This window comes from Manis pentadactyla, chromosome 4 (genome assembly GCF_030020395.1).
Source record: "Manis pentadactyla isolate mManPen7 chromosome 4, mManPen7.hap1, whole genome shotgun sequence".
Taxonomy (NCBI): domain Eukaryota; kingdom Metazoa; phylum Chordata; class Mammalia; order Pholidota; family Manidae; genus Manis; species Manis pentadactyla.
In genome coordinates, this window is record NC_080022.1 from 97,032,667 (window position 1) to 97,176,845 (window position 144,179).

A 144,179-nucleotide genomic window follows, 5' to 3' on the forward strand; every position below is an offset into this window, starting at 1 on the left:
CTGCACTAGTGGGGGTGAGAATTTAATAATACGGGTAACTGTTGTACCACTGTGTTGCATATTTGAAACATACATAAGATTGTATATAAACAGTGCATCCCAAGCACTGGCCAATAAAACAGCAGGACTAGAAACAAGCAGTGCTACAAAAGACTCCACCACACAAGTGAGAGGCTTTAGTGAGGGGGTGGTGACTGAGCTAAAGTGTTTTAATTGTTCCTTTTCAAGTCTGGGAGGCCTTGAGACAGAAGCCCTGTTCTCAGTTTCAACTATTTCAAACCAGCAAGTTCAAAGGAACCTCCAGAAATGAGTAAAATCAATCCCCATCATGACACAACTGTCATTACATGGTTATAGCAGTCCTACTCCAAGTGGTCTACAGATCTGTGCCTACCCATGAACTATTTGCTAGTGGTCCAAGACAAAGCACAGAAATCAAGAGTAAGCATTTAGAAACTTTAAATTATTTTAAAAAGCAGGAGTAATTTTATGTTAAGTGTATAATAAAATCTCCATTTTTGTCTTTTAACTTCATTTTCCTAGAAACTCATTTTTACTGTGTTCTGCAGAAGTACTGATCCATGGCTTAGTCCTGTGGCACAGACAGCTTAAGCATTAGGTTACAAGCTCCTAACCCAGCAGGACACTAGTATATCCCACTCAAAACAAAAAATACAGTAAAACCAAGCCATTTTTCTTCATTTCACATTCCACCTTCTAAGACAAGAAAGTAGGTCTGTTTTCCTCTCAGGAATATAGTAAAAGTCAGCTTCTAGGATACATTCCAGTCTGAACTTTCATCATATTAGAAGTGCTCAATGCCCAGAGGCTTTATAGTCAAAGGTTTATGAAGACTACAAACACAATACTCTGTTCAGAACTAGAAGGTATCATAGTGGGGAAAATCCTGAATATGAGTCAGAAAATCTGGATCTTAATCCCATCTTATTGCCTAGAAGCTTTTTGACAGTTCATAAGTGATAATCTCACTGAGCCAATTTCCTCAATTACAGAGTGGAGATTAGTATTATCCACCCAATCTACAGTTTGAGAGTATTATTTGTTGACAGTCTCAAAGGAAATAGCCCCTAACCTAGTGCAGTAAGGAAGGCGACCAGAATACTTACAGCCTTGAAGTATTTCGCCAAATTAGAAAATGCTGCCTTCAAATTTTTTCCTGTGCAGAAAGTACTCTTATTTTCTAATGAACTATTATTAAGGGTGCTTGGTTCCATCCTGCCAGGTATCTGGCACCACGGTGGACACCATGAGGAAGAGGAGAGCAGAGCCCTTGAGCAGTTCACGGCTACTGGGTGCGCCAACGGCTGGTGCTCAAGGCTCCGTGTGATTCAAACATGGCAGGAACTGGAGCAGGGCAACTCTCCCCCATTTTAACTTGTACAGCTATTTGGAGACCCTCTCAAAAAGATTACAAGCTTAAAAATGTTTCACTTCACTCTGTTGCTTTAGGCAAGAGAAGACCAGAAAATCATAATGTATTTTAGCTTTATTGGAGATATATTACAGTAGACAAAACAAGTAGACACATGCTTTATAAAATATACATTCTCATGTGTGAGAAAATATAAATAGATACTAGGAAAGGGCCACACTGAACAACCTGACTTAGAACTCTTTAGGTACTGCTCAGACTGATATTCTCTGATGGAGAAAATGGGAGAACAGGGGGAAAACAGAGGGTCAAAATAGTTTCTTTATGGAATAAGAGGCCAGTTTAAGCAGCCAAGAGTTAATCCAAGGGCACTTGACTACCTGATAATCGATTTCTCTTTCAAGACAGTTCCAGTTGATGAAATTCATTTTTCTTCTCACATCTGAAAACAGGCTCCAACCAAGTTGTCTTTTCACCTTCGCCCCACCCACTGGGACTGCTAAGAAACACTCAACACACAGCCTCGAGGGAGCAAGTCCACGTTACTCGTAGAACCCACACACATACATTCACACTCACTCACACAAACACGTCCTTGCCACCCACAAAAACCTTCCGCTGGTTTGTGGGCTTTCAGGTATGTTGTTAAGAGCAGCTTGTAATACATCTCTTAATTCAGAACTTGTTATTTTTGTTGACAAAAGCAGGCAGTTGTCCAGAAAGAAAGAAAATTAAGGCTAACTGATATTGGTTTAGATTGTTGTACTTCAAACAAAAAAGCTGTAAGCTGGAGGAAGCAGGAGGAAAAACACCTGCCAAACTGACCTGGGAAAGAGACCACGTCATCACAAAAGGAAACCATAATTGCAGGTCGCCAAAAAAAATCTTAGTTCAACCTTCTAATGTCCAACTGGTTCACAATTACCTCTGCGCTCTGCATCAAGAAGCAAAATAAGAAATGGAGAATGTAGCACAAAATTACAGCAAATTTGCCCCTGTTGCTCCATTGCCCTTTTGGCATTTATGGGGATATTAAAATGATTAGAAAAGGCCATAATACACTTGGGTAAAATACTGGGTATAAAACTGAACCCCACAATTCTAATCCCATTCCAAATACAGTCACACTGGTAAAAAGAATCAGGAATAAAAATTAAAGAGTAAAAGGGGGGTTCTATTACATGCTTAAAAAATTTTGTATTATGGTAATGCCATTTGTGTTAGGAACTAGTTACAGATTTCCTCAGAATAGCCCAGAGTTCGTATTTTCAGCTATTAACACAGACATGCCCCCTTTATCAACCAAAACCCTAAATTCTTTAGCTTAAAAAAAATTTCTTAAGTGCTCTAAACTTACTGAAGGACTAAGTTTTAAGACTATCACTGCTTCTGGAGATCCCCAATGACAAAACTGAAAGAGCGCTAACTCATCTTGCCCATATTCCATGTCAGCACAGGTATTCCTTCAATGCTATTAACATGGTTACTTAGCTTCCGTGTGTGGTTTCCCATGAATGGCTAATTATTCCAATTACCAGACAAATGGAGTCGTTAGAGTTAGCTTACATAGATTATTGGCAATTCTGCCCCACTGATAGGACCCTTTTTCTTTAGAATAAAGACAGTGAATTTAATCCTATTTCAGATGACAACCCTTTAAGTAATTACTCTTATCTTCCTTTTCTTAGGAAAATAGTAAGAGTCTAAATTGCTTGATATCTTGATGTTCCTTTTACAGCCTCTCAATGGGTAAGATAAAGGCAACTGTTTTGAAACATGAAAGTCACCTTACAGAAAAATACTCCTTTCGAGCATTCTGAGATGGCACACTAAAGGCAATGGCACAGTAGACTGGGTTTCTGAGATTTCCAATTGTATAGAATAACCTGCATGGTAGGGAAAGCACTTTAGAAGTTGATGAGTGACAGAAAGCCAATGGCTTAGGTGTAGATCTGTCAGTAAGACTTTGAGTTCAAGGAAAATGCTATTTCTTCTTCTAGGTAGACTTAAAGAATCACTTTAAAAGGGGCACAAATGAATTAAGATAATTTATGTATCCCTACTAATATGAAGTGGTAACTGGGGGGGAGCAGAGAGAATTTTTAGTTTGCCTTGCTTTGTAACATCCTGATTAAATTGGCATTGGGCAGGCGTTACACCACTGGGAAGAAACACTGATGAGTCACTAGTCCTGTTCATGGCAGAGGGTTAAATCACTGCTCGGTAAAACAAAATGCAATTATGAAAAATTTCAGGAATTTCTTTTCCTAAAGTTAAGAATTTATTATTTTTTTAAGACTAGAAGTAGACTATTCACATTTCAACAAATTCTTGACTGGTATTTAGGCCATTTTTTTTAGTTATTCCGGCAAGCTAGGAGTACCTGGGAGGCCACCTCAGCCATCTGAGTTGACATAATGCAGAATGTGGCCATTCATATCAGACTCTGACACTCCAGGCAGTAAAGGGACCACTGCTAAATAAAGAGGCGGCACTCATGTATGTTAAGTTTTCTAGAGCACTGGTTTGCAGCCTGTGTTTTGTCCTCTCACATGTAACAGCTGATGCTCACTTGCAGCCCAACTCCAGCTCCACCTTTCTCACTCAAGAAAGTCTACGAGAATTTGAGGGAGAAAGTACTATTATTTTAGGGGTAACCTTGAATACACCAGAAAGGTAAATGAGCTACAAACTAGTTGCAGATTAGCTGTGGCAGGCCTCTCAACTGATTCTGTAACATTAGCATTCAGTCCTGCTATTCTAGAGAGCAATGGGTAGTTTCCAGTACATCAAGATTCTTTATGTTTACTGACTCGGTTTAGAAGTAGAATATTTCTTCTCCTCCTGAGTATTTCTTATGCCATTACTCCTACTATAGAGAAAATAAATCTGGCTCGAGTCAGAGCAAGCAGCATCACTCCTGTTCTACTCTAACAAACATTTCATGAAAGCAGCTTTTTATTAGAGTAGCATAATCCTCCTTGATTCCTGGAGGGATCACAGATTCACAGAATGTTACAGCTGGAAAGGGCTTTAGAGCATCTAGCAAAATGCCCTCATTCCATAAATGAGAAAGGCAGGCTGAGAAGTAAAGGACACCAGTCAGTAGCAGAACTAGGAATTAAATCAGGTCCCTTGATTCGTAGTCAGTCCAGTACAAATTATACTACAATCTACTAAGAAGAGGAATAACAAATTAAAGGGACAGGAAAACAGTGATAGTTCAGAAGTTCAAAGTGAAAATGACCAGAGGCTGACAGGTTAAAAAGGAAAAAGGGAAAGGCATGGTGGTACTACACAGCTAAAGAAGTGCCACTGCCTATGGAGGAAAATCTAGGATTGAAGACTCATATGAAATTCAGGTCAATTTTCTGGGAAAAAGCTGAGAAATTATGTGAGTTTAGAACCCTTGAAATGCACAATGACTGAGAAACAGTATTTTTGTTTAAGTGATGCAAGTTATCCAGTATAGACTAGTCCTCACTGGATTCAGGGGACAGAATCTGACAGCCTATGTGAGGAAATCTAAAGCACAGCAAAGGAGAACACTAGTCCACTATATTCTACTGGAGTGTAAGTCCTTTGTTTACATAAAGCTTTCTGCTTATCAGAAATTCAAGGAAACTTTCTGGATTAAATAATCACTTGTACTAAAACAAGGACCCACTCTATAGGAATACAGACGATTCTGCACATTCTTCTAACCCCAAAGCACTCTTCCCTTAAGCTATAGTGTGCATTGGTAGAAGAGGGATTATTAAAAAAAATAGGGAAAAGAAGCAAACCTTGGTTTCTTTGTCAACTAAGTACTTTGCTGAAAGATCCTCCCCAAATAAGTTTTTCTTTTTCTATGTGCACATGGCTGTGACAAGACTACTAGTGTTTGAAAGAGCCTTTTTATGCTAGGAAGGTACCATCACCCAGCACTTGTACACAGATGGCAAATGACTAGATGTACAAACCTTTAGGTATGAAGAAAATGGTTACACCAAGATTGTGTTTGTGTGTGCGCAATCATAGATACCCTGCCTCTACACATATAATTCTTAACAAACATGTTTTTAAAACATTAAACAAAGTCTTTAGATTCACTACATCTAATTATACAAAATCTGTCTGTAGTCTGAGAAGCTGCTGTTAATATAACTGGATTTTATATATAATTTTGGCATATCAAAAATATTTACATTGCGGTCAACACATGGTCAATGAATACAAAAATTATTTATGAATGCACATATATTTACAATGAGATCCCTGGGCGACAGGGAACCACCCAAAAAAAAGATTCACAAGAATATAAAACCCCTTGACTGGTAACAGCGGGTCAAGCCTGGATTCTTGTTGAAGACCTTGAATATCAAAGCCCCAGTCTCAACTCTAAGCTGAAAGCCACTGAAGAAGCTCAGGAACACTTCTCAGAGGGCTCCAAAGTTATTTTTGTTCCTTGGAGGGCAAAACAAAGGAGTGATGTGTTCTCAGGATCATTCTGTGGGCTGAGACAATCCAGCATGTTAAGCAGCAATGAGCCTCTTCCTAATAGGCAATGCTCGTTGGGCACATCCCCAGGGAACCATCAGGAAGCACATTTGTCCAGTATCTTCTGCCTGTGCTGCACATATTTCCTTAGATGAACCCATTTTCATCAGCCGTTAGCCTCCCTTCATCAAGTACAAGCCCAAGTGGATGCCAGGACCACCTGGTGTGATCTAAGTAATTGTAGACCAAGAGTAAAGCAAATGCTGACTTTGGAGGTTTCTTCTGAACTCTGAGGTAGTAAATACAAAATTAATTAATTTGAGTCTTTGCCCAGATTTCATCCTGGAGTGAGTTTCATGTGCCCTCGCTACCACCTTGAATGTTACGAGTCCTACTAAAATCAAAAGTGTGGTCATGTAGCCTGTGGCAGGACACAGGGGAGGTGGAACAGTCTGGATCACCGTTTGTCATGCCCTCATTTTGATGGAGTTGTGGGGACTCAAGGACTGGCTGCTTGGAAAAGGGAGGATGAGGCAGTTCTTTGCTTATGCTCCACAGAGGCCGCTGTAACATTTCTGAGAGTGAAAGACAGTAATTATCAGCAGTGAATCAAAATTTAAAATTTTCTAAAATTTAATTTTCTTTTACCCAAATCCTCAGAGAAATAAAGATACCCAAAATTCCTGAATAAGAACACTGAGATCAAATGTATACTTGCCATCTTCTCAGCAAGAACTAAAAAAAGAGGGCAAAATAAAAGCTTGGAACCATGGTCTTTTAAACCTTCCTACTCAAAAAACAGCCAACTATTTACTGAGACCATGCTATATATCACCTACTTCCACCTATTAGTGGTTCTGCTGCTACAAAATTTAAATATAAAATCCTTTAGACACATGGAAAAAGGCTAAAACAGATTTAACAGTATCCATACTGCAATGAAAATTGTATTATACATAAAAAATCATTGACTAAGGGCAGCAATTCCATCTTTAAATAACAATCAAATGCCTATATTGAAAAAATTGTTTTAAAAATAAACCATCATCTCACCCAGCTTCTAACATACCAATAATTATAACAACAAAATAATAATCAACAGCAGTGATTTTAAATTAGATTATCTGTAATACGGTTTCAAAAATATACATTACGCTTTCTCCCTACTTACTGCAGTGGTGAGTTCATTCCCCAAAGATCATTTACTGGAAGTCATATTAGCTTCAGAGGTATGCATTTTGGAAAAAGCTAGCCAAACATTCTGGAACCAAACACTCAGAAATAAAAATAAAACCCATGTGAAAAGTAGCCTAGAGCAGGGTTTCTCAACTTCTGTATGCATACAAACAACCTGGGGATCTTGATAAAATATGGTTCACTAGGTCTGGGGTGGGACTCATGATCTTCATTGCTAACAAGCTCTGAGGTAATGCTGATGCTGACAGACCACAACGTTGCATAGCAAGGAGCACCCTAGGTAAGGAAGGGAGCAAGGCCTCAAAGCACTCTCATTTGCTGATTTACTCACTTAAAGACTGGGTTAACAATTAAGATAGTCCCAACGTTAGGAAAAAGATGCACTACATTTTTGGTTTTACTTAAGAAGGGTGTGTGTGTGTGTGTGTGTGTGTGCTTAAGAAGGGTGTGTGTGTGTGTGTGCGCGCGCGCTATTCTTTTCGGACATGGGAGATGGATTTAGTGTTGCATTTCTTTCATGGACACTGATTTTAAAGACAAGAGACCAACTTCAATAAAGATATAGCTTTTTCTGAGCTATACCCTCTTTAGAAATCTTTAGAGTTGGTCTCTGAATTAAGAGCAACAGAGCTCATGTTCAAGGTGCTACTCCAGATCATTTGCTCCTTCCAGAACCATCCCTGGAAGCACGACTACACACTGCCTTCCTGCCCCCACCCTGTTCCCAATGCTCTTCCATTGCAGACTGACAGGGGAGTGACAGCTAATGAAAAGCCTGGGTGGACAGGACGACATGCTCAGTGTGCATTTCATGGTCTAGAAAGAGTTTTGCTTTACAGACTAAGTTGTCATCAAATGGTCATCTGCACAATAGAACATGTGTTTCTCTTCCTGGGCCCTGTGAGGCAGAGGACACTTTCCCCAAACTGTTCTCCCGCTTATGGCTCTGATCATAACATCACAGATGACAGCAAGCACCTGCCAAGTGAGACTGACATTCAATATTTACCTGATGGAACAACAACCAAGTAACACATGTTTTAAGTCAACTCAGTAAAACCTTCACTAAATTACACCCAAATTATATCCTTAGCATTTCAAGTCTCCATTATTTAAAAAAAGAAAAAGCTTTATAAAGCTTTGTCTACTTGGCTTCTGAATTTTTAGAAGTGTGATCTTGTTTTCATCCTACAAATGCAGACTTCTTTCTAACCCTAACCTCTGAAGATCTCTGGCTCCAGTTTATGCCAGTTACCAATAGCTAATTACTCCACTACACTAACTTGTTTGCCTCCCAGCAACTGAAGAGTACCACCTATAATGACTAAAGGAAAAATCAGGTAGGTTAAAGTGAAAGCAAAGCAAAACAAAACAAACAAAAAACACTGTGCCCTTTACCACTGCTCATCTGTGTGAAGGAATGTTTCTTCTCCTTTATCCTCTCAGGGCTGGTGGGAAAGGCAGACATCTCTCTATCTGCTGATGATACCAGGCTCTCCAGGTTAGCGGCATCTTGGGGAGGATGTACCAGGTATGTCTCTTTGGGTATCTGGACCATGAGGCTGGACAGTGTCTGATCCAGTACATCCTCCTCAGCAATGTAGGTGTATGGACAGTATTCTCGGGTCCTGGAGTAGATGTTGGCATTGTCGTAACAATCTGAGCAGATCACCCGGGCACCAGGGCCACCTAATGACAACATGGGAAAGAACCCAGACATCCTCCAGTTGAGACATCACCTCTACCAATGATCAGTTTTCTTCAATGGCTGTCATCATTATCATCACAGATGGCATCCATTCAGCAGTTACTTTACAAGCCAAGTGCAGTTTTAAACTCTTTCTGTGAATTAACTAACTCAATCCTCACAACATCCCTATGAGGTAGGTACTATTATCACCCCCATTTCACAGACGGGGTAACTACCACACAGAGAAGTTCAATTTCAGTACCTCACCAAAAGACATACTGCCAGAGTGGGGGGCTACAATGTGAACTCAGCACTCCAGCTCTGGAGCCCATGCTCTTGAAGGCTACATTAAATCATCTTTGTCCAGCCCGGGTAAAATCATGCCCAAATCACAGGAGCCAAGATAAGGCTGACACTGTGCTACAGGACACATGTTTGGCTTAAGCAAACTAAAGCAGAGAACAAGGAGTTATGATTATTTCATAAAAGTCCTTGTTACTTTGGTGAGTCAAGAGGTTAAGCAACACTAATTGCCAAAAGTATCCCTAGAGAAAGCCTCTGATGGTCATGAGTCCTGCCTAACAGATGTGTGCTTGGTAGACGTGAAAGTTTAATAATGAGCTCCCTGAACTGTTACATACTTTGAAAACTAAATAATGAAAGAAAAGAAAGACAGTGAGAAATAGAGAGTGAGTTATTTATGTATGATCAAGCAAAAGAACGTTAGAACTGAAAGAGGCCTACAAGTAATTTAGTTTAACCCAGAAAGCAGTGTTATTTCTCACAAATCTCAGAATAGGGGCTTTAAGGTATCCTTTAAAAAGCTAGAAATACCCTTCTTTCTATGGAAAGCCAAAATGAGGTTCAATTTATCAATTAGAGAAATTTCTGTTAACACTTAGCCTAAAAAAAATCTCTACAGAAATGGAACAGACCTTTCATCTGTACAGTACTTGAAATAACACAGATTTGTTGAAAGGATCTTTAAGAATCTTGAGAGAAGTGCTTTATAAAATACTGTTCATTTATTTTTTAAATGAGGAAATAAAAGCTCAGATTTCAAGTAACTTGTTTATGGTCACAAAGCTGTAAAGAACTGGGAATCAAACCCAATTCTTCTACCCCTTAATTCACATTCCTGGAATCTTCACTCCTTGTGGGAAGAAGGGTGGAGTGGGGAAGAGTAGTAGTGTTAGGAAATAAGATTTATTTAATTAGAGAACATTTTATACCTTGCTGATGTTCTCCAACTATGCTGTGAATCATCATCACCCTATAAACTTCAGGGCATCTATTTTATGATATAAACTTTATGACTATCTACCTGACAGCAGGAGAAATAAACCTCTCCTGGATATGGTCTGAAGGGTGCTCATGCCTGAAAAGGATAAAGGACAACTGAAAAAAGTTTCAGGAACATCTCCTTCCCATAATAACAGCCTGTACTGTGTACCCCAAACCGTTGCTTAGGCTGTGTTTCTCTTTTCTGTCAGATGATTTTCTTCTGTTAAGACTTTAATCAATTTTCATCCTATTTTGCATGGGGCCAAATGTTTTCACTGAGTATCTTACAGGTTAATGGTGAAAACTATACACTGAAATTTAATTCAATAGGGTATGCTGAAATTGTAGGGCTATACAAGAAGAGTCATTACCATCAGTGCCTCTGTGTAAATACCCACTGGCAGGAGGCATAAGCTGCTGATGACTGCCTGCCTCAGAGTTGCTGTAGCCTTCCTGTGGCTCAGACAGTGTTCCTTGGGAAGACAAGTAGCTGGGAATGTCTGCAGGTAGATTAAGCTCCTCTGTAAAAGAAACATCTGTTAACTCTCAAAGTTAGACAATTTAAGCCAACACTTAGTAGACTATTTTACAAATGTGTCCCACTTTGATGCAACCGGCCAGGAAAATGCTATACAACAGAAACTCAGGAGCTCTTAGAATTTTCCCTTTAACTATTTCTCATAAAATTCTTCTCAAAGCTTCATTTAATAAGTACTACCAAAAGGAACCTAAAGTCTGAAATCTTATCCACAGGCACATTTTTCACAATCTATCCAGTTGAACCTCTTTTCTTGTGGATTTCAGGTGAGGTGTGTTAAAGACTGACCTTAGTCATATGGGCTCCACTCTGCCCCACAGGGAAATTATGATGGGAATGAACCTTAGGTACTAAAGAAATAAGATACATCTGTAATATGTTTGTAAGGGCAATTTTTGGGGGAATGTCTACGAACTCTTAAAATCACTTATCACCACAGAGATTCTGTTTTATCAAGGAAGTAGGACATTTTAACAGGAATAACTCTTCCTTCTACCACACATAAAATCAAGTATCAAAGCTCCTTAGTTTTTTGTATTTTACAATAAATGCTATATACTACATTTCTGACTCAAGTATAAGCCACAGGTGTCAACTGGATACCACTCACCTGTATTCGTGATACTATAGTCTTCATTTTTCCTTCTCATGTGGTAAATAACAATGACCCAGATCAAAGAGGTGCCCACAACACAGCAAACCACAACAATGATGACAATGCCGACTGTGGTCCAGCCATCATCTTCATGCCCAATGCTACTCTGGGAAGAGTCACAATTGGAGGATGAAATGACATTTAGGTAAATGTGACCGCGTTCTGTCCCAAGGGTGTTAGACAAAATGCAGGTATATTTCCCAGCATCATCTAGTCCAGCATCTACAATGATGAGAAGCTGGTTGGCTGCAGCAAAGAAGTGCCGTTCTGTCACCAGCAATGGTCCATCGTCTTTGGTCCAGTTGAGACGAGGGGCAGGACTCCCTCCAGCTATGCACTGTAATACGGCAGTTTCACCTCGGGTTACTGTCTTGTCCTCCAGGGGTCTAATAAATGAGGGTGTCTCTAACATATAAATAAGAAAGTCACATTAAGCGATTTTATCCTTAAATCTTACTGAATTTAACTATTGAGGCTATGATGAAATAAACACTTTCATATACTCATGGGAGGATTAGAAGTCAATGTTTTAGAAAAGCAAAAGCTTCAAAAAAACATAAATCTTATCTCAGTAATTCCACCTTTGACCAGCTATCCTAAGTAAGGAATTCAAAAATTTACACACAAAGGTATTATGAAATTAGTTGTAGTTTTAGAAATAAAGGAAAAAATCTAATAGCAAAATGATTAAGTAATTCCCAACAGCCACATGATATTTTACAAAGACTTAATGATGGGTAATCCTTGGAATACAACATTAAGTGCAAAAAGGTAGGTATACATAACTACATAAAAATGCATATTAAAAAAAGTCCAGAATATGCCATAATCTTTAATAGTGTTTTACTGAATTTCCCTCCTTTTTTCTAGTTTTCTGTGTATCTTGAATTTTTAAAACAGTAAGTTTTTCTGATTATACAAGTAAATAACAAACCAACAAACTTTTAAAAACCCTAACATCTAAGGGAATATAAAATAGAATTTGCTTGAATTTGAATCCCATGAAGAAAAATACTCTCATAAGAAAAAAATAGGCTTGTCAGTGGAAATCTTCAGGGAAAAGACATTTTACCAGAGGATAGGACAGGAAGACACTGAAAGCAAAACAGGAAATCTAACAGTAAGATGGGTTACTTTTTTGTTTAAAAAAAAATTTTTTTAATGAACTAGGGGGAACAGTCAGTCACACTGTCTAGAGTTCTCTGTGAAGCAGTATGTGAACAGTATAAAACAACTGCAAACTCAATACTGAGCAGTAGGAAAAACATACATCAAGTAGAAACCTTACAAAGGGAGACATAACATATAAAGAGATTTGAATTTTCGATTCACGTGATAAAGATCTCTCATTCCACCCTCAGCACTTCCCCAGACTTCAGTTATCTGATCCACTAATATCCTAAGCTGACAAAACCCTGAGTAAGTTGGCAAAAATAAGGTGACAAAGATATAAGTTCACAATGAAGATCTCAAAATTAGACTTTCCTTGGCCTTAGTATCAAGAGTAGATCCTTAATAAAAAGTTCCTAACAAAAGCATGGGGCAGTAAACATACGTAACACTGTTAAGGAGGCATTTGCTGAGAGGCCGCCTGCTATATTTTGTGCCATACAGCTATAGATTCCCATGTCTTCTATTTTCACATTTGCAATGAAGAAGACATCATCCTCAGGCATGACATGCATGCGTCTTTCTCGAGCTGCAGGGAAGTCAGTACCACCATCTTTCTGCCAGGAAATCTGAGGTGCAGGGTGTCCCTCTGCAGCACATTCTAATCTGGCCATGGCACCAGTGCGGATAGTTAGATCCATTGGAGTTTTCAGAAAAGAGGGCATCTCTGTTCCAAAAAAGATTGAGAGAAAGTGGGTAAGGGAGGAAAAAAAAAAAAATATATATATATATATATATGTATGTATGTATGTATATACATAGACACATACATGAGAGAATCTGTTAGGTAAAATACCAACTGTTGTAATGTTCCATTCTTTGAGAAGGCATGCTCTCTGGATCAATAGTAAATACAACTTCAGAGGCCATCTTTTCTCCCAGAACCTCAGAATACTTGGGGTACAGTGATGACTAATTAATTCTTCTACAGAATGCATGCATGACATACCTACCTGATCTCGCTGATGGAGACAGAGAATGCAGAAGGCCAACCTATCTGAACTCCCCATTTTATAACCTGATATTTACTATGCTTTCCTTACTTAAAAGACCAAACAGTGCTTTCCAAACTAATTTACAAAGCTGTCAAGGCAAATGCCATGATAAACAAAAAATCTATGCCTTCCAAAATTTCATAAAACAACACAGAAGCAAGACAAGTACACCTTTTGGTCGCACAAAGCCAAAAATGTAGTTACTCAATCAGACAGGAAAGAGATAAATCAAGCTTTTTGGAGAAGCTTTTTATAGCCACAGAGAAGAGCATTAATTTAAAAAGTGACTCTGTGTGACTACATTTACACAGAGATAATGATCACTGGACCCAGAAATGTCCTCAATACTCCCAGTTAGCAGAAGGCTGTGTGAACAATGTCAGGAATACATTTCATAGTTTTCAAACAGACTTATGGTTCTTGAAAGAAAATGGGAGAAATCCAAAGGAAGTTTTTTTCAAAAGCATAAACAACAGTGAAAGTAGTCTATCGCCTGGGGCTGTGGAATTCACCTTTACCCCTCAATTAAAGACAAATTAAAATTAGGGACAGTAAGTGGGCAAACCGGCAATCCAATCTATACACTATCATAACCATAAAGACAAAAACAGTTAAAATCCAATCCCAAATGTCAGGTTTAGCCTAATTTTCTTGGTCAAGTGGTTCAAAAACTGAACATGAAAAATTGTTCTAACCACAAAACTATCAGGGAGCATAATTCCTTACCATTCACAGTCAGTTTGGCTTTATGAGAATAATTAGAACCAAAGTGATTAGTAACAATGCACTGGTATTTCCCTTCATCTGTGAAATTCACATTGAAAAGATGTAAGACACTGGTATATTCCAGAGCTTCTCCAGCTTGCTGCTGATAGCGAACAAAATTCTCAATATCAGCATCATACAAGATTTCACTGTCTTTGCGCCACACAGTAGACATGGGTGAATCACTGCTGCTTGCTGCAGTACACGTCAGAGTTACGTTCATTCCTCTTAGAGCAACTGTGGTTTCAGGAAGTCTTCTTATCTGTGGCTTGAGAAAGTCATCTAAGGGGAAAAAAAAAAAATGGGCGGAGCCAAGTCAGTTATTTTTGTTTCTATACTCAATTTGAAAACAAATAATGTAAAATTGTGTGTTCTGTTTACAAAATGGTCTATTAAGATTGAAAGAGACTTTGGAGCTAGAATCCAATTTCCTTGTTTAAAGATGAGGAAAATGAGGCTCAGGAGGGTCACACTGACTTGCTCAAAGACTTGTAAGTCAGCAGCAGAGGCTGGACTGGATCCCATGTTTTCTGACTTCAGGGTTTAGCACACTTTCCACCATCCCTTACTGTCACTTATGCTTAGAATGTACTTCTTAAGCATTACCAGTTACTGGGAAAAAAAGGGAAATCTTTATTAGTATGTCAAGACAAATTCTAATCCTATCACTGTGTGTGTGTGTGTGTGTGTGTGTGTGTGTGTGTGTGTGTGTGTGTGTGTGCGCGTGCATGTGTAGAAAATGGGGATTATGAACTTATTTTACAGAGTATCTATTAATAAAATGTGTTATTTTATAGTACTTTGTATGTGCATAACTTTCACCTAAAATACTGAAGAATTCCAAACATCAATGTTTAACTGAAGATTGGCTTAGGAGTGGCTACTAAACTATAGATTCATAAATAATAATGTTATTAGATTGATTCAGAGAAGCAGTTATGTGAATTCTTAACCAGTATCTTCACTGGGTAACATTTCACTGTGCCATGAAAATAATGTGAAGAAAAGATAAAATGTGTGTTTATATTTAAAACTAAAATAAGTCAAAAGGGAATTTATGGAAATGTAAGCAGAATTTAATAATTAGATTCTTTGTTTTCTTCTTTAAAATTTATAAAAACAATGTAAGTATTTTGTGGGCATGAGCTTCTAAGTGTCTAAACATCTTTAAGTAGATTGTGGAAATAGATCTGGCAATACACAGGTATCTAACCGATCAGATTCAAATACAATGATCTAGAAGTTCCACTTTGTAAAGCTAAGAACCAATTATTCCACTTTAAAGAAAAGCAAAGTGTAAAGGAAAAATCTGCAAGTTGAGAACTGAAATTATAAATACTAGAAACACAATTTGTCTATGTCCTCCTTTCCCTTGTAAGAAGTCTAAAATCCTGCCACTTTAGTCTTAAGAAGCTGCACCAAAAATAGAAACAACATGGAATTGGTGTATTCATGCATGGCTGGTAACAACATAAACTAGGGCTATCTTTTTGGAAATGACCTGGTGGCACTTTTCAATATCTACTAAAAAAATAATTCAGACTTTTGAATGAACTCATGTAAAAAAAAAAAAAATTCATACCTTTTCACTCAGTAATTTTACTACTATGTATTTATTCTATGGTTAACAGTACCCCTAAAAGGTAAAAGTCCAGCATTCATAAGACTGCTATTATACTGACATTAAAATGATCGTTTAAGAACACAGAGAAAAAAAGTGCTTATGATATATTAAGTCAAATAATGCAAAATTTAACTTAGGAATGCAACAACATAAAAATGTTAGAGAACACAGAGAAATGAAAATGGATATGTTAATGGAAAAGCATTTTGGTTTAAATTTTTTTTTTAATTCCATTGTCAAAACAGTGTGTGGTATACAAAATTTTAAAAAACAAAAATACAAACCACAAACAAAATCTTTCAGATCCACATTCAGGATGCTTTGCCCTGCTAGCCATTCAGGGTGCGCACAGCTTACATTCACAGAATGCTGAAAGTTGTTATCAACCAGCCACTGAAGCAACCACTTCAAATGGCAATCACAGAGCAAACTGCTTGTGTTCAGAATCCTACAGAAACAGAGAAGTACCTTTTACTTTTCATTCTAAGGTTCTTTAGCATTAAAAGTTTACTACATAACCTATGAATTTTTCTTGCCAAAAATATATTTAATCTGAATCTAACCACGAGAAAACAAATTCAGACTGTCAGCCTCAATTCCTCAAATATGGCAGTGTTATGAAAGACACTAAAAAAAAACATGGGGATGGACAAGGGCAAGAGACATGTTTTAGATTAAAGGGGGCTAAAAAACCATAACAACCAAATGCAATGTATGATCCTTGACTGGGAAAACATTATCTACAAAGAACACTTTTTGACACTGAGAAAATTTGAGTATAGACTGGACATAGGTATTATTTTATCAAGGTTAATTTCATTGGGTATGATAATAGTGCTGTGGTTATGTAGGAAAATATTCTTGTTCTTAGGAAATACATGCTGGGATGTTTAGGGGTGAAAATGTCATATCTGCAACTTTCAAATGGTTAAGCAAAAATAATTGTGCACGTGTATATATGCGTATGTGTTGTGGGGAAGAGAAAGGGTGGGAGGAAAGGAGGAAGGGAGGGAAGGAAATAGGTAACAAATTTAACAAATAGGAAAAAAATTAACAACAGTGAATCTAGGTAATGGGTATGTGAATGTTCACTACCACCTTCCTTAAAATTTTTGAGGTTTAAAATTTTCTCCAGAAAAGTTTGGGGAAATGCTTACTATTTATATTGGAACACAGAGATATCTTTGTTGTGGAGAGGATATAATTCTTTTCTAATTATTTCATCAAGACTGAAAACACTTCAGCCCTGTGACAATGTGTACTGCAACTTAAACCAAGAAACACTCAGAAATTACTTGTGGTCTGTAACAGGGCTATAAAGCATCTAAAAAATCAGTGTTTCCTTTTAATAACCCCTTAAACGATCTATCCACTTGGAAGCAGAGAAAGCAAATGCTTTTGAGAACATTATAACCTGCTTTGTGAGCATCAAAATCTTTATCTAGTTTTAAAATTTTGTGTAAAATATCTAAGATCAGATTCCAAAGAAGTTTCAGTCTTTAAGGGTATCTCAAAAGCCATATTTTATTAAAGGTGATTAAATGGGCCCAAAGTTACCTTTTGCATTTAAAAATTCTTTTGTTATATTCATTCATTCAGAGAGGAATATTTGAGTCTACTATATGCCAGACACTGTTCTAAGCTCTAGGGATAGAGCCCTCACAAAGCTTACATATTTAGAGCCAAGGAATAAACAAATGAATGAAAGGATAATGTCAGAAAGTAAGTGCTATCAAGAAAAACAAAGCCAGGTAAAAAAAATGGAGAGATAGCAGCTACCAGTTTAGACAGAGTGGGCAGAGAAAGATTCTCTGAAGAGATGGGACTTGGGCAAAGACCTGAAAAAAGCGAGAGCAAATCATGCGAGACCTGAGGTTAAGAGTGTGGCAGACAGGAAACTCTCTTGCACGAAGAGAGGCAGATACCCTTGCACGAAGGCCTGGAGGCAGATACGCTTGGTGTCCCCAAGGAAAAGCGAGAAGGCCACGGGGCTAAAGCAGTGAGTGAGGGGAGAGTACTGTATGAGGTCAGAGAGTGGGGCAGGGGCCCCCGGCCATACGGTGCTTTATAAACTAAGGAAAACTTGAATTATTTTTTCCTTGTGTGTGATGGAAAGCCACTGCAGAGTTAAGAAGAGAAGATTGATGTGGTCTGACTTATGCTTTCTTAGGTGTAATACAGGCTGGATGCATGAGACTTGGGACTCATATTCTAATTCCATGATTTACTTTAAGCCAGATACTGAATGTCTTTAAAATCTGAGTTTCCATTTCTAGAAAAATGGGATTGAGCATGCCTACCTCAAAAAAATTTTTTAAATAAAGCATTTAGCACAGTGCCTGGCCATAGATATCACTGAATTCACATTAGTTCCCTTCACTTGTACTTCTTTTGCATCTTTTCACCCTTCACACACTAACCAACCCTGCCCACAAAGCCTACTAGGGTACCCTACATTCTCTCAGCAAGTGTGTGGATATACCAAAATATTAATAGTGCTTGTCTTTGAGTAGTTGGAATTTGGCATCTTTCTCTTCCTCTTGGTTTAACTGTATTTTCTAACTTTTCTACCATGATTATGCAATTTTAATGCAAAATATTTTTTAATTAATATGCAACTCTCCAACCAACATTTATGCAAAGCACTGTGGATTTCAACAAGTATAGAGATTTTAATAAATATTCATGTAAAAATTATAAATGTCTTAGATTTAAAGTAACCAAAAGCAATCAAAACTTCTCAGTAAGTCAAATTTGAGTTCTACATTAGTTTATTCAAATCAACTCCCAAATTACTAAATGACTCTGAAGAATGAAAACACAATATTTGCTTTCATCTACTAGCTGAACTGCATTTTAAACTGAATTCTCATTACAAGGGTCAAAGCTTCCTTGCTGGCCCTCAGACTGTCACAGGCCAAAAAAAAGTAATATTGACAGGCAGTAAGCTGTGCCCTTACATGTTAAACCAAGCCTAGGAGAAATACCTCAACAGACCCTTCAACCCTCCCCTGCAAAAAAGCCACTATAAATCTGCTAGAAAATAATTAATGCTGATTTACATAACATTTCACTTTTATTATTTTATTATTTATCTTCTATTTATTCAACTTTTACTATGTACCAGGCTCTGTGCTGAGCATCTCTCAAAACCCTCCAAAGTTTCCTAATGTATTTAGAGGGGAAAAAATCCTAACTCCTCATGGCTTATTAGGTCTTACATGATCTGGCTCCTGCTTAACTCTCTGTGACCTCATCCCCTACCAGTCTTCTCACTCTTCTTCCAGCCACACCAGGGTCTTTGCTATTCTTCAAGCACAAGAGCATGTGCCTACCCCAGGGCCTTTCCACTTGCTCCTCCCTGTGCCTGGAATGCTCTTCATTCAGTACTCTGCAGTTTGCCATTTCACTTCATTAAGGTACTGGCTCAAATGCTGTCATCTTCAGAAAAGCCTTTCCTCAATAATTTATCTAAAATAGTAATCACTATCACTCTCCATACCTTTGATCCAGTTTATTTTTTATTCAGAACATTTATCACCTGACAAGATGCTATGTTTACTGGAAATTTCCACTGTCGTAAATCAGTACTTTAATAGAATTCAACAAAAGTGTCACAGTAATGTCAAATTGTTTGATAAGTTTCTAAACGCTTATTCTGATTTTCTATCCTCATCTTGTCATGCCAGTTATACTGTCCTTTGCCTCATATTGTCATGCCATGTCATACTGTCCTTTCAGTAGCTTTCAGGCAAGACAAGATAAATTGTTACTAACAGCCCACTGATTCCTACCACTGGCTGAATATTTGAATCACCTGTTTAAAATTAATACCAATGCCCAACTAACCACTCCTCCCACCTGGGAAATTTATAAACCAGTAAGAGCAATTTTTAAAAACTCATGAATGAAAAAGGATATAGTATCTATTTTTTCTATACAGCTGTTGAACAGATTTTGAACATTTCAGGAGTTTGAACAAACATTCAGACGCATCCTCTCCAACCACTATATTGAAAGTGCTAGATAATCTCCAAAATATTATATAATGCCTTAATTCTAACTCACCCCAAGGGATAAGGACTGGGAACATATGTTTCCAATTGTCCAAAAGAAAGAGGGGAAAAATTTTTTAAAGGAACAGTGGAGTATACATAAAGGAAAGTAACATGTTAATTTTTCTTTAACTATAAACATCAGCAGCACAGACAAAGCAGAAGGTCTTGGTGCTGCATATCCTGGACTTTTCGATGATGAGGTTATTGAAATTACATCCATCCAGCCACTAGAATAACATTTTCTTTTTTCCTGCCTGAATGATGTGCTTTTTTGGAAAGATGTGAGTCACATTCATCATAGCTTAAGCCCAATAAGCATGGATAATGATCTGATAGGTGAAGAAAAGACTTAAAGTTACGTACAGTTCTTTTAAGCGAGTCTGAGAAAAAGCATTCTCTTCGATAGACATTATAGCATTGTTGTTCAAATCTCTGAAATAAAAAGAAATGAGACATTACCAGTCACCATCTCTACAATTAATGTATATAAACACTTCAAATGGTCATGAAAACCTCTGCTAACAGCAAAGATTATTTATATACTTTGCAAAATGGATGCAAAATACTTACAGATGCTCAAGGGATTCAAGACCAATGAATGCTTTCTTTGTAATTGACTTAATCTGATTTCCTTGTAAGATTCTGAAACACAAACAGACCTTTCTAATAAAGCTCCCATTAAACAAAATTTAATTCATTAAATCAACCATTCACCTATAAACAGTGAAAATAAGCTTAACATGCATTTCTAAGAAACTTGAAAGCCTTTATTATTAACCAATACAAAGCACAGAATGAAGACTCCTACTAAGATGCTGGAGCTCAATAAGGAACCTGTGAGCAACCATCCTGATCACTGACACACTAGTCGTTTCATAAAAGAAGTAGATTATCAGAAAACTCCCGGTTTCTCCCTTCTTAGCCAAAGACCATCAGGTTAAAGAAATTTGTACAAATGTGGAGCCTTGGGGCAGTTCTCATGGGAGAAGATCTAAAATCTTGAGAGAATCCTCTCTTGCTAGATATATTACCCACATATCTCACATGATTATAAACAGATTACTAGTTCAACTCTCGTTTCTCAGTGCATTTCTTTTACTTAAATAGAAATTCTAGTTTCGTAAGTAACTTCTCCTTTAATGTTGTTTCAATAGAAAGTACTCTACCACACACAAAAAATAACCCACCCACCCAAAACCCAAAAAACTTAATAAACAAAGCTTCTTTCTTTACTGAATGAGTCATAAGGTTCATACTTTCTAGCCATAGCAATAGACATGTTTAAACATTTACAACTGATTCTTAAAAATAGACCTTTGTATACATATATAAATATTATAAATACATACAATTTAGTGAGACTTTTAAGTCCAGCAAAGGCTTCACTAGAATCTTCTATGGCCCATGAAATTTCATTGTTTCTTAAGTTTCTAGAAAAATGTCAGAGGAAGACATGTTATGTTAGTCAGCATATCCATTACAGCACTGGGCATCATCCTAGCACAGCAGCGCTAATTCAGATCCTTATTTGAACATTCAAATAATATGTTATATGATAATTCAACTCTTCTTTTTAAAGAATATCTGTGATAAGCATATAAGAAATGATTCTAATAAGCTAAAAATAACTGGCTTTGATAAATAAATTAAGCAACCTGCGAAGAGTATTAATTTTCCTAGCTAATAGACTAATTGTGTTAGCATATTAAAAATTACTGTCAGGAGGGGCGGAAGATGGCGGCGTGAGTAGAGCAGCGGAAATCTCCTCCCAAAACAACATATATCTATGAAAATATAACAAAGACAACCCTTCCTAGAATAAAGACCAGAGGACACAGGACAATATCCAGACCACATCCACACCTGAGAGAACCCAGCGCTTCGCGAAGGGGGTAAGATACAAGCCCCGGCCCCGCGGGAGCCGAGCGCCCCTCCCCCAGGCTCCCGGCGGGAGAAGAGCAGGCAGAACGGGAGGGAGACGGAGCCCAGGGCTGCCGAACACCCAGCCCCAGCCATCCGGGCCAGAGTGTAGGGCCCTCGATACTGGGAAAACAGGGCAGCAAGAACAGTGAGCAGGCACTGGAGGCTGGGCGACAGAGGACATAAGAAAAGCGCGCGACCATTTTTTTTTTTTTTTGCTTTTTTGCTGCTTTGTTTTGGCGAGCGCATTTTGGAAGTCTTAAAGGGACAGGGACCCCAATATTAGGGAAACAGGGCAGAAAGACCGGTGAGCAGAGGCCTGAGGCTGGCACCGGAGAATAAAGAAAAACGAACGACCACCTTTTTTTTTTTTTAAATAAAAATTTTTTTTTTTTTAATTAAAAAAATTTTTTTTTCTTGTTTTTTTTTGTGGTCGTTGTTTTGTTTTGGCGGGTGCTTTTTGGAAGTCTTAAAGGGGCAGGACGGGCCACTTAATCCAGAGGTAGGGAATCCGGGACCTCTGGGCACCCTAACCCCTGGGCTGCAGGGAGCAGGGAGGCCCCTTACGGAGATAAATAGCCTCCCAGCAGCTCCTGCTCCAACGCGACTCCACCATTTTGGAGTAGCTGCCCGAGCCAGGCCACGCCCACAGCAACAGCGGAGATTAACTCCATAGCAGCCGGGCAGGAAGCAGAAACCCTGTCTGCGCGCAGCTGCGCAGCACAAGCCACTAGAGGCCGCTGTTCTCCCAGGAGAGGAGGGCCACAAACCAACAAGAAAGGAAGTCCTTCCAGCCGTCACTCGTCCCAGTTCTGCAGACTATTCCTATCACCATGAAAAGGCAAAGCTACAGGCAGACAAAGATCACAGAGACAACACCAGAGAAGGAGACAGACCTAACCAGTCTTCCTGACAAAGAATTCAAAATAAGAATCATAAACATGCTGACAGAGATGCAGAGAAATACGCAAGAAAAATGGGATGAAGTCCGGAAAGAGATCACAGATGCCAGAAAGGAGATTGCAGAAATGAAACAAACTCTGGAAGGGTTTATAAGCAGAATGGATAGAATGCAAGAGGCCATTGATGGAATTGAAATCAGAGAACAGGAACGCATGGAAGCTGACATAGAGAGAGACAAAAGGATCTCCAGGAATGAAACAATATTAAGAGAACTGTGTGACCAATCTAAAAGGAGCAATATCCGTATTATAGGGGTCCCAGAAGAAGAAGAGAGAGGCAAAGAGATGGAAAGTATCTTAGAAGAAATAATTGCTGAAAACTTCCCCACACTGGGGGAGGAAGTAATCAAACAGACCACGGAAATACACAGAACCCCCAACAGAAAGGATCCAAGAAGGGCAACACCAAGACACATAATAATTAAAATGGCAAAGATCAAGGACAAGGAAAGAGTGTTAAAGGCAGCTAGAGAGAAAAAGGTCACCTATAAAGGGAAACCCATCAGGCTAACGTCAGATTTCTCAACAGAAACCCTACAGGCCAGAAGAGAATGGCATGATATATTTAATACAATGAAACAGAAGGGCCTTGAACCAAGGATACTGTATCCAGCACGACTATCATTCAAATATGACGGTGGGATTAAACAATTCCCAGACAAACAAAAGCTGAGGGAATTTGCTTTCCACAAACCACCTCTACAGAACATCTTACAGGGACTGCTCTAGATGGGAGCACTCCTAGAAGGAGCACAGCACAAAACACCCAACATATGAAGAATCGAGGAGGAGGAACAAGAAGGGAGAGAAGAAAAGAATCTCCAGACAGTGTATATAACAGCTCAATAAGCGAGCTAAGTTAGGCAGTAAGATACTAAAGAGGCTAACCTTGAACCTTTGGTAACCACGAATTTAAAGCCTGCAATGGCAATAAGTACATATCTTTCAATAGTCACCCTAAATGTTAATGGGTTGAATGCACCAATCAAAAGACACAGAGTAACAGAATGGATAAAAAAGCAAGACCCATCTATATGCTGCTTACAAGAAACTCACCTCAAACCCAAAGACATGTACAGACTAAAAGTCAAGGGATGGAAAAACATATTTCAAGCAAACAACAGTGAGAAGAAAGCAGGGGTTGCAGTACTAATATCAGACAAAATAGACTTCAAAACAAAGAAAGTAACAAGAGATAAAGAAGGACACTACATAATGATAAAGGGCTCAGTCAAACAAGAGGATATAACCATTCTAAATATATATGCACCCAACACAGGAGCACCAGCATATGTGAAACAAATACTAACAGAACTAAAGGGGGATATAGACTGCAATGCATTCATTCTAGGAGACTTCAACACACCACTCACCCCAAAGGATAGATCCACTGGGCAGAAAATAAGTAAGGACACGGAAGCACTGAACAACACAGTAGAGCAGATGGACCTAATAGACATCTATAGAACTCTACATCCAAAAGCAGCGGGATATACATTCTTCTCAAGTGCACATGGAACATTCTCCAGAATAGACCACATACTAGGCCACAAAAAGAGCCTCAGAAAATTCCAAAAGATTGAAATCCTACCAACCAACTTTTCAGACCACAAAGGCATAAAACTAGAAATAAACTGTACAAAGAAAGCAAAGAGGCTCACGAACACATGGAGGATTAACAACATGCTCCTAAATAATCAATGGATCAATGACCAAATCAAAATGGAGATCCAGCAATATATGGAAACAAATGACAACAACAACACTAAGCCCCAACTTCTGTGGGACACAGCAAAAGCAGTCTTAAGAGGAAAGTATATAGCAATCCAAGCATATTTAAAAAAGGAAGAGCAATCCCAAATGAATGGTCTAATGTCACAATTATCGAAATTGGAAAAAGAAGAACAGATGAGGCCTAAGGTCAGCAGAAGGAGGGACATAATAAAGATCAGAGAAGAAATAAATAAAATTGAGAAGAATAAAACAATAGCAAAAATCAATGAAACCAAGAGCTGGTTCTTCGAGAAAATAAACAAAATAGATAAGCCTCTAGCCAGACTTATTAAGAAGAAAAGAGAGTCAACACAAATCAACAGTATCAGAAACGAGAAAGGAAAAATCACGACGGACCCCACGGAAATGCAAAGAATTATTGGAGAATACTATGAAAACCTATATGCTAACAAGCTGGGAAACCTAGGAGAAATGGACAACTTCCTAGAAAAATATAACCTTCCAAGATTGACCCAGGAAGAAACAGAAAATCTAAACAGACCAATTACCAGCAATGAAATTGAAGAGGTAATCAAAAAACTACCAAAGAACAAAACCCCCGGGCCAGATGGATTTACCTCGGAATTTTATCAGACATACAGGGAAGACATAATACCCATTCTCCTTAAAGTCTTCCAAAAAATAGAGGAGGAGGGGATACTCCCAAACTCATTCTATGAAGCTAACATCACCCTAATACCAAAACCAGGCAAAGACCCCACCAAAAAAGAAAACTACAGACCAATATCCCTGATGAACGTAGATGCAAAAATACTCAACAAAATATTAGCAAACCGAATTCAAAAATACATCAAAAGGATCATACACCATGACCAAGTGGGATTCATTCCAGGGATGCAAGGATGGTACAACATTCGAAAGTCCATCAACATCATCCACCACATCAACAAAAAGAAAGACAAAAACCACATGATCATCTCAATAGATGCTGAAAAAGCATTTGACAAAGTTCAACATCCATTCATGTTAAAAACTCTCAGCAAAATGGGAATAGAGGGCAAGTACCTCAACATAATAAAGGCCATCTATGATAAACCCACAGCCAACATTATATTGAACAGCGAGAAGCTGAAAGCATTTCCTCTGAGATCGGGAACTAGACAGGGATGCCCACTCTCTCCACTGTTATTTAACATAGTACTGGAGGTCCTAGCCACGGCAATCAGACAAAATAAAGAAATACAAGGAATCCAGATTGGTAAAGAAGAAGTTAAACTGTCACTATTTGCAGATGACATGATACTGTACATAAAAAACCCTAAAGACTCCACCCCAAAACTACTAGAACTGATATCGGAATACAGCAAAGTTGCAGGATACAAAATCAACACACAGAAATCTGTGGCTTTCCTATATACTAACAATGAACCAACAGAGAGAGAAATCAGGAAAACAACTCCATTCACAATTGCATCAAAAAAAATAAAATACCTAGGAATAAACCTAACCAAAGAAGTGAAAGACTTATACTCTGAAAACTACAAGTCACTCTTAAGAGAAATTAAAGGGGACACTAATAGATGGAAACTCATCCCATGCTCGTGGCTAGGAAGAATTAATATCGTCAAAATGGCCATCCTGCCCAAAGCAATATACAGATTTGATGCAATCCCTATGAAACTACCAGCAACATTCTTCAATGAACTGGAACAAATAATTCAAAAATTCATATGGAAACACCAAAGACCCCGAATAGCCAAAGCAATCCTGAGAAAGAAGAATAAAGTAGGGGGGATCTCACTCCCCAACTTCAAGCTCTACTATAAAGCCATAGTAATCAAGACAATTTGGTACTGGCACAAGAGCAGAGCCACAGACCAATGGAACAGACTAGAGAATCCAGACATTAACCCAGACATATATGGTCAATTAATATTTGATAAAGGAGCCATGGACATACAATGGCGAAATGACAGTCTCTTCAACAGGTGGTGCTGGCAAAACTGGACAGCTACATGTAGGAGAATGAAACTGGACCATTGTCTGACCCCATATACAAAAGTAAACTCAAAGTGGATCAAAGACCTGAACGTAAGCCATGAAACCATTAAACTCCTGGAAGAAAACATAGGCGAAAACCTCTTAGACATAAACATGAGTGACCTCTTCTTGAACATATCTCCCCGGGCAAGGAAAACAACAGCAAAAATGAGTAAGTGGGACTATATTAAGCTGAAAAGCTTCTGTACAGCAAAAGACACCATCAATAGAACAAGAAGGATCCCTACAGTATGGGAGAATATATTTGAAAATGACACATCCGATAAAGGCTTGACGTCCAGAATATATAAGGAGCTCTCACGCCTCAACAAACAAAAAACAAATAACCCAATTAAAAAATGGGCAGAGGAACTGAACAGACAGTTCTCCAAAAAAGAAATACAGATGGCCAACAGACACATGAAAAGATGCTCCACATCGCTAATTATCAGAGAAATGCAAATTAAAACTACAATGAGGTATCACCTCACACCAGTAAGGATGGCTGCCATCCAAAAGACAAACAACAACAAATGTTGGCGAGGCTGTGGAGAAAGGGGAACCCTCCTACACTGCTGGTGGGAATGTAAGTTAGTTCAACCATTGTGGAAAGCAGTATGGAGGTACATCAAAATGCTCAAAACAGACTTACCATTTGACCCAGGAATTGCACTCCTAGGAATTTACCCTAAGAATGCAGCAATCAAGTTTGAGAAAGACAGATGCACCCCTATGTTTATTGCAGCACTATTTACAATAGCCAAGAATTGGAAGCAACCTAAATGTCCATCAATAGATGAATGGATAAAGAAGATGTGGTACATATACACAATGGAATACTACTCAGCTATAAGAAAAGGGCAAATCCAATCATTTGCAGCAACATGGATGGAGCTGGAGGGTATTATGCTCAGTGAAACAAGCCAAGCGGAGAAAGAGAAATACCAAATGATTTCACTTATCTGTGGAATATAAGAACAAAGGAAAAACTGAAGGAACAAAACAGCAGCAGAATCACAGAACTCAAGAATGGACTAACAGGTACCAAAGGGAAAGGGACTGGGGAGGATGGGTGGGTAGGGAGGGATAAGGGGGGGAGAAGTAGGGGGGTATTAAGATTAACATGCATGGGGGGGTAGGAGAAAAGGGAGGGCTGTACAACACAGAGAAGGCAAGTAGTGATTCTACAACATTTTGCTATGCTGATGGACAGTGACTGTAAAGGGGTTTATAGGGGAGACCTGGTATAGGGGAGAGCCTAGTAAACATAATATTCGTCATGTAAGTGTAGATTAGTGATAGCAAAAAAAAAAAAAAAAAAAAAAAAAAGGGCAGTTCCTGTGTGGTAACCTCCAACGAGTTCTACACAAGGGTATAAAGGGCATATAAAAGTGTAGGCAAAGGGTCTGTTTGTGTTTATACAGAGGATCAAAGCCTAATTGGGCTACCCCGAAAATGAACTAAGATACGATATGAAAAAGAACTTCCAACATCTGCACCCTCTGGAAGACTCATGCCAGAAGATGATCATCAAAAAACCCCAACAAAGATCCACGCACTGCTACAGCTGTAGATGCACTCATCCCACCAGTTCCTGGACCTGCCATGGGAATGAGGAAGGAGATATCTAAGCTGGCCTGTGCATACAGTAAAACAACAAAATTGGACTGGATCTATACTGTTGGAACTCAACCAAGAATTTGGAGAAGTGCAAATTGTAGCGCTCCAAAGTCTTACAACTACAAACTATTTATTGTTAAAAGAACATATGGCACGTGAACAGTCCCCAGGAATGGGTTGTTTTAATTTGTCTGATTTCTCTCAGACTGTTCAAGTTCAGTTGGACAATATCCACCATATCATAGATAAGTTTTCACAAATGCCTAAGGTGCCTAACTGGTTTTCTTGGTTTCACTGCAGATGGCTGGTAATTACAGATATGCTTTGGTTATGTAACTATACTCCTATTATGTTAATGTGTGTGTGCAATTTAAGTAGTAGCTTAAAACCTATACATGCTGAAGTTACTCTACAAGAAGATATATCAAAGAAATAATCAATCTTCCCATGTTTTCTTCCACCTGCTACTTCTATAGCTTTTCTTCTTCCTTCCTAATTACAACCCTTAAATAGAATTCGTGCCTCATATCAAATTTACCGAGTATCATAATTCTTCCAAGTGGTAAAGATACCTCAAGACAAATGCTGGGCATAGAAGCCACAGGGCATAAATATGCAAAGAAGTAAAAAGCTAACTTTTTCAAACAATAAGGCTTCTCTCTCACTTACCAACTTCACATTTCCCTGTATGGCCCCGGAAGATGACTGGTTAGCCAGAGACGGGTAAGATTCCTCAAGGGAGGAACAACCTAAGACAGGCACAGTCGCAGGGGGGCCATCAGGTGAGAAATTGGGGATCAACAGAGGTGAGGCTTAGAACCTCACCCCCCCGTTCTGAGAGAAATCTTCTGCATACGTGGATGTTTTATTGCCCTGGTCTAGCTTGGATTAACACATAGTCTACAGGCACACACCTGATCATCTACATGTGCTCTCTTACAACACTAAACTATGTTTTCTACCTTTATCTTGTATCTACCTACCACTTCAGCATTTTATTAAAAATAATAATAATAAAGAGAGATATGTGGTATCCACATATAAATCAAGTATAAAAACCAAATGAGTATTCATATTTGAACTGACTGTTTATAGTTCATAATGCATGAGCAAAACCGAAAGTTTCTGTGATGACTGCCCTTGTACTGTTCACTATGTAACTTATTCATTATGTAAGAATTTGTTCTACATGTAAAAACTTGTTTGTTATGCCTCAGAAGATTGGAGACTGACAAAAATTAGGCTTGGGGTGGAATAATGATTGTGCATTGAGCATTGACTCCCCTATACAGAATTTTATTGTCGTTAACAACCATTTGATCAATAAATATGAGAGATGCCCTCACAAAAAAAAAAGGACGGACTTCCAATGGTAAAATAAATTAGTAACCGGGATGTAATGTATAGCATAAGGAATATAGTCAAGATATTGTAACAGCCTGGTAGGGTGATAGCTGGAACCTAGAATTATGTATATAAATGTTCTACCACTGTGTTGTACACTTGAAACTCATGTAATGTAATACTGTGTGTCAACTACCCTTCAATAAAAAATAATTATTAAAAAAAAAAAAAAAAAAAAATTACTGTCATGCTCCTGCAAAAAGCAGGAGGATTTCAAGATGCAGGGGGTGTGGCTTACAAATCTCACTTCAGGCTAATGGGGTTTCTGGGTGACCCAAGCCTCCCCCTGGGCCCTTAAACCTAAAATGGCTGACAGAGTAATGTCAATACAGAACTTCACAGTTCATCAGCAATTAAACACATCCGCTGGGAAGCAAGAATGGTATAGCCATGTGCTAGAGTGATGACTCTGTTTTCTTTAAAAGGGTAAGTATGGATCTTTTAAAATCCACTGTTCCATTCTCAGAGGAAATGCAATCGCAGCACACTATGTCCTGATGAAAGAAACACCAGTTAAAGATATTTATTCACTTTTGCTTCCTTAAGTAGTCTCATAATAAAGTACAAAGCTTTTTCCTTTATAAGAAAAAAGGAGACAGATCATTCTTTCCATTCAGCTACATCTTTACTTGATGTGAATGCTAACAAAGCTCATTTTATCCTACTAAGAAATAAACACTGAGACTGACGGCTCAACTGTTCCGGCTACCCCCAACCCTCTGCAGTACAGCATGAATAGAGCTCACTAACCAACGTGAGTAAGAAGTGCATCTACTCAGGCAAGACTGTTGGACTAAAGACACAATTTCTCAGATATGATCCTAATCCTACCTTACCTGTCTCTGTGGCATTAGACAATCATTTACCCCTACAATTACTTTCCTAAACTTTAATGTGAGCATACCTTGTTTTATTGCACTTCACAGGTACTATTTTTTCTTTTTTACAAATTGAGGCTTTGTGATAACCCTGCAACAAGCAAGTCTATCGGCATCATTTTTCCAACAGCATTTGCTTATATTGTGTCTCTGTATTACATTTTGGTAATTCTCTCAATATTTCAACCTTGTCTTTATTATAATATTTGTTATGGTGATCTGTGATCAGTGATCTTTAGTATTACTACTGGAATTGTTCTGGGGCACCATGAACCACAACCATGTAAGACAATGAACTTGATAAATGTTGCGTGCATTCTGACTACTCACACACCGGTTCTACCCGTCTCTCTCCTTCTCCTCAGGCTTTCCTATTCTCTGATACACAACAATATTGAAATCAGGCCAATTAATAACCCTACAATGGCCATTAAGTGGTTAGGTGAAAGAAGAGTCCACCTGTCCCACTTTATATCAAAAGTTAGAAATGATTAAGCTTAGTGAGAAAGGCATGTTGAAAGCTGAGAGACCACAGAAGTTAGGCCTCTTGCACCAAACAGTTAGCAAAGCTGTGAATGCAAATAAGTTTTTCAAGGAAATTGAAAGTGTTACTCCAAGTGAACACAAGAATAATAAGCAGCATAACAGCCTTATTGCGGATATGGAGAAAGTTTGAGTGGTCTGGATAGATCAAACCAACCACAACATTCCCTTAAGCCAAAGCCCAATCCAGAGCAAGGCCCTAACTCTCTTCAATTCTGTGAAGGCTGAGAGAAGTGAGGAAGCTGTAGAAGAAAAGTTTGGAGCCAGCAGAGGTTGGTTCATGGGGTTTTAGAAGCCATCCCCATAACATCAAAGTGCAAGTAAAGCAGCAAGTGCTGATGTAGGAGCTGCAGCAAGTTATCCAGAAGATCTAGTTGAGATTAATGAAGGTAGCTGTGCTACACAACAGATTTTCAGGGTAGACAAAACAGCCTTGTATTGGAAGAAGATGCCATCTAGGGCTTTCACAGTTAAGAGAGAAGTCAATGTCTGGCTTCAAAGGACAGGCAGACTCTTTGATTAGAGGCTAATATAGTGACTTTAAGTTGAAGCCAATGCTTATTTGCCATTCCAAAAATCCTAGGGCCCATAAGAGTTATGCTGAATATTTGAAGCCCACTGTTTAGACCTACTACTTAGAGAAAAGGATTCCTTTCAAAATTTTACTGCTCACTGACAATGCACCCAAGAGCTCTGATGGACATAAACAAAGAGATTATTTTGTTTTCATGCCTGCTAACACAAAATCCACTCTGCAGGCCACGGATCAAGGAGTCATTTTAACTTTGAAGTCTTATTATATGAAGAAATTGATTTTGTAAGGCTATGGCTAAAGACAATGATTCCTCTGATGGATCTGGGCAAAGTAAAGTGAAAACCTTCTGAAAAGGATTTACCATTCTAGATACCATTCAGAACATTCATGATTTATGGGAGGTCAAAATATCAACATGAACAGGAATCTGGAAGAAGTTGATTCCAACCCTCAAGGCTTCAGTGGAGGAAGAAACTGAAAATGCAAATGTGGTGGAAATAGCAAAAGAACTAGAATTGGAAGTGGAGCCTGAAAATATGGCTGAAGTTGTGCAATCTCATGATTAAATGTGAAAGGACGAGGAGTTGCTTCTTATGGATGAGAAAATAAAGTGGGTTTCTTGAGATGGAATCTACTCCTAGTGAAGATGCTGTGAAGATATGACAACAAAGGATTTAGAATACTACCTAAACATAGTTGATAAAGCAATGGCAAGTTTTGAGAGGATTGACTCCAATTTTGAAAGGTTCTACTATGGGTAAAATGCTATCAAACAGCATCACATGCTACAGAGAAATTGGTGTGATAGGAGAAGTCAACTGCTGCAGCAAACTTCACTGTTGTCTTATTTTAAGAAATGGCCACAGGCACCCCAACCTTCAGCAAGCACCAACTGATCAGTAAGCAGCCATCAACAGAGGCAAGAGCCCTCCACCAGCCAAAACATTATGACTCACTGAAAGCTCAGATAATGATTAGAATTTTTAGCAATTGAGTGTTTTTTAATTCACCCATGTACAGTGTTTCTTGAGACATAATGTTATTGCACATTGAACAGACTATAGTATAATGTAAACAGAACTTTTATATGCCCTAGGAAACCAAAAAATCCATTTAGCTTGCTTTATTGCAATATTCATTTTATTGTGGTGGTCTCAAACCAAACCCATAATATTACAAGGTATGCCTGTACTCAAATTAATAATCAGTGGTATCCTCAAAGAATCTGTTCACCATCCCCTGACTGGCCAAAAGGCTGCAGCTGCAAATGATCTAAGTTTCTGAGTTTTCACTGATCTAGTTTCACTAGAAATAATGTAGAAAAGGTATGGGGGGAATCACTTTTAATTGAAGGAAGACTACCTCATTAAGTTAAAAAAAACACACACACACACACACTCATGCATTTATACACACCTTCACAAAATTATCACACTTTCTCATTGATGGCTAGGTCCAAAAGTTGGGAGCCTGCATATTTTGAGACCATTTATCAACTCTGAACCTGATGAGCAAAAAATCCCCTATTCAGAAACCTTAAGAATCTACAAATTCTAATTACTCTTTTTCTCTTATTCTGCTCTATGCTTGAGATTACTATATTTCATTAAAATACCTCTTCATTGAATTATATTCCATGATCAGGGTAAAACATTCAACTTCCAGAACCATAGAATTTTAGAGGTGAAATTGGCTTTAGGAGCCATGTAATCCTATGTCCATCCTTCATTGGACAAAAAGTCCACCAAAATGACACCCAGGAAAGGCTAAGTGATTTGTTCATCTGGCAGTATGGTAAAAAGTACATGACATTTAGTATCAAACAAACTTGGGTTTGAATCTTGGCCCCAACATTTACAAGGTATGTGACCTCAAACAAATCATTTTAATCTCCTGAATATCAGACTCCTGATGTGAAAAAGAGCAGTAATATCCTGATTCTGAAAGCACCTAACACAGCTCAGTAATTTTTTCTGTCCGAAGATATGCTGCAAATTAGTATCAGTGAACAGGTTTCTGGCCAGAGCCGCTCCGTCTTGCCAATGGGTTTCAGTCCTGGGCAAGTTCACTACGGATTCAATGAGACCAAAGAAATGACAGTGGAATATTCTTGGGATGAAAGGGTTATACCCAACTTTATTCCCATGGTGGCAGGTTAATCACTAGGATCCCATCCACTGAGAGCAAGTTTGCATGCAGCAAGCAGTTCTCTGCCTCTGGGCCTCTCTACCCCTGCAGCCGTCTCAGTCTCTGTCCTCGGTGCTGCCGCCACTCCAGTCTTGTCTCTGCTCTCTTGTAGCCCTGCAGCCCTGCCACTCTGTCGCCCAGAGCACTGGGCAGGGCTCTTTATAGTTAATAACAATGTATTGTCCACACGTGTGTAGTAAGCTAGCCAACCAGGGTCAGAGGAGAATCCTGGCCACAGGAACCTTCACTTTATCCACACGCTCCCACTACACATCCTGCGTCCTTTTGAATAAGACATAGTAATTCTGGTACACTACTGGTAGTTCAAGGTCAGAGGAACAGGAAAATGTGCTTTCTGGACACTAGCAACTGTGCTTTATTCCACAGTAACTGACACAGTAAGAGATGCTTTGTTGTTTAGCTAATTAACTCAATTAAAGTACAAACTGAACTTCAGAGGTAATTATGCTTTTTGTATGGACACAGAGACAAGACTGTCTTACCCTGACAGAACTGCAAGATATTAACATACATAAATTTGCACATTGATTATTTTAACTGTTTTAAAAAAAATTAGCAAAAAAAGGACAGATGTACTTACAGTGTCTGAAGATTAGAAAGAAACCTGAACACACCATCAGCAATATGAGTGACTCTGTTGTCCCCTAAATTCAATCTCTCCAGTAAGCTCAGACCCACAAAGGCAGATTCATCCAAGCGGGTCAACTGGTTATAGGACAAATCACTGAAAACAGGACGCATGGAAGGTAAGGAATTCATTGCATTTTAGTTCAACTCTCACATTCTTATTCCATTTACATGATAAATTTAAAGCTCTCAACAAACTTCTAATAAAATTGGATGTTATATCTCATTACTGGCCGAGGGAATGATTTACTCCAACTTGCTCTAGTCTCACAGCCCCCACTGAAATGCCATCCCGCACTTACAGTTCAGAGAGTCTTTGGCAGAACTCCCATGCATCAGGGCTGATTCTTTCAACAGCATTCTGGCTCATATACAGCTGCTGTAACATTCGCAAACCATACAACCACCCCTTGTTGACTTCTGTAAGGTTGTTATGCTCTAGTTCTCTGCAGAATTAAAGAAAGAAAGGAGAAAATATGTTTGCTATGAGAAGATTCTAAAAATCTTCAGTAAGCCTTACTCAGAGAAGCACATACCTTTGCTCCACCCAAGTGAACCAACAATTCTACTCAACAAATATTTATCTTAGTTAAGATTTAGTGCTAGAAGGTAGTAAGACTAAATAAAATAACAAATCTTTAAAATCAACACACTGAGAGGTATAGTATACTTTTCTAGATAAATTCTGATAATTTTTATCAGCCAAAAAATTAAGAGAATATAAATGTTTAAGATGAAATGTTTTTAAGAATGATGACAAAAATACCAGTTAGATAAACAGTTTACAGAGTTTTGTATACACTTATTTCACATCAGAGAAGGCAGCGAGAACTAATGTCCTTGGTATATTAAAGCAACAATCCTAGCCATTTGGCTCTGAAAAGTCCCAGTCAGACTCCTTCTAATAAACTCCAATTCCAGTTCATAGTACTTACAATTCTTCCATGTTATCCAAGCCAAAAAAAGCTCCATCCTTAAGTGTGCTGATTCCATTCCGCTGCATCTTCAAAGATCTTAAGGAGTCAAGCCCTTGGAAGGTTAGACCTTCTACAACTTTAATCCTGTTTCTTTTAAGTTCCCTTTAACAAAAAGTTTTAAGTCAGAAAACTGGTTTGCTGATTTGCTCTAATAATAATTAAAAGAAAAAAGATACTAAGAAAAACGATCTTCTAATCCATCTACTTAATTACTCACAAGAATTGGAGGTGAGGTAGCTTGAAGATCTTGGGTGGAATCATGCTAATTTTGTTCCGGTTTAACTTTACCACTAGTAAGGAACTCGATAAATTATCAAAGCAACCAGCCTCCAAGGTGGCTATTCTATTATTACTTAAATTCCTAAAGTGAACAAGACAATAACAAAAATTTAGTGAAACAAAAATTCTACCACCGGAAAGCTGCCGAAATCTATGACTGAGCCCCCGTTCTATTCTTAGCAACTGTATATAACTACAAATCATTTAAGTGCTTTGTTTTTTCAACTACAAATTACAAATAATACCTACTTCATTTGGGTTGAAACAGTATGTGTGAATATGCTTTGTAAAGTGTAAAACACTAGCACATATACTAATTACTATCATTATTATAAAGGGTATGCCATTTAAATGTTCCTATTTACCTTTTGCAAACTGCTAGTAAAATACAATCCAGAATTAAATCTCAAAAATTACTCTGGATATTTAACAATGTGTTCTGACAACAGTGCACTCTTTAAGAGGAGGAAAAAAAACAAGCAAAAAAATCCTAAAAACCTAAAACCTGACCCCAAGTTTGTTTCACATAAGCATGATCAAAATCACATAACAGACATTTCTGGAAAGATAAGTATCAATGAATAAAAAACACATACTTTAAATCTAGTTTAAACTCTATTTTACTTACAGGTATTTAAGCTGCATTCGAGGAAATGAAGATGTCTTGACTTCTGATATTATATTTGAGCTGAGGTCTAAACTCTCGAGAGCAGGGTAAAACTGAAAAGCCTCTGCATTTATTTCTGGGATTACATTATGGACTCTACAAAACAAAGATTATATTGAAGCTGTTTGTCCATGATCCACTCCAGGGCACAAGGATGGTATACAACTAGGATCAACAATAAGGGTACCCACAGCAAAAACAAAAAAACTGTGTATTATTCATAATTTAAGTAAAATACCTGAAATCTTATTTACTTACAATGAGAGTAGAGTAATATTAGAGGTTGGATCTCCAAAATAAGGGATTTCTGTTAGCTCATTATAATTCATTTTCCTGGGCAAGGAGAAAAATAGATTTAAAAGTTTAGTGAGGGAAATGTCACCACTTGAATTCTCGTTTCTGGCTAATACACATTCTTTAGGATAGGTGCCAAATTTGAAAAAAGCCTGTGACTCAGAATGAGTTAGATAAAATGTATTATACTGAGAAATTAAGAGATTTTAATAAGAAAAGTTTTTCATGGCATAGATCTATGATTGATACCAGTATTAGAAAGGCTGGGAAATATTTTGCACATTAAATATTTTTAATCGCAGCAAGGTTGTTTAACAGTTAAGTTTATTGGCTAATTTGAGTCCTTAAACAAAGAAGGAATAATAAATGAACCTACCTATATCTTCATATATGTATTTATAAATTATAAAGTAAATTCTAAAAATACACATGCATACATACACATACATATATATACACATACATATTTTTTAAGTTATTCAAAGTTAGGGCAAGTTTGCTTGAGATCACAGATGAAATTAATTTGGCCATCCAGAGATGGAAACTATGATTCATTTTACAAATGACATGATATCCAATCCTAGCAGGTCTTTAAACAGATTGTCCCCAATGTTTTAAAAGCAATTTAATACAATCACATTTCATTTAACCTGGGTTTTCAAACAATCTAGAATGCAGAAAAGAAACCAGAAGCAAAAGGCCTCCAAGAAACCAACCAAAGTTAGTCTATGTAATAAAGTTCATATACTTCCCATTGATCAGGCCTTTCCTCAATGCCTAATCTTTCAGTTAATAAACTGGTCGATTGTTTTTTTAGTCCTCAACAGATCAGAAGCAATTGGTTTGGGGTACGTAAAGAGAGAATGCAGAGACAATGACAGCACACAAACAAGTAATCCCTGTCAGCAAGATATCAAAAAGAAAAATAGAGTATTCTGGGGGTGTTTAGCATAGAGGCAATACCAACAGTTGTACCTCTGGAAATGTCACAATGCAATAACTGATATTAATATTTTAGAAAATTCCCTCCAAAAAATAATATACCTCAGTATTAAAGAAATACTTCAATGATGTAGAAAAACTGAATTATATTAACCACATTAGAGATGACACTAAAAATACTGTATTTCATATAAATCTACTTAAGAGACATGATGCTTCCATCTTAGACAAGTAAAGACAAAAACTGTTTACACAACAGAGAGTTTCACTGGCTGAAACTTTGGCCAAAACAGAGCATGTTTAACTCTGAAGAGAGGGGAAAAAATCTTACTTTTGGCCCTAAATTAGTAGAATAATATTTCTATAGTTTGCAACTTGAAATCACAAACACCTAATGGCACAATCTCCAGAGAGTTTGTGACAGTAACAAAGCCAAATGCAACAATTTAGATTTTTAAGTATCTTTTTAATTTTTTTCATCCAGTTTTTTGACAGCATTTCTGGATTAAAGATCCTCAAATTCATAACTCACCAAATCACCTCAAGGAATTTAATGTAAATTTAAATAAATAAAAATAACTTACACTTCTTGTAATGTTTGAGACTCCAAGCTGGTGTTCCAGTTAGACAACCGATTATGACTCAAGTCTCTAATGGAGAACAAATGATCATTTTTAGTGTTGGAAAGCAGACTTAGAGAAGAGAAAAACAAAACTAAGAATCATATGCCTGATCAAATGTTATTTACTCAAAATGAAGTAATACTTATAAAGAACAAATAACTATCTAGATTTCAAAACAGCTATTTTACTTTTTCATTTTTATGGTTATTTTTATTATTATCTAGGGAATACATTCATGTGGTTCAATAAACAAAAAGTGTAAAAGGATATAAAGCCTATAAAGCCTCCCACCCTTATCTCCAGCCATCCACCCCAGCCTTTTAAAAAGTGTAAAAGGATACAGTAAAAAGTCTCCCACCCTTTGTATCCAGCCATTCAACAGCAAAAAATGAAAATAAACCACTTCTTGTACAGCCTGCCAGATATTTTGTACACATATCAGCAAAGTTTTATACAAATGATAGAATAATTTACAGAACTTTGCCCCTTGCTTTTCCCACTTAACATCTTATAGAGGGGCAGAGCCAACATGGTGGTGTGAGTAGAGCAGCGGAAATCTCCTCCCAAAACCACTTATATTTTTGAAAATACAACAAATACAACTCTTCCTAAAAGAGAGACCAGAAGACACAGGACAACAGCCAGACTACATCCACACCTGCGAGAACCCAGCGCCTAGCGAAGAGGGTAAGATACAAGCCGCAGACTGGTGGGACCCAAGCACCCCTCACCCCAGCTCCCAGCAGGAGGAGAGGAGTCGGAGTGGGGAGGGAGAGGGAGCCCAGGACTGCTAAACACCCAGCCTTAGCCATCCGCACCGGAGCGCAGACACAATGCGTGCATGGGGTGCTAGAAACTAGGGAAACAGGACAGTAAGACCTGTGAGCAGGTCCTCACAGCCGGCGCCCCATGGACAAAGAAAGGCTAGTGCTTTTTGAAAGTCTTAAAGGGACAGGGACCCCACAGCCGGAAGGAAGCGTCCCAGGAAATTTAGCCCAGCGGCAGGGAAACCTGAGGAACTCTGGGTACCCTAACCCCCTGTGCAGCAGGGTGGCTCGGAGGCCCCTCACAGAGATAAACAGCCTCCCGGCCATTTCCCCTCCAACGCAGCTCTGCCATATCGCAGCAGCAGCCAACCCGAGGCAGGCTTCAGCCACAGCAACTGCGGAGCTAAACTCCAAAGCAGCCGGGCAAGAATCAGAGGCCCCGTCTGCACGCAGCTGCCCAGCACAAGCCGCTAGAGGTCGCTGTTCTTCCAGGAGAGGAAGCCACAAACCAACAAGAAGGATGTTCTCCCAGCCATCACTCGCCCCAGCTCTGCAAACTATCTCTATCGCCATGAAAAGGCAGAATCTGAGACAGACAAAAATCACAGACTCAACACCTGAGAAGGAGATAGACCTAACCAGTCTTCCTGAAAAAGAATTCAAAATAAAAATCATAAGCATGCTCATGGAGATGCAGAGAAATATACAACAGCTAAGGGATGACATCCGGAGGGAGATTACAGAAGTGAAACAATCTCTGGAAGCATTTATAAGCAGAATGGATAAGATACAAGAGGCCATTGATGGAATAGAAACCAGAGAACAGGAACGCACTGAAGCTGATGCAGAGAGAGATAAAAGGATCTCCAGGAATGAAACAATATTAAGAGAACTGTGTGACCAATCCAAAAGGAACAATATCTGCATTATAGGGGTACCAGAAGAAGAAGAGAGAGAAAAAGGGAAAGAAAGTGTCTTTGAAGAAATAATTGCTGAGAACTTCCCCAAACTGGGGGAGGAAATAGTTGCTCAGACTACGGAGGCACAGAGAACTCCCGAGAGACAGACCCAAAGAGGACAAAACCAAGACACATAATATTTAAATTGGCAAAGATCAAGGACAAGGACAGAGAATTAAAGGCAGCCAGAGAGAGAAAAAAGGTCACCTACAAAGGAAAACCCATCAGGCTATCATCAGACTTCTCAACAGAAACCTTACAGGCCACAAGAGAATGGCATGATATAATTTAATGCAATGAAACAGAAGGGCCTTGAACCAAGGACACTGTATCCAGCACGATTATCATTTAAATATGAAGGAGGGATTAAACAATTCCCAGACAAACAAAAGTTGAGGGAATTTGCCTCCCACAAACCACCTCTACAGGGTAACTTAGAGGGACTGCTCTAGATGGGAGCACTCCTAGAAAGAGCACAGAACAAAACACCCAACAAATGAAGAATGGAGGAGGAGGAATAAGAAGGGAGAGAAATAAAATCATCAGACTGTGTTTATAATAGCTCAATAAGTGAGTTAAGTTAGACAGTAAGGTACTAAACAAGCTAACCTTGAACCTTTGGTAACCACGAATCTAAAGCCCGCAATGGCAATAAGTACGTATCTTTCAATAATCACCCTAAATGTAAATGGACTGAATGCACCAATCAAAAGACACAGACTAATAGAATGGATAAAAAAGCAAGACCCATCTATATGCTGCTTACAAGAGACTCACCTCAAACCCAAAGACATGCACAGATTAACAGTCAAGGGATGGAAAAAGATATTTCAGGCAAACAATAGGGAGAAAAAAGCAGGTGTTACAATACTAGTATCAGACAAAATAGACTTGAAAACAAAGAAAGTAACAAGAGATAAAGAAGGACATTACATAATGATAAAGGGCTCAGTCCAACAAGAAGATATAACCATTATAAACATATATGCACCCAATACAGGAGCACCAATATATGTGAAACAAATACTAACAGAATTAAAGGAGGAAATAGAATACAATGCATTCATTTTGGGAGACTTTAACACACCACTCACTCCAAAGGACAGATCCACCAGACAGAAAATAAGTAAGGACACAGAGGCACTGAACAACACACTAGAACAGATGGACCTAATAGACATCTATAGAACTCTACATCCAAAAGCAACAGGATACACATTCTTCTCAAGTGCACATGGAACATTCTCCAGAATAGACCACATACTAGGCCACAAAAAGAGCCTCAGTAAATTCCAAAATACTGAAATCCTACCAACCAACTTTTCAGACCACAAAGGTATAAAACTAGAAATAAATTGTACAAAGAAAGCAAAAAGGCTCACAAACACATGGAGGCTTAACAACATGCTCCTAAATAATGAACGGATCAACGACCAAATTAAAATGGAGATTCAGCAATATATGGAAACAAATGACAACAAGACAAAACCCCAACTTCTGTGGGAAGCAGCAAAAGCAGTCTTAAGAGGAAAGTATATAGCAATCCAAGCATATTTAAAGAAGGAAGAACAATCACAAATGAATAGTCTAATGTCACAATTATCGAAATTGGAAAAAGAAGGACAAATGAGGCCTAAGGTCAGCAGAAGGAGGGACATAATAAAGATCAGAGAAGAAATAAATAAAATCGAGAAGAATAAAACAATAGAAAAAATCAATGAAACCAAGAGCTGGTTCTTCGAGAAAATAAACAAAATAGATAAGCCTCTAGCCAGACTTATTAAGAGAAAAAGAGAGTCAACACACATCAACAGAATCAGAAAGGAGAAAGGAAAAGTCACGACGGACGCCATAGAAATACAAACAATTACTAGAGAATACGATGAAAACCTATATGCTAACAAGCTGGAAAACCTAGGAGAAATGGACAACTTCCTAGAAAAATACAACCTTCCAAGACTGACCCAGAAAGAAACAGAATATCGAAACAGACCAATTACCAGCAACGAAATTGAATCAGTAATCAAAAAACAACCCAAGAACAAAACCCCCAGGCCAGATGGATTTACCTCAGAATTTTATCAGACATACAAAGAAGACATAATACCCATTCTCCTTAAAGTTTTCCAAAAAAAAAAGAGGAGGGAATACTCCCAAATTCATTCTATGAAGCTAACATCACACCAATACCAAAACCAGGCAAAGACCCTACCAAAAAAGAAAACTACAGACCAATATCCCTGATGAACGTAGATGCAAAAATACTCAACAAAATATTAGCAAACCGAATTCAAAAATACATCAAGAAGATCATACACCATGACGAAGTGGGATTCATCCCAGGGATGCAAGGATGGTACAACATCCGAAAATCCATCAACATCATCCACCACATCAACAAAAAGAAGGACAAAAACCATATGACCATCTCCATAGATGCTGAAAAAACATTCGACAAAATTCAACATCCATTCATGATAAAAACTCTCAACAAAATGGGCATAGAGGGCAAGTACCTCAACATAATAAAGGCCATATATGATAAACCCACAGCTAACATTATACTGAACAGCAAGAGGCTGAAAGCTTTTCCTCTCAGATCGGGAACAAGACAGGGATGCCCACTCTCCCCACTTTTATTCAACATAGTACTGGAGGTCCTAGCCACAGCAATCAGACAAAACAAAGAAATACAAGGAATCCAGATTGGTAAAGAAGAAGTTAAACTGTCACTATTTGCAGATGACATGATATTGTACATAAAAAACCCTAAAGACTCCACTCCAAAACTACTAGAACTAATATTGGAATTCAGCAAAGTTGCAGGATACAAAATTAACACACAGAAATCTGTAGCTTTGCTATACACTAACAATGAGCCAATAGAAAGAGAAATCAGGAAAACAATTCCATTCACAATAGCATCAAAAAGAATAAAATACCTAGGAATTAAACCTAACCAAGGAAGTGGAAGACCTATACCCTGAAAACTACAAGACACTCTTAAGAGAAATTAAAGAGGTCACTAACAAATGGAAATTCATCCCATGCTCCTGGCTAGGAAGAATTAATATCATCAAAATGGCCATCCTGGCCAAAGCAATATACAGATTCGATGCAATCCTTATCAAATTACCAACAGCATTCTTCAATGAACTGGAACAAATAGTTCAAAAATTCATATGGAACCACCAAAGATCCTGAATAGCCAAAGCAATCCTGAAAAAGAAGAATAAAGTGGGAGGATCTCGCTCCCCAACTTCAAGCTCTACTACAAAGTCACAGTAATCAGGACAATTTGGTACTGGCACAATAACAGAGCCACAGACCAGTGGAACAGAATAGAGACTCCAGACATTAACCCAAACGTACATGGCCAATTAATATACGATAAAGGAGCCATGGACATACAATGGGGAAATGACAGTCTCTTCAACAGATGGTGCTGGCAAAACTGGACAGCTACATGTAAGAGAATGAAACTGGATCACTATCTAACCCCATACACAAAAGTAAACTCCAAATGGATCAAAGACCTGAATGTAAGTCATGAAACCATAAAACTCTTAGAAAAAAACAAGGGCACAAATCTCATGGACATAAACATGAGTGACTTCTTCATGAACTTATCTCCCCGGGCAAGGGAAACAAAAGGCAAAAATGAACAAGTGGGACTATATCAAGCTAAAAAGCTTCTGTACAGCAAAGGACACCATCAATAAAACAAAAAAGTATCCTACAGTATGGGAGAATATATTCATAAATGACAGATCTGATAAAGGACTGACATCCAAAATATATAAAGAGCTCGCACACCTCAACAAACAAAAAGCAAATAATCCAATTAAAAAATGGGCAGAGGAGCTGAACAGACAGTTCTCTAAAGAAGAAATCCAGATGGCCAACAGGCACATGAAAAGATGCTCCACATCGCTAATCATCAGAAAAATGCAAATTAAAACCACAATGAGATATCACCTCACACCAGTAAGGATCGCCATCGTCGAAAAGACAAAACAACAACAAATGTTGGCGAGGTTGTGGAGAAAGGGGAACCCTCCTATACTGCTGGTGGGAATGTAAATTAGTTCAACCATTGTGGAAAGCAGTATGGAGGTTCGTCAGAATGCTCAAAATAAAAATACCATTTGACCCAGGAATTCCACTTCTAGGAATTTACCCTAAGAATGAAGCACTCCAGTTTGTAAAAGACAGATGCACCCCTATGTTAATGGCTGCACTATATACAATAGCCAAGATATGGAAGCAACCTAAATGTCCATCAGTAGATGAATGGATAAACAAGATGTGGTACATATACACAATGGAATATTACTCAGCCATAAGAAAAAAACAGATCCTACCATTTGCAACAACATGGATGGAGCTAGAGAGTATTATGCTCAGTGAAATAAGCCAGGCAGAGAAAGACAAATACCACATGATTTCACTCATATGTGGAGTATAAGAACAAAGGAAAACTGAAGGAACAAAACAGCAGCAGAATCACAGAACCCAAGAATGGACTAGTAGTTACCAAAGGGAAAGGGACTGGGGAGGATGGGTGGGAAGGGAGGGATATGGGTGGGGAAAAAGAAAGAGGGCATTACGATTAGCATGTATAGTGTGTGGGGGGCACAGGGAGGGCTGTGCAACACAGAGAAGACAAGTAGTGATTTTATAGCATCTTACTATGCAGATGGACAGTGACTGTGAAGGGGTATGTGGGGGGGACTTGATGAAGGGGGGAGCCTAGTAAACATAATGTTCTTCATGTAATTGTAGATTAATGATACCAAAATTTAAAAAAAATTCACCTTGATGCTTCCTGGCATCTTAACAAGGCTGAGGTGGAACCAAGCCCACACAAGCTGTCTGCCCAAGAGATGTTTTTATACATTGCAATATGGCTACCAGCAGGGACACACTAGAGAAACATTACATACAGATCACTTTATCTCACTGTGCCACAACAGGCAGTTGACAGATACCTGCAGGTTTGAACTATATGTCTATCAAAGCAGAACAATTTGTTCTCGGCTAGAGTCATGTCTGTCCATCTGTAATACCTAACCACTTTCATTTGAGAGCTTAATTTACATTAAAACATAACTAAGGCTAGATCAAACCATCACTTTTCCCCAACAACTCTAAAACCTTTGTTCTAACATATCTGGCACAAGGTGCCAGCTCACAGACATTCATTGCAATCTAGCATTAGGCTACTGTTGACCTCTTACCATCAGTCAGAAGGATCAGCTGCACCTGATCATAGTAACTGAAACCATGGCAACTAGAGCCACGTGGAGAGGGTGTTGGGAAATATAAGAGATGAAACAGAAATTGCTCCACACAAAAATCTTATGTTCAGATAGTTTCATCCAATTCACACTTGGTACACAAACAGAATTTCAGTAAAGATGTTTATTTATTGTGGTATTTCTAGTTTAAGTTAATTTTCCATATTCTGTTCCAAGGTGGCTGGTCTGGCAAATAGAGAGCTAGTATCATCTGTGTAGCAGGCCAGCTTAGTATGTTTAGGTCTACATCTCATGCTTAATGAAATTCGATTTTTTTTCCTTTTATAGATTAAGCGTTTTCATTTTAATCATTAACAGTGCTTCTAATTTCTTTCCAAACCTATCTCCCTGGCAGTGTAACTCTTGACTGTACTTATCCCTATAGTTCTCTCATGGATTTCAATGATGACCAGATAGTCAGTTTTAAGGGAAAGCATTATTAAAGAAATCTACTCAATTTAAACTCAACTTACATGGTATAAGTTATTACTTATTACTCTGTATTAAGTATCCGTGAAAACTGTCCAGTGTCTCTATTGGGGGGAAAGTAATTTTCTCTATGAAGACACTCACTGGAACCCAAAGGATACCTGAAATACTTAGGAGCCTCTCTAACAGGATAATGGCCTCTTAAGAATACAGGCCTCACTGGTCAGAAGCCCTTATAATGAGGCTCTCTGGATCCTTCCAAAACAAATCCATCATATGGGATTAGAAAGCACTAACAGCAAACTGAAGTACACTCCCAAAGTAGCACTATCCTAGGAAGGAACTACGGCATTCCTCCTTCATCTGTGGCTCTAGTTTCCGTGGTTTCAGTTACTGTGGTCAGCTGCAGCTGGGAAGCAGATGATCCTTCTGACTGATGGTAAGAGGTCAACAGTACCTTAATGCTAGATCACAATGCCTATGTAATTCACCTCATTTTATCTCATCACGTAGGCCCTTCATCATCTCACACTGTCACAAGAAGGATGAGCACAGTTTATTTTGTGAGGAGAGAGCACATTCACTTACCTTTTATTATATAACACTTGTAATTGTTTTTTTTATTAGTAGTTTCTGTTATTAATCTCTTACTGATCTAATTTATAAATCAAACTTCATCACAGGTTATGTATGTATAGGAAAAAAGTGTATGAAGGGTTTGGTACTACCCATGGTTTCAGGCATCCAGTGGGGATCTTGGAATGTATCCCCTGCAGGTAAGGGGGACTACTATAGTATAAAGCAGTCTAACTGCTTAAGTCACCAAAGAGACTTACAGTGCCTAACTAGAATTATATGCATTTATCAGATAAACACTTATTGAACCATGTGCCAGGCACTGTGCTAAGTGCTAGGGTTATAAACACATGTGTCACATGATTAAATTCCAGAGTGAAATTATTATTCAATTTAGAGTGAACTGAATAAAAGGAATTAATGCATTTCCAGTAAAAGGGAATAGCCAAGTTGATACTGAATTTATGTTTAGTTTTGGAGTGACTACACCTTTGAGATGTTGTTTTCAGAAAGGACAAAGAGAAAGGTTTTTAAAGTTTACAGTGTTTGTAATCCTAGAACTTAGCTACCCCTTCTTGGAACTGTCAGCCATCCTCTCTGTAACAGTACTACTTGCACTTAAATAGGGAAATATGGAAGGCATGCTTACAGAGGGCAAGAATGTGTCTACTTTATTTAAAAGTACTCCAAAAAGGCTAAAGAAGACTGAAATTTGAAGGCTTCAAAGGATGTAAAACTGTTCCATTAAGAATTTGGATAATTTTTCACCCAAAAGGCAAATAACCCTATTAAAATATGGGCAGAGGATATGAACAGACATTTCTTCAAAGAAGAAATTCAGATGGTCAATAGGCACATTAAAAGATGCTCCACATCGCTAATTATCAGGGAAATGCAAATTAAAACCACAATGAGATATCACCTCACACCAGTTAGGATGGCCAACATCCAAAAGTCTAGGAACAACAAATGCTGGCAAGGATGCAAAGAAATGCTGTTGGGAATGTAAGCTAGGTCAACCATTGTGGAAAGCAATATAGAGGCTCCTCAAAAAACTAAAAATAGAAATGCCATTTGACCCGAGAATTCCACTCCTAGGAATTTACCCAAAGAACACAACTTCTCAGATTCAAAAAGACATATGCACCATGTTTACTGCAGCACTATTCACAATAGCCAAGATATGGAAGCAACCTAAGTATCTATCAGTAGATGAATGGATAAAGAACAGGTGATACATATACATAATGGAATACTATTCAGCTGTAAGAAACAAAAAATTCCTACCACTTGCAACAACATGGATGGAGCTAGAGAGTATTATGCTCAGTGAAATAAGTCAGGTAGAGAAAGACAAATACCAAATGATTTCCCCCATTTGTGGAGTGTAACAATGAAGCAAAACTGAAGGAACAAAATAGCAGATTCACAGACTCCAAGAAGGGACTAGCAGTTACCAAAGGGGAGGGGTGGGGAAGGACAGGTGGGTAGGGAGGGAGAAGGGGGTTGTGGGGTGTCATGATTAGTGCACATGGTGTGTGTGGCGTCACAGGGAAGACAGTGTAGCACAAAGAAGACAAGTAGGGACTCTGTGGCATCTTACTACACTGATGGACAGTGACTGCAATGCGGTATGGGGGGGACTCGATAATAAGGGTGAATGTAGTAACCACATTGTTTTTCTTGTGAAACCTTCATAAAAGGGTATATCAATGATACCTTAATAAAAAAAAAAAAGAATTTGGATAATTTTAAAAATCAAAGTCTACTATTCTTCCCAGCGGCCAATCATTAATTCCATTTAGTTTGCATAATAAGCTTATACTGGTTTGTCTTTTTTTTTTTTTAATCAAGAGTCCTGGAATGGAGAATTCTTTCAAAGATCTTCCCCTTAAAATATACCTAAAATGTACTTAAAAACTTGACATAATCTAATGCTTAACAAACATAACCTGAAGAGTCTAGCTTTGCAACAGTTAATAATCTTTCTAACACCACTAAGATCTGAATATTTACAGATACGATATTTGAAGAATAAATGTCTCAGAAAAGGCATTGTATCTCAGTGTTGTAAACTCAACTCCCACTCATGCTAATTGACAGGGATGTAGCTGTAAAAAGGGATGAATTATTAAAATTCTCCATATCATGTGGAGCCAGAGGTGCCATTAATGTAGTCATTTAGTACCATCAGGGTGTAAATAATTTATAGGATGTACCAAGCAATCACAACAGTTTGAGGAGGAGAATCAAGTTCTGCAAGCTAATTGCAAAGAAATCCTGCAGCAATAGAGATGCAGTGGTTTTATTCTACCTAGTCACATATGTACACTTTTGAGTCATCCTCAATCTTTTTTGTTTTTGAGAATATGCAGCACAAATAGGTCAAACTTCAACAATAGCAGAACTGTTAAAGGGGCTCTTTTCCAAGTTAAAAATACTTGTATATATACTGGGTATGACAATGCTTCATGTACTTAGCGAGCATAATTTGCCCTTTATTGTATTAATGGACCCTGTGCTTGTTACAGTATATCTAGTTTAATTTACTTTAAAAAATTATACTCATTACAATCAATTACAGTACTGTGATTAACAGGGTGCTGATCTTGAGTAGTTCGGGAGTATATTAAACACAGGGATTCCAAACAACTCAAAAAAAAATGGTCTGCTTTTAGGTTTGCTTCTCCTTTACCACTAACAGCTTTACACCAAAAGCTATCCCTTTGTCGAACTGTCAGGTTTTCTGTCTATAACACTGCTACTTGCAATTTTTCTAATTTGTTTCTTCTAATCAACTGTTATAGACTAGGAAACCCCAGTGCCTAGTAGAACTGTCTGAAACAGAAGCAAATGAGATCTGAGAGTCTGAGAGGCATATTACGAATAAATGCTTCCTAGAAACATTTTTGCTTTTTGGTTGAACTAGAGATGGCTAAAGATATTGGGTGAAGATCTATAGGTTAAGCAAGATTTTACCATAGCATGAAGCATTATGCTATTCCAATTTATAAACCTTCTACCTTTCATTTGCACTACTTACTTGAAACACACTGTATAATACTTTTTATATAAACCCAACAAGCTGGAGATGGCAGGAACATGGGAACATTCTTTTCATGAATAAGAGGCATGTTTTATTTTCTTCTGTTATCTTTCCTTGGGTTCTTAATGATTGAAAATACTGCTTCACTGGGGGAAATACAACAAGCAACACAACAGGAAATACAGATTCTACAGTTACATTTAAGAACATGTTTTCTCACACTCAGTTCTGGGATCCTGGGCAAGTCCTTTAACCTCTAACTTCAGTCTCCTCTATCATTAAATGAGAATACTAGCACTAGTCTCACTGAATTATTGCTCAGAAGATTAAAGGATATAAATAAAACGCTTAGCATACAGGACAGTGTGCAAATAGTACCATAAAATAAAAATAAATCTAAATGTTACTGAAATGGGATCAGTTAAATAACTTATGAAAGTTCCACACAATTGATATTTCTACAGCCAGTAAAAATTATAACAGATATTTTACACAATACATAGTATAGTTTCATGTGTGTGTGTAAATTGCTGCAGCCAGTAAAAAGAATAACACAGATGGTTTATTTATAGCATATAATATAGCTTCATATGTATGTGTCTGTGTGTGTGTTTTAAAGAAAAGCAAGAAGCAGTACTTCTAAAGTTTCAAGAAGTATACCCAAGAAAAAATTAACAGTGGGTTTTCCTTAGGTGGGACAAAGGAACTTTGTTACTTTTCCACTTCATATGCATCTGTACTGTTTTACTAGCTTACCATGGGAAAGCATTATTTAAAAATAAAAAATAAATTCACATATAAAATCTATCTTTAAGCCAGAATGTGACTGGGAAAGATTTTAATTCTGCTACTGTTCTAAGAGATTAGAGTTCTTCCTACAGACTATTTTCAGAATAATGGCCTAAACTGACTAAATCAGTTAATTATGATACTGGACAAGGAAAAAAGCCCTAATAACTAGATTTCTCTTGTATTCCTAATTAGTAATATACCTCAGGAAGAGAGTGGAAAATGCAAACATAACTGGAGTTAGTCTTTGAACTGATTCATTTAATAGCAAATTCCATTACAGAATCCAGTGTCTGGCATTCAAATTTCAAGACCATGAAAGAGCTGAAATTTTAGTAAATAATACAGAGCCATGGCACATTAATTCCATGTTTCTAGTATGTCTTTTTTCCATTTAAAATAAAATAGTAATCCCTGCAATAGCAAAACAAAGGCTGTTGCTTATACATGAAAATATACAGAAAGCTATGACATTTCCATCACCATTAATGAGCATTCTCTGGGTACTGACTGGGTTCACACCTTTATATCAGACAATTTATATTTTGTTATAATTATTAGGTTACTGTAAATATTTTTAGGAGTGAATAGATATAAACAAGTTATCTTATTACTTACACTATTGGCAGAGAAGGAAGGTCTAATCAAAGCCAAGCACTAGCTCGGTTTCTCATTATTAGTATCATCCATCATTCCTTAATACCTACATGGTTTAACAGGGCACCAAGTCCAATATCTCCTCAAATAAGCATATTTACGCTCAGGGTTGACTATGCTATTCTTGCTGCAACCTGCCAAGATTTTGATTATATAAGCAAGATGGCATACTGATTGAAATAGATATGTAAAAACTAAAAGTGAAAGATGAACCCAAAGAAGCATTTTCATTACAAATTTACATCCATCACATTTCACTAATGTTGCACTGTCTATGGTTTGACTTTAAAATGTCTAATCACCACTGGTTATTCCAACAGTTATTTCAACAGTTAAGTTTGTTACAAAGAACATAATTACCGTATCTTTTCTGAGGGAAAGGCAAGCGAAAGAGAAATAAAGACTACAGACACTTCAGAAAAAACAGGTTTATAGCAAAGTAAAGCTTGCATTAACTATTCTATTCCTTTGGTTTTTATCCCAAACATGCAATAAATAATTTGGATGGGATGTAATTACTTTAACTGCTTTTATTTTTTCTTTGCATCAGCTGAATATCTTAACATTTTTGATGGCTGGAATAATACAGAATAAATTAGCTGAGTCATTTACTTTGGCATAGAAAAGTATGTATGGTATAAGAATGCATTTTCAATTTTTTAAAAAAAACACTTTTGCTAAGCTCTTAACATTATGTTTTCTCTACTGCTTAAATGCCAGTTTCCAATAGGATTAAAAGACCTTAAATAAAAACAAAAGCATACCATATAAAATACCACAGACCTAAGATGAGAAAAAGTGTTTTCTACCATCAGGAAGACAAGTGACTATCTTAATACACAAGTAAATCTTTTGAATACCTATGTGCTGATATATCAAGAAATGCAAAATATTCTTAATATAATGAAACAGATAAAAGTGTCTTTCAAAGCGTAAAGGACTTTTAAATAAGCAAAGCACAGATCTCCTCGATTAACATTCAGTAAGCAATAACAGTTCATGGTTCAGTGGCTCACCACCACCACTGCTCATCAGGATCCCCAGGCAAGATTTTATAATACTGATGCTGGGGTCTCACCCCAAACCAATCAAATCAGAATCACTAAGGCTCAAGCACTGGTATTTTTGTAAAAGCTCCCTAAGAGACAGTCTAATGTGCAGCGGGTGTTGAGAACTACTGCACAAGTCCAGAAATCTAATACCTGAAAGCATGACAGCCAGAGTATACTCTATTAATATTCTTAGAATTCTTTTCTTTATCTTACTCTACAACAAACATGTCTGCCAACAAAGATTTGAAAACACCTACTATATGTCAGGCACTGAACTAAGTAGTAGAAAACAAAACAGATATTTTTGAAGTTCATATGATCCCTCTTAGAACTTACAGGATCACCTTAACCAAAAGCCTCACTGACACCAAAACACCACTAAATTATATTTACTATTAAGATGAAATTCCTATAAGATAAACTATTTGGAGCACAGGAAAGTAGGAAAGAAGGGGTAGAGGAAGGAGTGGTTGCTTTTACTTCTACTTGATATGTTTTGCTTGATTTTCTAATGAGAATATATTATCTTTTATAATTTCTTTATGTATGTTTTCTAAAATAAGATTTTTAAAATGAATGCATAGATAATGCAGCAAGATATATTATTAGATACTTGGATAGATCCTTGGCTATGTATTTCACTGGGAAGGAGAGCCAGGGTTTGGGTTTGGGTATGAGAGTCCATGGCAAGGTTAAGGACCTCTTTCCAGTAGTAGGCTTGTTGTCTCCTAATCCCTTACTACAATTTCCATCCCCAGCAAAGGACAAAGGTTGAAGGTAAAACAAGTTATCTCAGGGATACACTGAATACACTATGTCTCTTCTTTCCAAATGGTTCTGACAACTAATATTCAGTGCCACTCAGGGTAAGGGAAGCAGTGGAGGCAAAGTTACTATTAGGAAAATCAAACAGATTGCACAGTATCTCATTGTAGGCCTTCTTGTTTAGGTATCTCAAGTTAACAAAAATGTCTTGAAAGACTGCCAACAGATTTTGTGGGCTCATATTTCTGTTTACCACTTCCCCAGAAAGATGATGAAATGTGTTAAAATCCTTAATGCATGTATATCCATAAAGAAAAGCATACTGTATATGCTTTGAAATGATTGTTGTAAGTAAAAACAGTACATTACAACAATATGCAATATGCAAGCCAAGTACAATGTATACTGGCTTCCGGAGACACTGTAGCAGCATATTTCCCTTCCCTACAAATGACCTTTAGGGATTTATCAGTAAGTTTGTTTTTTTTAAAGAATATAACTGGAGTTTCTGCTAGTACCAAAAAAGATAGGGTATGTGAAAGACATCCACAATGCCTTTGAAGTACCCCAACTTCAGAAATGAATAGGTGGCGTACAAGTTGGAATTGTTGGGCAGCTGAGTCTGGGGAGATATCTCCCTGTGCACTAGGTGAGACCTCAACCTGGTTGGGGGAGGGTTCTTGGCTCTGATCAAGAAAGAATTCTCGACCAGGTCAGACAAGTGTAGGTAAGGAAGGAATTCATTAAAGCAAGAGTAGCAGCAAATGTCAGCCGCTGTGCAGGCAGTAGAGAGCAAGGAAAAAAGAGGAAGAAAAGGGAAGCTCAGTAAATTCCTACTTGGCATAGAGTAAGTCCCTTGCTATCTCCTAAAACCAGGGTCACTTGGTGTCCAGCATCTGTTTAAATCTGCACAGCATGGGAACTAAGTCCCCACCATCCCAGGATTTGGGGAAGCAGAGGAGCACTAGATGGAGTGAGATTATGTTCTGAGAACTTCCACTTCCCTACTGGTCTGCGTAAAACAGGGTGAGAGGAAAAGATTATAATAAGACTAGAAAGCTGAATGAAAAAGAGATAAAGACATACAACACAAAGGTGGAGGCCAGTGAGTTCTTGTCTTTATCATGGAGAAGAGTTCAGTGACAAGTACGATGGGCTTATGCAACAAGAAAGTTTATTTGATATAAGACAGTACACACTCAGATGGGAGTTCAGGCGACCTCAGAGAGGAGGTGTGCTTACGTTTAGGGTTTGGGGTTTTATGGGGCCTTTTGGATAGGGGTCAGCATAAGGCACGATGTATACAACTGATTCATAATTCCTCTGGAGTTTTGCCTTAAGAATAGGGTTATTTAGGTGACTGTGCTGTACCAGCTTGGCATTCTTTATCCACATAGGTTCATTTACACTTTGGGGGGGTCTATCTCCTGTCCTGGTTACAAAGTTTCTTAATTGATTAAGGGGCTGGAAGAAAAGAAAGAACAGCATATAGATTACGTTAAAGAAAAAGCTGGGCCTTTTTCGCAAGGTAAGGAGATTTTTACAATGGCATGATCCTTGTCCCATTTCCCTGTCTTATCTCAGTATGAAGTTGCAGATTATAAAAACTCCTCAGACGACAGCTGGAAACCATAATGACACTGTATACAACTGATTATTCATTAATATTTAGTAAATATCTAATAAATGCTGCAAATCCCTAAAAACAAAGATTATGCAAAAGCTTTTCTGAATTTTGGTGCAATTAAACAAAACATTAGATGGACAGTTTAGGAATGTTAGGTAGAAAGACAGACAAGAGCAGCCAGAAAAGGAAAGATAAGGTTCAAAGAAAAAGCCACCCAAACTCTGCCCAGGTAGGGGGTCCCCTGTGAAGACAAGAAAGGCTTTTCACAGAGAGAACATCCTTCCCAATCAGATCCCAACAGGGGCACAATCCAACGGAACTAAAAACTGCCCAAATCACACCTCATCACCGGGAAAGGACATCTCACCAAGAGGGATGACCCCACCGTGTCAGTCAAAGAGGCACCTCCTGGCCAGAATGCAACCTACAGGCCTCCTACCTAATGGTTCAAGGTCTTTGTCTGCCTTGACTCTGGCCCGCTCCTCCCTTGGAGTGTATTCAAATAAAACTTTTACTCTGCTTTGCTACTGTGTCTCTGCTTTTCAATTCTTTGTTCTGGAGGGGACAAGAGCCAAGGAGAACAAATTCAACCTGTAACAAGAGCAAGATAGAACTACATTAGTAACTTAATATACCTATATTTAGAATTTTTAAAAGATGATATTAAAATACAAATACTTAGCTAAGATAATGCCCTGACTCATTCACAATGTTTACCACGGAAAATAAGGTACCCTGAAAACGAACCCGGACATATATTTCTTTATTCGCGTATACCTTTGCTAGGCTCTCCCTCTGCAGTGACAGTACATACTGCATGACCATGCAAGGATTATTAACCTTGTCTTTGCCCTCTTCATTGAAGCTGGTTACAGGACCAGAAGGAATGCTGGTTGATAACATCTGTGTTGCTGAGCTGATACCAGACATGGATTCAACATGAATCAAGCCAAGACCCCTCAGAAGGCACCAGGAAAATAGGATTGGCACCTAATTCCAAGAAGTTTCTAGGTCCTTCCAGTTTCTGCCCTAACTCCCACACTCCTTTGTCATAGTATATAACCCATCCCTTGCCTAATGGGTAAAGCAGATTTGGGAAAGGTCCCTTGCCTTCTCATTCAGGTATCCTTCTGATAACAAAACTTTCTCTGCTTCAAACCCAATGACCCAGACTGGTTTACTGCAGATCGGGCACACAAATCCAGATTTGGCAGCTCAGAAACAAAAAGAAGTCATCTAATAAGAAAATTAAAAGACTAGACAAGCAAATGAGAAAAGACTGCTTTAACTGGAGAGTTTTTCCTCATCTCCCTCAAAAGGCACAGCCACATTTTACTTAAGTATATACTGCATCCATTTGACAAATATTTTTGAATACCTATTGCAGGTCACTGTTCATCTACAATAATGAACATCTGTAGCATATCAGTAGATGATGCCTGCTAAAGACCAAAATAAAGCCAAGAAGGGGGTTGGAGTTGTCTCTGGGAGAAGAGATAGCCTGAGACTCTTATGGAGATTGGTATACACAAGAATAAAGGGCATAATGAGACCAGTGCTGATAGTCTCATGGCAGAGCCTGGTTGATGTGGATTTGAACAATAACAGGAAGGAGAGGAATCTTTCCACGCACAAGCACAGCTCTTTACTTTGGAGTGTAGACTTTTAACAGGGTGATATTATCCATAGCAAGAAGAGTTTCCTCTGGATTCCTGCTATGGAGGCCAAGAGGCCAAGAGAGGGAAGGTCTACTGGGTTGATCAGAGTAAACCAGGTTTCTAAACCTGTACACTCAGCCCCACAGCCAATCTCACTTCTCTGTACAAAGTATAGTGAAAATATGGACATAAAATATAAGGAAGAAGTAGAAGATAAAGGTAGACAGTAACAACTGAAGTAAACACGATGGAAATTGGCAGAAGGGAAATCTAATCTATACCTTCTTTAAAAGGACTAATTTTCAGTTCACCACCTTGTAGTTTGAAGTGCTACAGTAAGTAGGTAGCCAGATATGGGCAGGGAGGAGGACTTCAGCCAATGTTCACATTCAGCTAAATGCTTGCTTACATTCTACACATTCCATGAAAACTGTTCTCAGAAAAAAGGGGAGTGAGAATAGATAACAGACCGGCCAAGACTAGCTGCTTCCAATACGGAGGAGAATTTGAACCAAACTTTGCCCCAAAATACACTATACACTCATTAACATAGTAAAAATGACAACTCCCTAGCCATAACAGTCCTGAGAACCAAATATGGTAAAAAATCCCTCCACCCTATGTGAGGGAGTACCAAGTCCAACTCCAAAAAAACCTCCACCTGTTCCCTTTGAAACCTAACCCCACTTAGTGAATGTTCCTTTTCCTTTATATAAAGAAAGGCTCTGCATTGCTTCCTCAGCACAGCCCTGCTCTGGGTCTGCCCAAGCCCCAGGCACCTACTATGGCCTTTTTCTATACCCTCACTTTCTAAATAAACTTTTAAAGCTCAACCACCTTCTCTAAAGGAGACCAAGGACCCCTCTCCAGTTATAAAAGCAATTTAAGAGGGTTTTCTTTCCAAATTCCAGCTGAATTATCTAATTGAAAAGTACTAAATTATGTTAAAGTTGTATTTCTGCCTCTCAGTTTTCTTCACCTTTATTCTCTACATGCAGTAGAAGTTTGAAGGAGATCATTTACTGAAAGACAAAACAAACATCTGGAATGAACTTAAAAAGCCTTCAAGTCATTCTAAAACATAAGAATATTTTCTAAAGAGTATGTTAATCCTTACCAATATCACTATAAATGTAGAAAAGACAGAGATACTGCAAATTTTCTGCTCCTTCATGAAGGAAATATGAAGTACAGGCAAAGCTAGGCAGTTTTTGCTTGACATCACACAAGTCATCAGCAGTAAGCTCAGGACCTTTGAAATGATCAAGGCTGACTCCATTTGTTAACAGTGAAAACATTTTGCCAACTTCAGTCACACGGAGCAACAGCTAAAGAGGGTGAAACTCAAGTCACATGTAAATTTGGAAAGACTTTCCTAGAGTTATCAAACATAAGTTAATGTCTTCTTTGTATGCTAAAAAGGAAATCTGTTCAAAAATATTTTAAAGGAACAAATGAAAATCCCAACTGTTTTAAAGGAACAAATGCAAACAGTCAAACAGTTACTATAATGGGAACAGAATGGACTAAGAAACTAAAAGTTAACTGAATGCATATGAAATCCAATTAATCTAGCATAGTAATGGTTCCCGAATACTGTTCCATGATGTTTTCTTCAGTCCACGATAAAATGAAAATAGTTAAGGACAAGGTTACAAGTTTTCCACAAAGCTAAATATACATATATTTTTTAATTAAGGCATCACCGATACATAATCTTATGAAGGTTTCACATGAGCAACACTGTGGTTTCAACATTCACCCATATTATCAAGTCCTCCCCACCCCATTGCAATCAGTTGTCCATCAGCACAGTAAGATGCTGCTATAGAGTCATTATTTGTCTTCACCATGCTATACTACCTTCGCCAATCTACCTATATTGTGAGTGCTAATTATAATGTTCCTTTCTCCCTTCCTTCTCTCCCATCCTCCCCAACCCCTCCCCTTTGGTAACCACTAGTCCCTTCTTAGAGTCTGTGAGTCTGCTGCTGTTTTGTTCCTTCAGTTTTGCTTTGTTGTTATACTCCACAAATGAGAGAAATCATTTGGTACTTGTCTTTCTCCAACTGGCTTATTTCACTGACCATAACACCCTCTAGCTCCATCCATGCTGTTGCAATGATAGGATTTGTTTTCTTTTTATGACTGAATAACATTCCACTGTGTGTATGTGTGTGTGTGTGTGTGTGTGTGTGTGTGTGTGTATATATATATGTATATGTATATATATATATATATATATATATATATATCACGTCTTCTTTATAAAGCTAAATATCTTAATCAATGGAATTGTCCTTAGCTCTAAAATTATGTACTTCCTATTTTTTTGGTGCTATCATGAAATGACCATAACAACAAATAATTGGAGGAATGGGGTTCTGATGTCCTTACTTCAGAAGCATAAAGATAGTATCTAAATAGGTTTCTGTTGATGAAAAACTCCATTTCCATCTTTACTCATGTAAACAATACACCTGACACGAGTTGTGTGGGTTTTTTCCCTCACACCAACCAATTATCTGACACCAGCTGGATGTCCTGCAATTCAATTCAATTCTGACACTAGAGTTAGCACAGACTTCACTGGTTAAGGGTTCAATCCCGTAAGACTGCTCCCCACTTCAGACACCAATCACAAGCAGTAGGTCCCCATGTTACACACAACTTATGTCTGACTTGGCTACTAATTAGAGGTTCCCCCAACCCCCTCATTGGATGCAGTCCCATGCTACATCAGCTCAAAGAACTCAGGGAAATACTTACATTTACTGATATAGGGAAAATGGAAATTCCATGGTCAGGATTCTCACCTAATCCTAACCTACTCGCCCACTGTATAGAGGCAATGATGTGATGTCCAGCCTACTGCATAGTTGCATGCTTGCATACCCATTGGTGATAAGCCATTATTGCCTGTATTGCTATAAAAAAAGATCCACCTGGTGCTAGGAGGAGGGCCAGGCCTGCAGTGGAGACAGGGCCTGGAATGAAGGGAGCACCTGAGACAGACGTGCAGACTGCCCTAGAGGCAGATGGGATTCTAGCACTCTACCTACCACCAAGAGAACAAAGCTTGATATAAGTTCCCTTTTTATCCCAAACGTTCTGTTGTCGTTTTTCAGACTCACTGAATCCAGAGTGAACTTGCCCAGAGCTGGGAACCCCCTCTGGCCTGGAGCTACATTTTGGTGCAGTCAGCAGGATTCGCTGCAGACCAAGGAAAAAAGGAACAAAGCTGCCCTCATGAGAAAGGTACTTCAGCAAGCTACCCCTATAGATAGGAAGACACCCAGGTATCCCCCAATTGGCATATGGTCCAAGCTGGCTTGCCTCCTAGAGGAGTGGGTCCCTCCCCAGGACTGGGGGGAGGTGGAGGTGACACCTGAGGCAGTGGTGGAGGCCCTCTATGAGACTGGGAAACAGAATGCCTGTGTGGCAGCAGGAACTGTTGGTTGGCTATTTCTCACAATATTAAAAAAGGACATAAAGGAGAAGGACGTACTCCTGCAAGTACCATGAGAGGAGGCAGCATAAGAACTCAAGCTGTGAGGTGCTGTGGAGGAGGTAAAAGATTGCTAATGACTGAGATAGCGGTGCTGTGACCTGCCGTGGAGAAGATAAAGGATGTAATGGTAGCGTGGGAATAAGCAGCACGAACGCAGGCTGCAAAGTGCTGTGGGGGAGGTAAGGGAGGAAGTGGTGACTGAGATGCAGGCGCTCTGTGGGGCAGCAAGAGAGCTGCCACCAACTCTGGAAATAGTGGAAGATACATCAGAGAAGGACAAGGGGGTGGGGGTGATGCCAGAGGCTTTAACCCCTTCTCTATTGAAATCCCACCTAGTTTTAGATAAGAAAATAAAGACAAAGACACAGCAACCATGCAATCCTCTGGGACAGGAGCAGCCCCCTCCCTAGGTCATGGAGCACTCCATGTTCCACCCCTATACCCAGGCAGAGCTGGTGGATTTGGGCTCCTGGTTTTGGCAGAAACCCTAAGAGTCCATTTCAGTCTGGCTCCTGCGCCTTTGGGATGTAGGGGTGGATAGGACTATTCTGTCCTGGTTAGAAATGGGAAAGCTGGCTTCCCGGATAACTCATCATGCCTTGAGGCAGGGATTACAAAACGCATACCAGGGCCCAGGCAACCACTCCCTCCTCAATTGGCTTATGGCCTCACTTTGTACTGACCCAGTAAGTGTGAATTACCATCTTCCCCCACTAGATGGCAGACATATGCCAAGCTCCAACAGGTATTATGGGAGTTGGGCATGAAAAATGCCATTTATACCCCAGAAAATCATGGCCCAGATAAAGAGCTGTTTACCATGGGGATGAGGGATATGGTGCTGCAAATGGATCTCCCATCCCTCTTTGGCCCCTGTGGCCATTCTTTCCCTTCACTCAGGGCAACCCATAAATGGGGTTACTGGTACTGAGGCAGATTTGGGGGAAGCTGAAGCAATGCAGGCATGGAAGGGAGTGGCAGTCTGTTAGTGACAGGAAGCACTTTAAAGGGCCCCAAGAAGGTCGCAAGGACCCAGATGTGGGTTGATTTGATAAAGACAGGAGCAAAGAGAAACTGGATGGGAAGTCAAAATCTTAATGCAGCTGTGGCAACAACTGAAGCCAGAGCAGTGGTTTTGACAGTTGTCTAAGGCGAGGACCAAGAAATGGAAGCCAGAGACAACGTCACAAGTCCAGACTGTGTGTCTGCAGGACTGTCTGTTGGAGAGAGCCAACCCCACCTGGATCCTCACAGAAAGATGACTGGTCAATACAGTTTGACTGAGGTGAGGTCATGGCACCCACCTTGGGGGACTGGGTGGGGACAGGAGGCCACATGTTAAAGTACCAATTCATTGGTCCCCAGTGAATGTATGTGTCCTCGCTCTGGTAGACACAGGAGCTGAATGCTCACTGATTTGTGGCAACCCTGAGTGGTTTCCTGGGAACCCCCACTGTTATAGATGGATATAGGGATATGGCTAACAAGGTGAAACAAGCCCAAATCCCACTGGGAATAGGGTGTCTACCCCCAAAGGGGTATACTGTGTATATCTCTCCCATCCCCAAAAGAAGGGATAGATATCCTGCAGGGCTTATAGTTACAAAACACTGCAGGTGAGTTCAGAATGAGGATACATGTGGTGAAGGCAGTTCTGAGGGAACATGCTAAGCACCGCCCCTAGCTTTGCCTGTGCCTCAGTGGGTGACTAATACCAAAAAATACAAATTGCCTGGAGGGCATAAAGAAATTGGATAAACCTTCCAGGAACTGGAGAAGGTGGTTATTATAAAGCCCACCCACAGTCCTTTTAATTCCCCTGGTGTGGCTAGTAAAAAAGCCAGATGGCACACGGTGTATGACCATGGACTACAGAGTACTGCATAGTCATACCCCCTCTGCATGCTGCTGTCCCCTCTACTGCAGACCTGACTTGACAGATACCCTTAGCCATGAACTAGGGACATATCATTATGTTGTGGAACTTATTAGTGCCTTCTTTTCCACTGACATAGCACAGGGAAGTCAGGAAAAGTTTGCCTTCATGTGGGAAGGACACATGGACTTTTACACTGTCCTTCCTCAGGGGTACCTCCACAGTCCCACCATCTGTCATGGATGGACTTGTAGCACAAGACTTGGCAGCATGTGAGAATGGTGCAGCTGTAATGTACCATTATTCTGATGATATCATGCTTACTTCTGATTCTCTTACAGACGCCTATACTGGCCAAGAGGGGCACATACCTACAGAAGCTTAGCAACCCTACTAGTGGAGAACTCCAACACCAACTGGGACCAGTGACATATACCAGTGAAAAGCAGAAATAATTTGCTTTAGAGCCATCAGTAGCAGAGAGCCCTTATGAGGAAGGAATAGCCTCTATACCAGAAGGTGCATGGTATACATATGGCTCCAGCCATGGGCAAACCTGAAATGAAGAGCTGTAGCTTTCCTAAGATTGAGTTAATATGGATGGAAGATAGTGAGGGCAAGAACAGTCAATGGCCAGAGTTGCGGGAAGTATGGCTTGTGATCACCCAGGAGCCCTCCCCACTAGTTGTCTGTACTGACAGCTGGGCTGTCTATCGAGGCTTGACCCTGTGGCTACCGACATGGTAGCATGCCAACTGGCTGGTTGGTTAACAACTCCTTTGGGGGCAAGAATTGTGGCAAGACTTACAGGCCTCTGGTCAGACTAAAACAGTCAGAGTATATCATGTGACAGGCCATTTGCCACTGGCATCCCCAGGAAATGATGAAGCAGATGAATTAGCCCAGGTACCTTGGCCAGAAGGAAAGCCTGCCTCTGATGTAGCCCTATGGTTACATCAACGTTTGTTTCATGTGGGGCAGAAGACAACGTGGGCTGTAGCCCAGTGGTGTGGGGTCTGCCTTTAACCTTTAAAGAAGTCAGCAGAGCCCAGCAGAAGTGTATTGTGTGCTCGAAAAGGGACTTACACCGAGTCCCACAGCAACCTGAGATGATAGCTAAGGGGCCAATACTCCTCGTCAGGTGGCAGATAGACTATATTGGACCTCTGCCCATGTCAAAAGGGTACTGATATGCCATGACTGGTGTGGACTCAGCTATTGGACTTGTGGTTGCTTTTCCTGCATGTTGCACAGACCAGCAAATGACCAGAAGAGGCCTAGAGTGTCTCTTTGCAGCCTATGGCTGACTGCAGATAACTGAGAGTGATCAAGAAGCCCACTTTACTGGACATGCTCTACAAGAAAGGGTGCAACAATTAGAGATAGAGTGGAAGTTTCACGTACCATATAATCCTACCAGGGCAGGCATGATAGGGAGGTACATCCCTATCTCTTCAGGCTTAAGAACAACTATTACTACCGTAATTTTTGTTGTAATTCTATGTTATTGTAGCCTCTGTTGCTGTTGTGGAATGTGGTTACAATGCTTCACCTTTCTCACATAGAGACCATCACAAAAGATTGAGGGCATGTAGACTGTGAGGTGAGGATCCTGGAGGGGTGGAGTGTAGGGAAAATGCAAGTTCCAAAGCCAGGATCCTCACCTGATCTTAGCCTACTCACCCAGTGTATACATGCAATGATGTAATACTTAGCCTACTGCGCAAGCGCATGCTTACATACCCACTGGTAATTTGCCATTATTGCCTGTATTGTTATAAAAAAAGCTCTGCCCAATGCTAGGAGGATAACAGAGCCTAGAGTGGAGACAGAGCCTGAGATGGACTTGCTACTTGCAGACTACCCTGGAGGTGGATGGGATTCTAGCATTTGACCTACCATCATGAAAATAAAGTTTGGTATAAGCCCCTTTTTACCCCAAACATCCATTGTCATTTTTTGCTCTCCCCAGATCCACATTGAACATGCCCAGAGCTGGGAAGCTCCTCTGGCCCAGAGCTACAACTGGTTTATTATAAAGGATATGATAAAGGACACAGATGAACAGCCAGATGAAGTGATACATGGGCATGATCTGGAAGGGTCCCACACAGGAGCTTCTGTCCCCTGGAGTTGGGGTGTGCCACCCTCCCAGCACACAGACTTGTTCACCAGCCCAGAGGCTCTCCAAACCCCATATTCTGGGGATTTTTATGGAGGTTTCATCAAACAGGCATGATCAAGCATTAACTCAATCTCCAGCCCCTGTCCCCTTCCAGGAGGATGGGGGGAAGAGAGGGCTGAAAGATCAACTTTTCATCATAGCTTGGTTTTTCTGGTAGCCAGTGTCCATCTTGAAGCTACCCAGGAGACCACCAAGAGTCACCTCATTAGGTCAAACGACATGCTCTTCACCTAGGAAATCCCAAGGAATTTAAAGAGCTCTGTGTCAGGAATTAGGGTCAAAGACCAAATATTAGAACATAAGATGCTCCTTGTACTAATCACTTAAGAAATTACAAGGGTTTCAGGAGCTCTGTGCCAGGAACCAGGGGCAGAGACCAACATACATACAAATGACCTTTGAACAAGGTGGGGGTTAAGGGCACTAACCCCCCGCGAAGCTGAAAATCCACATATAACTTTTGACTCCCAGAAAGCTTAACAACTGTTGACCAGAAGCCTTACTGATAACATGAGCAGCTAATTAACACATATTTTGTATGCTGTATTACATACTATATTCTTACAATAAAGCTAGAGAGAAATGTTTTCTTAAATTGTCACAAATCTCCAAAAACTTTTCCAATATATATTTATTTTAAAAATCCATGTAGAAAAAGACCCATGCAGTTCAAACCCATGTTCTTCAAGGGTCAACTATATTTTCTGTTTCACAGACTACCCCCCAAGTCTTTGGCCGTAAGACCCCCTTACAGCAATATGATACACAATTCAAAAGATACTGGCATATTATTAGAATACCGTTCAGTCATTAATAATTGGACCAGTCTATCATCATATCATATGAAAAATGTCTTCTAAGCAAGGCCATTCAGGTTTGCAGGTTCTATTCAATGTTGTCAGGTCTCAAAAACAGTAGTCATCTAGGCAAACATATGGTCTCACCCTTTCAGTCATCCAGTACAACTCAACTAAAAGACAACCATCTCTTACTCTCAGCCCCTTTCAAGATACTAACATTGGATTTACTTCATTATCCAACCTATTTATTCATTCATTTACCCTCAGCTACTATTGCTCCTTCTCTCCATTATACCCAAACTCTTCCATTTCGAAGGGATTCCAGGTTCAGCCACTGTGCTGGTCTACATTGCAAGAAGCAATAATAGTCTAGCAAGGTCTCCCCCTCAGTCCACTCCATTCAGTTAGAGAAAAGTTACACAGATGCACAACTACTGGGCTCTTTTTACAACAGACAATATAGTGACATTCACTCTTAACCTCAATTTTGCCAGATGGGGTGAAGGCACAACCGACTCCATCAGGCCCCTGGGAATTCTGACCCAAAGTTTAAAAACAGTTTCTTGGTAAGGAAGCATCCATTTCCAGCACTTGTATTTGCAGCCCTGGTCCTATCAATCACTGCATCAAGTAGAGAAGAAAAAAAAAATTGAGGTGATATAGAAGAAAGAAAAAAGTTCAGTCATTACACCAGCATATTCCTCCCTTGCTAAGAACTGCATAGTCATTCCAGCATCTTTCCTCTCCCCCTTCCCCAGATCCACCCAAATAAGAAAACTCTATCTAGCAGGCCACTGTTTTAGTCCCACCTCATGTTAAGAGTGAGCACACTCTCATGAAGGTATGTAAGCTGACCCTTCATGTCTTTATTTCAACCCATTTTAGACAACTAATGCTTTTACTGACTGCTCCCACTCTCTATCAAACTAGTACTCTGAGAAGGATATCCCTTTACCAATTGCTGGACAGCATGGGCTGTGAAGTATATTCCTTGGCCTGAAGAAATGACAGTCAGCCATCCAACATGATACTGGTTCTGGTACCAGTACTCCTGTCACTTGGGAAGTTACAAGGAGCTCTGTGATAGGAACCAGGGGCAAAGACCACCATATACACAGTTGACCCTTCAACAATGTGAGGGTTAGGGGCACCAATCTCCCTAGCAGTTGAAAATCCATGCATAACTTTGACATCCCAAAAACTTTACTGTTTATCAGAAACTTTACTGAGTATACAAGCAGTTGATGTAACACATATTTTATATGCTATATGTATTATATACTGGTATACATACACACACACACACACACACACACACACGTACTCTTCAGTACTGGTTCTTTTATAGCACTCTAGCATTGCATCTACCATCACTAAGCAAAGTCCAGTCCAGAGTCAGTGTCTATTCCTTCTCAGATCCATTTGTTGCCCCCAGGGCTACTGAAGGGCCCCCACCAGTAAGATGGTGAACTTCCGGCTTCTCTTCCGGGTCCTCAGTTCCCAACAGCACCACCTAAAGACCAATCACCTCTCTCCCCACTCCCACTCCCAGCACCTAGCCAATAGCCACCAGTCCCGTAGAAGTAACACCACAATCACCCCATGCCCCTCCCTATATAACCCAGCACCTTTCCCCAATAAAGCGGAATTCTCCAGTGAATTGCTGCTGTGTGTCGCTCCTTTCCTTTCAGCTACCAACATCAGTCTTACTTGCCAGCTGTAATCAGGGCCTTCCCACCAGGGAGTCTGCCACTTAACCATCTGCAGTCTGTTTCTTCTGCTTGCAGACAGAACAGTTCCTACTAGCATTTTGTGCCTCAGAGGGTGCAAGAGAAATATGTCTAGCTTCAGCACATCTCTGAGTTACTATGCCCCCAAAAGCCACTCATTTCATGGACCCAGATGGCCACCTCAAGTGAGTATATGGGGGTATTTGCTTGTTGATTTCAATCACCTTCCAAACCTGGATTAGGATTCTTCTGATGGAGATCAACACATCCTACTTTAATGCACCCCTCAAATTTCCAGTGTTTTTCATAGGGCTGTACCCCACGTGGATATCCATTTAATAGGCTAAGTTTCCATTGCTCTTCTGTCTGACCCTATAGCCAGGCTGTTGGCCACTTCTTGAGTCAGTAAAAACCCAAACACTGGGGCTTCTACCACTGCAATTCTTCCATTATTGCTAGGAAAACAGCATGCAATTCAGCCCACCAAGCTAATTTGTCTTCACCTTTCTCAGAGTGGCAGCCTCCCAAATAAGATGTCGTCCAACTCACCTTGGAATTATCACCCACAGACAGCATTTTGTTGACCACTTACGAGCTGTTTATAGAACACTGCCCAAGTGACAACAGAATCCAGCAGCTCTTCACAAAGTTCCAGAGTCAGCCCTAGGGAAAGAGGCCCCTGTCTCTTTAGTATCTCCTCTCTGCATTGCCAAGCAACATGATCCTATATAAACAATTTTTATTTTATTATGGAACTCTTCTGAGCACTTCCCTCCTCGATGGAACATTACACAAAACATCATGAGTATTTCAGGTTTTAAGATTATTTTATGACTTTTAGTCATAGAAGCAGTTTCAATTAATGTCCAATAGCAGGCCAGTAACTGCCCTTCAAATGAAAATTCTCTAGACCAAAGCCCTACCAATTGCTGCTGGGAGGTACTCACGAGCTCTTGCCATAAACCCCAGTCTAGAATACACATAGGACTTTCATACAGAGAATCTGTCCATATAAGCATTCCAATGTCCAATTCTACACTGTGGCTTGGACAGTCTTACTTGTTCCCATTTAGCATTAATTAATTAATACTGCTTGAAGGTCCAATTAATACTGCTTGAAGGGCAGACTTACATGCCTTTTGTTTTATAATACTAGGTAGAGGAAACATTCCCCCATCACATACAAATGTCCATCTCCATAATACAATAAGGTAAAAGCCTTTTCAAACATATCAGTTCTCCTACAGACTGTTACCTCACATTCCTAACTGGAGCTTCCATGAGGACTTTAATAACAGGTTTTGGTTTTACAGTACTAGGTAGGGTACATGTTCTCCAGCCAGTGATCCATTCCCATCTATTCCCATAAAACATTCAGGTAAAGACAAAAGAGTTTCTTTACATAAAGCCTGTTTAAATATTCCAAGTTTAATTATCCTATCAACCCTTTTGATGTTTTTATGATTACCAACATATTTTTATGTTCTCTCAATTTCATCACGGCTTCAACAATAGGTTTTGGTGCCACAGTACAACAAGCTCCCATTACCAAGGAATTCTGGCAATGCCTCCACCTTCTGGCCATTTTACCCACACTTGTGAAAACGACTTGGGGTTCCGCCTAGGGACTGAGCCAAGGGATCCTGGCCCTTTTGTCAATTTTCATCTCATTTAATCTGTCTAACCAATGCTCCAAGTGATTATTGGTCAGATTTTTTCAATGTAATCTCTGCTTTTGAGTTTTCCAATTTCTCTAACTGGGGTAAGTAGAGTTTGGGGCCCTTTAAAGTTGGGGGACCAGGAGGAGGTAGGAAGAGCTGTATGAAAGCCTTTTTTAAAACTTTATCAGTGTGTTTCATTCATCACATTTCTTAATAACCACCTAAAGCTTTCCATTCTACTGAGTCAAGTCCCATTCTTCCCTTTCTTCTTCCTTTGTTTTGCTCCTAAGAATATTTGCTTTATTCACCTTATTTCTTAATAACCATTTAAATTTTTCCACCTTGCTAAGACCTGTCCCTTTACTTTCTCCTTTGCCTTTCCTCATTTTCTTGTTAACTAACCTAAAGTTTTTATTAGCATCTATGAGACCCAGGAAGGGAAGGTGAGACAGCAAACACAAGGCTTCCTCATCTGTCCTTCGGTTTTGCAGCAGTAAGGTCATATGGGGTGCCCATGTAAAAGAGTCCCACTTAAACACGGGACTTACCAAGAACTGGGTAACAGGTAAATTCAACAGGTAAATGTCTAGTCACCGTAAAGATAATCACATATGGCTTGTATATGAAACACATCATCTGCCTCATCAGGGGTGCACCATTTGGCATTTTTTAGAAGGAGGTAGGCAGCCCCTTTCCTCAGGGTAAACAGACTTTACAGTGACTTTTACCCAGTCCACCAGACTGGTTGTTGCCTCAGGAATAACCTGCTCTGTGTCGGGATCACATATTGTTTTATCTGTGATTGTTCCACAATGAGCTGTGGATCTTGTGCCAACCCCAACATGCTCTTCCCCACTGTATCACTGAAAACCCAAAATTGCTCCTAAATTAATTACTCTCACAATCCAATTTAATTAAGATTCTTCAAGAAGCTGATGTTACTGATCCACAAAATGAAACAACCCCTTCACACTATACTCCCTGGTTTCAACAGTTTCTCGGTTTTGCCTTCTCCTCACACCAACTACTTCCTAGTAACTAGAGATCTATTATCCTTGCATAACTTTTCCCTTGAGGTTCAGCTTTGAGCCTAGTGGCCAAAGCTCAGACTCACTGAAATTTGACCTTGGTCTAGTATCAAGGTCCCATCCAACACTCTCTTAATTTCATTTTAGCTGTTACAGATAACAATAACCAAGGGATTGAACATTTCACCTTTTACTTAGTAGTTTCCATTTCCTTATACATCCAGTGAGTGAATCAATGTGCTGGGAATTGGATCCACCTCTAAATTCTATTGTATCTTTTACCTTTCAATAACTGAAAGCCACATAGCTGCTGTTCACACCACAGGTGCTCATCTGACCACCCAGGAATCAAAGGTTCAGCACCCCCCACCTTTTATCCTCTCTTCTCAAATTTCATTTCTGTGAACCAGAACCATTCTAGCAAATCTCACTTCTGTGATACTAAATGTCTAGGAAAAGTTCCCTATGTTAAAAAGGAAAAAAAAAAAAGTTGAATGGTACTTGTTAAAACCCAGTAAGAAAATCTTTATTCAAAGTGGTACAGGTTATCTCTGTATAGGTATAGGCACCACTGTGATATTTTGCAGTGGGAGAAAGGGATTGGACTCAATACCAAATACTGTATGAGCAGTGGTAATTTATAGCCTAGAAGCAGGGTGGTCAACTAAGATCACTGCATAGCATGCATAGCAAATTATGAACAGAAAACAACAGAGGCAAGGGAAGTTCTGGCTAAACAGACCTAACTAGATTATTGCTAAAGACAGACCAGGATGATCAGACATCACCTGGAAAACAGTGGAAGATAAGATATCAATCAGGTATCAAGGGTGATCAGATATTGAGGGTGGGGGCTTCTTCCTAAACTGACATAACAAGGTTCTTGCTAAAACTGCATCTTAAAAGTATACAGACTAGCCTAGAAGAAAAAGGTTCAGGAATTTAAATAAAATTTGGTCAAGCAAAGAATCTCTGTCAGTCCTCTATCTTGCTCAAGGAAAGAAGAAATAAGAAGAAATAGTCTTCTTTCCTCTGAACAAGAAAACTCTATTTTCTCATTCAGTAGTCTTTTGCTAAAGGAGAACCCCTGCTGGGACTTAGAATTAGAGTATATTTGTTCAATGATGCTGGCAGTCAGGCATTTTTTAATAAGATAAGTTTCTATGAAAACACAAGAAAAACAGACCACTAGTTTCTGAATCCAGAGGGCAGCCAGCTGAGGGTCTCAGATTTGAGCTTGAAGTATCCTTAAATGGTGTGCAGATGCAGTGGCCGTCTGAAAAATTTTCCAGGTTTGCAATCTGAATGCCTCTGGTGATGGCTTTTGGTGTCTGGTGAAGTGGTCCATTTGGCAGGAGGCGCAAAGGTTGCCCATATATGATCTGTTGTGGTAATTTTTTTTCTTTTTAATCTTATATCAAGTCATCCAGTTTCAGCATACAGGGTTTCAGGAAAACAGCAGTCTTCTCAGTGATGCCAAATCAGGAAAGTGGGAAAAAAACTGGAAACATTTCTTGGGGGAGTGATAGTCAGATACTGGAGGAAACTAGAATTGAGAATTTGTTTAAGAACTGGCAAAATGTGCAAGACAGAACCCACAGGGTTCGCTATAGTTTTGTATTGAAACAGAAAACAGTTTCTTTCTACAGTCAACCTTTTAATTCTTGTTTACAAATAATCCTGGCTTTTAAAAGTATAATCTTAGATTCCTTGTGAAAAGTTCCAGCACAGCAAACTCAAAAAGAGCCTGTATAGTCAGTCATTAATTTTGTTGCACTTATGTAAATAATCAGGATAAATCTAATGAGACCAGATTATTTGCAGTCTGAAAGCCTCTGGAGCCAAGAAAGCTGATGCAGAAACTAGCCACCAGACTTCATTTCCCACATGTATAGATTCAGGTGAATTCCTCTCTTAAGGTCCTCAATATGACTAAGAGTACTGGGTCTGCCAGGAAGTTACCTTTCTTAAACCAAATTCCATGCAGATTACTGTCAAATGTTAACATTCCAGTCAAAACTTTGGTGATATAACCATGTTTCCAATTGTATCCTGTTACAAGAACAGATTCTTTTAGAACTTATGCAAATCATTTGTCATAAAAATAGGAATTCTAAGAATTTCAAGTTCCAGAGGGAAAAGGTGAAGAGAGAAAGCAATCATTTCATCTTTGTTTGCAAAGATATAATCTACTAGATTATTGTAAACTATACAACATAGCTTAAGAGGAAAGAAAAAAGGGATCTCTAAATCTGGAAAACAAAACATTAAAGAACCAGGATTGTTTCAAACAGCCATAATAAATTTATAATCATCCTCATCAGTTCATTCAGTCCCAGGTAATTAATTCTTGTTCTGCTTATCTTGGGTTAACAGCTCTATGACTCTTGGGAAAACAGTTTAATCCATCTTCATGAGTTCTTAACTAATAAGTAAATTCTTAACTCAGTCCATGGCATGGTCTTAAAGTTTCAAAAGATGCCATCATGGAACATTCTTGCCTGTACTTGATTGTAATGCTCTCAAAGAATGAGGGCAAAACAATTTGTCTATGAATGAAAAAAGACTGAAAATGGCCAAGGTTAAAGTTCTAATGAGAATTCATTTGATAAGGAAAATTAGTTATTTCTGTGGCATACAGTATTTTAACATAGTAACCAGACAACAAATTTATTTGAATTTCATACATTTCTGGAATATCTATATTAGTAATATATATCCATACACACATAATCTAAGAAGGTTTGTCATCATTTCCTGACAATGCTTTCCATGTAATTTAACATACCAATTGTTTTTCTAATATCCATTCAGTTTTTATCCTATTTTTTCCTCTTTCTGATTATGGAACAACTGGTCAGTCTACCACTCAGTAAAACTTGTTTTTTTCCCTAAACAAAAACATGTCCTTCACACCTTGCATGCTTTGCAGACAAGGTTCTCTTCATTCTTAGTTTCTAGTAGTTTCTTTATATATATAATTTTAATTTTTAACCATTAGTAGCATTTCTTTTACAGAGACTACTAGGAAGTAAACAATCATAGTCTGTCATATACCAGTACTCCATAGTAGATGAGTAAATTTATGAATATACAATTCCACAACACCTAGAGGCTTATGATCCCTCACAGTACAATTTTTCAATGTGGAAAAGGGGTGTTTACCAATAGATCAAAAATCTTTAGCTTTCCTATACAGTATAAAAACAAGATGTCAAAAACACATGAACTTAAATTTAAAATTCAGTAATGAATGTTTCAGTAGTTTATTTTTCTTAGAAATGAGCTAGGTTTTTATTTTAGGCAGTTATAACATCAAACAAAGCTAGCCATCATCTCAAGTTATTTCCCTATTAACTATTTATTTTCACAATGTATGCATATTAGGTAAGCATCACAAAAGCAAAAACCTAACAAAGTTCATGGTCTTTCCCCTCCTTTTTCCTTTTTTTTACTGCCAGGCTTGACATACATCAAAAAATTCATTTTCATTATACATTTTATTCTTAGTTTGGATTTATAGTTTTATAATCTTAAATACCCTAAGTAGATATTGGGATATCTTAATATCCTAATTAATATCCTAAGTAGATATTGAAAATCTTAAGTAGAGATAAGTTTGTTTGACTAATAAGTGTAGGTAGAAAAAAAATGTCTGCATTATATTTAATGCTTACAACTCTCCAAGGCATACCTGTTTTATTTTAACGATTTCAAATTCGTTTTATTATTTTTTTTAATTATCCCAGATCATGTGAACTTAAAACATTGGGCTTGTTTCCCTATTCTGAGTTTCAGGAATATTTAATTTTATAAGCATTCATTTATCTCTAAGCCAATTTGAACGGAATTCCATTAAGGGATTTTTTATAAATTAATTTGGTTAATACGATCCAGAGATAGAAAAATACCACACATCTATAACATTCGTATATATAGCCATTCATAAACATACAGATGCAAATAGAGATCATTTCGTTTTCATTCTAAAATTTTAGCCATGAGTTAGACAGTAATATAAACCCACTGATTTATATAAAATAAGTAGCTCTTATCTTTTCTCCATTCTATATTTTTATGTTTCTGTCAAATGGAACAGGTTAAGATTACCTGTTTTACCAATTTTGTAGAGACCACCTTCAAGACATTTCTTTGCCCTGGTATCTTATGGTGGCTATGGACCAAATTTTAGGTGAGTGACCAAGGAGACATCTAGCAGCTGTGTGGTGCCCTCTAAAGCCCACTCAACTGGCCAAAACATCCAATCTATCTCAAATTAGCCTTCTTCCTTTTCAGGCCCAAGCAGTTGCTTTTGGAGGTCTGTAAGTCCCCTGACAACCCCCAGTACAGGGCAGGGGGCCCAAAGTGGATACGAATATACAGAGTGAGGTAGAAAAGGGTCTGGGAGAGGTAGACAGAGGGATGGAGGAGGAAGGGGTTTGGAGGGAAGGAGATATTATCAAAGAATCCAAGGGAAATGGAGGGAAGACTGAAGGTAGTAAGAAGAAGGAAGAGCAGAAGCAACTAGAAGGGAGAGGTCTTAGAGGAGCCAGCTTGGATATATCAAACTTTCCAAAGAGGCCAATGAAGTTCCAGATTATTTTCAGCAAAAGCATGCCAACAAGAATGGAAGTAGAGAATATACTCAACTTGATTGGGTTCCTCCTTCTGTACCATTCCCCCAGGTAATGTCTGATCACCTTGGCCTGTCCTCAGCAAGAATTCTGTTAGGTCTGTTTAGTCAAAAATCCCTCTTATCCCTAATGTTTTCTCTTACTAATTTTCCATGCGGTGATCTCAACAAGGGGCTCAACAAGGGGGTCTGAGTCAACTGAGATGCATGGGAGAATCAAGATCTAATAGAGAAAACTGAGCAGTGTCACAGAGAGCCAGAAGACAGACTTCTAGTACAAGAAGTCAGGGAATAATTTTTTTGAGAAAGAGAGAGCCAAGAAGAAGAGCTCTCCAGCCCAGTAGTTACTTTTCAAACAAAAAAAGAAAGTATTCTAACTCAGCTCCTTATTAACACCTGCTTGCCTAGGGCTCTAACTGAGCCTCTTAAAGAGAAACCAAGTAGTCTAACCCAGCCTGTGTTTATCTGGGACTCTGTGCCACCTTCTGAAGTACACTGAGACTCTTTAAGAATCAAAATCTGTCCTTACCAGCTTCCATGGACATTTGTCCAGAGCAATGGTTCAAGAGTCGGACTCACCAATGGATCCCCGGTCCATCAGTCAGGAGTGAAGATAAAGGCTTCAAAGGTTTGCACTTAGGGTCCTGAGTGAGAGGTCCGGGGGTCCAATAATGAATCTGATCCTATCCAAGTTGTGCCACAACTGTTAAAAGGAAAAAATAATATTCAATGACATTGTTAAAAGCATGGTAAGTAAGACTTTGGGGAGCTATCTCAATAGGCATAGGTACCACTGCAATGAAATTCTGCAGTTAAGGAGAGACTGGATTCAGCTCCAAATACTGCATTGGTAATTGGGAATTTATAGACAAGAAACAGGGTGAGATCTTGAGATCACCGCATGGAAAATTAGTAAGAGAAAACATTAGGGATAAGAGGGATTTTTGACTAAACAGACCTAACAGAATTCTTGCTGAGGACAGGCCAAGGTGATCAGACATTACCTGGGGGAATGGTACAGAAGGAGGAACCCAATCAGATATCAAAGGTGGGGGCTTCTTCCTAAACTGAATTAGCAGAGTTCTTGCTAAAACTGTATTTTGCAAAAATGTATGCAGATGGCCTAAGAGAAGGTTCAGGAACCTGACTACAGTTTGGTCAAGCAAAGAATTTTTGACACTTGTTTATTCCTTCACTCATATCACTAATTCTGATACCAGATGTGTGGGTTTTTCCCCTCACGTCAACCAATTTTGTCAGATGCCAGCTGGATGTTATGCAATTCAATTCAATTCTGACACTAACTAGAGCTAGTACAGACCTCACTGGTTAAGGGTTCAGTCCCTTAACACTGCTCCCCACTTCTGACACCAACCCCAAGCAGTAGATCCCCATGTTACACACAACTTCTGTCTGACTTGGCTACAAATTAGAGGTCCCCACAGTCCCCTCACTGGATGCAATCACCTGATACAACAGTTCACAAAGAAACACTTACTTACATTTACTGGTTTATATAAAGGAAATAATAAAGGACACAGAAGAACAGCCAGATGAAGTGATACATAGGGCATGATTTGGAAGGGTCCCACACAGGAGCTTCTGTCCCCTGGAGTTGGGGTGTGCCACCCTCCCAGCACACAGACTTGTTCACCAGTCCAGAGGCTCTCCAAACCCCACACTCTGGGGATTTTTATGGAGGTTTCATCAAACAGGCATGATCAAGCATTAACTCAATCTCCAGCCCCTGTCCCCTTCCAGGAGGATAGGGGGTGGGGCTGAAAGTTCCAAACTTTGAATCATGGCTTGGTCTTTCTGGTAACCAGTCTCCATCCTGAAGCTACCCAGGAAACCACCAAGAGTCACCTCATTCAGTCAAAAGACATGCCCTTCACCCAGGAAATCCCAAGGGATTTAGGAGCTCTGTGTCAGAAATCAGGGTCAAAGACCAAATATTAGAACACAAGATGTCCCTTGTACTCTTTTTTTTTTTAATTTTTGTATCATTAATCTACAATTACATGAAGAACATTATGTTTGCTAGGCTCCCCCCTTCACCAAGTCCCCCCCACATACCCCTTCACAGTCACTGTTCATCAGCGTAGTAAGATGCTGTAAAATCACTACTTGTCTTCTCTGTGTTGTACAACCCTCCCCGTGCCCCCCCAACACTATACATGCTAATCGTAATGCCCCCTTTCTTTTTCCCCACCCTTGTCCCTCCCTTCCCACCCATTCTTCCCAGTCCCTTTCCCTTTGGTAACTATTAGTCCATTCTTGGGTTCTGTGATTCTACTGCTGTTTTGTTCCTTCAGTTTTCCTTTGTTCTTATACTCCACATATGAGTGAAATCATTTGGTACTTGTCTTTTTCCGCCTGGCTTATTTCACTGAGCATAATACCCTCTAGCTCCATCCGTGTTGTTGCAAATGGTAGGATCTGTTTTTTTCTTATGGCTGAGTAATATTCCATTGTGTATATGTACCACATCTTCTTTATCCATTCATCTACTGATGGACATTTAGGTTACTTCCATATCTTGGCTATTGTAAATAGTGCAGCAATAAACATAGGGGTCCCTTGTACTCTTATCACTTAAGAAATTACAAGAGTTTCAGGAGCTCTGTGCCAGGAATCAAGGACAGATACATGTATATATACATATACATACATACAAGTTTTGAAAATCAAGATTAATTTATTTTGTCTACAATCTCTTTGATGGCCAAAGTTTCAGCATTTGAATTTGTTCTTAGAATTTCAGAATTACATTAAGAAACCTGTGTGTACCTGGTGGCTTTAAGGCTGAAAGAATTGCTGAAGAATGTTACATTTCTCATTTTACAACAGCACAATCCCGTCTTTTAATATTCTAAGAGTTCTACTAATGTAAGACGTCCATCCAATTACATCTGGATTACAACAGAATTGCTCTCTGAGGCATTTCACTTCAACTGAAAATGTCAATTTCATTATAGGACATTAAAATTTTTTAGTGTCATTTGGCTTTAGGCAATTTGTCTTGATTAAACAAAACTCAAACCTAGACACAAAATAAATGTATCTTAACATAGAACTACTCCTAATTACTGTTTACCTACCAATGAAGGATCTTAAAATGAAGGCCACACTGATTTCAATTACAGCTAAACGAAGTGGTGCTGTTTTTAAACCTGTACCAGATTTATTGTCATAATCAGGAAGCAGTTTCAAGAATTTCTTAGAAAAAAGCACTTGCTGCATTACAAAGATGCTGTGCTAGGTTTAACTCACATTATGCTGTTCACTGATATGGATTTTCAAATTTTGTGTCAACAGAACCAGAAATCACTACAGGTGTCACTATCATAAAACAACAGAAGGCCGATTTTATTGCAGATTTATGTTACTACAACATTTGGGTATTTAAATTACCTTAATTTTCTCAAGGAATTTATGAGGGATCTTTCTTTCCTATATATCCTTCAGCAGACCTTCTATTTGTATTCTATTTCCAAGGAAAATCCAACCAGCCCCTCATATTTTAATAGTACCTGAAGCTATTCTTTGTGTGTGTGACAACTGGTTTTTAGAGATGACTTTGTTAGAAGTCTGCCAATTAATAAACGTGTTGCTCAGTTAGCAGCAGAGAAATAACTGTACGTTAGTGGTTAAGAAGCCCCATAATTGCAGCATTTAATACCTACTGTTGCTTCTAATGCCACCAGGCTGACTCAGACTAATGAGCTCTCCAGGTGCCACTGTCTAACACAGGCCTGCCAAGATGAACATTCGGTAGTGGAGTCTCCAGAAGAATTCATCCAACCATTGTACTTGCTTCTCATACATAAACAAAGAGGACTGATTTTTAGGTTCTTTGCCACAAGGAAATGCACTGAAAACAAAGCATCACATGATTTTGGAAAGAATACTCCCCTTCTTTACAGTGAATTCTAAATTAGATCCAGAATGCTAATTATAAAGATAATTTGTTCAGGGTAGTACTGTATCTCCTGATACATGGGGTTTTAACCCCGTTAAGTATCAAAACTACAGCACCAACTAAGCCAAAATGCGAACTGGGAACAAAAGACAATTCATATACCTTTAATAACCGTGGTCATAAAATCACGCGCCTGGAGACCATTCAAACTGAAGCACATACCGGATGAAGCAGCCCAAAGTGGGCGAGGAACCCCAACAATCCAGTCAGTACCGGTGCCCAGGGCCAGTGAGCCTTCAACAATATCCCCGCCCCAACTCCTCCCCAGCCCAGGAATCCCAGACTCCCTGGCCGAGGGTATTATTCTAGACTTTATGTAAGTCTCCAGAACCTTAACACCGGGTTTTTGAGGTTCCCGCCACCCCCCAAAAAAGTTCACAACACCGTAATGACACTTCTCTTTAGAACTCAAGCTCCCGACAGCGCCCTCCGACCAAGCCTGCCTCCCTCTCGTCCCCCTTGAAGGGGAAGCTCCCTGTCCTTTGGTCCCCTCGCTTGGCAACTCTACTCACAGGCTGGCGGCGTCGGGAGGCAGCGGGCTCAACAGCGCCCTCCGGCTCAGCGTCGGTAACTTCCTGCGACTGCAGTCCAGCAGCGGGATGCGGCAAGAGCACGGCGCCGGGCAGAACCCTGCCCGGGCGGCCGGCAGCAGGAGAAGAACGGCCTGGACGAGGAAAAGGAGCCGGGAAAGCGGTCTGCAGCGACACTCCAGCGGCGGCTCCTCCCGGGCGCCTTGGGGTGCCGGCGCCATTTTCCCCCCGACTTGGACCTGGCCGAGAAGAGCCGCCAGCTAGAGAGAGCAGCTCAGCAAATTCGTCTGGTTGCAGCGCGACCACCAGAAGCCTGGGCTGTTGCCTGCTCCTTCTAAAGGCAGGCAAGGGGCGGACACAGCTCAGGAGCGTGGGCGGCTGCCGAGGACAGCGGACTAAGGCCCTTACGGACAACGCTCCTCCGCTCCGCCCCGCACGCAACGTGTGCACGCACAGAAACCAACCAATCGGTGCCACAAATCGAGGTCGCGTCGGGGACGGGACTCCATGAAGGGGCGGGGCCAGGGGGACAGATAGTTTCTTAAGGAGGACTGTATGGTGTCCTGCGCTTTGGGGCGACTCTCTGGGGTTCTCCCGTCTTTCTGCCGCTGGAGGGCGCAGTGAGTCCTTCACAGGGAATGGGGGCCAAAGCCCTGCGAGTCAGAAATCGTGACTTGGGATATATCTACTATGGTAGTAGAAAAGGATCTTTTATCTTCCCTGGGCTCCAAGAAAGGGGAATGACAGAAGGGCTACTGTCCAAGTCGCAGACTGGAAAGTGACGCGGGAGCTTCCATTCGGCCCGTTGGCCTCCAGAGCCGAACTGGGGCCTCCTCTGCCCCCTCCTGCTTGTCTGCGGCTAGTGCAGTCTTCCAAGTAGGCGACAGCTCCCATCCTCTTAGCAGAAAGTGTGTTAACACTGGGCATGTTACCTAGTCGTGATGGACAGGTAAGCTCCTGAAGGCCCTGTTTATTCATCTGTGTACCTCCAGCTCCTACTCTAACTTGGAGTTCAATAAATGTTGACGGGGACACACCTTCAAAACATGTCCTTAAGGGAAATCCTCATTTTTCCCATTTTGGAGAATGCTATCCTTTATACACACTAACTCTAAGAAAAGCAAGAGGGACATGTAGATAAACAGGGAGTTGAACAGTCAACAAAGTGAAGGCTGGGTGTTAGGAAATTTTTTATTTACCAAATTCATTTGATGGTTCACTTATACGTACTGCTTTTATACTTTTCAAAGAGCATTTGTCTGTTACCTTGTTTGGTCCCTCAATGACTGTGAAATTGTCAGGACAGTTATTGCTGATGAGAAAATAAACCCATAGGTTAAACCAAATGTTAGAAAATAAAATTCAACTGAGTAAATTTGAAGATCTAATTGGCTTTATTCAATGATTCATGAATGGGGCAGTATCCCATCAATGAGAAAGGAGCTCCAAGGAACTGTACAATACAGAAGAAGGCTTTTATAGACAGAAGGCGGAAGAAAAAAGAAATCCCTAGCAGAGTGGATTGTTTCATTTAGGGCCACTCTGGGGGAAGTTTGAGGGGTCTATCAGGCAGATTAGCTCACTAGTGCTGACCAGGTAATTCCAAATTGACAGGTTAAAGGTCACATTCCTGAGAAAGGCTGAAACTGCAATAAGGTTAGGTATTAAGTCTTGGTTTGACCTGGGAGTTAGCACAAGTGACTCCATCTTGGGCCTGTTGTTGCTTTTTTTTTTAACACAAGTTACCCGGAGACAGGCAAGCTGTCATTACTATGGGTTTTCTGACCCTTAAAAATTAAAAACTTGAGTAGGTTAAAAGGAATAATAAGGCCTAGGTCATAGACTTATCCTAGAAAGTAACTGAAATCATTCCATGGTAGGTTTGGAGTCACAATTACCCTTTTAAAAAGCTTTTCCATTTTTGGAATATTGAAATCTTTCTTGGAATCAAGGACATATCTAATGCTCCAGTCCAAACCAAACTTTTAAAGCAAAGACAGCAAATGAAATGTACTCTTAGCCTCTCCTCTCTGACAGTTGAACATTCTTAACAACCTCCGCTAAGAAACTGGACATTGGCAGGAGCCCCACAAAAAAATGTGGCATCTTAGTACCTCTTTAAATTAAAGATTGAGAGCATTCCTACGGGCCCATTAGAAATTCATTCCCTGTGATCTCCCCAATAAATCGTGCAGGTCATACCAGCTGGGAGTCCTTCCTAGCTCTTAATTCCTACTATACATTATTTTTTATCTTTCTGATAGCCCCTTATCAGAAAGATAAAAAATGATCTTTATATTCCCCATATGGGCTAGCACAGTGCTAGCACATAGTCGACACTCAATAAATGTTTGATAAATGAATAGATGAAGAGATTTTTTATACTCTACTACTTGATAGTTAACTACAAATTTTTTAGAATGTTTTTATTATGAAAAAAGTCACTTACATAATAGTAAAGAGAATCATAGAATAAGCCCCATATACCGAACTGTAATTTGGCAAATACATGTTTTTAAGAAAGTTTAGAGATCCATTTCTCATTAACAGTAGAATAGTTTTTATATCAATTTTCCTAGTATTGTGTAATTAATCCTTGGGTCCCAAAATACCTCAGCAGAGTTTTTACATTTCAATGTAACTCATAAGCAGAGAATACCGAGTTCCAGACTCCTAAAGAAAACTGCTCTCTTTGGATCCCTTGTCACAGACCTTTGTATAAACACCAACTCCTTAAAGTTTAGTTGCCCATCTCCCATTATCTCAGGACTTTACTCTTTGCTAAGTCATAGCTAACTAATCAGGTCAACTAGTCTGGTCAATTTCATTCTCTTGAACTAGAAATTTCAGGGTCACCTATGCTTTCCCCTCTTTCTTTCCTCCCACATCCAGTCACTAAGTTCTGTTAAATTTCCCCTCAGAAATGTCTCTTTCCTGCTTCTCCATCCCCACTGCCTACTGTCTTTCCTCAGACCTCCCTCTCTCATAGATATTAATACAATAACCTCTGAACCCCTCTTCTGTCCTCCAGTCTCTCCCCTCACTCAGTGTCACCAGAATTGTATTTCCAAAGCACATTGTTATAGGTATGTTGTTAGATCCTCCCTACATAGAAATACTTGATATTCCCAGTGGATTTCTTTGTGTTCCCCCAGTGTTTTATAGTAAACATGGATTATTCTGAAAAACAGGAAGAAAAGTTTTATTCGTGACTCCCCATTGCCTATAATATCAAATTCCAAATTCTTTGTCCTACCACTGAAGATTCCACAATCAGACCCCAGCCTAACTACCTCCCACATTTCCTGTATCTCCTCACCATTTTCCCCATATCCAGCCACAGGAAATTATTTGCCTTTCATTAATTAGGCGTTGCATGCCTATACTTGTTTGTGCATGCTGCTCCTTCTACTATTTGCCCCTACCCACCTTTCCTAGCCAGGCATTTCCTACTGTCCTTCTAGATCCTTCCTCTATAAAGATTTCTCTGAATCCCCTAGGCATCTAATGGCATCTACCTCAATTCTACAACCATAGTCCATGGCATATGTAATTTTACAGCATCCCATTTTGTTGAAAATACCTTTTTCTGATTGTCCTCCCACTAATTAAGAGATCTCCATATTCACTTTATATCTCCAGTTCTAAATGCAATATCTGGAATACAAGAGATAGTAAATGAGTGTTTATTATTGAATATATTGTTGTTAACTTCAACTCCTTCTCTATTGCATAAGCCCAAATATATTTCCAACCCCTTTTGTCTCTTTTTATTTCCTTCTTCCTCCACCTCCTTTTCCTGCTAAAACAAAGAAGGGATAAGAATAAAAATTACTATTTGTTGAAGAAAACTGTAAAGCCAGAAAGTAGATAGACTGGACTTCATCAAAATTAAAACCTTTTGTGAATCAAAGGACACTATTGACAGAAAGAAAATACAACCATGGTATGAGAGAAAATATTTGCATATCATATATTTGATAAGGGATCAATATCCAAAAATATATAAAGAACTCCTATAACTCAGTAATAAAAACAAACGACCAAATTGTAAAATGGACAAAGGACTTAAGTAGACATTTCTCTATAGAAGATACACAATGACCAATAAGCACATGAAAAGATGCTCAACATCCCTAATCATTAAGAAATACAAATCAAAATCACAATGATAATCTTTACACCCATATGCGTGGCTATTATGAAATAATTTTTTAAAAATATAAGTGTTGAGAGAGGGGCGGAAGATGGCGGCGTGAGTAGAGCAGCGGAAATCTCCTCCCAAAACAACATATATCTATGAAAATATAACAAAGACAACCCTTCCTAGAATAAAGACCAGAGGACACAGGATAATATCCAGACCACATCCACACCTGAGAGAACCCAGCGCCTCGCGAAGGGGGTAAGATACAAGCCCCGGCCCCGCGGGAGCCGAGCGCCCCTCCCCCCAGCTCCCGGCAGGAGAAGAGCAGGCAGAGCGGGAGGGAGACGGAGCCCAGGGCTGCCGAACACCCAGCCCCAGCCATCCGGGCCAGAGTGCAGGGCCCTCGATACTGGGAAAACAGGGCAGCAAGAACAGTGAGCAGGCACTGGAGGCTCGGCGACAGAGGACATAAGAAAAGCGCGCGACCATTTTTTTTTTTTTTTGCTTTTTTGCTGCTTTGTTTTGGCGAGCGCTTTTTGGAAGTCTTAAAGGGAAAGGGACCCCAATACTAGGGAAACAGGGCAGAAAGACCGGTGAGCAGAGGCCTGAAGCTGGCAACGGAGAATAAAGAAAAACGAACGACCACCTTTTTTTTTTTAATTAAAAAAATTTTTTTTCTTGTTTTTTTTTGTGGTCGTTGTTTTGTTTTGGCGGGTGCTTTTTGGAAGTCTTAAAGGGGCAGGGCGGGTCACTTAATCCAGAGGTAGGGAATCCGGGATCTCTGGGCACCCTAACCCCTGGGCTGCAGGGAGCAGGGAGGCCCCTTACGGAGATAAATAGCCTCCCAGCAGCTCCTGCTCCAACGCGACTCCACCATTTTGGAGCAGCTGCCCGAGCCAGGCCACGCCCACAGCAACAGCGGAGATTAACTCCATAGCAGCCTGGCAGGAAGCAGAAACCCTGTCTGCGTCGCAGCTGCGCAGCACAAGCCACTAGAGGTCGCTGTTCTCCCAGGAGAGGAGGGCCACAAACCAACAAGAAAGGAAGTCCTTCCAGCCGTCACTCGTCCCAGTTCTGCAGACTATTCCTATCACCATGAAAAGGCAAAGCTACAGGCAGACAAAGATCACAGAGACAACACCAGAGAAGGAGACAGACCTAACCAGTCTTCCTGACAAAGAATTCAAAATAAGAATCATAAACATGCTGACAGAGATGCAGAGAAATACGCAAGAAAAATGGGATGAAGTCCGGAAAGAGATCACAGATGCCAGAAAGGAGATCGCAGAAATGAAACAAACTCTGGAAGGGTTTATAAGCAGAATGGATAGAATGCAAGAGGCCATTGATGGAATTGAAATCAGAGAACAGGAACGCATAGAAGCTGACAGAGAGAGAGACAAAAGGATCTCCAGGAATGAAACAATATTAAGAGAACTGTGTGACCAATCCAAAAGGAACAATATCCGTATTATAGGGGTCCCAGAAGAAGAAGAGAGAGGAAAAGAGATGGAAAGTATCTTAGAAGAAATAATTGCTGAAAACTTCCCCACACTGGGGGAGGAAGTAATCGAACAGACCACGGAAATACACAGAACCCCCAACAGAAAGGATCCAAGAAGGGCAACACCAAGACACATAATAATTAAAATGGCAAAGATCAAGGACAAGGAAAGAGTGTTAAAGGCAGCTAGAGAGAAAAAGGTCACCTATAAAGGGAAACCCATCAGGCTAACGTCAGATTTCTCAACAGAAACCCTACAGGCCAGAAGAGAATGGCATGATATATTCAATACAATGAAACAGAAGGGCCTTGAACCAAGGATACTGTATCCAGCACGACTATCATTCAAATATGACGGTGGGATTAAACAATTCCCAGACAAACAAAAGCTGAGGGAATTTGCTTTCCACAAACCACCTCTACAGAACATCTTACAGGGACTGCTCTAGATGGGAGCACTCCTAGAAGGAGCACAGCACAAAACACCCAACATATGAAGAATCGAGGAGGAGGAACAAGAAGGGAGAGAAGAAAAGAATCTCCAGACAGTGTATATAACAGGTCAATAAGCGAGCTAAGTTAGGCAGTAAGATACTAAAGAGGCTAACCTTGAACCTTTGGTAACCACGAATTTAAAGCCTGCAATGGCAATAAGTACATATCTTTCAATAGTCACCCTAAATGTTAATGGGTTGAATGCACCAATCAAAAGACACAGAGTAACAGAATGGATAAAAAAGCAAGACCCATCTATATGCTGCTTACAAGAAACTCACCTCAAACCCAAAGACATGTACAGACTAAAAGTCAAGGGATGGAAAAACATATTTCAAGCAAACAACAGTGAGAAGAAAGCAGGGGTTGCAGTACTAATATCAGACAAAATAGACTTCAAAACAAAGAAAGTAACAAGAGATAAAGAAGGACACTACATAATGATAAAGGGCTCAGTCCAACAAGAGGATATAACCATTCTAAATATATATGCACACAACACAGGAGCACCAGCATATGTGAAACAAATACTAACAGAACTAAAGGGGGATATAGACTGCAATGCATTCATTCTAGGAGACTTCAACACACCACTCACCCCAAAGGATAGATCCACTGGGCAGAAAATAAGTAAGGACACGGAAGCACTGAACAACACAGTAGAGCAGATGGACCTAATAGACATCTATAGAACTCTACATCCAAAAGCAGCGGGATATACATTCTTCTCAAGTGCACATGGAACATTCTCCAGAATAGACCACATACTAGGCCACAAAAAGAGCCTCAGAAAATTCCAAAAGATTGAAATCCTACCAACCAACTTTTCAGACCACAAAGGCATAAAACTAGAAATAAACTGTACAAAGAAAGCAAAGAGGCTCACAAACACATGGAGGCTTAACAACACGCTCCTAAATAATCAATGGATCAATGACCAAATCAAAATGGAGATCCAGCAATATATGGAAACAAATGACAACAACAACACTAAGCCCCAACTTCTGTGGGACACAGCAAAAGCAGTCTTAAGAGGAAAGTATATAGCAATCCAAGCATATTTAAAAAAGGAAGAGCAATCCAAAATGAATGGTCTAATGTCACAATTATCGAAATTGGAAAAAGAAGAACAGATGAGGCCTAAGGTCAGCAGAAGGAGGGACATAATAAAGATCAGAGAAGAAATAAATAAAATTGAGAAGAATAAAACAATAGCAAAAATCAATGAAACCAAGAGCTGGTTCTTCGAGAAAATAAACAAAATAGATAAGCCTCTAGCCAGACTTATTAAGAAGAAAAGAGAGTCAACACAAATCAACAGTATCAGAAACGAGAAAGGAAAAATCACGACGGACCCCACGGAAATGCAAAGAATTATTGGAGAATACTATGAAAACCTATATGCTAACAAGCTGAGAAACCTAGGAGAAATGGACAACTTCCTAGAAAAATATAACCTTCCAAGATTAACCCAGGAAGAAACAGAAAATCTAAACAGACCAATTACCAGCAACGAAATTGAAGAGGTAATCAAAAAACTACCAAAGAACAAAACCCCCGGGCCAGATGGATTTACCTCGGAATTTTATCAGACATACAGGGAAGACATAATACCCATTCTCCTTAAAGTTTTCCAAAAAATAGAGGAGGAGGGGATACTCCCAAACTCATTCTATGAAGCTAACATCACCCTAATACCAAAACCAGGCAAAGATCCCACCAAAAAAGAAAACTACAGACCAATATCCCTGATGAACGTAGATGCAAAAATACTCAACAAAATATTAGCAAACCGAATTCAAAAATACATCAAAAGGATCATACACCATGACCAAGTGGGATTCATTCCAGGGATGCAAGGATGGTACAACATTCGAAAGTCCATCAACATCATCCACCACATCAACAAAAAGAAAGACAAAAACCACATGATCATCTCCATAGATGCTGAAAAAGCATTTGACAAAGTTCAACATCCATTCATGTTAAAAACTCTCAGCAAAATGGGAATAGAGGGCAAGTACCTCAACATAATAAAGGCCATCTATGATAAACCCACAGCCAACATTATATTGAACAGCGAGAAGCTGAAAGCATTTCCTCTGAGATCGGGAACTAGACAGGGATGCCCACTCTCTCCACTGTTATTTAACATAGTACTGGAGGTCCTAGCCACGGCAATCAGACAAAATAAAGAAATACAAGGAATCCAGATTGGTAAAGAAGAAGTTAAACTGTCACTATTTGCAGATGACATGATACTGTACATAAAAAACCCTAAAGACTCCACCCCAAAACTACTAGAACTGATATCGGAATACAGCAAAGTTGCAGGATACAAAATCAACACACAGAAATCTGTGGCTTTCCTATATACTAACAATGAACCAACAGAAAGAGAAATCAGGAAAACAACTTCATTCACAATTGCATCAAAAAAAATAAAATACCTAGGAATAAACCTAACCAAAGAAGTGAAAGACTTATACTCTGAAAACTACAAGTCACTCTTAAGAGAAATTAAAGGGGACACTAACAGATGGAAACTCATCCCATGCTCGTGGCTAGGAAGAATTAATATCATCAAAATGGCCATCCTGCCCAAAGCAATATACAGATTTGATGCAATCCCTATGAAACTACCAGCAACATTCTTCAATGAACTGGAACAAATAATTCAAAAATTCATATGGAAACACCAAAGACCCCGAATAGCCAAAGCAATCCTGAGAAAGAAGAATAAAGCAGGGGGGATCTCACTCCCCAACTTCAAGCTCTACTATAAAGCCATAGTAATCAAGACAATTTGGTACTGGCACAAGAGCAGAGCCACAGACCAATGGAACAGACTAGAGAATCCAGACATTAACCCAGACATATATGGTCAATTAATATTTGATAAAGGAGCCATGGACATACAATGGCGAAATGACAGTCTCTTCAACAGGTGGTGCTGGCAAAACTGGACAGCTACATGTAGGAGAATGAAACTGGACCATTGTCTAACCCCATATACAAAAGTAAACTCAAAATGGATCAAAGACCTGAATGTAAGCCATGAAACCATTAAACTCTTGGAAGAAAACATAGGCAAAAACCTCTTAGACATAAACATGAGTGACCTCTTCTTGAACATATCTCCCCGGGCAAGGAAAACAACAGCAAAAATGAGTAAGTGGGACTATATTAAGCTGAAAAGCTTCTGTACAGCAAAAGACACCATCAATAGAACAAGAAGGATCCCTACAGTATGGGAGAATATATTTGAAAATGACACATCCGATAAAGGCTTGACGTCCAGAATATATAAGGAGCTCTCACGCCTCAACAAACAAAAAACAAATAACCCAATTAAAAAATGGGCAGAGGAACTGAACAGACAGTTCTCCAAAAAAGAAATACAGATGGCCAACAGACACATGAAAAGATGCTCCACATTGCTAATTATCAGAGAAATGCAAATTAAAACTACAATGAGGTATCACCTCACACCAGTAAGGATGGCTGCCATCCAAAAGACAAACAACAACAAATGTTGGCGAGGCTGTGGAGAAAGGGGAACCCTCCTACACTGCTGGTGGGAATGTAAGTTAGTTCAACCATTGTGGAAAGCAGTATGGAGGTACATCAAAATGCTCAAAACAGACTTACCATTTGACCCAGGAATTCCACTCCTAGGAATTTACCCTAAGAACGCAGCAATCAAGTTTGAGAAAGACAGATGCACCCCTATGTTTATTGCAGCACTATTTACAATAGCCAAGAATTGGAAGCAACCTAAATGTCCATCAATAGATGAATGGATAAAGAAGATGTGGTACATATACACAATGGAATACTACTCAGCCATAAGAAAAGGGCAAATCCAATCATTTGCAGCAACATAAATGGAGCTGGAGGGTATTATGCTCAGTGAAACAAGCCAAGCGGAGAAAGAGAAATACCAAATGATTTCACTTATCTGTGGAATATAAGAACAAAGGAAAAACTGAAGGAACAAAACAGCAGCAGAATCACAGAACTCAAGAATGGACTAACAGGTACCAAAGGGAAAGGGACTGGGGAGGATGGGTGGGTAGGGAGGGATAAGGGGGGGAGAAGTAGGGGGGTATTAAGATTAACATGCATGGGGGGGTAGGAGAAAAGGGAGGGCTGTACAACACAGAGAAGGCAAGTAGTGATTCTACAACATTTTGCTATGCTGATGGACAGTGACTGTAAAGGGGTTTATAGGGGAGACCTGGTATAGGGGAGAGCCTAGTAAACATAATATTCGTCATGTAAGTGTAGATTAGTGATAGCAAAAAAAAAAAAAAAAAAAGGGGCAGTTCCTGTGTGGTAACCTCCAACGAGTTCTACACAAGGGTATAAAGGGCATATAAAAGTGTAGGCAAAGGGTCTGTTTGTGTTTATACAGAGGATCAAAGCCTAATTGGGCTACCCTGAAAATGAACTAAGATACGATATGAAAAAGAACTTCCAACATCTGCACTCTCTGGAAGACTCATGCCAGAAGATGATCATCAAAAAACCCCAACAAAGATCCACGCACTGCTACAGCTGTAGATGCACTCATCCCACCAGTTCCTGGACTTGCCATGGGAATGAGGAAGGAGATATCTAAGCTGGCCTGTGCATACAGTAAAACAACAAAATTGGACTGGATCTATACTGTTGGAACTCAACCAAGAATTTGGAGAAGTGCAAATTGTAGCGCTCCAAAGTCTTACAACTACAAACTATTTACTGTTAAAAGAACATATGGCATGTGAACAGTCCCCAGGAATGGGTTGTTTTAATTTGTCTGATTTCTCTCAGACTGTTCAAGTTCAGTTGGACAATACCCACCATATCATAGATAAGTTTTCACAAATGCCTAAGGTGCCTAACTGGTTTTCTTGGTTTCACTGGAGATGGCTGGTAATTACAGATATGCTTTGGTTATGTAACTATACTCCTATTATGTTAATGTGTGTGCGCAATTTAAGTAGTAGCTTAAAACCTATACATGCTGAAGTTACTCTACAAGAAGATATATCAAAGAAATAATCAATCTTCCCATGTTTTCTTCCGCCTGCTACTTCTATAGCTTTTCTTCTTCCTTCCTAATTACAATCCTTAAATAGAATTCGTGCCTCATATCAAATTTACTGAGTATCATAATTCTTCCAAGTGGTAAAGATACCTCAAGACAAATGCTGGGCATAGAAGCCACAGGGCATAAATATGCAAAGAAGTAAAAAGCTAACTTTTTCAAACAATAAGGCTTCTCTCTCACTTACCAACTTCACATTTCCCTGTATGGCCCCGGAAGATGACTGGTTAGCCAGAGACGGGTAAGATTCCTCAAGGGAGGAACAACCTAAGACAGGCACAGTCGCAGGGGGGCCATCAGGTGAGAAATTGGGGATCAACAGAGGTGAGGCTTAGAACCTCACCCCCCCTGTTCTGAGAGAAATCTTCTGCATACGTGGATGTTTTATTGCCCTGGTCTAGCTTGGATTAACACATAGTCTACAGGCACACACCTGATCATCTACATGTGCTCTCTTACAACACTAAACTATGTTTTCTACCTTTATCTTGTATCTACCTACCACTTCAGCATTTTATTAAAAATAATAATAATAAAGAGAGAAATGTGGTATCCACATATAAATCAAGTATAAAAACCAAATGAATATTCATATTTGAACTGACTGTTTAGAGTTCATAATGCATGAGCAAAACCGAAAGTTTCTGTGATGACTGCCCTTGTACTGTTCACTATGTAACTTATTCATTATGTAAGAATTTGTTCTACATGTAAAAACTTGTTTGTTATGCCTCAGAAGATTGGAGACTGACAAAAATTAGGCTTGGGGTGGATTAATGATTGTGGATTGAGCATTGACTCCCCTATACAGAATTTTATTGTCGTTAACAACCATTTGATCAATAAATATGAGAGATGCCCTCACAAAAAAAAAAAAAAAAGGACAGACTTCCAATGGTAAAATAAATAAGTAACCGGGCTGTAATGTATAGCATAAGGAATATAGTCAAGATATTGTAACAGCCTGGTAGGGTGATAGCTGGAACCTAGAATTATGTATATAAATGTTCTACCACTGTGTTGTACACTTGAAACTCATGTAATGTAATACTGTGTGTCAACTACCCTTCAATAAAAAATAATTATTAAAAAAATATATATATATATAAGTGTTGCCCAGGATGTGGAGAAATTGGATCTTGTACATTGATGAAATGTAAAAATGTTGCAGCCACTCTGGAAAATGGTATGGCATTTCCTCCAAACCTTTTTTTTTAAATTTTTTATTAAGGTACGATTGATATACACTCTTATGAAGGTTTCACATGAAAAAACAATGTGGTTACTACATTTACCCATATTATCAAGTCCCCACCCCTACCCCAATGCAGTCACTGTCCATCAGTGCAGCAAGTTGCCAGAGATCCACTATGTGCCTTCTCTGTGATACACTGCTCTCCCGTGATCCCCCACACCATGTGTACTAAACATAATACCCCTCAGTCCCCTTCTCCCTCCTTCACCACCCGCCCTCCCACACCCCTCCTCTTTGGTAACCACTAGTTCCTTCTTGGAGGCTCTGAGTCTGCTGCTATTTTGTTCCTTCAGTTTTGCTTCATTGTTATACTCCACAAATGAGGGAAATCATTTGGCATTTGTCTTTCTCCGCATGGCTTCTTTCACTGAGCATAATGTCCTCCAGCTCCATCCATGTTGTTGCAAATGGCAGGATTTGTTTCTTTCTTATGGCTGAATAGTATTCCATTGTGTATATGTACCACATCTTCTTTGTCCATTCATCTACTGATGGACACTTAGGTTGCTTCCATATCTTGGCTTTGTAAAAAGTGCTGCGATAAACATAGGGGTGCATATGTCTTTTTGAATCTGAGAAGTTGTATTCTTTGGGTAAATTCCAAGGAGTGGGATTCCCGGGTCAAATGTATTTCTATTTTTAGTTTTTTGAGGAACCTCCATATTGCTTTCCACAATGGTTGAACTAGCTTACATTCCCACCAGCAGTGTAGGAGGGTTCCCCTTTCTCTGCATCCTTGCCAGCATTTGTTATTCTTAGTTTTTTTGATGCTGGCCATCCTTACTGGTGTGAGGTGATATCTCATTGTGGTTTTAACTTGCATTTCCTTGATTCCTCCAAAGCTTAAACACAGAATTATCATACAATCTGCAATTCCACTTCTGGGTTATATACACAAAATAACTGAAAGCAGAAACTTGAAGAGAGATTTGCACACCCACATTCATAGCAGCATTACTCACAATACAATAGCTAGAGGTAGAAGCCATTCAAGTGTCCATCAACAGATGAATGAATAAAGAAAATGTGTATATGTGCAATGAAATATTATCTACCCCTAAAAAGGAAGGGAATTCTGACACATGCCATAACATGAATAAAACCTGAAGACATCATACTAAGTGAAATAAACCAGTAACAAATGGACAAATATTGTTCATTCCTCTTACATGAAGAACCTACAGTAGTCAAATTCATGAAGAAAGAAAACAATGGTGTTTGCCAGGGCTCAGGAGAAGGACACAATAGATAGTTACTGTTTAACATGAATCAAGTTTCACTTTGGGATGATGAAAAAGTTCTGGAGATGGGCAGTGATAATGGTTGCACAATGTGAATGTACTTAAAATGTACTTATAGCCATTGAGTTGTAATTTAAAAAGGGTTGAAATGGTAAATTTTATGTTATGAGTATATTACCACAATTCTTTTTTTAATTTAAAACCAGAAATCTGGAACTCATCTTTGAGTCTTCCCCTTCTCTTTATTCTCCATCTGCTCCCTACAGCTACATCATATCCAGTCCATCAGCAAATCCAAAATATATCTTAAAACTGACTGTTTCTTTCCATCTCCATTACTACCACACCAACCCCAAGCCACAATCATCTCTCACCTATTCACTTCAGTAGCCTCCTAACTGAACTCCTTTTTCCAATCTTGTCCCCCTCAAAACCACCCACACAGCAAACACTATGAATGAACTCGAGTAAAGTAAACCAGAGAGGGCCAGCAATTCATTACATTACCAGATATATATTTACATTTTTAATATGTTATACATAGTACATACATCACATAAATATTTGTCATATTTTTTTCATATACTGAAATCGTTTTATGGTTTTTCTTCTTAACACATATATATACTACATACTCTGTAATCTAGGTCATATGTGTAGACCATATAAGATATATGTAAATATCTACTATATGAGATGTACTATATATGAATATCCAGACATATTGATCATAAAAACTCTTCAGCAATTTAGAATACAATGAACTTCATTAAGTAATTTGGTAAAGGGTATTTGCCAAACTTACTTAGTAGTGAAACATTAAAGATATTCATTTTACATTAGGATGAAGACAGAGATGTCTATCACTGCTTCTAGCACTGTACTAGAGGTTGTAACCAGTGCCGCAAGAGGTCATAACCAGTGATACTAAAGGTGCAAGGATTTTAAAGGACGAAATAAAATTACCCTTACTCACACAAGATATGATTGTCTGAAATAAAAACCCAAAAGAATCTTCAAGTAAACCATTGGAACTAGGAAAGAGTTTCAACAAGGTTGTGACTACAAGATCAGCATACTAAAATCAATGTTATTCTAATAAATCAGCAATTATAAAATATAATTTTTTAAAGATAGCATTTACAGTAGCAATAAACACAGAAAGATAACTAGGATAAAACTAAAAGATTCCTTGATCAAATAAAGAAGTACTCAAGAAAAAGTATGGAGAACATTATCAAATGTTACTGACAAGTATTAAAAAAAAAACCTAAGTAGATGGAAAATTATACTATGTTTTTAGACTAAAAGAATCATTACCATAAAGATGTCAATTCTCCAAAGTTACTTTGTAGATTTAATGCAATCCCAATGAAAACCCCAAATGTACATGGTTATTACAAAGAACAAATAATAGCAAAGATACTCTTTTAAAAAATGTAGAACTTGCTTTACCTGATATCTAGATAGGTTTTAAAGCTATAGCAATTTAAAAGGGTAGTATTGCCAAAAATAAAAGTTAAATAAACTTTTGGTATATATCAGAGATTTGATTGAGCATTTGATTTATGACACAGGTGAAACTTCAGTTCAGTGGAGAAAGGATAGACGTCTCAATAAATGACGCTGAGATCATTAGATAATCATGTGGGAAAAAATGCAGCTGGATCCTTTCTCATATCACATACAAAAATCAATTCAAGACCTAAAAATGAAAGGCAAAGCCGTGAAGCTTTTAGAGGAGAAGAGAAAAAACTATCTTTTTTACTGTGGCATAGAAAAGAATATCTTAAAATGGAAAAACTTATCACCATAAAAGAAAAGAATGATAAATTTGAATACATTAAATTTTCATTCACAAAAGACACCATAAAAAGAGATTTGTAACATACATAACCTAAAAGCACCAGACTTTGCAAAGAATTCCTACAAATCAATGAGATAAAGGCAAACTACCCAAAAGAAAAATGAGAATAAGATTTTAACATGCACTTTAAAAGAGGAAAAAAAATACAAATAGTCAAAAAGCAATAAAACATAGCTCAGTCTCATATTTCAGGGAAATGGAACATTAAAACCACAGTGAAATACCACTATGTACATCAAATTGACAAAAGTTATAAAAATATGACAATCCCAAGTATTGATAAAAAACGTAGAGCAATGAGGTAACTAACTCATCAAAGACTAGTGGGAATAGGAATTAGCATAAACACTTTGGAAAACAGTATGGCATTATCTAATAAAGCTGAAGCTGTACATGTTATGATTCAGCAATTCCACTTTCAGGTGTATGCCTTAGAGATAAGCAGCTTACTAACCTGGAGAGATGCACCAAAACGTTGATACAACATTATTACAATTGCCCAAAGCTGGAAACAACCCAAATATAATGTTGAGTCAAAACTCCAAATTACAAAGGAGTGCATACTATATTACTCTTTTCATATAAAGCTTAAAAACAAGGAAAACTATTTTATTTAGAGATGCATAAACAAGCAGTTAAACTCTAAAGAAAAGCAAAAGAAATTATCGCTATAAAAGTTAAGAGGACAGTTGCGATTGGTAAAGAATATATAGGGGACTTCAGGAGTTTCAGTAGTACGGTTTCTTGACCAGTGGTGGTATATGGATTTTGCTTTACAACCAAAATGTAGATTTCTATTTTTTATACTTTTCTATATATTTCATAATAGAAGTTAAAAATGACAAGTCTTCCAAGATAAACCCATAATGCAATGTAATTTTAATAAGGTATTTTAGGAAACCTGGCGAGCTGATTCTAAAATGATAAAGAGCAAAGAGCCAAGACTATTGTTATAAAACATTAGTAAGTCAAGGGACCTACCCTTCCAGATAATAGGACTTCCAATAATGCTCTAGTTATTCAGAAACTAGGGAAGATGTATAGGGATAGACAAATAGTCCAACAGAACAGGGCAGAATATAGAGTCCAGAAATCAAGTCATGCACACAAAGAAACTTGACATAAGACAGAGGTCACATTACAAGACAAATAAATCAAATATGCTGGAAGAACATAAGAAAAAAAATAAAATTAGACCACTAATTCACACTATAATGAAAATAAAACCTTAATAAAATAAAGACATCAAGGTGGAGAAGATGTGGCAGAAACTACTCCTAGCCCACGAAACCCATCCTCCCATTCTTCTGTAATAGCCACACTATAGCTGGGTACATTTTCCAGCCTCCCCTGCAGATGGGTCTGGTAATAAAATTAAGTTCTTACAATGTGATCTGAGAAGAAATGATGAGTGCCACTGTAGCTCTAGGACTTGACATTAGTTGTGCATCTCCCATGCTTTCCTTCTATTTACTGCTGATTGGAATCTGAATATGGCAGTGATCCAGATTTGACTATACAAGGTGGTGATAATGCCCAAGAGAATGACAAACCCACAAAATGGCATGAACCTGGGTCCTTGAATGCCTTGAAAGCCACCTCAGCAATCAGGACTACTCATCTTGAGACTGTTTTGCGAGAGAGAAATAAATGTCTCTGTTCTTTAAACCACTGTATTTTGTGGTCTCTTTGTTACAGCATCTGTCTTCACTAACACAAAAAATATTTTATGACCATGACTCAAAGAGCACCAACTAGATAGGAAAATGTTGATAAATTTGACTACGGTATAAGTCATGAAACCATAAAACTCTTAGAAGACAACATAGGCAAACATCTCCTGAATATAAGCATGAGCAACTTCTTCCTGAACGCATCTCCTCAAGCAAGGGAAACAAAAGCAAAAATGAACTCATGGGACTACATCAAACTAAAAAGTTTCTGTACGGCAAAGGACACCGTCAACAGAACAAAAAGGCATCCTACAGTATGGGAGAATACATTTGTAAATGACATATCCGACAAGGGGTTAACATCCAAAATGCATAAAGAACTTACATGCCTCAACACCCAAAAAGCAAATAACCCGATTAACAAATGGGCAGAGGATATGAAGAGACAGTTCTCCAAACAAGAAATTCAGATGGCCAGCAGACACGTGAAAAGATGCTCCACATCAGTAATCATCAGGGAAATGCAAATTAAAACCACAATGAAATATCACCTCACACCAGTAAGGATGGCCAGCATCGAAAAAACTAAGAACAACAAATGCTGGCAAGGATGCAGAGAAAGGGGAACCCTCCTACACTGCTGGTGGGAATGTAAGCTAGTTCAACCATTGTGGAAAGCAATATGGAGGTTCCTCAAAAAACTAAAAATAGAAATACCATTTGACCTGGGAATCCCACTCCTTGGAATTTACCCAAAGAATACAACTTCTCAGATTCAAAAAGACATATGCACCCCTATGTTTACCGCAGCACTTTTTACAAAGCCAGGATACGGGAGCAACCTAAGTGTCCATCAGTAGATGAATGGATAAAGAAGATGTGGTACATATGCACAATGCAATACTATTCAGCCATAAGAAAGAAACAAATCCTACCATTTGCAACAACATGGATGGAGCTGGAGGACATTATGCTCAGCGAAAGAAGCCAGGTGGATAAAGACAAATGCCAAATGATTTCCCTCATTTGTGGAGTATAACAATGAAGCAAAACTGAAGGAACAAAATAGCAGCAGAATCAGAGACTCCAAGAATGAACTAGTGGATACCAAAGGGGAGGGGTGTGGGAGAGTGGGTGGGGAGGGAGGGAGAAGGGGATTGAGGGGTATTATGTTTAGTACACATGGTGTCGGGGAGAAGGCACATAGTGGATCTGTGGCATCTTGGTGCACTGTTGGGCAGTGACTGCACTGGGGTATGGGTGGGGACTTGATAATATGGGTAAATGTAGTAACCACATTGTTTTTTCATGTGAAACCTTCATAAGAGTGTATATCAATCATACCTAAATAAATAAAAATTTAAAAAAGATGTCACCACTGTGAGAGCCAGGCAGAGGGTCCAATGGGCTACTTTTGCAATCACTGTGAATCTACAATCATTTAAAAATGAAAAGTATATAAATTAAAAAAAAATTTTGACTACATTAAAATGACAAAATCTACATCACAAAACATCATGAGTAATATGAAAATACAAGTCATCATTGAAAGAAGGTATTTATAATTCATAGCTGGAGTATATAAAAAATTCCTCAGCTCAGTGTAGAAAAAGTAAACAACCCAACAGAAAAATAGACAAAGGGAATAAATATGAAATCACAGAAAAACCCCATGGTCAAGTAAACATATACAAAATGTTCAACCTTAACAATAATCAGATAAATTTAATTAAAGCTAAAAATTAATTTTTTAAAAAGCAAAACTAAAAAAATACCATTCACATCCAAAAACTAGAAAATTTAACAAAAATATTAGAGTCTAACAATACCAAATATTGGCAATGAGCAACAGGAACTCTTGTACTCTGTTTTTACAGAGCCTTAAATCAATATAACTGTTTCAGAGAATAACTTGGAAAGATCAGGCAAAGTTGAAGGTGCACATTACTATGATCTAGTAATTACGTTCCTACCTAGGAGAAACTCTTGTACATTGGTGCAAAAGGACATGTATATGAGTATAAATTGCAGCATTATATATAACAGCTAAAAATTGGAAGCAAGCAAAATACTCATCAATAAGAAAATAGATGTAGTAGAACCAAAGATAAACCTCAAAACTTAATGGCAATGGAATAAAGCAAACTGTCAACAGGTATGTACAGTATGTTGAAAATACACGAAGTCAAAATATGCAAAAAATACCACATAGTAAGTATGTGATAAAAACATGCATGTGAATGATACACACCAAATTAAAGAATGTTGTGGCCTTTGTGGAGAGGTGAGGGATGGGTTCGTGTGTGTGTGTGTGTGTGTGTGTGTGTGTGTGTGTGTGTGTGTGTGTGTGTGAGTACATGCTTTAGCTTGTCTGTATATGGGAAGAAATCACCCTCTGCATGTGGGTCTCCAGAAAAGGAAGAAAAACTTCATGAAAGATGCTTTTATATTCCTGTATACTTGCAAACAGTCCTATTGACAAATCTGTTTTAATTTAGTTTCCTTTCCTAAATCATAATTTTTTTCAAGTTATCCTCAAACATACAGCAATAGTTCTTCAATTTCAGCAAGTATCAGAATCACTTAAAAGGCTTGTTAATACACGAATTATTGGGCTGGTCCCCAAGAGTTTCTGATTCAGTAGATCTGGGGTGACACTTGAGAATTTGCATTTCTAACAAGCTTCCAGGTCAATGGACCACACTTTGAAAACCACACTTTGAGACCTAAAGTAAAGTCCATTATACACAGACATGTTGTGTGGGGAATTAGAAGACAAAGCAGTGAAAGAAAATGTAGCATTTTGCACATGGGCTAAGGCCTGCATAGAAGCTCATAAGCTAGGTGGTAAATGAAGTGCTGACAGTGCCAACAGTGCTGCATGTAGGAGCCAGGTGTCAGAGGAATGAGTTTGAAATGAAGCCCCTTTTCCCTAAATATATGCCTGAACAGGTATGTATGATGTAACTGGTTGAGGAAATAACTGGGCTGACTTCCCATCAAACACTGCCCCCTCACCATCCCCACCTAACTCCACCTCCCTCATCCTGAGCGTTAAGTCCAGTTTCACACCTTGGTGCGGTGGTTGGTGGTGGGGAAGATACTGACTCCATTGCACACTCAACAAACCAACCTGTCCCTGGGCTGCTTGAGCTTCTGAGCTAATGTGTTAGTTCACTTTCTTGTTTTCAGCTAGCTGGGTCACTCCCCAGATCTGCTCCTTTATCTTTCCAAGGCCAGGAAGGAACCTGCTCTCATTCTGGATGGGCACTTGTGATGGTTTAATGGGCTCTTGGGAACCTCAGGGTTTGCATATTCTCAGCTATCAGCAAGAGCAGTCGTGCATTTCTGGGCCCTCTAGCTTCACCCTGTTGACCAGCCTAGTAGGCCTGGAACGTACCCATAAACTCTTTAGCTGATTAAAAGCTCAGGGAACTGTGTGCATGCCTGCATGCATGCATGTGTGTGTGTGTACATGCCCAAGGGGGAGCCGAAGGCCAGTGCACAGAAGAAAGCCAGAGGCCTCTAGCTGGTCATTATCTCCAGGCCAGAACCTTCCAGTCCCTGAATGGGCCCCTGGTGTGCTGCCAAACATCCAAACTCTCATACTGTATAATGAAGTTCCCACTGATTATCCTGATGGTGTCCCTAGTGACTGGGCCCAGGGAGGTCCATCTGCTGCCAGCCCTGGTTCCTGGTCCCCTTTCCCTGTGGAAATGAGGGTCTCCCTGCAGCACCCCAGTCACCTTACTTCCCCAGCATATTGCTCATCCTCCAGGGCCCCTGCTCCTGGGACTGAACTGAAATGACAGCAACAGTTCATTTGTTGGACTAATGAGAGGCCTAGGCAGGGAGACAAAGAGAAGCTGGGAGAGTGAGAAGGAAGGGGGTGAAAGCACAGTTCAGGGCTACATTTCAGAGTGGAACCAGCAGCTCACTTTCTGAGTGTTTGGAGTAGGTAGGCAGGGATTTGGAAGATGTTTTTATAAAACTCATATTTCTTATAGGAAACATGCAACTTTTCATCAGCAAATTGTAACAGCCCCATTTCCTGAATGCCCATGTTCCAGGTACTTGACTATTTCATGTGCATTATCTCAGTTCATCTTGATAAGATCCATGAGATGGGAATCCTTATGTTCACTTTGCCTATGAGAAAACGGAGGTTTGCCCAAAGTCACACTTGTAACCACTAACGGAGCCCAAACTCTTAGCCACAGCTATTACAGGGCATAATTGGAAATGAGGCTCCCGCACACACAGATAGCACTCCTTGAGCATTCCTCTACTCCAGGCAGAGAATGGCCAGTCCTTTGCAGGTGGCAGCACCTCCAACCCTACAAGGCAGGTAGGCTTATTTTCCTTGTTTTACAGATGAGGAAATTTAGGCTCAGAGAGGTGAAGTAACTTGCCTAAGGCCACACATCTAGGAAGTGTCAGTGAGAGCAGCTGCTAACCATCAACCTTCTTACCACATTGCATTGCCTGCCTTAATTTCTCCTTGCCCTGAGCTCCCGCAGGCATCTCGCGTAAGAGAAGGCTAGCTGCAGGAATGGTTAAGACATTTTATTTTTCTATAGAGGAAGCTCCTGTTTGACATAGGGATCCAGGATCACCAGGAGGCTTAGCCTGTGGAACTGAAGCCCTAACCAAGTGTGAAAGACAAGCTGTTCCCGGACCTGGAGCTGGAGGCTTGTAACGTGAGCAACTGCAAAGATTCCTTCAGCGCAACTTAAATCCGCCTCACTTCCCTCTCCAGGCGGAGGCTTGAGAGAGTTGTTAATAGAATGAAGTTTTCCTCAACATTTTAAGATTTAATTTGTTTTTCTGTCAGTGTGGCCAACGGGTAATCTGCACTGACAGCTGTGACCTTCCTGTTTGTCCTGAAGCAGTTCCAGCTGACCAGCCACTGGGAACCTGCTGCTTAAGCAGCTGGTAATGGAGCGCAAAACAGCACGAGGGGGGCCTGGCAGGCAGAGGTCAGCGCCCTCCTGGGACTGTGGGCCTGCCTTGCAAAGACAAGCCAAGGATTAAAAACACAGGAGCAGAGCTGATGTGTGCATATCTAGCTACCCTCTGCTCTGGGCTTTTGTTCTTCGCAAAAAATAATAAATACTTGCAGGCAAGTTCAAACCACACAGAACATAAAGTAAAAAGTGAAACTTCCCATCTCAGATACTCCCACCCACCAGCAATAGCCACTGCCAACAATTTGTTGTCTCTCTTTTCATACCTTTTCCTGCTAAATCTTGGAATACACATGAGTTTAGATTTTTAATTTTTTTATTATTGAATACAAAATTGAATTGATATGTTGATCTTTAATTTGATAATTAGCTCTCCAAAATTTTATACCAATTTACACTCCCACCAGCTGTGTATAAACGGCCCATTTCCGCCCATCCTAGCCAACAGTGACTTGTAGTAAAAAAAACATGCTTGAGTATCAGTTGTAAAAATGCCTCTCCCACTCTTTCTCTTTACTTCTGTCCTTTTCCCTGCTTTTTATTAAATGTAAAACCTCTGAGCCATGCACATTACACAAAATTCTAGAGGTTTATCAGTAGATGAGGAAACAAGGAAAGGGGGGATTTATGGCTCATCAACGGGGGTATGCAAAGATGCAATATTACTCTGAAAAACGTGATGCCAACACATCAAATATATTTACTAGAGTTCACATGTGCAGCTTATTAGCTGGCAAAAAAATGTAAGGTCAAGACCCCTTGCTAGGTCTGGGATCTCATTTGATACTCAGAAAATCATGCAGTTAGAAAAAGTAACCCCTATCTCCTCATTTTAGAGATGATAAAAAGGGGTGTGTGTGTGTAAATATAAAAATCACTTGGAAGGCCCTGACAAAAGAATGTCAGGGACTACAGTGTATTGGACAATGAAGTCTAAATGAGATCTCATATAGTCATGGATCTGGAACAATGTATAATAAGTGTATGGGATTTTGGAGTCAGATATACCTGGGTTCAAGTTCTGTGTTAACCACATACTAGATGCATGACCTTGGATAGCTAAGTTAAGTCCTCTGGTCCTCAGGTTTCTCAACTGAGAAAAAGAGATCATCTCTGACTCATAAGATTGTTGAGTAGATGAAATGACATAGCACATTGTAAAACTACTTATAATGTGCCTGAATCATATAAGTCTCAATAAGTGTAATTATTACTAATTTTTATTATATGTTTGCCTATATTCTTATTTGTTGAGATTCAACAGAGTTCAGCTATACATAAAATAAAACTAAGCTTACCACCTAAGAAGTGGCGATTGTAAAAGATTGAAGCAGAGTGCCTCAGCCCTGGCTGCCCACTAGAATTATCTGGTGAGCTGAAAACAAAATACTGATGTCCAGACCAATGAAATCAGAATCCCTGAACGCATTAAGCAGCACTGGATTAAACAGAGGCTGCCATGAGTGTGAAGTTTTGGGGGCTCCTAAGAACAACGAAGGTGCTATGTGAAAATCAAGGCTTTAACTGAGTCCTCTGAATCTCTGACACCTGACTGTAGAGGATGGTTGTTGGTTGACCCCTTTCCATTTTCCCAGTAGCCCAGTTTTGCATTTGAAGATCTGTGCAGTACAAGGGATGCTGCTCCTTTCCCAACTTCAGAGGTCAGGCAGGAGACTCGGAGGCCTAGGTAATCACTGCATTTTATTCACTGCCACTAGGACTGGTTTAAAGTGTACATGTGACCAAAGCTATTGTAATCAGGGTCACTCTCAGGGCTATTTTGGGGAATACTGGGACAATGATGTTCTTCCTGCAGAATATGAAAGAGAAAACAGGTAGCCCTGGGATCTATTTTTAGCCATCTTGGGATCTCAAAGGGAGCTTTAATTAGAAGACAGCAGAGAAGAAAGAAAGGCATTGTTTGGGGTACCTACACTTATCATGGCAAGCACTAGTAATGAATATAGTTATCAAGTCACTATGTTGTATATCTGAAACCAATGTAGTATTGTACATTAACTTTATTCCAACGAAAAAAAGAAAGCATTGTTTTACTGCTAGATCAAGCCTCATGTAAAGCTAGCTGCCTCTGGACTTCTAACATCAGGAGCTGATAAATTCCTTATTCAAGTCAATTTTCTGTTAGTTGCAACTGAAAGCATCCCAACAAAGTATTCGTTCTGTAGGTAACAATAATAGTGGACAAGGAAGCATGCCTGGTGTTTCCATTCACAGGAAAATAGCAAGTATTTTGCTAACACCTCTTCCTGCCCAAGGTTGACTTCCCTAAGGAAAAGCAAATAAACAATACACAAACAGAGCTGTAAGTCCTCTTCTTTCAAAGTCATAACCAGTTTGAGCTCAGAGTCTCGGTACTTGTGGCAAAAGTCTGAGGTGCTCCTTGTTAAGAGGTTGATGTAGTTACAGCAGCGTCCTCACCACAGCTCTCTCCCTGTTATTCTGCTCACACACTTCCTGTGGTTCCTGAACACCCATTAAGACCTCTCAGAGTCTGCCTCCATTCTCATCTCCTGCTGCCTCACCCATTTCTCTTTTCAAACTATTTCCTTTCCTCCTTTCCTGTTTCCTTCTCCCATGCCTTTTGCGCATGTAGTTCCATTTGCTCCCATACTCTTTTCCCCTTCTCTACATCAAAAATCCCACCATCCTTCAAGATTCAGCTCAAATGCCACCTTCCCCATTTTCCTGCTGCAGGCAGTGGGGGCCTTCTTTGGTTCTTTCATGGGACTTGTACCCACCTACATGCAGGGCTTATCACATGCTAGGCTTAATGTGTTTCTGTGCCAGTCTCCCCCACCAGACCAGGGGTGCCTCAAGAGCGGGGCCTCTATCTTTTTCATTTTAGGGTCCCTAGAAAGGCTGCATAAAGTGATGGCTGAGTAAGGTGGTTCTAGTGGAAGTCTGCCAAATTGAAATCCCACCTTTATCCCTTATAAGTTTGTTACTTTGGTAAGATACTTCTGTTTGCCTCAATCTCCTCATCTGCAAAATGAGGGTTAAAAATAATATCCATATCATACACAACTGTTTGGATTACACAAGATATTGCATCTAACATCCTCTGGCAGAGTACCTTGCTTGGTTAGCTATGAGGATGATGATTACAGCTGACAACAGAGACAATGTTTCCATCCTAGTGCCTTGCATGCTCTAAGTACTAAGTACAGGTTCCTAAAACTGAACAATGACCAGATTTCTTACCCTAAAGGCTTCTAACTTAATACCAGAGAGATAGAATACTATTCTCTGTTCACTGCTGAGTCCCAAAGTCTTTGACCCCAAGGGAGGAGGAAGTGAGGAAGCTTTTGAGAGAACTTACAGCTCTGCCTTTGCAGTTCTCAGTAACTAGACCACATCTAAATTGCTCCTTACAGCAGCAGGCTTTCTTGTTCTACACCCAACCATTTCAACAATTTTCTTAAAATCCGTTAATTTCTGGACTCAGAACAGGCTGATTCTTTTGCTTGTGTGAGTAGTTTCATTTTTTAAAACATTTCTACTTTCATTTTTCATAAAAATTTTAACAGCACAAAAAGGGAAAATTGTCCTTCCTTCCCCAGTCCTGACTTCAGAGGTAGTTACTGTTTACAGGTGCCTATATTCCTGTTCCCACATATTCTTTTTTCAATTTCAGCTTTATTGAGGTCTAACTGACATATCATCAACTGCCCATATTTAAAGTATACAACTTGTTAGTTTTGACACAGGTATTCACCTGTGAAACCATAACCATGATCGAGACAATGCCATCACCCCCCATTTCCTCAAGCTCCACTGTGATCCGTTCCTGCTCCCCCATCTAACCCTGTCCACAGGCAGCCACTGATCTGCCTTCTGTCACTATAGATTAGTTTACATATTCTAGAACTTTATATAAATTACAAAGCACAACATGTACTCTGTGTGTGTGTTTGTGTGTAGCTTCTTCCATGCAATATGATTATTTTGAGATGCATCCTTATTATATTGATATTTCATTCTTTTTTATTATTGAGTAATAATCCATGGTGTGGATGTACCTCAGTATGTTTATCCACTCATTACTGATGGACATTTGAGCCACTTCCAGTTTTTGACTATTATAAATAAAACTGCTCTGAATGTTTGTGTATAAGTCTGCCTAGACACATAAAGCAGTCTTATTTGAATAAAAAACAATAACGGCAACAACTGTGAGTAACTGAGGAGGGGGATGTGGGAGAGAGGCAGTGGTAACATATGAGCTATTTCATTTTAGTCTGTTTAGCTAACATTTGTATAAATTCTTACACAACAGATTATCCAAATATTTACAAATAGGAATCATTGAGCTGACTGCAAAATTAGATTTCACCAGTCCAAAATCCTACCTCATACAGACTCAACTCAAATATCATGGCTTCTGGGAGGAATCCAGAGAGTCACCACCCATCCTGAATACATTTTGCAAGAAACTTGGAAACACTGACAAGAAACACCCTGAGAGCAGGAACTTTGGTCACTTCCACATTCTAGCACCTTGAGCCTCGACACACACACTCGCAAATTTTTTTTTTCCTAAGCAGCTCATTCCATTTTTGGACACTTCAAGTGATTATATAAAGTCTTTCCTTATGGGCAGCAGATACTGACCAATCTCTTTGTCCTATTTATGCCCCCTGGAGCCACATTTTCCACTTGAAACTAAAAATATTTGAAAATACAGACCCAGATTCTTCAACCTTTTGTGTTAGCACAGTTTAACTTAGGACCATACTGACTTGGTCATTCTCCTGAAAGGCAGCGTGCATAGTGGCTAAGCATCTGGGTGGCAAAGTGCTAGATCTGTATTCAAATCCTACTTACAGTTGTATGATTTGGGGGAAATGCCCAATCTTATTATGCCCAGTTTCTTCATTTGTGAAATGAGAATAGTAATAGCTATCATACAAGACTGTTGAAAGAAGGAAATGAGAAATGGTGTACTGAAGCCTCTTGCAAAGCGCCATTACCATTGAATATCCCCGTTTTTTTAAGGATCCTCCTAGAGTAGCACACCAAATCATATACAGAGCTCCCAATGTGGCCCCTAGAGAAGAGTTCTTCAATTGTTTGTTTGTTTGTAGCAGTATACTAAAAATAATGAAGACTCCCACCATCAGGGTTTTCCTTAGGATTTTTCTTTTGTGCCAGTCATCCAAAAGCTCACTGCTGCTCAGTTTGTTTCCAGACTTAATTACAGAATGCAACCATATTCTTATCCGTTTGGAGTAATTATTCTAAAATAACAAGATAATTTTTGAATCTTGATTGTCTTCTCTAATTCATTAAATATTGTTCCAAAACTTGTCATCTACATATTTAATAAAAATGCCTTCTTAAATCCTTGATAAAAATACCAAGCAGGAGGGGTGGAAGATGGCGGCGTGAGTAGAGCAGCGGAAATCTCCTCCCAAAACAACATATATCTATGAAAATATAACAAAGACAACCCTTCCTAGAATAAAGACCAGAGGACACAGGACAATATCCAGACCACATCCGCACCTGAGAGAACCCAGAGCCTCGCGAAGGGGGTAAGATACAAGCCCCGGCCCCGAGGGAGCCGAGCGCCCCTCCCCCCAGCTCCCGGCGGGAGAAGAGCGGGCAGAGCGGGAGGGAGACGGAGCCCAGGGCTGCCGAACACCCAGCCCCCGCCATCCGGGCCAGAGTGCAGGGCGCTCGATACTAGGAAAACAGGGCACCAAGAACAGTGAGCGGGCACTGGAGGCTGGGCGACAGAGGGCATAAGAAAAGCGCGCGACCATTTTTTTTTGCTTTTCTGCTGTTTTGTTTTGGCGAGTGCTTTTGGGAAGTCTTAAAGGGATAGGGACCCCAACACTACGGAAACAGGGCAGAAAGACCGGTGAGCAGAGGCCTGAGGCTGGCACTGGAGAATAAAGAAAAACGAACGACCACCTTTTTTTTTTTTTTTTTTTAATTAAAAAATTTTTTTTTCTTTTTTTTTTTTGGTGGGCGTTGTTTTGTTTTGGCGGGTGCTTTTTGGAAGTCTTAAAGGGGCAGGGCGGGTCACTTAATCCAGAGGTAGGGAATCCGGGATCTCTGGGCACCCTAACCCCTGGGCTGCAGGGAGCAGGAAGGCCCCTTACGGAGATAAATAGCCTCCCAGCAGCTCCTGCTCCAACGCGACTCCACCATTTTGGAGTAGCTGCCCGAGCCAGGCCACGCCCACAGCAACAGCGGAGATAAACTCCATAGCAACCGGGCAGGAAGCAGAAACCCTGTCTGCGCGCAGCTGCACAGCACAAGCCACTAGAGGTCGCTGTTCTCCTAGGAGAGGAGGGCCACAATCCAACAAGAAAGGAAGTCCTTCCAGCCGTCACTTGTCCCAGTTCTGCAGACTATTCCTATCACCATGAAAAGGCAAAGCTACAGGCAGACAAAGATCACAGAGACAACACCAGAGGAGACAGACCTAACCAGTCTTCCTGACAAAGAATTCAAAATAAGAATCATAAACATGCTGACAGAGATGCAGAGAAATACGCAAGAGAAATGGGATGAAGTCCGGAAGGAGATCACAGATGCCAGAAAGGAGATTGCAGAAATGAAAGAAACTCTGGAAGGGTTTATAAGCAGAATGGATAGAATGCAAGAGGCCATTGATGGAATTGAAATCAGAGAACAGGAACGCATAGAAGCTGACATAGAGAGAGACAAAAGGATCTCCAGGAATGAAACAATATTAAGAGAACTGTGTGACCAATCCAAAAGGAACAATATCCGTATTATAGGGGTCCCAGAAGAAGAAGAGAGAGGAAAAGAGATGGAAAGTATCTTAGAAGAAATAATTGCTGAAAACTTCCCCACACTGGGGGAGGAAGTAATCGAACAGACCACGGAAATACACAGAACCCCCAACAGAAAGGATCCAAGAAGGGCAACACCAAGACACATAATAATTAAAATGGCAAAGATCAAGGACAAGGAAAGAGTGTTAAAGGCAGCTAGAGAGAAAAAGGTCACCTATAAAGGGAAACCCATCAGGCTAACGTCAGATTTCTCAACAGAAACCCTACAGGCCAGAAGAGAATGGCATGATATATTTAATACAATGAAACAGAAGGGCCTTGAACCAAGGATACTGTATCCAGCACGACTATCATTCAAATATGACGGTGGGATTAAACAATTCCCAGACAAACAAAAGCTGAGGGAATTTGCTTTCCACAAACCACCTCTACAGAACATCTTACAGGGACTGCTCTAGATGGGAGCACTCCTAGAAGGAGCACAGCACAAAACACCCAACATATGAAGAATCGAGGAGGAGGAACAAGAAGGGAGAGAAGAAAAGAATCTCCAGACAGTGTATATAACAGCTCAATAAGCGAGCTAAGTTAGGCAGTAAGATACTAAAGAGGCTAACCTTGAACCTTTGGTAACCACGAATTTAAAGCCTGCAATGGCAATAAGTACATATCTTTCAATAGTCACCCTAAATGTTAATGGGTTGAATGCACCAATCAAAAGACACAGAGTAACAGAATGGATAAAAAAGCAAGACCCATCTATATGCTGCTTACAAGAAACTCACCTCAAACCCAAAGACATGTACAGACTAAAAGTCAAGGGATGGAAAAACATATTTCAAGCAAACAACAGTGAGAAGAAAGCAGGGGTTGCAGTACTAATATCAGACAAAATAGACTTCAAAACAAAGAAAGTAACAAGAGATAAAGAAGGACACTACATAATGATAAAGGGCTCAGTCCAACAAGAGGATATAACCATTCTAAATATATATGCACACAACACAGGAGCACCAGCATATGTGAAACAAATACTAACAGAACTAAAGGGGGATATAGACTGCAATGCATTCATTCTAGGAGACTTCAACACACCACTCACCCCAAAGGATAGATCCACTGGGCAGAAAATAAGTAAGGACACGGAAGCACTGAACAACACAGTAGAGTAGATGGACCTAATAGACATCTATAGAACTCTTCATCCAAAAGCAGCGGGATATACATTCTTCTCAAGTGCACATGGAACATTCTCCAGAATAGACCACATACTAGGCCACAAAAAGAGCCTCAGAAAATTCCAAAAGATTGAAATCCTACCAACCAACTTTTCAGACCACAAAGGCATAAAACTAGAAATAAACTGTACAAAGAAAGCAAAGAGGCTCACAAACACATGGAGGCTTAACAACACGCTCCTAAATAATCAATGGATCAATGACCAAATCAAAATGGAGATCCAGCAATATATGGAAACAAATGACAACAACAACACTAAGCCCCAACTTCTGTGGGACACAGCAAAAGCAGTCTTAAGAGGAAAGTATATAGCAATCCAAGCATATTTAAAAAAGGAAGAGCAATCCCAAATGAATGGTCTAATGTCACAATTATCGAAATTGGAAAAAGAAGAACAGATGAGGCCTAAAGTCAGCAGAAGGAGGGACATAATAAAGATCAGAGAAGAAATAAATAAAATTGAGAAGAATAAAACAATAGCAAAAATCAATGAAACCAAGAGCTGGTTCTTCGAGAAAATAAACAAAATAGATAAGCCTCTAGCCAGACTTATTAAGAAGAAAAGAGAGTCAACACAAATCAACAGTATCAGAAATGAGAAAGGAAAAATCACGACGGACCCCACGGAAATGCAAAGAATTATAGGAGAATACTATGAAAACCTATATGCTAACAAGCTGGGAAACCTAGGAGAAATGGACAACTTCCTAGAAAAATATAACCTTCCAAGATTGACCCAGGAAGAAACAGAAAATCTAAACAGACCAATTACCAGCAACGAAATTGAAGCGGTAATCAAAAAACTACCAAAGAACAAAACCCCCGGGCCAGATGGATTTACCTCGGAATTTTATCAGACATACAGGGAAGACATAATACCCATTCTCCTTAAAGTTTTCCAAAAAATAGAGGAGGAGGGGATACTCCCAAACTCATTCTATGAAGCTAACATCACCCTAATACCAAAACCAGGCAAAGATCCCACCAAAAAAGAAAACTACAGACCAATATCCCTGATGAACGTAGATGCAAAAATACTCAACAAAATATTAGCAAACCGAATTCAAAAATACATCAAAAGGATCATACACCATGACCAAGTGGGATTCATCCCAGGGATGCAAGGATGGTACAACATTCGAAAGTCCATCAACATCATCCACCACATCAACAAAAAGAAAGACAAAAACCACATGATCATCTCCATAGATGCTGAAAAAGCATTTGACAAAGTTCAACATCCATTCATGTTAAAAACTCTCAGCAAAATGGGAATAGAGGGCAAGTACCTCAACATAATAAAGGCCATCTATGATAAACCCACAGCCAACATTATATTGAACAGCGAGAAGCTGAAAGCATTTCCTCTGAGATCGGGAACTAGACAGGGATGCCCACTCTCTCCACTGTTATTTAACATAGTACTGGAGGTCCTAGCCACAGCAATCAGACAAAATAAAGAAATACAAGGAATCCAGATTGGTAAAGAAGAAGTTAAACTGTCACTATTTGCAGATGACATGATACTGTACATAAAAAACCCTAAAGACTCCACCCCAAAACTACTAGAACTGATATCGGAATACAGCAAAGTTGCAGGATACAAAATCAACACACAGAAATCTGTGGCTTTCCTATATACTAACAATGAACCAACAGAAAGAGAAATCAGGAAAACAACTCCATTCACAATTGCATCAAAAAAAATAAAATACCTAGGAATAAACCTAACCAAAGAAGTGAAAGACTTATACTCTGAAAACTACAAGTCACTCTTAAGAGAAATTAAAGGGGACACTAACAGATGAAAACTCATCCCATGCTCCTGGCTAGGAAGAATTAATATCGTTAAAATGGCCATCCTGCCCAAAGCAATATACAGATTTGATGCAATCCCTATGAAACTACCAGCAACATTCTTCAATGAACTGGAACAAATAATTCAAAAATTCATATGGAAACACCAAAGACCCCGAATAGCCAAAGCAATCCTGAGAAAGAAGAATAAAGCAGGGGGGATCTCACTCCCCAACTTCAAGCTCTACTATAAAGCCATAGTAATCAAGACAATTTGGTACTGGCACAAGAGCAGAGCCACAGACCAATGGAACAGACTAGAGAATCCAGACATTAACCCAGACATATATGGTCAATTAATATTTGATAAAGGAGCCATGGACATACAATGGCGAAATGACAGTCTCTTCAACAGGTGGTGCTGGCAAAACTGGACAGCTACATGTAGGAGAATGAAACTGGACCATTGTCTAACCCCATATACAAAAGTAAACTCAAAATGGATCAAAGACCTGAATGTAAGCCATGAAACCATTAAACTCTTGGAAGAAAACATAGGCAAAAACCTCTTAGACATAAACATGAGTGACCTCTTCTTGAACATATCTCCCCAGCAAGGAAAACAACAGCAAAAATGAGTAAGTGGGACTATATTAAGCTGAAAAGCTTCTGTACAGCAAAAGACACCATCAATAGAACAAGAAGGATCCCTACAGTATGGGAGAATATATTTGAAAATGACACATCCGATAAAGGCTTGACGTCCAGAATATATAAGGAGCTCTCACGCCTCAACAAACAAAAAACAAATAACCCAATTAAAAAATGGGCAGAGGAACTGAACAGACAGTTCTCCAAAAAAGAAATACAGATGGCCAACAGACACATGAAAAGATGCTCCACATCGCTAATTATCAGAGAAATGCAAATTAAAACTACAATGAGGTATCACCTCACACCAGTAAGGATGGCTGCCATCCAAAAGACAAACAACAACAAATGTTGGCGAGGCTGTGGAGAAAGGGGAACCCTCCTACACTGCTGGTGGGAATGTAAGTTAGTTCAACCATTGTGGAAAGCAGTATGGAGGTACATCAAAATGCTCAAAACAGACTTACCATTTGACCCAGGATTTCCACTCCTAGGAATTTACCCTAAGAACGCAGCAATCAAGTTTGAGAAAGACAGATGCACCCCTATGTTTATTGCAGCACTATTTACAATAGCCAAGAATTGGAAGCAACCTAAATGTCCATCAATAGATGAATGGATAAAGAAGATGTGGTACATATACACAATGGAATACTACTCAGCCATAAGAAAAGGGCAAATGCAATCATTTGCAGCAATATGGACGGAGCTGGAGGGTATTATGCTCAGTGAAACAAGCCAAGCGGAGAAAGAGAAATACCAAATGATTTCACTTATCTGTGGAATATAAGAACAAAGGAAAAACTGAAGGAACAAAACAGCAGCAGAATCACAGAACTCAAGAATGGACTAACAGGTACCAAAGGGAAAGGGACTGGGGAGGATGGGTGGGTAGGGAGGGATAAGGGTGGGAGAAGTAGGGGGGTATTAAGATTAACATGCATGGGGGGGTAGGAGAAAAGGGAGGGCTGTACAACACAGAGAAGGCAAGTAGTGATTCTACAACATTTTGCTATGCTGATGGACAGTGACTGTAAAGGGGTTTATAGGGGAGACCTGGTATAGGGGAGAGCCTAGTAAACATAATATTCATCATGTAAGTGTAGATTAGTGATACCAAAAACAAAGCAAAAAAAAAAAAAAGGGCAGTTCCTGTGTGGTAATCTCCAATGAGTTCTACACAAGGGTATAAAGGGCATATAAAAGTGTAGGCAAAGGGTCTGTTTGTGTTTATACAGAGGATCAAAGCCTAATTGGGCTACCCCGAAAATGAACTAAGATACGATATGAAAAAGAACTTCCAACATCTGCACTCTCTGGAAGACTCACGCCAGAAGATAATCATCAAAAAACCCCAGCAAAGATCCACGCACTGCTACAGCTGTAGATGCACTCATCCCACCAGTTCCTGGACTTGCCATGGGAATGAGGAAGGAGATATCTAAGCTGGCCTGTGCATACAGTAAAACAACAAATTTGACTGGATCTATACTGTTGGAACTCAACCAAGAATTTGGAAAAGTGCAAATTGTAGCGCTCCAAAGTCTTACAACTACAGACTATTTACTGTTAAAAGAACATATGGCATGTGAACAGTCCCCAGGAATGGGTTGTTTTAATTTGTCTGATTTCTCTCAGACTGTTCAAGTTCAGTTGGACAATATCCACCATATCATAGATAAGTTTTCACAAATGCCTAAGGTGCCTAACTGGTTTTCTTGGTTTCACTGGAGATGGCTGGTAATTACAGGTATGCTTTGGTTATGTAACTATACTCCTATTATGTTAATGTGTGTGCGCAATTTAAGTAGTAGCTTAAAACCTATATATGCTGAAGTTACTGTACAAGAAGATATGTCAAAGAAATAATCAATCTTCCCATGTTTTCTTCCGCCTGCTACTTCTATAGCTTTTCTTCTTCCTTCCTAATTACAACCCTTAAATAGAATTCGTGCCTCATATCAAATTTACCGAGTATCATAATTCTTCCAAGTGGTAAAGATACCTCAAGACAAATGCTGGGCATAGAAGCCACAGGGCATAAATATGCAAAGAAGTAAAAAGCTAACCTTTTCAAACAATAAGGCTTCCCTCTCACTTACCAACTTCACATTTCCCTGTATGGCCCTGGAAGATGACTGGTTAGCCAGAGACGGGTAAGATTCCTCAAGGGAGGAACAACCTAAGACAGGCACAGTTGCAGGGGGGCCATCAGGTGAGAAATTGGGGATCAAAAAAGGTGAGGCTTAGAACCTCACCCCCCCTGTTCTGAGAGAAATCTTCTGCATACGTGGATGTTTTATTGCCCTTGTCTGGCTTGGATTAACACATAGTCTACAGGCACACACCTGATCATCTACATTTGCTCTCTTACAACACTAAACTATGTTTTCTTCCTTTACCTTGTATCTACCTACCACTTCAGCATTTTATTAAAAATAATAATAATAAAGAGAGAAATGTGGTATCCACATATAAATCAAGTATAAAAACCAAATGAGTATTCATATTTGAACTGACTGTTTAGAGTTCATAATGCATGAGCAAAACTGAAAGTTTCTGTGATGACTGCCCTTGTACTGTTCACTATGTAACTTATTCATTATGTAAGAATTTGTTCTCCATGTAAGAACTTGTTTGTTATGCCTCAGAAGATTGGAGACTGATGAAAATTAGGCTTGGGGTGGATTAATGATTGTGCATTGAGCATTGACTCCCCTATACAGAATTTTATTGTCGTTAACAACCATTTGATCAATAAATATGAGAGATGCCCTCACAAAAAAAAAAAAAAAATACCAAGCAGGACAAGGTCAAAGGCCCTGAGTCAGTTCACATTGACCCATACAACCCAGCAAACCATATTAGGACTGTCAAGTGATATCAATACAACTGTTATATTTAAGAAAAATAGAGTTTGTTCTTAGTCTTACCGAGGATTATGGCCAGTGAAATAACCTGGGAAGAATTTTGTAAAGGGCTGTAAACCCCTTCATTTAGAAACATCTTAAATACTTTTTCTACAGTAGGGGATACATGCAGAAAAGAGGTTATATTTTTCAACACATCCAGCAGTATGTATACGTCTAGTTAAGTGTCCTAAAGGATCATGCTATACACATTCTGGCTATCTTTGTGTGTGAGAGGGGGCAAGGATAAGGATCTCATTAGGTGGGTTACTTCATCTCCCTTTGGGGATAGAGAGGGCATATGTGACATTATCTCACCGATCCTGACCAGAATATTCCTGACTGACATTTCTGGGGGGAAATTGAAATTATAATTTAGTTTTAAGGTATTAAGCCCCAGTTTGGTGACTTGGCCTAGCAGAAGTGACACCATGTTGGGCTTGTGTCTTTCTTTTTAAGAGAATCTAATCATATTTTTCATTATTTCCATAATGACATCAATGAACTCTTTACATGTCTTGCTACAGTCAAGAGGGAGTGTAACTATTGCATGGTCCTAGTTATAATTTGGTTATTTTATCATAAAATATAGATAATTTGACATTGAATATTCCTAGAAAACTCATACTCATTCCACATGTCAACATCTTTCTTTATGAAGTATCCACAAAACAACTATTTAATACTATTCTGGGATTTCTTCCTGTGATCCATATTCTACTTCTTTGTATGAGTTGTGGCATCTGCCCTTTTCCCATTTGTGAAATTTATAATGTTTTCATGTTTCCAGTCTTCTGATACTCTTTTCTATCACAACTTCTCAAGTATTTTTAAGTTAAAATATGTATAACTTTATGTTCAAAGATAGAACATTGCTGATAGATCCATGATCCCATTAACAAATTATTTTGATACTAAGGAATATAATTTTCTGGGCCCAGAAGCTCTGGGGAGCATTCTTAAAAAGCTCATCCAGCACCCTCTTACTTTCTCAGACTCCAGTCTCTCCTCAGCATCATTGTTCATTCTTTACACACTTGCTGTGGTAGTCCTTTCTATCTTGCAGCACCTGTAGCGTCTAGAGTTTTGGCCTCAGTGCTTCTTTAGATTGGGAAGAAAAAATAAAAAATCAAACAAACAAAAAGCAGTCCAAGCCCACACTCCTCCTTGTTTACATCTCTCCATTAATTTAAACTTGAGAACTTAAAAATTGTCAGGTATTTGATGTATATGAATTACTGGCATTTAGATAAATAATAGCATGTTAATATTGTAATGTTTCAAAATATATCAACCATTAGAATGACAGTAGGCAAATTACTCTCTCTAGGTCTCAGTTTCTTCATAAAAATGGAATAATAGTACTGACTTCAAGAGATTATTATGAGGATTAATTTAGTTTGTGTATGTAAAGTGCTTAGATTAGTATGTGATAAACAGCAAGGGCTGTATTTTTTTATTAATTGTTAGCCCAAGGCATTTGTGTGTGCAACAGACTTTACTGAAGATTTCAGGAGGGGAAGTGATTTACATTACAGAAACACAAACAACACAAACTGCATTTGATCATCATTTCTTCCTGAAAGCCTCCTTGCCTATTCAATTTTCAGACCCCCTTTCCTTTGACCTCCCAGGAACTCAGTTCCCCTCCCTGTGTTATGCAAAATGACTGACCTCTCTACCCTCTACTCAACCCAGGCCTTCTCTGCTGACTACGCTCTGCTAACCTCTATGCATTTTCCCCACAGCCACTTAGTAATCTGTTCTCCTTTCTCTTTCTCCCAGAGCCCCTGGGACTATTAGGGACCAAGCAAGAGATGTATGTAGTTCCTTATCAACAGGTGTTTTGTCACCTCCTTTAGAAAGAAGAAGCAATAACAGTCAAATCTTGTCTTAAATGGCAACTTTAATTAAGACATAATAAACATTTTAAATGCATATTTTAAACATTTTTCAAAGTACACATTCTAAACATATTTAAATATATTTTATTATCTTGCTTAATATTAATATTAAATTTCATCAGTGTTGTTGCCTAGGTCTTAAAATTTTAATGACTGATGTCTATGAAAAGTAAGGTTTTGAAAGTTTCCTAATTCTGAGTAAGAAGTCAGGAAGGATGCTGTTAGCTCATTCACCAAATATAGCACTGATTCTGCCGGGGAGGGAAAGGAAATAAAGTAGAACTTGAGGGGTGCTGTTTCTCAACCTCAGTAAACATCCAGACATGGTGTCCACTCTCTGAGCCACTCCTTGCTGCTGCTTCTCTTCCCAAACAAGGACTTGGCCAGACCCACAGAAGCATCATGTTCCTGGACATTTCATAAGAGAAATGGCAAGGTCTTCGAGTTGATATTGGACTTCCTGCCTCTAAGGGCAGTTAAGGGCTCAAGCGATTAATAGAAAATTAAAAGATAAACTATACTTATACCCGAAGCTGTTGTGGGTTGAGTTCGTTCTCCTCGATTCTTGTCCCTGCCAAAACGAAGAATGAAATGCAGAGACACAATAGTGAAGCAGAGTAAAAGTTTTATTTGAATACACTCCAAGGGAGGAGTGGGCCAGAGTCAAGGTAGACAAAGGCCTCCATCAGTTAGGTGGGCTTTTTATTACATTCTGGCTAAGAGGCACCTCTTGGATTGACAAGGTGAGGCCATTTGATTGACAGGTCCATCTCTATAGCCATCCCTCTCAATGCACATGTCCTTTCCCAGAATGCATACAGAAAAGCCCTGGGGTGGAGTGGAGACAAAATTGTAATTTTATTTTAATCAAACTATGATGACATGTGGTTTGGGCATTAGTTGTGTTCAATTGCACTCCACTGGGTCTGATTGGGACCGGTTTGGCCTGGTCCTGATAGGCAAGGAAGTTATCTCCCTGCAAAGCCTTTCTGTCTTCACATGGGACCCCTACCTGGGCAGGGTTTGGGTGGTTTTTTCCTTGAACCTTATCTTCACCTTCTCCAGTTCCTCATGTCTATCTTTCTACCTAACAAAGTTACAAAGCGTGTCATACTAGTTATGCCTGATTATCCCACCAAAAGTGTCCCAAAGAATCAGGTCACATTTCTTTAATATACACATTTCAATGACTCCAAGTCATCTCTGGAATATGAGAAACTGATTTTCACTGGATTCCCCCTTTTCTTTCTTGTTTGTGGCAGGAATCCTGGATGAAACCCAACAGGATCCTGGCATTTGCAGGTTCCCTCCCCAGGTACATTTGCCATCCATGCTTCTGTTCCACAGCTCCAAGGCCACCTGATGCCATCTGGGGACTGACTCTTCCCTGATACTGTGGCTGCTCTCCCCTAGGTATGTCTCCCCAAAGTATGGCTAAGACTAGCAAGTGGGTGTCATGAAAAGCCTGACAGACCCTTGAAGATCACAGAAGAAATTACACTGAAATGGAGAGAAACCTAAACTGGTGGGGACATAGCACTGCTCCTTGAATTTGTTAGTTCACAGCCTCCCTATGGGGCCCTCTACCAGAGCTGGCTCTATGGGCCTTTGACCTGTGTAATCGCATAGGCCCCCATGCTTACCAACAAGGGCTACACATTTAATGTTCTGCTGTCACCACCTTGAAATTCTCAATACTTATTTTTTTTACAAGAAGCCCTGTATTTTCATTTTGTGCTGAGCCCTTGTGTATAATGGCAGAACTTCCAGAATCTCCCTCCTGGCCTTCCATTTACATATCAATAGGTGTTTACCTCTGCAAGGCTCCTCCATTCCTGCTATGTAATTGGTCTGGCTTCTGCCAGTTACCAAGAACCCACCAATGGAGTTGCCCCCGGAAGGGGTGGGCAGGAAGTAGAGAGCACAGGGGCGGGGGTTGGGTTTCAGAGCTGAGCAGCAGTAGAAGAGACAGATGAGGCCTGGCATAACTAAGGAATTCAAGCAAGTTGTGAGCACTAAAATATGGTTTCTCCCAATCTACCCTTTCCCTTGATTTATTTCAGTTTCCCTGGTTTCACGGGGAATTCACCCCAGGCTGGGAACACCCTTCCCCCCGAAGCTACAGCCCTGCAAATTATGTAGCTACTGACAGCCTCTATTTTTTTTAATTGAGATATAATTGACATATAACATGTTAGTTTCAGGTGTACAACATAATGATTCAATATTTGTATATATTGTGAAACGATCACCACAATAAGCCTAATTAACATCTGTCATATACATTGTTACAATCACACTGAGACAGGGATGGTGGATATAGTCAGAGTAGGGTGAGGGACTCTGGGAAAAGCAGGGTGGAATATTTACAGTCAAAGCAATGTAACAATGGGCAAAGATGTCCCTACTGGAACTCTGTGCTAAGCATTATGCAAAGTCAAGGTCACACTAGTTCTCTAGGGTAAAGATACAGACATCTTCAGTGAAATCAGTTAAAGGTCAAAAGGCCAGGAGCAACTTGGCCTGGAATGTTTGAGTGTTCTGCAAGGGTATCAGTATAACCCGTGACTCCACTGTCAGCCCTAACAATCAGACTATGACCCAGCCCACCTTGAGGACAGGGCAGGTGGTACAAGTCCACACCCCTAAGGCTTTTTTTGATGTTCTCAAAAAATCCTCATTGCCTATAAAACCCCTAGACAACGCACCATCATGGGCTCTCTTGGCCCCTCTTGGCGTGAGCCAGGAGCTCTATTCTCTTGCTTTATTTCTAAATTAAAGCCTGTACCTTGCTCTCCTACCTTGAGTGTTTGTGAAGCTCATTCTTCGGCTTCATGAACAAGAACCCCGGCATCAATACCCTGTATTAACCATTCTTCTCCTTAACTCCCTACCTGCCTGTGTTTGCAGAGAGCAGACCACTTTCACCAGCCAAAGTAACTTCTTGGGGTTCTGGTCCAACTCCAGGCACAAAACTGATCCAGAGATGCAATTCTGCTCATAGTGAAGACAACCAAGTAGATTATATGAGAGAAGAAATTGTCCTTCAATTACCATAACCACAGTCAGTGTATAAGGTGCTTTGATTTTTTAAAAAAAGCTATTTCATTGACTGTAGTCAACATACACTGTATTAGTTTCAGATATACAACATATTGATTCCACATTTATATACATTATGAAGTGATCACAATAAATATAGCTATTATGTCACTGAAGTTGTTTCATATTATTAACTGTATTCCTATGCTATATGTTGCATCTCCATGTATTAATTTTTCTATAACTAGAAGTAGGGTGCTTTGATTTTAATACAAACAGATAACCAGCATATATATATCTGGGCTCATATAGATAAAATTATCCGAATGTGGTTACCTAAAGATCCAGATATCTGGTCCCATGTAGACCAAAAACCAATAACAACCAAATTTTTATCTAAAGATATCTGTTCTGGTTGAGCGGCATGGCATCACATAGATAGACTTACTCTGCACATAAGGATGTTTTGGGGACAGGCCAGGGTGTTTCATGACACTAGAACATTCTGAAAAATCAGGCTGTGGCTCTCATCTCCTCCCCATCTACACTCCCATGTCCACCTCTCACTGCTTATCTCCCCAGTCTCCCACTCTCTCCTTCTCCTCCCTTCCTCCACTCCATCCTCACCCCTTTAGGGCAGTTTAAGTAATTTTCCAGACCTGACCCCGAAGGCATCTCCCCAGAGGAAGTCCTACACTCTGCAGAAGCCCCAAGAGTGGGTGCGCAGGGGTGATGGCCCACCTGGGCCAGCTCAAGTCAGAGGAGGGAAGGGGCAAAAGCAAGAACCAGGAGGAAATGGGTCACTGCCCAGGGGTTGGCAGGAGCAACTGCTGTGCCAGTGCTTTTATTCTGTGAACAAATCTTTGCTCTTTTCCCCAGTGACCTACATGAACCATAAGTCCCCACAGCAATAAAGAAGGGCTGACTCCACATCTGTGAGGTAAGAGTTCCCTGGCAAGAGGAAAAAGACATAGTGCTTTCATGGAAACAAAAGAAACAGAGACCGAGAAAATGAGATTTTAAAAAAGTGTGAGCTGTGACTAACTGCCCTGAGGTGCTGCCATACCAAAAAATTCTTTGTTTTAAATCCCTCTTTCTATTTTAAGCCCCCTTCTTTTCAAGGTGAGGTAAGGGTGAGAAAGAAAGGGGAAAGAGTGGTTGCAGAGCCAAATGAAGCAGAGAGCTTCGAATCATGGGAGCCAGTGGAGATCTTGGCAGAAGCCCACTGTTTCTTAGGTGGGTCCTGGAAACACCCACTGAATTGGCTACTTCTTCCTTCCCTGCCAACATCATCTTAAGATTCTTCTGCTGCCTGAAGTGGTAACTCTGTGACCTCTTGGCCTTAGTGAAGTCCTGTCTCCCACCCCACCCCCAGGGACTCTCTCTTTTCCTTGGCAGTTCTAGCGTCCCAGGGTGTCATCCCTCGGCAGCAGAGGGCGATCTGCCGCTGAGGAATGACCCGGCCGCCTCCCGCTGTGCGCCTGGGCTGCGAACAACCAGCAGCTCCATCAACATAAAGCTAACTCTTCACAAAGGAACATTGTCACTAAGCATTTTCCTTTTCATTCTTGAAAGCTCCACTGCCTTAGCTAGCCCCTTACCCCTCCCTCCTGCCTTCATTCCTGCTCTCTTTCCTCTCCCAATCTCTTGGAAGCAGCAGGAAATGAACAAGGTCCATGGTAGAGAAAACAAATCCCAAGCCCCAGCTGAGGGAAACCACAGGGAAACGACCAAGTTTCATTAGCAGCTGTAGGAGACGTATGTAGGCAGCTGTGTGTGTGTGTGTGTGTGTGTGTGTGTGTGTGTGTGTGTGTGTGTGTAGGAAACTGTGTGTGTGTGTGTGTGTGTGTGTGTGTGTGTGAGACGGAGGGAGGGAGAGAGCTCGTGCGCAAGTGAGAGTGAGAGAAAGAATGTGTGTGTGTATCCATATAGCAGTACTTTCCACCAAACTGATACACATTAAAAAATCACCTGGAGAGCTTGTGAAAACACAGCCTCCTTGGCCTCACCCAGGAATTCTGATTTAGTAGGTAAGGAGTGGGTCTTAAGAATATGCATTCTTACCACTCCGAGATAGTGTAATGCTGCCAGTGTTGGACTACATTTTGAGCAGCACTATTGTACACCAAATACAGTTAATAGATTGTATAAATCTAGGTCAGAGGCTGGCTTGGATGAAATCCTGGTAAGATGAAATCCCCCAGAATAGTCAGTCCTGATCCTCCTAAGTCCAGGCCAGAAGATTTCAAAGATCAGTTGTTCCCTCCCTTTGGAAAAGGAGCAGAGAATGTATCAACCAGAGCATTGTTGGAGGGGGTTGAATTCAGATAATAGGCTTCTTCTCCATTGACTGTTTCTTTCATTCCAACTGGCAGGAGCATCACAGTAGGCCCCTCCTTCACTCCCGGGAAGGAGATGGAGACTCTATCCACAGAACCCCGGCTGTGTTCAACAGTTTGTGCCCCAAGACCTCTGTCTCCTCCTTAGCACCCTCTGAACTCTTAAAACTCTAGAGACACAAAGGCCAGTGAGAATGAGTAGGTTATCCTCAAGAGAAATTCAACAGCACTTAGAGTGATTAAAGGAGAGCCACTCACTTCTGTTTATGCACCAGGTGATAACAAGACAGAGGAATGCACACTTCCTATCCTCTCCTCATCCCCATTTGTGAGATAGGGAAAAAGTCAGCAGGATGCTTCAATTATTTTTTTTGCACTCACAGTTTCTCCAAAAGGCATGACATTCAATTCAACAAATATCCTTTGAGCACCTACTCTTCACACACCCCATGTTAGACCCTGGATGCGTAGTCTCTGATAAACCTAGTCCTAGTCCTTTCTCAAGGAGCCCAGGGTTTAATTGGAGAGAAAGACTAGCAAATACATAAAAGCAAATGTACCAAAATGCAGTAAGACCATGGATTTAGCAGAAAACCCTCAAGGTCATCAGGAAAAGGAAGGCATCTTGAAAGAAGGGATTGCACTGAGATTTGAAGTGGGCCTATGAGTTCACCAATGAGACAAAGGGCAAGGCTGAGAGAAGAAGCCATTTGAGCCTTGGGATATTGCTGAAATATAAAATGCTGGGATCAGGTGTCTGGGGTCCCTTTCATAGAACCTGGTACTTCAGCCCACTTTGAGCATTTATCCCCACTCTGAAATGAAGAGAGAGCCCAAATGGGAAAAATTTGTTAGGCAAGCCCTTGTAAGAACTGTCAGCAGGAGGTTCATTCCGTGCTAAGGCTCTCTCCTCCCGAGAAGGACAGTGCCTGAGGGTATGGGTTCTTTTCCCTCTGAAGGGCCACTGTGAGGGGTCAGAAGAGGCCTAAGGGTCTAGGGTCTGAGGCCTGGTTTCCTCATATCCAGCCATCTCCTGGGCTCTGGAAGTTCAGGGCAGGCAGCTCTGCTGTGCCAGACTTCAGAAGATGAACAAAACCAGCAAAGAACACAAAGCGTGGAGAAGACCAGTTTATGAGCACAAGAAAGTCACCCCTAGCAACTACAGAATGACTAGGGAGGACCCTGAAGGGGCTGTAGGTTCTGTAAATCCTGTGGGATAGGGAACACAGAGCACTGCTTGGCTCCTGCTACCAATTTCTCCCCTAGGGAGCTGTGGGGGTCACAGGTAATGTGGACACCGGCAGGGCTGCCAGTACCCAGGTATACATGAAGGCTTTCTTAAGGGTATAGGACCCTGAAGAGTTTAAAAGCAAGCAATTTCCAGGTCTTAGGTTCCCATTCATGTTCTTCCTTAAAACTCACAGGACATCAGCAGCACTGATTTTCTTTCCCCAACTCTGTCAATTGCTTCTTTCCACTTTACAAAAAAAAAAAAGTTTACCTCTCATTCTCTAATCATGTTAAATGATGCATTTCTCTAGGGTATAAACACCTCTGGGACAAAAGGACAATTCCACAATTATTTTAATCAAGAAACCATAAACACTTCCCTATTCTTTCCATCTTCTTAAGAGACAAGTCCCCAGTAAAATCTATTTCTTCTTATTTTCTTCTTAGAGCAAAACAATGCTTACTAGTTATAAAATTTGTAATGTCTGTTGTTTTGATAAATGTTACTAATAACAATACTTTTTAAATGATTAGAACGTTCTGTCACTGGAAATACTTTTTTAATGAATTTCAGTTTGTATATTTTGTTGCAAATAAGTTTGCATAATAGAAGATTGATAAAATACTTTCACATCTGTACAGCAAAGGACACCATCAATAAAACAAAAAGGCAACCTACAGTATGGGAGAATATATTTGTAAATGATTTGTCTGATAAGGGTTAAAATCCAAAATATATAAAGAACTCATATGCCTCAACACCAAAAAACCAAATAACCTGATTTAAAAAATGGGCAGAGGATGTAAATAGACATTTTTCCAAAGAAGAAATATAGATAGCCAAAAGGCACATGAAAACATGCTCCACATCATTAATCATCAGGGAAATGCAAATCAAAACCACAATGAGATATCACCTCATACCAGTCAGAATGGCCACTATCTAAAAGACAAGAAGCAACAGGTATTGGCAAGGATGTGAAAAAATGGGAACCTTCCTACACTGTTGGTGGGAATGTAAATTGGTGCAGCCGCTGTGGAAAGCAATATGGAGATTCCTCAAAAATCTCTAAATAGAAATACCGTATGACCCAGTAACTTGTCTGCTAGGAATTTACCTGAAGAAAACAAAATCTCTGCTTTGAAAAAATATATGCACACCTAGGTTTATTGCTGCATTATTTACAACACCCAAGATATGGATGCAGTGATGGTGTCCATCAATAAATGAATGGTTAAAGGAGATGTGGTACTTATACACAAGGGAATATTATTCAGCCATAAAAAAGAAGGAACTCCCACCATTTGCAACAACATGGATGGACCCTCAGGGTATTATGCTAAGTGAAATAAGCCAGGCAGAGAAAGACAAATACCATGTGATTTCACTTATATGTGGTAGTAAAAACAAAACAAAACAAAATGAACAAAATAGCAATAGACTCATAGACACTGAGAAATGACAGGTGGTTACCATGTGGGAGGGGTTGGGGAGGGTGGGTGAAACAGGTGAAGGGGATAAAGAGACACAAAATCAGTCATAATATAAATTAGTCATAGGAATGAAAGTACAGCTTAGACAATATAGCCAATAGTTCAGTGACATCTTTCTATGTTGACAGTAGCTACACTAGTTGCGGTGAAGATTTAATAATGCACATAACTGTTGAATCACTATGTTGTGTATTTGAAACCAACGTAACATTGTATATCAACTAAACTTCAATAATAAATAAATAAAATGCTTTCAATCACTAAATTATATTAAGACAAGATTACATAGAAAAAGTATTGAAATATGATTTCAAAGTAAAAAATATATATAAAACCTCCAAATAAGAGCTTCATCATGAATTAGCTAAATCAATGATGGTAATAACAAATTACTATATTTATATGAATCCTTTAGATTCAATTAAAAGAGTGACTTCAAGTTTTATCATATTAATATTTACCAAAGGCTAATAACTGTATTTTACAACTCTTACAACTCTTAAAGCTATGATGAAAAATGTTAGATGTCAACTTTAAAATGTACAAGGGGGTATACGGTTTTTCAAAACTCTTTTAGAAAGACACAGGAGCAAAAACATTTGAGGACTACAGCTCTAGGCCAACTCATTTCTGGAGGGGAAACCCAGAAGGGTTATGACTCAGCAGCACAACAAGACTCTTAAGGGCAGGGCCACACCTCGCTCCTTTGTTAGCAGCTTCCACCCCTACTTCCAGCAAGTACCTCTAGTTACTCACCTTGGAGTCACACAGCCTTAAGTGGTGGCCGACTCAGTCACATACACAAATACCTGGGTACCCTTGGGCAAGGTACTTAAACTCCCTGTGCCTCCATTTTCTAACTTACAAAATGGGAATAATATTTACTGCTTCTTCAATTTCTACTCTTTTTCTACTACTACTACTACTTTCTAATTTATGTAAGTTACTTTAAAAAATGCTTGGCAATGGAAGATACTATTGTTTATTTTAACACTCAACAGAAAAGGAAGAATGAGAAACAGGTCAAGCCAGATGTCAAAGGTCATTTGCTTCATCAGTTGCAAAGGACAAGAATCCTGGAATGTTAGCATTTAGCCCACCCACCTCTAATTAGCAGTGACTCAATGTTTGTCAAAAAACTTAGAGGGCTGGTCCATAATATCTTTTCCTGACACAGTCATTGAAAACAATCCATTCTTTCATGGTTTCCACTAAGCACTGTCTAGAAGTACCCACAGCCAGAATAGGGGGCCTAGGTTTACACACTAAGGTCTGTTGTCTCCTCTTAAGACTGGGCTTCCAAATAACAAAACAGAGTAGATAGATACCTGCTAAAAATCTCCTATCACTTCTCATTTGTTCATTAAAACATAAAATCCTTAAATCCATTATTTTTTTAAGAATGATAACTAGAACGGACTGTAGAAATCAGACGGTCCTTGTTTTTAGGCCCACACACTTCCCATCAGTCATTCTGCTAGGGTTTCAGAGATCCATTTCCATCTCTCTTCAGTTGTATCTCCTCCATACTGGCTGGTCTTGTCACTCTGAAACAGGACAGGTGATTGGAGTTGGTGGATAATGGGAGACATTTCTGACTCCATTGACCAGTGATTCTCAAACTCTTAAAGTTCATGGTCACCCTTGATTAAAAAATAATAAGTCTTATACTTCCCTTTAATGTGAACTAAAACAATGTTTGGGATGTTTTCAATTTATACTGATCTGCCTCCTGGGGAAGATTTGGGCTTCTGAAAAGAAATATTCCACCCCTTAATCTACGTCCCCAACACCCCACATTTTGACACACACTTCTGGGTGGGGGGTACATGTGGCAGACCACCAAAGATGAATAGAAGAGGTATGAGCGAGACACCAGAAATAATTAGACCCAGTGCCTGCACACATTTGTGGGTGCATCAGGATGTGGGTGGGAAGGAGTTGCAAAGAGGGGGGAAGAGGAGTTCTATATAACCAAAAGAGAAAAGTAGGGGTGGGGCTGGAGGGAACAGCTCATGAGAATGCCAGTGTGCTTCCCAACTCAAGTAGACAGACAAGGTCAGAGGTTTAAAGCCAGAAGGTCAGGTAGGGCCCAACTGCACTATTTTCTGGGTTTCTATTTTATACCTATCCGGTATTCTTCTGTAAGTTCTTCCTATTCTGGAGTTTGCTTATCTTTTGCATTCTTCTAATTGATCTCTCTTTACTTCTTGACAGTCCCTCTTTCCCCTCTGTTTTAGGTGGTTACACTGCAGTCCCGCCAAATTCACAAAGATCAAGATTAGAGGGGCCTCATTTATCACTCTGTTCAATTCTTTTAAAATTTTTGGCTGTGACAACACAGTAAGTGTTAGGCAGAAAAATACAGATGAGCAGGGTGGAGAGAGAATAATGCCAGTAAAGCCCACTAGAAGGGACTCAGAGTTAACCAGATAAAACTAGAGAGCCAGAAAAGACTCATGGAGTCTGAGTTAATCAACTGAAGCTCCAAAGGCCAGGAACAACTTGGAATATGCGGATAGTCCCCAGATAAAGAAAAGTATCTGAGAGCACCCATGACTTGACCCTGTCAACTTAAGCCTTCTAAAAGGTCCAGCTTATTCTTTGATTTAACCTATATGCTGTTTTTTAACTCCTTCTCCTCCAGCCCCTCATTAAGTAATTTGCAACCAGAGCAGGAGACAAGCATCATGATTAATTTTCCAAAAAAGGCCAGATGTAAACATTATAGTAAAAACAGGAACGATTCCATCTTAAAGCTAAGATTCCATTTAAAAACCTGAAAGTTTGGTGATAGGGGAGTCTAGTAAACATAATGTTCCTCATGTAACTGTAGATTAATGATACCAAAAAGAAAAAAAAAAACCCAGTAAGTTAGCAAGTAAGATTCCTAAAATATTCTTTAGTAAACAGACAATAACTCAGCCTACCTTGGGGGCAAGGCAGGTGGTCTTTCTTGATATTCCCAGAGGGAAGCTGCTATCCTGGGGAGGAACCAGATTAGTAAATTTCTTATGTTGTTAATTTTATATATATATAGCATCACCTGAGGATTAATAATAGAAGAGAAGAGACTTAATGTCTCTCACCAGAGATAATAATTTTGAGACCAATTTACGAGTCTATACCTCCTTGTCCTTTGAAAAATCCCTAAAAGAGGGAATCCCCAGCCTTTCAGCACTCTGAGGATGCTCACATTTTTTCTCTCTTTAAGTGTGTAACTTTCTCACTGCTCACCTTAATTGCGTTTTGCCTCTTTGGTGCTTTTCCAGTAGTAAGCATTTTTGTTTCTTTGCTATTTCATTCTATTTTTAAGTCTTGACTTAGTCTCTGCTTTACCCCTGATAAATAGGGAGAGACTGCTGAGAGCTCAGACTTGGGGCTTGCAAGTTCCTGTCGCCTGGGTGACTCAGACAGGACTGCAGCTGTATGATCATGCTTTTTAGTAGCCTGCCTGAAAATTTCTTCTTTTGCCTTTGAGAAGTTCTCAGAACATAATATTACTCCATCCAGTTCTCTGAGGCTCCCCCAAATCCTGGGGTGGTAGGGATTTAGTTCCCATGCCATGTAGATTTAAGTGGACACTGGTCGCCAGGTGACACTGGCTTCAGGTATTGGCAAGGGATTATGCCCTTAGGTGGAGCAACAGTTCAATGAGTTTACCTTTCCTTTTCCTTTCTCTCTGCTTTATTCAAGTAAACCTGCCTTTATCTACCTTGACTCGGGCTCACTCCTTCCTCTCTTGAGGTAAATTCAAATAAAACTTTTACTCTGCTTCACTACTGTGTCTCTGCCCTCCAATTCTTTGTTGTGCAGGGACAAGAACCGAGGAAAATAAACTTAATCTCCCTAACATAATAAGTACATTTTACACCATGACTTAGTACCTACATACATAAAGTGTTAACGAAAAAACCAAGTTTAATGAAACATTCCTTACCTTACTGCAAACCATACCCTCTGATTTCAGTTTGAAAATGCCAATTGAGACTCACTAAATTGGTAACACAACCTACTAATGGACCATAACTCACATTTTTTTCATGGATGTGTTTTAATTGAAACATAGTTGATATAGTATATTGGTTTTAACTGTACAACATAGTGATTTGACAATTATATACATTACCAAATGCTTTCCGCAAAAAGTGTAGTTGCTGTCAACATACGAAGATATTACAATATTAGGAGCTATTTTCTATGCTGTACTTTCATCTCCATGACTAATTTATTTTATAATTGGATGTTTGTGCCTCTTTCTCCCCTCAGCTACTTCACCCTTCCCCCCACCCCCTCCCTTATGGCAACCACCAGTCTGTTCTCTGTATTTATGACAACTCACATTTTTAACACACTCATTTTACAGATGAACAACTTGAAACAAAAGGAAAACCCTGAGTTACCATCAGCATTAAGACCAGAACTAGAACTCTCAACCAGAACTAGAACTCTCAACTTTTCCTACCTGGAGCTAGATTCAACTAACAACAAAAACTTTTATTGGAATGGGAGAATTTTTAAGCATATGCTATTTTGATGCATAAATATCTTGTCTGTTTTTGTGTAGGATTTCTGTCATTCTCAATTATTTAGTAACAAAGGTTGAAACCTAGCAAATAGAGACATTTTGCTAAACTGGTAACTCAGAGTTCATTTGCTTTCATGTTTGTCTTGCTTGTTTTTTTGTTTTTGTTTTGATTTTTCTATATTCAGAAGCCATATTGCTGCTCCCTGCTGGGTAGGGGTGGTAGGGCGAGGAGGGGGATGAATGGGATTTCCTCACCCTCCCTCCCTTCCTTCCTTCCATGAGAAAACTGACATTAAACACCTATTATATACCAGGTCTTGTGATATTTTCTGGAGATGGAATGGAAAAAATTTCTGAAGAAACATGCTCTGGTAAGGTAATCAACTTCTAATCAGTCCATCACAGTGCTACATAAAGGTTAAGGCAGTGTGAGAAGGAAATTTAAGCCTGCTCCTAGCCGAGACTGATGCACTGAGGTGGAAAGATGTGATAAGAGAGGCTTCTCTGAGGAGGGGATGCAGAGCTGACTCTAACCAGGTGAAGTGGGGAAGGAAGTCTCAGGCAGAGACCCTGCCCACCACTGTGATGGTCTTGCTAATTCAGTACATTCATTAGCTCACAGGATTTAGGGAAATCTACGAAGTAGTCACTGATTTTGAACTGTCCCTGCTTTATAAGAATATGCATTGAATATGCAAATAGTGTCACCACTTGGGGATGCTAAAAAACAACATCTCCTCACCAATAGCCTTGCTTAGAAGGCACAGTAGGGCTAGAGGGCAACCTCCCTCCATCCCCTCCTCCCCACATCCCCTGGAAAGATTGGAGGGATAGAGCCAATTGTTTGGATAAGACCCTGGTTCTAGAGCTCAGCATTTGGCCTCAGGGGAGAGAAAAACAAAACAAAACAAAACAGAAAAGTCAGGAAGAAAGCTTAAAGCTAAAACTAGATTCTTCAAATATCAAGCTTGTCTCTTGCAACAGATCTTGTAATGAGGACTCTAAAAACAGAAATAAACAAAAATTATGTCTCAAGATCTAATTTGAAATAATGCCATTTAATATGTTCTTGGTGATCTTTATGCTGAAAATAATTACTTCTCAGTCTAAAACAGATGTCATTAGAAGAATCAAAAATAAAAAATCCTGACAATTTGGAAGCTTTATCCACATTCTATCTTCCCCAAGGATCAGCTAGTTCATTAAGGTCATGCTCTTTTGTTTGGCTGACCACTATCATCTACTAAAAATATCTGAGGTCTTTCTAGTTTACTTCAGCCATTACTTAGAGATAATAGACTACATGGAAATTCACAAGAAAGTTGTCTAATTCTGAAGCCTCTTAATACAAAATGGTACTTCTCAAGACTTTTAACAAATGGCTTTTACTCAATGCTTCTGTGGGTAAACTTGCAATATTTCCAGAATCTCTTGCCTGGCCTTAGTCCATCTCCATATCAATAAGTGATTACAAGGCGGGTGGGGAATGATTGTGCACCTGGACCAGGGGGATTTTTCTTGGGAGCCTTTGCAGCCAGATTGCAAGAGACATGAGCGAGCAGAAGTGGACGACTGCTCATAGGGCAATAAATGGGTTTCTCCCACTTAATTTTTCCCTTTAACTGATTTTGACTTCAAAAGTTTATTTGCCCCAGGCTAGGAACACATTTTTCCCACAGAGTTACACCTGGAGGTAGTCGGCAGGACCTCTGAACCAGAAATATGTCTTCATGGGTGCAAGCTTGGGCAGGCTGCCCCTAGAGATGGTGGTGAGATATGCGGAAACCCCCTTGTAGGCCCCAGTAGCTGCTGCAGAGAGGGAGGGGACCACACTGTGGTTGCGACTTCACCCAGGAACACCCCTTTCTTAGGGCTTCCACTCGGGGAGCCCTTAGTAGGGAATTAGACTAGAGTAAAGCACCTCCTAGATGGGTGGGCTCTTCCCCAGAATTGGGGAAGGTTGGAGACACTGGAAGCTGTGGAATTAGCCTTCCGTGATATAGAAAACTGTTTAGAGGCCCTTAGTGGCCGTGTGATGGCCAGGATTGTGGGATATTTGTTTCTTGAAATACTGGAAAGAGTTACTGAGGAGAAAGACACACTTTGGTGTCACTTGGAGGAGCTGGGCGACCTATGGGATGCCCTTAAGAAAGAGAGACAGCTATTGAGAAGTCAGGTCACACTCCTGAAAGATACGTTATCAGTGAGGGAGGAGGCAGCAGGAGAATCGGCTTTGCAGGAGGTTGTGGGGGAGGAGGAGGGAAGAGCAACGCCTTCAGCACTGGAGATGGTAGAGGAGATAGTGGGAGGATGTGGGGGCGGGGCCAAGGGTGCAACTGTTGCCAAGTCCACCACCCAAGGCACCAACCCCTCCCCTATTAAAGGCACACCTAGTTGAAATTAAGAAAGTAAAAACACAACCACCATGGGCTCCTGGGGGGAGGAGCCAGCCCCTCCCCAGGTTGTGGACCACTCCATGCCCCGCCGCTATACCAAGGATGAGCTGCAGGATCTGAGCGTCTAGTTTTGGCAGAAGCCATCAGAACCTCTGTTTACATGGCTATTGTATCTTTGGGATATTGGGGTGGAAAACATTGCTATGTTGGGTTCTGAAATGGGTAGACTGATTTCCCTGATGACTCATCCCATCCCCCAGTAGCAATTGCAAGGTGCCAGTCATGCCTCAGGGAATCATGTACCTCTAGATTGGCTGACAACTGCCATCAGGGCAATTTGGCCTAATCAGGGTGATTTACAATACTTACCTGCTAGCTGAAAAAAAAGTAAGCAGAGTTCCAGCAGGTATTACAGGAGTTGGGCATGAAAAATATCATCTATAATATGGACCCCTAGGAGGCTGATGAGATGTTCACTGTGGGAATGAGAAATCTCATACTCCATACAGCTCCCCCATCTCTCTTTGGGTACCTAGTGACTATTCTTGCCCCCCACATAGGGCAACCTATAAGTGAGTCTACTCGTACTTCAGCAGATCTGGGGGAGGTTGAAACAATAAGAGCACAGAAGGAAGTACAGGCTATGACTGAAAGGAGAGGTGCAAAGGGCCCTGTGAAGGTCTTGAGGACCCAGATGTGGGTTGATTTGATAAAGGCTGGGGTAGTGAAAGAAAATCTTGATGGGCAGCCCAATAGGATCTTGTTAGAACAGTGGCACCAATTAAAGCCAAAGCAGCTGTGCTAGCCACTGAGGTCTAGGACATGGAAGCCAGAGGCAAAGCCCCAGGTCTGGTCTATGTCCCTGCAGGACTTCCTAGGGGACAGTATTCTGACTCCGCCTGGGTCCTCACCCGCACAGGATGACAATTGGGTGTTGCAATTTGACTGAGGGGAGGGTCAAGGTCCCCCACCTTGGGGGGCATGGTGGGGACCGGAGGTCACATGCAGAATTAGCAATTCAGTTCCCTGTGAATGCTCATGTCCTGGCACTGGTGGACACAGGACCTGAATGTTCTCTGACTTACGGCAACCCTGAACATTTTTCTGCAACCCCTGCTATGATAGACGGCTATGGGGGTAAGGCAATTAGAGTGAAGAAAGCCCAAATCCCACTGGGGATAGGGTGTTTACCCCAAAGGAGTATACTGTGTACATTCCTCCCATCCTTGAATGTATTTTTGGGGTGGATATCATGCAGGGCCTGTGGTTACAGATCACTGCAGGTGAGTTCAGACTGAGGGTATGTGTGGTAAAGGCAGTTCTGAGAGGACATGCTCAGCACCCGCCTGTAGCTCTTCTTGTACCTCATCAGGTGACAAATACTAAGCAGTATAAATTGCCTAGGGGGGCACAAGGAAATTGGAGAAGCTCTACAGGAGTTGGACAAAGTGGACATAATAAAGCCCACTCATAGTCCTTTTAATTCCCCAGTGTGGCCAGTGAAAAAGCCAGACAGCTTCTGGCATATGACCATGGATTACAGAGAACTGAATAAAGCCACACCCCTCTGTATGCTGCTGTCCGCTCTATAGCAGCCCTTACGGACACCCTCAGTCATGAACTAGGGACGTATCATTATGTTGTGGACCTTGCTAATGCTTTCTTCTCTATTGACATAGCACAGGAAAGTCAGGAAGTTTGCCTTTGCATTGGAAGGCTGGCAGTGGACATTCCACAGTCTCACTATTTGTCACAGACTTATAGCCCAGGACTTGGCTACATGGAAGAGACCACAAATGGTGCAGCTTATCACTACATTGATGATATTATGCTCACGTTTGATTCTCTTTCAGATTTAGAAGGGGCAGTTCCTAGACTGCTGCAACATTTACAGGAGAAAGGATGGGCTGTGAACACCATCAAGGTTCAGGGACCTGGTTTGTCAGTAAAGTTCTTGGGGGTTGTCTGGTCAGATAAAACTAAAGTTATCCCAGAAGCACTTATAGACAAGGTCCAGGCTCTCCCTACCCCTACCACTGTGGCAATCTTACAAGAGATTTTGGGTCTTTTAGTCTACTGGAGAGTGTTTATCCTGCACTTGGCACAAATTCTGAAGCCCATATACTGGTTGGTATGAAAGGGCATTGGGTGGACTGGAATGAGACATGTGCAGCTGCTTTTACTGCTGGTAAGTGAGCAGTCAGGGCTGTGCAGGCCTTGAGTGTGATGGACCCATCAAGGCCCTGTGAGCTGGATGTTCATGTAACTGAAGATGGTGTTCATGTAGCTGAAAATTGTTATGGATGGGGCCTTTGGCGGTGGCTTGAATGGACCCACCAACCTCTTGGATTCTGGTCACAACTATGCAGAGGAGCAGAGGCCTGGTACCCTTTGATAGAGAAGCAACTGGTTGCTGTGTACTACATCTTACTGGCTATGGAGCCCATCACCAGAACAGCTCTAACCAAGGTGATAACCACCTATCCCATTGCAGGGTGGGTGCGAGACTGGACCCAAAGGCCACAGAGTAGCATGGAAAAGGTGCCTATATGGGCCAAATGGGGAGAAGATTTACAGCAGCATAGTGTCCTCTTCACTAGTGCTTATGTGGAGAACTCCAACACTTATTGGGACCAGTAACATACCAGGGGAAAGCAGGAAGAACTTGCTTTTGAGCCATTGGTAGCTGAGAGTTCTTATCAGGGGGGAAAAGCCTCTATACCTAAAGATACTTCATATACAGACAGCTCCAGTTGTCGGCAGCCCCTGAAGTGGAGGGATATGGCTTTCCATCCTAAGACTGAGACAATATGGATGGAGGCTGGAGAGTGCAAGATAATTCAATGGGCTGAGTTGTGGGCAGTATGGCTTGTGATTATCCAGGAGCCCTCCCCGATAGTTGCCTGCACCGACAACGGACTGTCTATGAGAGGTTGACCCTGTGGCTACCAACATGGTACTGTGCCAACTAGATGATTGGTCACCGGCCTCTTTGGGGCCAAAGTTGTGGCAAGACCTATGGACCTCTGGTCAGACTAAGACAGTTACCATATATCATGTGACTGGCCATTTGCCTTTGGCATTCCCTGGGAATGATGAAGCAGACACATTGGCCCAGGTGCATTGGCTAGAAGGAAGGCCTGCCTCTGATATAGCCCAATGGTTACACCAGCAATTATTACAGGTGGGGCAAAATACAATGTGGGCTGTAACCTGCTGGTGGGGATAGCTGTTGACGTTTGAAGAAGTCAGCAGAGCCCAGAAGGAGTACTTTGTGTACTCTAAGGAGGACTTACATTGAGTCCCATGGCAACATGGTACAATAGTAAAGAGGCTGATACACCTCATCAGGTGGTAAATGGACTATACTGGGCCTTTGCCCATATCAGAAAGGTATCAGTATGCCATGACTTGTGTGGATACAGCTACTGGACTGTTAGATGCTTTTCATGCATGTCATGCAGATCAGCAAAAGGGGCCTAGAGCATCTCTTTGCAGCCTATGGCAGGCCACAGGTGATTGAGAGTGATCAAGGTACCCACTTTAATGGATGCAGCAATTAGGGATAAAGTGGAAGTTTCATGTAGCATATAACCCTACTGAGGCAGGAATGATAGAGAGGTACAATGGTTTGTTGAAATCTGGCCTGAAGTCAGACACCAATAGTCTATGGGGCTGGTCAGTTTGCTTATGAACGGTGCTACAGCATTTGAATGAGAAGCTCCCAAAAGAAGTCTTGAGCCCTGTGGACATGCTCACACACATTGCTGCCTCTCCTATACAACTGTATGTGCAAACCAAAGAGGAGTTATTAAAGCCAGCATATGGCCAGCAGAGCAACATCCTGCTGCCAGCTCCAAATGCATTAAACCCTGAGGACTCTGTTGAATGGACTTGGCCCTGGACATTTTGACACATGGACCAGTGATGGCTGACTCTTCCGGAACCCTGGGGAAAAGGCCTGGAAGCTGGCTTTCTGCGTGCTCCAAAGATCACGGCAGTCTACCCAAAACGTCCAGGAGGTAAGAGTATCTTATGGGGAAGTATTGTTTTTTCTTTATGGCCAGTGCATGTACCTCCCATAGCCCTATATATTGACCCATCTGTAACTCCCACAGGGTGGGAGTGGGGGGTGATGGTCTGGTATACTAGACCAGTAAGAGATCCCATTCCTGCCACTGACCTATCATAGGACCACTCTCTTGCATGTCCAGTTTGCCAACACCAGCTGTTGAAGAGGCTGTCATTTCCCCATTGTATGTCCATGGCTCCTTTATCGTATATTAATTGACCATATATGTTTGGGTTAATATCTGGACTCTCTATTCCTTTCCACTGGTCTATGGGTCTGTTCTTGTGCCAGTACCAAATTGTCTTTTTGCAGTGGCTTTGTAGTAGAGCTTGAAGTTGGGGAGTGAGATCCCCCCAACTTTATTCTTCCTTCTCAGGATTGCTTTGGCTATTCGGGGTCTTTGGTGGTTCCATATGAATTTTAGAACTATTTGTTACAGTTCGTTGAAGAATGCTGTCAGTATTTTGATAGGGATTGCAGTGAATCTGTAGATTGCTTTAGGCAGGATGGCCATTTTGACAATATTAATTCTTCCTAGCCAAGAGCATGGGATGAATTTCCATTTGTTAGTGACCTCTTTAATTTCTCTTAGGAGTGTCTTGTAGTTTTCAGGGTATTGTTCTTTCACTTCCTTGGTTAGGATTATTCCTAGGTATTTTATTATTTTTGATGCTATTGTGAATGGAATTGTTTTTCTGATTTCTCCTTCTGTTAACTCATCTTCAGTGTATAGGAAAGCAACAGATATCCGTGTATTAATTTTGTATCCTGCAACTTTGCTGAATTCGGATATTAGTTCTAGTAGTTTTGGAGTGGAGTCTTTAGGGTTTTTTATGTAAAATATCATGTCATCTGCAAATAGTGACAGTTTGACTTCTTCTTTACCAATCTAGATGCCTTGTATTTCTTTGTGTTGTCTGATGGCCATGGCTAGGACCTCCAGTACTATGTTTGAATAACAGTGAGGAGAGTGGGCATCCCTGTCTTGTTCCCTATCTTAGGTAAAAAGCTTTCAGCTTTTCGCTGTTAAGTATGATGTTGGCTTTGGGCTTGTCATACATGGCCTTTATTATGTTGAGATACTTGCCCTCTATACCCATTTTGTTGAGTTTTTATCATGAATGGATGTTGAATTTTGTCAAATGCTTTTTCAGCATCTATGGAGATGATCATGTGGTTTTTGTCCTTTTTTTTGATGTGGTGGATGATGTTGATGGATTTTCGAATGTTGTACCATCCTTGCATCCCTGAAATGAATCCCACTTGGTCATGGTGTATGATCCTCTTGATGTATTTTTGAATTCAGTTTGCTAATATTTTGTTGAGTATTTTTGCATCTTTGTTCATCAGAAATATTGTGTTATAGGTTATTGATCAAATCATTGAACTTCTCTTTGCATCAGTTTTCTCATCTGTTAAATAACAGTAACTATTTCATAGTATTATCAATTAGAACCAATGAGATAATATGTCTGAAGTGCAAGATGCATGACATGCAGTAACCACTCACCAAATGCTATCTTAAACTATTTTTTAAAGGGCAATGACCTAAACAAAGTTGGGTCTTTCACTGTGATGCAAGTACTTCTTGTCCTCCTCCATCTGCCTACAAACTATTTCCTTTTTTCACCCTCTGAATTAATGGGATGTTTTAGATGATGCTGAAAAATACCTGAAACAAAAGCATAGGGACTGTGTAGACTGGGTCCAAAGGGGTGTGTGCCAATCTTTTTACTCTGAGTGAGGGTTACGGCTAGCCATAGCATAGAGGGCATTTGGGCTTCTGGAACAAAGAGGCAGAAGATGAAAAGAAAAAATACAAGCCCTGTTTTCAGGAAACTCACCCTCTAATAGGGAGCCAGGAGTCCAGCTTGGAAAAGAAAGAGGCCTACCAAAAACAGTTTTGGGTGAGTATAAATATTGACTATGTAAGTGCTAAGAGGGAAGTTCTTCATTTAACAGCATTTGACACATAAATTCATTGTGGGTAACTGATCAAGGAAGACTGATTCTGTCACCCTCACTGAAGCACGTATTCTGTTTATCTCTCCAATCTATGCCCCTCCACCACAGCTGCCATAGTAAATGCCCTAAAGCACTACTTTAGTCATGTCACTCCTCAGCTAAACATCTGTGGCACATATGGAGTTAAACACAGACTTAGCCTGTCCAGTGTAAATCCAACTTATTGCCTGTTGCTCCCTGACAAGGCCAGACTGCTGTACTCTTTGTTCCCTGAACTCATCCTGAGCTTTGCTCCTCTATACCTTTCTTTGTTCTTTATCTGGAATGTCCTCTTGTTCCCTCCCATGTCAAATGCTGCTTCTCCCTTGGACGCTTCCCCCAGTCCTCTCGTAATTTCCTTAGCACTCCCTCATCTGAAACTTGGGGCTGTTCTAATTTGCTGCCTGGGGTTAGGGTTCTTTGTAAATTTGATTTTCTACTAGTTATCAAATTGGTAACTCTTTAAGGGTAGGTACAATATCTTACTCGGAGTGGTACCCTCTGCCAGAACTTAATAGGTATTCAAGAAGTGATTATTGAATAGAATTAGAGCTGAATAACCTTCCTTCCCTCTTAAGACTTTATTCACATTTATTCTCCTAATAATGCCTCTCCAACTGAAACAGAATTGATTCTTCCTATTTTACGGAGCAGGAAACTGAGGCCTGGAGAATACAAGTAATTGATAAAGATTGGGTTCTGGATGGAAGAGTGAGAGAGATCCATATGGAAACTTCCAGACAAAGCAAATCCAGTGATGACTCTGCTTGTCCTTTTTCTGTCTGTGTAGTCTCTCTTGTCTCAAGGCTGTGGTGACAGCCTGGAATGGATTAAACCCTGAATGGCAACTGCAGGTTTCTAGGCCTGGAATAAAATAAGTCTTATTAACTCTTTCAGAGAGAATTTTAAATGAAAATAAAGAGGAAAAGGAAATTTAGCTCCCAGAGAAATTTACTGCAGTGTAAAATCATACACAGCTTTAAAATTCAATGCTTTTCTTCTCTGAGGATACCCAGGGCAGTTTGTCTCTGCTGTTTTTCATCATATGAATTGCTCTGCTTGAAAGACAAGGGGGGGTAAATATAGCAGCAGTATCTCTCATGTAACATTCTCTGACCTGGCCCGCACATGTCCTTGACATTGTCCTTTAGAAAGGAAAGAATAGGAAAGAAAGTGTGTCCTTGCTATGGTGTGTACAAGAAACTTCTATTCCCAGTCATTAATCAAGACCCAGGGGACTGATGAGTATAAAGAATAAAAATAAAGAAGTGAAGGATGCTAGTGATTTGTCAGGTTTCCTGTGTCTGGCTGCCTCTGGCAGACAAGCCAGAGCCAGAGCCACTCAATCAGCAGTATTTTTCCAAGGGGAAGGTGGCCAGATGCCCTGCACTGGAAACCACATGCGGTTCAACTTCCAGTTCTGTCCATTGCACATTGAAAAGTGTCCTACCTTAGATGTTTGGTAGGTTACTGAATCCCACTTTCTCCTCTTTCCAGTCTCTTTTTTCTTATAGCAACAACTTAAGGTAGCAATAATGAAACTTTAATTTTAAAATGGCCTGGAGACAGTGACTGCAATGGGGTACGGGGGGGACTCTATAATAAGGGTGAATGTAATAACCACATTGTTTTACTTGTGAAACCTTCATAAGAGTGTGTATCAATACCTTAATTTTAAAAATGGCCTGGAATACACAGCAAAATGATAAATCATGGTTATCTCTAGTGAGACAACTGGGTGGGTAGAAGAGTAAGATGAGGGGGTAGGGGTAGGGAGGAGGGCAGAGTGGAGAATGTCCCAGAACTCTGCTCTATTTTGTTGGGCTTTTGCACAGTGAGAAGAGTGTAGCAAATTACGTGTGTAATTTTTTTAAGTAGGGAAGGAAGGATATGAAGGAAGGAAATAATGAACTGAAAAACAACCCACCTGTTATTTATACATGCAACTTAATTTAGACATATTATGAACTCTCAATTACCCCCAAGTGAAATATCTGTTTGGTGGATTAACTGTGATTACCTTATTTCCAATGTCCAGGATAATGTGGTGAGAGGATAATGTGATTTAAAAATTTTACATACCTAATATAAAATTTAAATTATGTACCACACATAAAAATATAATTTATATACATATAAACTATTTATAGTTAAATACATATATATGTACACTTTTGTCTATCCATTTCTATTGATTACTTTCTTGTTTTCTGGATAAGATAGAAATAAGAGCATGTGTGCCCACCCAATGTCCCCATGTTTGAAGACCCCTGGTGAAATTAACAGAGCAATGCTATACTAGGAGTTAACTACACATTAATGTACATGAATCCTCTACACAATGCCTGGCATATGCTGATTGCTCTATCAAACCTAGAACAGTTTCTCTCCTCCCCCTTGCCCACAGAAGAAGAAGGGTTGACACTGAAGAATTTCAGTCTGTAAGGATATGGCATAGGAGTGAAAAGAGGTAGGAAGTGTTAGATAATAGTTCACCAGTTCTCCTCATCTTAAGACAGATAAACTGAGGCCCAGAGAGTTGCTGGTTTACTAAAGGTCATAGATCCACTGAGTGGTAAAGCAGGTGTCTTAATGAACTCTTCTAAACTTTCACTTGTACCTCTGGTTCATTTCTAAACTAATCAAAATTACTAAATTAGTAATTTTTAGGTTGTCCTCTCCCCTCTCCTAGTATCTAGTTAACAACTTTTTACACTAAGATGTGCTTCTAAGAGTAAAACCTGAGAGGAGATAGAAATGCAGTGAAATCTTTGATAAACAAATTAATAACTGGGCCAAGTAAGCCAGGCAGAGAAAGACAAATACCATGATTTCACTTACATGTGGAATCTAAAAACAAAACAAAACAGCAGGAGACTCATAGACACTGAGAAGTGACTGGTGGATACCAAGGGGGAAGGAAGGGTTGGGGTGGGTGGGTGAGATTGGTGAAGGGGATAAAGAGGCACAAAACCTCAATCATAATATGAATTAGTCAAAGGGATGATAGTACAGCATAGACAATATAGTCAATAATTCTGTAACATCTATGTTGACAGTAACTACACTAGTTGGGGTGAGGATTTAATAATGCATATAACTGTTGAATCACTATGTTGTATATTTGAAACCAATGTAATCTTGTTATCAACTACATTTCAATAAAAAAAAATCAACAAAAAAACAAATTAAGAACCGGGCTGAAGGCATTCTGACTTCTCCCAGAGTATAGTATACACAGTGAACAGCAGGTATGGCTTCCACTTCTCCTCCTCCTCCTCCTCCTCCTCCTCCTCAGCATCATTAATATCATCACTCTCACCGTCTGGCTTTTGTGTAAGTGTGATATGTTTTTTAATAATGTGTTTCAAGAGTCTGAGCAGCTTCTCTCACCCTGAGGGAATGAGAGCCAGCATCCAGTGTCCCCTAAGAATAATACCCACCCCTGGCTCCCCAGGTGGCTCCATGATGCTGAGCCCCTTGTACAAACGATGGGGAGGACTTCCAGAGAGAACCTTCCAGCTCCCAGCATGCTGTCTGGGGTGAGCTCCTGGGAAAAAATTACCCAATTTCCACCTAGTAAAACAGGGCTCTCCTCTGGAATTCAAGTACACTTTAGAGAAGTCAGAGAAATTCACAGCCTAAGGCCCTATGTCTTCCTGGTGCCAAAACAATCACATATTCTGCTTTCTGCATTATATCTTATACAGCATTATGAGAGGCAGGGGATCTGAATAACAGGCAGATTTTGCAAAATTAAAGGAAACAAAACAAAAATGGGAAGAAGGTGAAGAGGAAGGAAAAGACATTAACATGGCTTGAGAGCCCATGTGTCCCAGACACCAAGCCTTTTTTATCCCACCTTCACACCCCCTCTGGAAGTAAGATTTATCCCTATTTTATAGAAAACAGAGGCTCAAAAGCCAAGCAGCATGCCCATGGTCACACAGCAACAAAGTGGCAGAACCAGAAATTGAACCTACACCCTTCCAGCCCTGATCTAATGGGTGTGCCTTCCACAGTCCCACATGAGGAAACTGAATCCCAGAGGGTTTTAATGTCCTGCAAAAGGTCACATAGCTAGTAAATAGCAGGGCTCGCATATGACTGTAATTCTTTTCTCAAACTTGAGGTGGATGGTCTGTGTTTAACAAGATGTTTTGTTTGCTAATGGGAAACAAAAAGTGGAGTGGAAGAGATGGGCAGTGACTACAGTGGGGTATGGGGGGGACATGATAATATGGGTGAATGTACTAACTACATTATTTTTTCATGTGAAACCTTCATAAGAGTGTATATCAATAATACCTTAATTTTAAAAAAAGTGGAGTGGGAGAAAACAAGATGTCACACATAAATTGACCTGTTTGGACTAGATTAGTTAATTTGGGCTGTGGTTATGGTTTGCAGTGAGAGGTCCTTGAACAAAAATGTCACACAATGAAACACGAATCAAATGAACAAGTAGGGTATGAAATGAAGTAAATCCAGGAGGCTATGTTGACCAGAGAACAAAATCTTTAATTTTTCTTCTCGGCCTCAATCAAGTTTTTAAAACAACAACTTTAAGAACACAAAATGAAATTATACATGTTCATAATACAAAACTCAAAAGACACAAAAGGTATAACTTGAAAAGTCACATCCTCCCGCTGTTGACACCCTGCCCCCCACCAGCCAGCCTGATCACATAGAGTATCCAGAGACCCTGGTTCAACCTAAACAGAGAGGTTCTGCATATTAGAAGAGAATGCTCTTTTACACAGTGCTATTTGAGAAGTGCAGAAACAATCGTTGCTTTATCCAAAATATGTCTTTACTGACTTGAGACCCCCTTCCTTTTTAACCTAGCAGGAAATTCCCCTGAGGGGTAATTCTTACGCTGAGCAAAGAGTAAAGGTAATGGTCAAACTCAGTAATTTTGCCTAAAGGCATTTATGTTCATCAACCTGACCAGTAGTTTCTGTTCATTTTGTTCTCTTCACACTCTTTCTCAAAAGATACCCCCATCTTAGGGCCCTCACTAAGGCAAATCTGATCTCAGGATTTCAAATGTGATAGTTTTTCCAACAGCCCCACATTTTCCAGAAAAGCCAGCTTCACACAAACCAGATTTTGCTCACAGATGAAATGTGAGGAATTTACAATCAAGTAGCCTTCTCTTCTTCCCAATGCTCTACCACTGGCCTCTCAAAAAAGCATAATTTATGAGGATACAACAGCAAACATTTTATGTTGTTTACAAAGTAAAGCAACCAATAGAGAAAGGTAAAGAGGCTCTCTTAGGATGCTATCAACTTTCCACTGCTGATGAGATCGTCAGGCCTACAATCAAGATAGGTAACAGGTGAAGCTTAGACCTGCTTTAGTCTGGTCTTTCCGACTCATAACATAGCCTTTGCCCAACTTGGCTGCTCTCTAATGATTCTGTCCTGTTTTCAACCCTTCTTGAACAAATAATCTGCACTCACCATTATCTTCACCTCTTAATTTCCAGTAATTTGTTTTTAGTCTCTACTGAAATATAATGAGGGGTCATTATCTACTTCTGAATGGGTGGATTCAAATGCCCTTCTCAGTTCTTAACTGACTCTTTGAGTCCCCTCCTGAATTTATTAGTGCAAACCACACCCTAAGGGATAGTTCTTTTACTTTTTTTATAAATTAAAAAAAATTAATTACATGGTAAGTATAGTAACAATACAGTTCTAAAAAAAAAGGCAGGAAAAAAGGTCACTACCATGTCACTACCCTAAAAAAGATAAACATTTTTTCAAGTTATGTTCATAGGGCAGTAGTTCAATATATTATAGTTATGTTGTGGAATGTTATGTAACATTTGAAAACAGTGAGATAAATCCGTATCTCATGATGAAAGAAAAAACTCCCATAGTAATTATAAGGTGAAAATAGCATGATATGTATAATAGTAGGCACAATGCAATACCATCTGTATATTTTTATAAATGGATGTCGGGATATGAATGTAAGTTTTCTGGAAGGCCACACAAGACACTCAACAGTGCTTATGTCTAGATTCTAGAAAATGGTAATGGCTGATAGGAAAAAGGACTTTACTCTTGTATATATGCTTTTCTGGATGCTGATTTACCATGTGAGTGTACAAATTTATAAAATACTAACTTTTAAAACAAAAAGTATGTGCACAAATTTTTTGAAATGAATAAAACTCTTAATTAAATGTGTATACATGTAATGTGAAGTTCATTAATCATGTAATATTCAAAAGTTTACTACATTTGAAAAGTATTTGAAGGTTTATTTCATTCTACATAAACTCACAAGATCATATAATTTTTGAGAAATGATAACCAAACAAATTAAATATTACTTGCTTATAGTTTAAATAATAATTTGAAAAGAAAAAGTTTATAAAAGTCTGTCAAAATTTTACAGTGAAATTTTATATGTGATTTGGGATGTGATTATATATTTGCATATGTATATAGGATAGCACAAAAGATCTCCAAAGATAACAATGCCTAGAGCACAAGAGGCTTTTAAGATGGACCTGGCTAGCATAAACTCCAAACTATATGAAGAGTAAATTTGTATCTTAATTCTACCTATGACGCTGATAAAAGACCATTTGATGTGAATAAGAAATGACAACCTTGTTATGAAAGGAAATTATTGAAAGAAATTCACTACCCCTTTCGGATTAGGCAAAGCCCATGCCTCAAATTTTCCTGCTTCTATCTATCTGCTTCACTACTGCCATCCCTCCTTACCTTGGCTTTGAAACCCAGCCCATCCTCTAAGGAGGGCAGACACCATTGCTTCCAGAAAGAAGTAACATGTCTGCTGGTGAACTATGTGAGGCCTACTTTTCTGTCCATCTTCTTCATCAAGAAAGATTCTTTTTTTAAAAAACATGAATTTTATGGTATGTAAATTACACCTCATTAAAAAAACAAAAGATAATTTTCATGCTTGAAGAGGAAGAACAAATGTGTATGAAATTCAAAACATGACTGAGGTGATATAATAAGATATTTTGCCACTTTTAACACATCAAGATTTCTAATCCCAAACACTGAAAGATAATACAAGAAATAGCCAATGTATTACAAACCACAAATGGAAATATAAAAACTATTGAGGGGGGAAAAGAGTCAGAAGGTGAGATGTATTGATTTTCAAGTATGAAAAAGGACTTTAAAAAAATTTTCTAAATTGAAGTGTCATTGATATACAATCTTATGGTGGTTTCAAATGTATAACACAGTGGCTCAACAGTTATTCATGTTATTAAATCCTCATCCCCTCTAGCATGGTCACTATCAATGTAGAAAGATGTTACAGATCATTAACTATATTCTCCATGCTGGACTACTGTCCCCATAACCAACTTATGTTGTGATTGTGAATTATTGTGCCCCTTTATCCCTCTCACCCTCCTCCCCCCTGCACTTGACCACTAGTTACTTCTCAGTGTCTATGAGTCTACTGCTGTTTTGTTCTACTTTGCTTTGTTTTTATATTCCACTGACAAGTGAAATCATATGGTATTTCTCTTTCTCCACTTGACTTATTTTACTGAGCATAATACCCTCTAGATCCATCCATGTTGTTGCAAATGGCCAGATCTCTTTTCTTTTTATGGCTGAATAATATCCCTTTGTGTATATATGTACCACCTACTCTTTATCCATTCATCTATTGGTGGACACTTAGATTGCTTCCATAGTGTGGCAATAAACATAGGGGTGCATATATCTTTTCAAATCAGGGATTTTGTTTTCTTAGGTTATTACTGGATCAAATGGTATTTCTATTTTTAGTTTTTCGAAGAACCTCCATACTACTTTTCACAATGGTTGCACCAATTTGTATTCCCACCAATAGTGTAAGAG

At 39.8% G+C, this 144,179-nt stretch overlaps 1 protein-coding gene across 5 annotated transcripts; it reads right to left on the reverse strand.

Moving 5' to 3' along the window:
- Positions 1-1,489: 1,489 nt before the first annotated feature.
- Positions 1,490-79,265, reverse strand: LRIG2 (leucine rich repeats and immunoglobulin like domains 2). Of its 5 annotated transcripts, none has more exons than XM_057500526.1 (19): positions 77,645-77,777; positions 76,837-77,024; positions 38,063-38,128; positions 36,501-36,575; positions 36,204-36,338; positions 35,514-35,657; positions 35,255-35,398; positions 34,622-34,765; positions 34,273-34,416; positions 21,198-21,278; positions 20,419-20,490; positions 20,212-20,280; positions 16,075-16,238; positions 14,128-14,448; positions 12,792-13,073; positions 11,192-11,641; positions 10,415-10,564; positions 8,468-8,758; positions 1,490-6,447 (listed from the first exon to the last, which is right to left on the reverse strand). In XM_057500526.1, exons 4-19 carry the CDS (start codon positions 36,569-36,571, stop codon positions 6,227-6,229), a joined length of 2,883 nt encoding a protein of 960 aa, XP_057356509.1. In that variant the 5' UTR covers positions 36,572-36,575; positions 38,063-38,128; positions 76,837-77,024; positions 77,645-77,777; the 3' UTR covers positions 1,490-6,226. The 5 variants fall into 5 exon arrangements, with proteins under 5 accessions (XP_057356509.1, XP_036779312.2, XP_057356510.1 ...); XM_036923417.2 differs by lacking the exon at positions 76,837-77,024 and adding an exon at positions 73,730-73,853 and having other exon boundaries at positions 77,645-77,767; XM_057500527.1 differs by having other exon boundaries at positions 76,837-76,966; positions 77,645-77,759.
- Between the last annotated feature and the right edge of the window lie 64,914 nt (positions 79,266-144,179).

Bases quoted from the DNA above. Each gene is read 5' to 3' on its own strand.
- LRIG2 (XM_036923415.2), bottom strand. From the start codon at position 77,883: ATGGCGCCGGCACCCCAAGGCGCCCGGGAGGAGCCGCCGCTGGAGTGT. The intron at 14,449-16,074 runs GTTTGTATTTTT...TTTTCCCCTTAG, and splicing joins TCTGAAAGATTTTGTTTGTG to ATGACTTTCTCAAGCCACAG. The intron at 13,074-14,127 runs GTAAGGAATTAT...TTTTTGGAACAG, and splicing joins AGCCAAACTGACTGTGAATG to AGATGCCCTCTTTTCTGAAA.